At 38.6% G+C, this 144,179-nt stretch overlaps 1 protein-coding gene and 4 pseudogenes across 1 annotated transcript; 4 read left to right on the top strand and 1 right to left on the bottom strand.

The window, feature by feature from the left end:
- Positions 1-4,748: 4,748 nt before the first annotated feature.
- Positions 4,749-5,188, top strand: LOC130707136 (60S ribosomal protein L32-like; annotated as a pseudogene).
- Positions 5,189-33,612: 28,424 nt separating this feature from the next.
- LOC130707135 (peroxisomal multifunctional enzyme type 2-like) lies at positions 33,613-108,657 on the top strand. The gene is made up of 22 exons (XM_057540367.1): positions 33,613-33,670; positions 38,627-38,680; positions 52,905-53,012; positions 55,295-55,354; positions 56,961-56,982; positions 57,083-57,129; positions 58,643-58,727; positions 59,818-60,005; positions 66,135-66,226; positions 68,834-68,858; positions 70,443-70,571; positions 73,771-73,874; positions 75,319-75,555; positions 78,050-78,101; positions 84,237-84,308; positions 87,197-87,300; positions 91,667-91,732; positions 99,743-99,812; positions 100,514-100,620; positions 102,425-102,511; positions 102,923-103,034; positions 108,536-108,657. Exons 1-22 carry the CDS (start codon positions 33,613-33,615, stop codon positions 108,655-108,657), a joined length of 2,001 nt encoding a protein of 666 aa, XP_057396350.1.
- LOC130707036 (transcription and mRNA export factor ENY2-like) lies at positions 43,233-43,543 on the bottom strand (annotated as a pseudogene).
- Positions 108,658-108,673: 16 nt separating the features above from the next.
- LOC130707400 (protein FAM170A-like) lies at positions 108,674-113,664 on the top strand (annotated as a pseudogene).
- Positions 113,665-125,649: 11,985 nt separating this feature from the next.
- Positions 125,650-126,088, top strand: LOC130707134 (60S ribosomal protein L32-like; annotated as a pseudogene).
- The last annotated feature ends 18,091 nt before the right edge of the window (positions 126,089-144,179 follow it).

Genomic DNA, 144,179 nt, shown 5'->3' with positions numbered 1-144,179 from the left:
ATAATTAGTGATGTTGAGCATCTTTTCATGTGTTTGTTGGCCATCTGTATGTCTTCTTTGGAGAAATGTCTATTTCAGCCTTCTGCCCATTTTTTGATTGGGTTGTTTGTTGTTTTGATTTTGAGCTGCGTGAGCTGTTTGTGTATTTTGGAGATTAATCCCTTGTCAGTTGCTTTGTTTACAAATATTTTCTGCCATTCTGAGGGTTGTCTTTTTGTCTTGTTTATGGTTTTCTTTGCTGTGCAAAAGCTTTTAAGTTTAATTAGGTCCCATTTCTTTATTTTTATTTTCATTACTGTAGGAGGTGGGTCAGAAAACATCTTCTGTGATTTATGTCAGAGTGTTCTGCCTATGTTTTCCTGTAAGTGTTTTATAGTGTCCGGCCTTACATTTAGGTCTTTAATCCATTTTGAGTTTTTTTGTGTGTATGGTGTTAGGGAGTGTTGTAATTTCATTCTTTTACATGTAGCTGTCCAGTTTTCCCAGCACCACTTGTTGAAGAGATTGTCTTTTCTCCATTGTATATTCTTGCCTCCTTTTTCATAGATAAGGTGACCATAAGTGCGTGGGTTTATCTCTGGGCTTTCTATCCTGTTCCACTGATGTATATTTCTGTTTTTGTGCCAGTACCATACTGTCTTGATTACTGTAGCTTTATAGTATAGTCTGAAGTCAGGGAGCCTGATTCCTCCAGCTCCGTTTCTTCTTTTTCAAGATTGCTTTGGCTATTTGGGGACTTTTGTGTTTCCATACAAACTGTAAAATTTTCTGTTCTAATTCTGTGAAAAATGCCACTGATAATTTGATAGGGATTGCATTGAATCTGTAGATTGCTTTTAGTAGTATAGTTATTATCACAATATTGATTCTTCCAATCCAAGAACATGGTATATCTCTCCTTCTGTTTGTGTCATTTTTGATTTCTTTCATCAGTATCTTATAGTTTTCTGAGTACAGGTCTTTTGCCTCCTTAGGTATTTATTCCTGGGTATTTTATTCTTTTTGTTGCAATGGTAAATGGGATTGTTTCCTTAATTTCTCTTTCTGATCTTTCATTGCTAGTGTATAGGAATTTCACATCAGGAAGTGTTTTAATATAGCCACTATGAAAAACAGTTTGGAGGTTCCTCAAGTAATTAAAAACAGAACTGCCATATGATCCAGCCATTCCATTTCTGGGTGTATATCCAAAGAGAACAAAATCATTATGTTGAAGAGACATCTGCAGTGTCATGGTCATTGCAGCATTATTTCATAGTCAAGACATGGAAACAACCTAAGTGTTGACAGCTAAATGGATAAACAAATTGTGATACACACACATACACATCAGAATATTATTCAGCCATGAATAATTGAACTTTGAATTCATGAGTATTTCATGAATAATTGAACTTCTTTCAATTGATATGTCTGTGAGTTTCATTTATATTGTTGTACGTGGATTTTGATTTTGATTCTCATTGTTACATACTACGATTATGGACATATACCACAGTTTATTTATCCATTCTAGTATTGATAGGCATTAATAGTGTAGTTGGCAGTTTTGGCCTATTATAAACAGTGATGTTATAAACATTCTAGTTCCTATACTTTTGTAATCCATCTATGTATTAGGTGTACACCTAAGAAGGAAGGAAGAAAATAGAGAACAAAATTATATAGTTCTAAAATTAAATGACTTTAAAATATAAATAATAGACGATAGACTCACACATGACCATCTAAGCAAATAATCTGAAATATTTTCCATTAGATATCACGCATGGCTCTACTGATGTTCAAAGAGAGAAAATTTAACCAAATAGACTTAAATGAAATTAAACACATCTTTGTCTGTCTTTGATGATTCAAAAGTACCCTGGAAGGACCTTACATATATAAATAAAAGTTGTTAACTTTGGACTGTCACAGTGGTGAAAGACTGTTTAGAATAGATCAGCTTAAGCAGATTGCATTATATAAACTGAAAAAATCCAACTCTGGGGAAATTTTTTATAGTATTTAAAGTTTTGCCTTTTCATCTTTATTTTCATTTGAGAAAACTTTTTTTTCTGAAAACAATTGGCTCTGAAAAGTATCTTTTAATAAAGATTTTTAAAAACTTTTTTCTAAACCTCTAACCCATAAAAAAACTCACTGAACTACAATATGCTGCATTAATTTCCATCTATTGTTCATTTAAAACACAGTGGATTTTCTTAAACTAAACATACTGTGTAACCAGCACTGAGATCCAGAAATAGGTCATTACTGTACTACAGTAGTATACGATCTGCAGTTGCTGAATCCATGGATGCAGAACTGTGTATAAGGAGGAACCACATAGAAGGAGGGCCAATTATAAGTTATACTCAGATCTTCAACTGTGTGGAGGGTTGTTCAACAACTCTCTCATTGTTCGAGGGTCAACTGTACATTGTGATTCAGCTTCTCCTTCTGCCAGATTCTGCCTTTCTCACATTCTTCCAGGTGAACTTCCTAAGAGCATTGTCCATTAACTTTCCCATTAAAAATCCCCATTTTCAGGAAACCCGATCTAAGATAGTACCAGCACAAATCCCAGAACATCCATATGGAGAACTATTAGGCTTGCTAAGGAATGAGGAAAACTATGTGCTGCCATTGCTGCAGGATTTGGCTAATATGTACCAATATAGCATGAGGAGACAAGAGTAGATGCACAGGATTGTATATGTTGAGGATGCTGAATGAAGGGGAACAGAACAAAAAAGAAAGTTGGGGATGGGGGAGTTTATCAATATGGGAGATAGTCCTGTGAAATAGAATTTAACACTCTGGCATCTACAGTGGGAGATCATGCTATTCTCTCCTAGGATAGCTATTAGAAACATGTAAAAAAAAATAGTGACACAAAATAAATTAGGTAGGAATGTCGGAGTTATCAGGGCTGATGATGGAAAAAGGATTCAAAGATTCAGAAAGAGACGTAGGTAGGATATATTACATAAAGCTGGATAAACAGCTGACAGTATTTCATGTGAAGGCCTAGAGGACATGCCAGGTGACAGTACTAAGCAAGTAACTGGTGAAAGGGGAACAAAAATTGTTTAGGAGCTCAGGGATGGCTGTTCTCTCTAGGCTATGAATGACAGTAAAAGATGCTGTTTTAGGACTGGGAATCCTGATAACAATTAATTTGATTGCATCTCAAAATAACAAAGAGGAGATGGTAGTGCTTAGCAATCAAAAGCAAGGTAAGTGCAATGATCACAACGAGCAACAAGATCTGTGTGGCAGATGAGGAAGCTTGACTCACAGTGAGATATAGAAATGGTTAACAGGATATGTTAGTCCTTACAGAAATCTGAATATGCAGCAAGCAAGCATTTTGCATAATATGTACAATCAAAATAAATAAAAATAAATGATAAGGAGGCAGAGGGAAGCTGCCCATTAAAAAGCTGCCCACAATTTTTTCCCCCTAGATTCCAGATGTGATCTGATTCTCAGACCATGAACCCATTGACTGGAAGAGAGGCCTATGATGAAAGATCATTTTTCACTGTGACAAATGTATAACAGTAATTCCCCTGTACTTTACCTAGGTGACCCCTGAACTTTAATTCAGGTGCCTCAGCACTGGGAAAAGGGAAATGTCCAGATCATTCAAGGGTTGATGTAAACATGAACATAGTGAGGAAGAAATTCCATATATTAAAAGGAACAAAATAGAATGTCTAGAACCCAAAATACGTTATGTGCAGATTAAACACCACAGAAAAAATATCAGTGAGCTTAAAGACATAACAATAGAAATTATCCATACAGATATATTTACCTTTGGTGAAATATGGGATGGTACTAAGAACTCTAACAATAGTGTTACTAGAGTTCCAGGAAGGAGGTTTACAGGAATTGAATAAATAATGGCTAATATTTTCCAAATTTGTTCAAAATTATAAGGCTGCATGTCCTAGAAGCTCAAAAAATTCTAATCAAGAAAAAGAAAAGCAAAGACACATAATTCAAATTTTATAAAATCATTGTTAAAGAGAAAATTTTAAAAGCAGTCAGAGAAAAGAGAGATTAAATGCAGGGGAATAACCATAAGAAAGTTGTTGACTTTTTATCGGAAACAATGCAAACCAGAATATTTTGGAACAACATCTTTAAAATGTTGAAAAAAGGTCTGTCAACCTAAAATTCTATATCCAGAAAAAATATTCTTCAGAAATGAAGCTAAAATAAAAATATGTTCAGGAAAAGAAAACCTTGGAGAACTCATCACCCAAAGATCTGCACAAGAAGAAAATTTATAGTAAATTTCTTCAGGCTGAAGAAAGAGTAAACCAGAGTTTTACTAAGAAATAAAAAATACTGTGAATAGTCACTATGTAGGTAAATTTTTTAAAAATTCCTTCATTTTTAAATTTCTTTAAAGTGTATTTTATTGTTTAAATTATAAAATAATATATTTGTGGGGTTTATGACATATGAAGATGTAGATTATTTGACAATAAAAGTATAAATAAGAGGAGGGCATAATAGAAATATACTGTTATACATTTCTTACATTAAAACTCAAGAGGCATAATATTACTTGAAGAAAGACTGTGATAAGATGCATATTGCAAACCCTAGAGCTCCTACTGCATAAACGTAAAAGTTATAGCTAGTAAGACCATGGTAAAGAAAAATTGAATATTGAAAATATTTAAATAGTCATAAAAAATGCAGGGACGGAGAGCAAAAAATATATGGGACACGTCCTCCTCAGCATCATGGCCACCCTCAGACCTCTCATGAAGCCAAAGATCAAAAAGAGAACCAACAAATCCATCCAGCACCAGTCAGACCGATATGTCATAATTAAGAACTGGCAGAAGCCCAGGGGCATGACAATAGGGTGTGCAGGAGATTCAGGGGCCAGATTTTGATGTCCAACTTTGGTTACTGGAACAACAAGAAAACAAAGCACTTGCTGACCAGTGACTTCTGAAAGTCTCTGTCCACAATGTCAAGGAGCTTGAAATGCTGCTGATCTGGAACATATATTACTGGGCTGTGATTTCTCACATCGTCTCCTCTAAGAACCACAGAGCCATTGTGGAAAGAGCAGCCTAGCCGGCTGTCAGTCACCAATCCCAATGCCAGGCTGCACAGCGAAGAAAATGAAGAGGCAGCTTGTGTGCACATTGTATTCGTGTTAATAAAACCATAAAACTCAAAAAAGTATACGTATGGGACAAATTGAAAACAAATAGCTGGATGGTACACTTAGAAACAACCATGTAAATCATTAGATTAATTATAAATGCTCTAAACTTTCTTAAAAAAAGCCAAAGAATATTACACTGGATTTAAGAGCTAAATCCAATTTTATATCATCTGGAGGAAGTGCATTTTAAATATGGAGTTACAGATAGTCCAACAGTAAGAGAATGGGAAAATATACAGAGAAGTCCTCACAACCAGGAATATTGACAAAGATGAGAAGGGGAATTTCATAAAAATAAAAGTGTCAATTCTGAATCCCTGTGAACCTAGTACCAGAGATTCATAAATCTATGAAGCAAAAACTGCAAAAAATCTGCAAACAAAATGAGACAAATCCACATTATAGTTGAAATTTCTGCAGAAAATTACTAAGGATATAAAAGATGTGAATAAAATATCAACCAGCAGGACATACCTGAAATTTATAGAATAATTCACTGAACAATGGAACATACAAAGTCTTTTTAAAGAGCACATTCAACAGGGGGAACAAAAAATAAAATTAATTAATGAATAACTGAAAAAAAAGAAACTGAACAGTTGTTTGGGACACCTTCCATCTGATTTCACATTAAATGGAGGCATATTGTGGAAATGAATCCTTAATGGTTATCCAGACTTTAAAAGTGCTCACATCAGTTATTAAAGCTAATAGGAACAATTTCAGTTTAAAAGCAGGACTTCCTGTCCACTTAATAGTACAGTAGTATTGACTACATTACTGGGAAATGCCCTATGTCTAATTTTCCATTCCTTAACTGGAGGAGAATATTGTCTCGAATGCAGATGCCTCAGATACCTTGTAATTTTATGTAACCAATTTCAATGGACTTTATGCCATTTTTAGCTTGTCACCTATGTGTGATTATCCCAGAAAACAATCTCTTTTCCCCCAAACTCACTATTTATGTACTTCTTATGTTTAAACTAATTACTGAACCTTAGTACTTCCCCATTGAAGAATGGGCTTATAAGTATACTGCCTCATGATTATATGATTTTTAGACTAGATGGTTTATTTGGTAGATTTCCTAGCATCATCTCCCTGGGCTCTAAGTTATTTAATACATTAATTTTGGGCAGTTCATCATGATGAACTGATGGTGTTAATTTTTTATTATAGCCTATTTAGTAGTTTTATCCTCTAAGATCACAAAGATTTTCTTTGATATTTTCTTAAACAAATTGTGGTATAGCCAAACCATAAAAAGAAACAAACTACTAGACACACAGCATTGACGAATCTCAAAAAATGTGCTGAGCTACCTAGGACACAAAAGAACACATACCATATGAACCCATGTATATACTATTACAGAAGAGGTAAACCTAATCTATAGTAATCTCTGGCCTAGGCAACAACGGATAACATATCAGTTGTTGCCTAGGCCAGAGGTGAGGGTGGGTAAAATGCAAATGGATACAAGGAAAATTTGGGGGGTGATGGAAATATTCTGTATCCTGATGGGGTTGATGATCATATGGGTGTATACATTTGACAAGCTCATCAAACTGCAAACTTAAAATAGGTGCTTTTTTATTGCATGTAAGTCACACTTCAATAAAGTTAATAAGGAAAACCAAACAGAAAACTATTGTGTAGGGAGAAGAATGGAAGCAGGGAGACTAGCTAAAGTGCTGTGAATAATCTGAGCAATGATGGTTGAAACAGTAGAAATGGAAAACAAGAAGATAAATTTAGGATATGTTTTGAAGGCAAATTTTACGTGATACGTGGATAATTTATATGTGTACATTTGGGAGTGGGGATTCTGATGGACAGTGAGAAATAAGGAAAAATCCCTGAAAGTTTGGCTTAAAAAATTGGATAGTGTTATTTATTCAGAACAGTTAATCTGAGAAAAGAGTTTGGTAATTGAGTTCTATGGAGAATCAAGAGTACTATTTTGGCTGTGTTAATTTTAAGATGCTTTTTAAAAAACCTGTGGACAAATATCCAGCAGGGTGTTGGGTATATGATTCTGGAGTTCTAGGGCATGTTTGAATCTTAAGGTACAGATGTGGAAGTGATAGCGGACAAGTTCTATTTAAAGCCATAGGCTTGAAAACATGTCACCTAGAGAGCCCAGGACATTTAGTGGTGGAGGAGGAGAAAAGGACCAGCGAAGGAGACTGTGATGAAGCAGCTAACAATGCAGGCACTCAGTTACAAGCACATGGGGTCCTAGACATTAAGAGATGAGAGAGTTTTGTGAAGAAAAGTGAGCAGTTATGTTGAAAGCAATGGAAAGGTCTGGTTAAGGAAAGAACGGTGACCACTGGATAAATTTGTGTGTGTGTGACCCTGACAAGATCTTTTTCTGGAATAGAAGGGGTGGAAACTTGATTGGACTGGATGTAGAAGATCATATTGACATGACTCTATATTTGTCAAGAAAACGTACAATGAATTGGGAAGGAATGGAAGAGTGGTGGGAAGATGATTCAGGTCAAAGTCATGGGAGGTTTTATTTGATTTGATTTGAAAAAAACCAGTATTAGTGCTTGTTTGTATGCTGATGGTAATATTCCATCAAGAACTGAGAATTGGTTGAAGCAGGAGAGGGGGTGTTTGAGGAAAGTCTTTGTGAAAACATGGGATGCAAACCCCAAGTGGAGGAATTCGTATTTAATACCATGCTTCATTTTGGGATACATAGCATTATGCTAAGAGAATGTATTGATGTCATTGTGCTCTATGCTTTAATACTCAATTTAGAACTAAAAAAGAAGACTTAGCAAAATAAGATTTGGTTCAAGTTAAGATTTGGTTAACATTCTGTGATTTCTTTTTTGGTTTGGAACACACAATTTTCCCAGTTTTGCCTATCCTTCAGGAATATCTTGCCTTCATTAGATAACTACTCTAAAGTTAAAATGAAAAGAGAGCATTTTCTAAAGGTTATACTATTTAAGGTTGTATTTATTGAAGGAAAAAAACTTCTAAACAGTTTTATCCTGTTGGAAAAAATAGTTTCACCTGAGCCACAAATGAGACTGGAAACAAAAGACAGAATCTGAGAATTTGTTTGCAGGGTCTTCTGTTCAAAAGAATACCGTCCTTGAAAAACCTGCAGCCATAGTAACAGCCATTCCCAGTCCTGTGATCTACAGAGCATAGAACCCTGTTAGGTGTCACAAAATTATACACCATTGCACGCCAGTCACTAGTGAAAGGTTGAATTTTTTTTTTCTTTTTTGGTTGCTTTGGGTCTTGGTTGCTGTGTGCAGGCTTTTTCTAGTTGTGGCAAGCGGGGGCTACTCTTTGTTGCAGTGCGCGGGCTTCTCATTGTGGTGGCTTCTCTTGTTGCGGAGCACAGGTTCTAAGTGCACAGCCCTCAGTAGTTGCAGCACATGGGCTCAGGAGTTGTGGCTCGTGGGCTCTAGAGAGCAGGCTCAGTAGTTATGGCGCATGGGCTTAGTTGCTCCGAGACATGGGGCATCTTCCCGGACCAGGGATTGAACCTGTGTCCCTTGCATTGGCAGGCGGACTCAACCACTGGGCCACCAGGGAAGTCCGAAATGTTGACTTTTTATTGTCAGTTCTTGAACAGCCACTAATAATCATTCGGAGCTAAAGACACTCTTCATCTAATGTGGTGAATGGAGCTAATGAAATACTTAAGGGCCAGAGCAAGAAGTGAGGAAAAAAGCTGTGACTTTAAAATCCCCAGAAACAAAGGATGTCTTACAAATGAGAAGAAAACTTGAGACTGTGAAAGCCTGAGGTCGGGTCTCAGGAAAAAAGAAAGTGAAAAAAGCAGATTATTTTCCCAAATACTGGCATTTAAGCTGCTAGTACTTCCACGGGGGTGACCACCAAGATCGTGAGAGGATCTCCTACTCTTGCTGGTAGATCTGCGGAGCTTGGGCTATCCCCTCACTCCTTCTCCTACCTCCTTCAAACATAGATAATAACACTAAAACAGGTGTATCAGCGAGGATCCTTTAGGTGCAAGTCACTGAATAAATGAAAAGTGGCTTCAACAGCGAGAATAATTCGCTACCTCGCATAACAGGAAGTCCCAAGGTCGGCGCTATCAGAGTTGGTTACCTCCTCAGCTCCATGATGTGAGGGCTCCTGGTCACTCTCTCTGGGAGTCTCTTGACTTTCCCCTTTTGGGCACAAAAAGAATACAAGTAGGTCCTAACATAGAGGCCTCACGTGGCAGTGTCAAAGGCAGGAACAAGCGAGTCCCTATTTTATTTCTCCTTTTTTAATTATGAGGAAAACAATCCCAGAGGCCTCTCACTAGACTTTCCTCTTTGTCTTGTTTTTCTAATACTTGACCATGTGTAACAAATCACTGATAAGGGAAATGAAATTATAATGGCTGGCATAGACTGATGAGCATCTACCCCTGGGGGTAGGGAAGCCCCTTAAAGATACACAAAAAACTAGTTCCTAAATAGAGCTGGCTTTCTGCCAGCAGAGCAGAAAGGATAACTGTGACCGCTGAGAAGAGAGGGCAATGCATGCGCAGTGATGAGCAGAGTGGCCGGTGCCCAAATGCATTTAGTAAATATTAGCTGCTATTGTTGTCCTATCAAGCCGCTCTTCTGGGAAACACAATAGAAGACCCCAGCCTCAGACCCCAGCCTCACACCCCAGACTACGTATTCTGACCTCCATCCAATCTGTCATCAAATAGTACAGTTAACCCCTTAGCTGTAGCTTTACTTTCTTTCCTTGACTGTAAATCCTTTTCCCTTGTCGTCCTGTTTGTCTCAAAAAGTGGTAGCTAATGAGTTGTCTGCCTCCAGCCTCATCGATTTTCAAAATTTTTGCATATTGTAGCCAAACTGATCTGTCCTTTTTAAACTTTTTTTTTAAATTAATTTATTTATTTTTATTTTTGACTGTGTTGGGTCTTCGTTTCTGTGCGAGGGCTTTCTCTAGTTGCGGCAAGTGGGGGCCACTCTTCATCGCGGTGCGCGGGCCTCTCACTATCGCAGCCTCACTTGTTGCGGAGCACAGGCTCCAGACGCGCAGGCTCAGTAACTGTGGCTCACGGGCCCAGTTGCTCCGCGGCATTTGAGATCTTCCCAGACCAGGGCTCGAACCCGTGTCCCCTGCAGTGGCAGGCAGACTCTCAACCACTGCGCCACCAGGGAAGCCCCAAACTGATCTTTCTAAAGGCAGAACTAATCATGTCACCATCTTCCTTAAGAGCTTATCACAGTTCCTCATTGCATTACATCTGAAGGTTGACCTCTTCAGGATCATGTCCATGTAGTTGTTCTTCAGTGCAGGTGGAGGGAGGCTCTCTGTCCTTCAGCTCTGCCGTATGGAACATGCAGTCCCCTTGGTGCAGGAGGAGAGAAACAGAAGACTCCCAAGTAGGGTCTCCATTGTCCACAAAGAGTGGGGTGCCCAGCCCATCTGTAAGGGGCTGAGAAGCACCATCTGGCATTCACCCGGAAGGGGAGGAGGACATACTTTTAGGGAACACTATTGTAATAGATCCAGAGATGTGCCTCCCGGATCCCCCTTCAAGGAAGGGCTTGCTGCCCAATTTCAGAGAACTTGTCTGTCTCAGTGGCTGAGAGCTGCCTTGTCTGAGGTCACGACTTTCCTGGGGTAGCGCACTTGTAACTGAGTGAGGCAGAGGGATAAAGACATGGCCGTTTTGGCCCATGCACATAACTCCGAGAGGCGCTGCTCACTCGAGGACTCCCTGCTGGGGTGGCCAGGGCTTCCTTGTGCTTGCTTCACAGTTGACTTCTTCCTCTTCTCTATCCTGTTTCACCATTTCTTTCATAGGTTTTGATCCTTTATGAACATCTTGTACCCCATACTCTACATGGTATCTGCTTCTGGAAATTACAACCTGCAACAACTAGTAATTTCTAGCAGAAAGTCCTTTAACCCTCAACTCTCTTTTCTGCCTCAATGATCATTATCTAAGTTGATAATTTTTCACTCCAGATTTATAGAAATACAGTTACCTGAATGCATCACCAAAATTTTGCAGATAAAATACAATTTATTAAGTAATTACATGCTGCCAAGTGCTTTTTAAAAAATAAGTTTATTTATTTTATTTATTTACTTTTGGTTGTGTTGGGTCTTCGTTGCTGCGCGCGGGCTTTCTCTAGTTGCGGAGAGCGGGGGCTACTGTTCATTGTGGTGTGCGGGCTTTTCATTGTGGTGGCTTCTCTTGTTGCAGAGCACGGGTTGTAGGTGCGTAGGCTTCTGTAGTTGTGGTGCATGGGCTCAGCAGTTGTGGCACGTGGGCTCTAGAGTGCAGGCTCAGTAGTTGTGGCACACAGGCTTAGTTGCTCCGTGGCATGTGGTATCTTCCCAGACCAGGTATCGAACCCATGTCCCCTGCACTGGCAGGCGGATTCTTAACCATTGTGCCACAAGGGCGGTCCCCAAGTACTCTTTTTTGTTTTGTTTTTCTTTTTTACTCTCTCATTCTCTCTAAGGCTCCCTATGAGTAGATAGATGCGTAGAAGAAAAGTCATCTGCCCAGACCCAATAGTTATTAAACCAGGGAGTTCAGACTCTGATCCTCCTTTGCCCTTTATAACTTTACAGCCTGTTTCCTTTATAACTAGTTTAAACCACCACTGCCTGGAGCACCCTTTCCCTCTTCCCTTTGAGGGGCTCACTGCTACTCACTCAGCTCAGCATCAGTAAATCCAAAAAACTTCCAAAGTTGTCCCCTATCCCTGCATGCACTGTCATGCTGTGTTGCGCCGATAGCTAGTACCCAAACATTTATCCCCATCTTGGTACTTATCAATACTGTATGATAGTCGTCGTTGCCTGTCTAGCATCTCTAATGGCTGACTAGTGCCTGGTGCATCCTTCTTTACCTACTTCTCAAAAGGATTTTTAGTGATTTAGTGTCAGCACATCGTAGGTATTGAAAAGTGTTTACTGAGTGAATTTAATAATGCTCTTTTTTTTCTCTAGCTTTGCACGAACTCTATCATCCTAGGAGATTCAGTTAAAAGAGGAAAAAATACTGCCATTCTAGAATGTATGCAACAAACATCTGTGAGTCTAAAGGAATTTGGCTCATTAATGTTTCTTTTCCAGTTCTGATAGTTGACTATGCTCGTGGCTGACTACACAGTGTGACGTAGCGCCGATAACTTGGGAAGGGCAGAGGTGTCTAGTGAATGGAGAACTCTTCCTAGACAGAACTATTTTCTGTTCATTTTTTTTCCCCACAAATCCACGTTCAACATCTATGACATGCAAGACCCCTTCAGGGATGACTATCTCAGTCAGTTTAGATAATCACATTCAAGATGTATGTGTGTAACAGGAATTATGATATGAGTATTCACATTCTGGTTCTCTTCCCTGCCCCCCAATACTATCCCCATTAATTTTATTTGCAATTAAGCAAGATGAGGGGAGAAATATTCTGAGCAAAATGTTTTATTGTCTGATAACAAATGAAAATTATGCAAGTGGAAAAAAACTGAACCACTCTACAAAAGAACCATGTTGGGAGACTATAATATCCTTCATGGAACAGTACTTTATTAAAAGCCAGAAAAAATCTTTTATCAATGGTTGCATCCAAAAATCTGCCATTAATCTATGACAGTGATGCCAAGGAGAGTATCATCTTCCAGGTAGAAAGTTCATTTACTTAACTGAATAAAAAGAGAGTATTTTATAGCATTTTTATTTCACTCCTCATTGCTATGTGCTTTAAATAAGACAATTGCCCTTATTTTTCATAGAAAAATAAAAAAACACATGTACATTGTCTATGCAATTTAAAATAAAAATATGTACATATTTTATTGACTTCATTTTAATTATTATTAAATAGACAAATATAAAGACATAACATGAGAACCCACTTTGTCTTGCACAATATTTAATAACTATGTCCTATAAATGGGTGTGACCAAGAGAGTGCCACGTTGTGACAAGGTGGGCAAGGTGAAGATTACAAATAACATTTAGTCAATTGTGGGCCTGCAGAAACCAGTGCTCAGGTGAATGTCAAAGTCAGGCCACGTTTCCCAGCTGTGACGACAGCCTTTCTACTCCATTTTTGGACACTCTTCACATTTTTAAAAGTACACCCACCAGGTCCCCCTCGCTCCCTCCTGAATTTTCTCCTTCCCTTTTTTCTTTGTGTCTTTCTACCTTTCCTTCCATCTGGCTTTCCCTCCAATTCTCTCTCCTTTCTTCAAACGAGTAGCCAGCACCTGCTCTGAGTTCAGCCACATTCTGACCCGGAGGGATACAAAGATGAATAAGTCAGCCGATTATTGTTTCCAGGGGCTTTTATTTTTGCCTCTCTTCTCATTTTAGACTTAACATTTGCTTTCCCATCTATCACAACAGGGCTTCAAACTACTGAAGTTTCTGTAACTGTCTCCTTCCAAATCAAAAAGTTACTCCTTTCTTCTTCCATTGGATCACGTCAGAATATGTCCCACTTATGTGCAAGGGATGCTAATGGAATAAGGATGTCCCTCACAGACAAATTTTCATATTTTTAGCATCCTGGGTTGTGTTTATCCTTAAAGGATATATCTACCTGTAAGAATTGTGGGCTCTAGGTAAGACATATTTTTGAGGATGTAGGTCTTGAGAAAAGGATTTGTGAATGTTGTTCAGAGTTGAGCTCATGGAGAGAGAGGGTTTGGGAAGCAGTTAGTCCTCTGGTCCATTCCCAGCTTGGCCATTTACTAGTTATGTGAAGCTGAGACCCTCGGTTTTCTCATCAGAATTCAGTAATGGGAATTAAATCAGCTGCAATTTGTAAGGCGTTATAAATTAATGTCTGTGTTATAATTCTTAAGCTATTCCTACCCTAAACGTCTTCTCTTTATGTACGTGTGTAAAACCTCATTAATGAGGAGTTGGATCCTTAGAATATATTATTATTATTTCTAGTTGCTTCTCGTTTTTTGCCAGTGTGTATGGCTAAAAAGCAGTGTGATGTGGTTGAGTTGGCTGATTCTACCTCTGAAGACCTGATTGTGAGCCTTTATTCCCAAATTCACATTGCAGTGTCATTAAATTGATAGCTTGAAATAGGTCATCTTGGGAAAATTTATAGCGTGGAAATTAACAAACACTACAAAAAAAGGCTCTGTTTTCTTCTGGAGGGAGAAAAAAAATTGTTAACCCTTTACTAGCACACCACTGCCAAGAGTCCAGGCAGAGACAGAGAAAATCCTCTTTTTTCTTTTCCCAAATAACAGAATAGGACACTACAAGTCCCGAGTTCCCATTTCCCTATGACTGTGCTTCTGCTAGGAGGGGAACATATTTCCGAATTCTCTCCAAACTCAACTCTACCTTCTGATCAAGGTGGCCTTAATGTTCTCTCCTGCCTTTTGTTTCCGGAGCTGAGTTCAATTTCTCTCCGTGATTGCAGTAGTCTTGACCCCTAAGCAATACTCTTTTTTTTTTTTTTTAAATTAATTTTTAGTTTTGGCTGCATTGGGTCTTCATTGCTGCACACGGGCTTTCTCTAGTTGTGGCGAGCGGGGGCTACTCTTCATTGCGGTGCGTGGGCTTCTCACTGTGGTGGCTTCTCTTGTTGCGGAGCACGGGCTCTAGGTGCTTGGGCTTCAGTAGTTGTGGCACGTGGGCTCACTAGTTGTGGCTCATACGCTCTAGAGCATAGGCTCAGTAATTGTGGCGCACAGGCTTAGTTGCTCCGCGGCACGTGGGATCTTCCCGGACCAGGGCTCGAACCTGTGTCCCCTGCATTGGCAGGTGGATTCTTAACCACTGCACCACCAGGCAAGTCCCTAAGCAATAGTCTTGAATGAAGTCTTCCTTGCCTATTTAACCCCATCAATGCAGTTTTTCTTTGACACTGTCCCAGTTTTTTGACACTGACAATTCCATTTTTTTTTTGCAATATCAATCTCTATTCACACCCCTCTTAAAGCATGTACAATATTTCATGCTCCTAACATGAAGTGCCTCTGAGCTGTCAAATTCTTTGACCATTTATTAGATAGTCTGGCTTATTTTGTCTCTATGATAAAAAAAAAAAAGGACAGGTTGTCTGATATTTACAGAGAATCCCAGGTAAATTTTATTGGCATCATTTGAAAAGTACTTAGTGGATTCTTTTTTAAATATAAAAACTATTTTCAAAGACCAGATTGGAAAATAGAAAGTTGTTCCCTTTTAGTTCCCCAAACTTCTATCTGGTTCTGCAGGGTATTTCACACAGCTGTGCTTTATGAGAGGCAATGAATTGTATTTATTCAGCAGCTTCTCTGGGGCAGTGAACTCTGAGCTCTTGCTCATAATTAGCATAAGTAAGCAACACATTCCTGGTTGTCAGGCTCTTTTGAGCCTCCAAGTCACCCTCAAGGGAGGCATAACACACACCAGCCTAGAGTGCTTCCACCTATTTCAGCTCTGTGCTTGCTGCCCTACCGATCACTTTCAAATGCAAATATCTCCTTTACTATTTGAGGATTCATGCCTGCTTCTCCCTTTCTCATTAAATTATCCCTCCACCCACCCCACACCAAGGTGGGTCTCTGTGGATTGCAGACCAGTTGCCAAGAACCTTAAGAAGAACTGAAAACCTTTCACTTTCTACCCTGTGTCCTCTCCTTTTTTATTTGCTGTGGTCTCTGTAGCTGAGAACTATTTCTGGAGCAGTGCAGGCTAACAGCCAAGCCTTAGTGTGCTTCTTTCTTCAGGTTTCACCTAAGTAGATCTCAATATCATGCTGGCCTCGGGAATAGAGGCTCCTTAGAATACTTTGCTGCCTTCCCACCTGCCTTTAATGGTAACTAGAAATAGATTTAATGATCTCCAGGTGCATCTATAACCATCCTCAAATAATCTGGTTTTCAATTATTCAGCTTACTGTGGCCAGAGAACAGGACTCACCTTTCTTAGGGAACTGTAAGTTCTACTTCCTATTTCCTCTCCATTTGGGCTCTTTACTGCCCTTCCTGTCCCCTGCCTGCCACCATCAAATCAGGAGAATCTTTGGCTGTCATGGTGTCATGGTAGGAAGTCTATCTCTAACTCTCTGTCTTCAAATCTATTCAGACTCAGGATTTTGCCTTTAGAATCCCAAATGGCTTCTTTTTGCTATAAAATTATTTTCTTTATGAATGTCTCACAGTTTAGGTGCGTGAATGGTGAAAAGGCCACGGTCTTACCAAAAAAAAAAAAAAAAAAGACTAAAAGAGGAGAACTTCTGCTGATATTTCAAAATATTGTGCCACCACATAAATACCATGCTGACTGAAGAAGGCATTTTAGTGTAGATGCTGTCTTTTAGTATCTTTAAGCAGAAACCCACTTAAAAGATATAAAAGCCCAAGCTCTACTTTTTATGTTCCTTAACCTCAAATAAAAGGGAAGTTGATTTGGGCAGAGATTAAACATAACAAATACAAAACTCACTTTCCTACCCATAGATGAGTTCCATTTAAAATAAATATTTTTTATCAAATCATCCCATTGTACACTTGAAATATCTTAGTTTTATTTCTCAATTATACCTCAGTAATGCTAAAAACTAGAATAATTTTTTTTCAGGAGCACTTTTGTATTGGTGACTGTAAATTATGATTTAAATCTGGTACAGTCACTGGTAAGTGTTGCTTGAAATGCAGGCAGGGGATAAGCAAGCACTTCACAGAGTTTACAAAATGCAAGTAGGATACTACCACAAAGTCACAGTTGTCTTTCACAATGTGTATTAATATTTGCCTGCTGAAAATTCCATGCATTTTGCCTGTTAATGAAGACCTTTTAAGTTAAAATTCCCTTTCTGAACAGGAATACTGTCCCTATATACTATATATATACACACACACACACTAATATTACACTACTATTATTATACTATTATATATAATTATATATACTATTATATTTATGTGGTTTTATATACATAATATATTTACTATTAAACTAGTTATTTACTATTAAGCTATTTAGCTATCACAATTAAGCAAGTTTTCAAAGAGATTCTTTCCAAATGTGTGCTTCTTTCCACAATACCCATTATAAATATTTCAACAAGGAAAAGAATATGAAATGTTTGCAGACTTCTTGTCCACAACACATTTTTGTTCAGCAATAATGACTTCAAGGTGTTTCTATTCAAAAATAAAGCTTTGCAGGAAGTTGAAGAGGAAGCCCTTACTCCTTGCCCCTTCATTTCTTTGTGTCCTGAAATTTGTGACTCAGTGCAATGAAAATAATCAGAATGAAACCTTGCCCAGAGGGAAGTCCTCTCAAATGCTGGCGGGGTTCCACTGTCCTCCTCCAGCATCATCCCTCATTTTCTTTGGAATATTGTAAATTTTAAGACCTGCTAGTAGAATCTATATCAAATATGTTTTATTGGGAAAGAGATTTTGAGGTGGAATAAAAACATATTTTCTTAACCCTTTCATATTCTGATCGATTTACTTTAATCTGGATTAACTAAAATCCCTGAAGACCCTAAGAAATTACATGAGATTTCACCTCAGAGAACATTCTCCTATGTTAAACCACAGTGCAATTAGGAAGCCAGGAATGGAGTTTGAGCTCAGTACTCTTGAAGCTGAGAAAAGAAGTTTATTTGCCTTTACACAATTTTCATTCTTTTTGTGGCTTTTCTTAAGTCTCACTCAGGGCAAGATTCTCTATTGCTAATAAGCATTCCCAGTAATTTAGGGCACTGACCTCCTGTTTTCCCAAATAATATTTGTTGGTGCAAATAAAATCTGTTTTTCTCTTATGTTTTCCCCCCACATTTGCAGGGGCCTATATTGATGTATTTAATTTTGAAAAGTGTTATGGGATACCTTAAAAGAGAGTCAGTCCTTCTCATGCCGAGAAGTTAAACCTAAGATACATATTGTTGAGTTTTAAAGGTATGTTGGGTGGAGTTTGAATCAAAATATAGGCCATGTGGCACATTTGAAATGCACCTTATGCCCTTGGGAGTGCCCCAGAGAGAAGGGTAGTCATCTTCCAGAGCAGATGGAATGTTGTGATTAGAGACCCCAGTGACTGTTAATGGTAGGTGGCATGGCATATATATCATGACATTTGGATAGTAAAAACAGATGTTTCTAATAAAATTCTCAGATCAAAGCTCTAAAAGCAGACGCTCTAATTTGAATAACTTTGTAGCATGTTTCTGGGTGACCAGTAGCAGAAAGTCATTTTGCAATAGTTAACAGTTTTCCTGAGCTACAATCATCAGGCTCCCTACTGATTAATAAAAACGTGCCAAGTTCTTTGAGGTTAAGTTACTTGGGTAAGTTACTTAAGTTCCCTCAGCATGAATTTGTTTATTCGTTACATGTACACAGGACCTGGCTCTGTAAGCACACGGTAATCACCTGATTTTCAACAAATGAGTGCACACCTACCTTATTAATAGGTAGGTATTTAAAAGATTAAATGAGATAAAATAATATCATGTAAGCAAAAGTTTCATCACGCACTTAGCATCCGTTAAACACTAACCACTTGAGCGTCTTTATCCCTTTTTCACAAAGTGTCTTCACATCGAATACCTTATTTAGACCAGACAATTTCTAGTTTTTATTTAGGGTACATGTTACCTTCATTTTCAAACAAAAGACTGAGATTCAGAGAAACTAATTGGCTTTCCAATGTCCATGTGGCCAGTGCATATCTGAGCCTGGAGTAAATATTCAGATAGTCAAGGTTCTGTTTCAGGGCCTAACTTCCAGCCCTGCCACTACTATCCATCTGCTTCCACTTTGGGGTCTGGTTTTCTCCTCTATAAATTGAAGGAGTTGACGTTGTTGGGTGTGGCATCAACTAATATATGGCACGATCCACCACATAGTCTCAGTATCCCACAGCAACATGCATTTACCTAGATCACAAATCCATAGGTCACCTGAGGGTCTCCTGTTCTAGGCTGGGTACATCCCTGGCTGGCTCAGCCCTGTAGGTCTCTAATCCTCCTCCTCAGCTAGCCCAGGCTTACTCTCCTGCTCTGACAGATGTGAAAGAGAGCAGGCACAATAGCACAAACAGTTTTCTGTTAACAGTCCATTAACCCAGGCAGATCATGTGGCAAACCCGAAAGCAAGGGGTAGGGAAGTATCTTCTGTCTCTTTCCTGGGAGAAGGTACTGCCAGGTGGTATGTGAAGGATGTGGATAAGGGCAGGGTAAAGAATTGAGGACATTAATGCCATGTATTTCAACTGCTAAGATTGCTTTTAGCTCCAGCACGTTGTGATTTTCTTCCAATTTACATTTGGTTGGCAGAGTCTCTTTTCCTTATTTCTTTTCTTAATGTTTTTCTTTTTTAAAAAAGTGTTATTTTTTAAAATGAATTCTTATTGGAGTATATTTGCTTTACAATGTTGTGTTAGTTTCTGCTGTACAGCAAAGTGAATCAGTTATGCGTATACATATATCCCCTGTTTTTAAGATTTCCTTCCTGTTTAGGTCACCACAGAGCACTGAGTAGAGTTCCCTAGTGCTATAGTGCTATACAGTAGGCTCTCATTAGTTATCTATTTTGTACACAGTAGTGTATATATGTCAGTCCTAATCTCCAGTTCATCCCACCCCCCCCAAACCCCTTGGTATCCATAAGTTTGTTCTCCACATCTCTGTCTCTATTTCTGCTTTGCAAATAAGTTCATCTGTTCCACTTTTCTAGAGTCTTCATATAAGAGATATTATATGATATTTTTCTCTTTCTGACTTACCCCACTCTGTATGACGGACTCTAGGTCTATCCACGTCTCTGCAAATGGCACTATTTCATTCCTTTTTATGGCTGAGTAATATTCCAATGTATATATGTACCACATCTTCTTTAACCCATTCCTCTGTTGATGGACATTTAGGTGGCTTCCATGACCTGGCTATTGTAAATAGTGCTGCAGTGAACATCGGGGTGCATGTGTCTTTTTGAATTATGGTTTTCCTTGGGTATATGCCCAGTAGTGGGATTGCTGGGTCATATGGTAATTCTGTTTTTAGTTTTTTGAGGAAACTCCATACTGTTCTCCATAGTGGCTGTACCAATTTACATTCCCACCAACAGTGCAAGAAGGTTCCCTTTTCTCCACATCCTCTCCAGCATTCATTGTTTATAGATTTTTTGACGATGGCCATTCTGACCAGTGTGAGGTGATACCCCATAACTTCTTCACACTCTTTTCAGATCAAAATCCCTATATTCTGCATCTAGGAAGGACTAATTATTTCCTTCTTTTCTGTTGAAACAAAAAAACCTGCATCTGTGTGAACCCTGAAAGCATATTCACGATGAAGAAAATATAGTGCTACAACCTCCTATGAGATTGTCCTTTAATATTGCCTTCTGGAACAATATGTTCAGGGAACAGCAAGATCAACATATAAAAAAAAACACAGAATGGCAAACTGACATGAGTTTTCTGCCCTTCAGTGAATTCCTGTTTGCCCTAGGCAACTTGAAAAACATTGACACTAATGATTAGAGAAATGCAAATTGTAATGTTTTTGTGTCTATGTCCATCATTGATATTGACCTATAATTTCCTTTTTTGGTGATATCTTTGTCTGGTTTTGGTATCAGGGTGATGGTGGCCTCGTAGAATGAGTTTGGGAGTGTTCCTCCCTCTGCAATTTTTTGGAAGAGTTTGCGAAAGATAGGAGTTAGCTCTTCTCTAAATGTTTGATAGAATTCACCTGTGAAGCCATCTGGTCCTGAACTTTTGTTTGTTGGAAGATTTTTAATTACAGTTTCAATGTCATTACTTGTGATTTGTCTGTTTATATTTTCTAATTCTTCCTGGTGCAGTCTTGGAAAGTTGTACCTTTCCAAGAATTTGTCCATTTCTTCCAGGTTGTCAATTTTATTGGCATAGAGTTGCTTGTGGTAGTCTCTTTTGATCCTTTGTATTTCTGTGGTGTCAGTTGTAATTTCTCCTTTTTCATTTCTAATTTTATTGATTTGAGTCCTCTCTCTTTTTTTCTTGATGAGTCTGGCTAAAGGTTTATCAATTTTGTTTATTTTCTCAAAGAACCAGCTCTTAGTTTTACTGACCTTATTTATTTATTGCTATTGTTTTCTTAATTTCTATTTAGTTTATTTCTGCTCTGATCTGTATGATTTCTTTCCTCCTACTAATTTTGGGGCTTTTTTTTTTGGTTCTTCTTTCTCTAGTTGCTTTAGGTGTAAGGTTAGATTGTTTATTTGAGATTTTTCTAGTTTCTTGAGGTGAGATTGAATTGCTATAAACTTCCCTTTTAGAACTGCTTGTGCTGAGTCCCATAGGTTTTTGGTCATCGTGTTTTTGTTGTCATTTGTTTCTAGGTATTTTTTGATTTCCTCTTTGATTTCTTCAGGGATCTCTTGGTTATTTAGTAACATGCTGTTCAGCTATCATGTGTTTGTGTTTTTTACGGTTTTTTTCCTGTAATTGATTTCTAATCTCATAGCGTTGTGGTCAGAAAAGATGCTTGATACGATTTCAATTTTCTTAAATTTACTGAGCCTTGATTTGTGACCCAAGATGTGATCTGTCCTGGAGAATGTTCCCTGTGCACTTGAGAAGAAAGTGTATTCTGCCGCTTCTGGGTGGAATGTCCTATAAATATCAATTAAATCTATCTGGTCTATTGTGTCATTTAAAGCTTGTGTTTCCTTATTTATTTTCTGTCTGGATGATCTGTCCATTGGTGTAAGTGGCGTGTTAATGTCCCCCACTATTATTATTATTATTTTTAAAATATTTATTTATTTATTTTCGGCTGCATTGGGTCTTAGTTGTGGCATGCGGGATCTTTGTTGCGGTGCACGGGCTTCTCTCTAGTTGTGGTGCAGGGCTCCAGAGCATGTGGGCTCAGTAGTTGCGGCACGCAGTCTCTCTAGCTGTGGCACATGGGCTCCAGAGTGTATGGGCTCTGTAGTTGCGGCACATGGGCTTACTTGCCCCACAACACGTGGGATCTTAGTTCCCTGACCAGGGATCGAACCTGCGTCCCCTGCATTGGAAGGCAGATTCTTAACCACTGGACCACCAGGGAAGTTCCCCCCCAGCTATTATTGTGTTACTGTTGATTTCTGCCTTTATGGCTGTTAGCATTTGCCTTATGTATTGAGGTACTTCTATGTTGGCTGCATAAATATTTACAATTATTATTTCTTCCTCTTGGATTGATCCCTTGATCATTATGTAGTATCCTTCTTTGTCTCTTGTAACAGTCTTTATTTTAAAGTCTATTTTATCTGATATGAGCATTGCTACTCCAGCTTTCTTTTGATTTCCATTTGCATGGAATATCTTTTTCCATCCCCTCACTTTCAGTCTGTATGTGTCTCTGGGTCTGAAGTGGGTCTCTTGTAGACAGTGTATATACAGGTCTTGTTTTTGTATCCATTCAGCCAGTCTGTGTCTTTTGTTTGGAGCATTTAATCTATTTGCACTCAAGGTAATTATTGATATATGTGTTCCTATTACCATTTTCTTAATTGTTTTGGGTTTGTTTTTGTGGGTTTTTTCTTCTCTTGTGTTTCCCACCTAGAGAAGTTCCTTTAGCATTTGTTGTAAAGCTAGTTTGGTTGTGTTGAATTCTCTTAGCTTTTGCGTGTCTGTAAAGCTTTGGATTTCTCCATCGAATCTGAATGAGATCCTTGCTGGGTAGAGTAATCTTGGTTGTTGGCTTTTCCTTTTCATCACCTTAAATGTATCATTCCACTGCCTTCTGGCCTGCAGAGTTTCTGCTGAAAAATCAACTGATAACCTTATGGGGATTCCCTTGTAGGTTATTTGTTGCTTTTCCCTTGCTGCATGTAATATTTTTTCTTTGAATTTAATTTTTGTTAGTTTGATTAATATGTGTCTTCGTGTGTTTCTCCTTGGGTTTATCCTGTATGGGACTCTCTGTGCTTCCTGGACTTGGGTGGATATTTCCTTTCCCATGTTAGGAAAGTTTTCAACTATAATCTCTTCAAATATTTTCTCAGGGGCTTCCCTGGTGGCGCAGTGGTTGAGAGTCTGCCTGCCAATGCAGGGGACACGGGTTCGAGCCCTGGTCTGGGAAGACCCCACATGCCGTGGAGCAACTGGGCCCGTGAGCCACAATTACTGAGCCTGAGTGTCTGGAGCCTGTGCTCCGCAACGAGAGAGGCCGCGATAGTGAGAGGCCCGCGCACCGCGATGAGGAGGGGCCCCCGCTTGCCACAACTAGAGAAAACCCTCGCACAGAAACAAAGACGCAACACAGCCATAAATAAATAAATAAATAAATAATTAAAAAAAATGTTTTTTTCTCAGACCCTTTCTCTTTCTCTTCTTCTTCTGGGACCCCTATAATTTAAATGTTGGTTCATTTAATGTAGTCCCAGAGGTCTCTGAGACTGTCCTCATTTCTTTTCATTCTTTTTTCTTTATTTTGTCCCTCAGCAGTTATTTCCACCATTCTATCTTCCAGCTCACTTATTCATTCTTCTGTTTCAGTTATTCTGCTATTGATTCCTTCTGGTGTATTTTTCATTTCAGTTATTGTGTTGTTCATCACTGTTTGTTCTTTAGTTCTTCTAGGTCCTTGTTAAACATTTCTTGTATTTTCTCAATCCATGCCTCCATTCTATTTCTGAGATTTTGGATCATCTTTACTACTATTTCTCTGAATTCTTTTTCAGGTAGATTGCCTATTTCCTCTTCATTTATTTGGTCTTTTAGGTTTTTACCTTGCTTCTTCTTCTGTAACATATTTTTTTGTCATCTCACTTTTTTTGATGAGTGGGGCTGTGTTCCTGTCTTACTGGTTGTTTGGCCTGAGGCGTCCAACACTGGAGTTCGCAGTCCAACGCTGACAGTTGTGTAGAGCCAGGTCTTGGTGCCAGAATGAGGACCTCTGGGAGTCCTCACACCAATTAATATTCCCTGGGGTCTGAAGTTCTTTGTTAGTCCAGCTGTTTGGACTCAGTACTCCCACCACAGGTCTCAGGCCTGACCCTTGTCCTGGGAACCAAGATCCTGCACGCTGCAGGGTGCAGCAAAAAAAAAGAAAAAAAAAAAAGAAGGCAACAAACTAAAAGTAGCAGAACAGTAACAAAGAATAAAAAATAAAATAAAGTTAGAAAAATAAAAAATATATTAGAAAAAATAATAATATAAATGAAACAACAACAAGAAGGCAAAACAGAACCACAACAGCAAAAGAAAAAAAAAGAAAAAATGCCAGAAAAGGCCTTTGGGGGTTAGATGGGGGTGCGGGGCTTAGGCAGGGGCAGCTGGGCCTAGGCTCAGTGTGGCTGGAGGGGGTCCTGGAGGATGGAGGTTCAGGCCCGGGACCCCAGCAGGCTTGCCGGGGCCCGAGCAGGTCGGGAAAATGCTGGCTGCATTCCCCTCTGATTCCCTGATCCCCCAAAGTTCTCTCCCCATCCCCACTGATCCCTTCACCATGAGTGGGCCCCTCCGAGCATGGGAACCCCTCCCCTCCCCCTGCTGCCCCTTGGGGTACTGGTTCTCTCTCGCCTCTACTTCTGCTCCCCCCCTCCCTCCCATGCCCCCAGGACATGCGTGACTGGAGGGGGCCCCAGAGGGTGGAGGTTCAGGCCTGGGACCCCAGCAGGCTTGCCGGGGCCCGAGCAGGTCGGGAAAATGCTGGCTGCATACCCCTCTGATTCCCTGATCCCCCAAAGTTCTCTCCCCATCCCCACTGATCCCTTCACCATGAGTGGGCCCCTCCGAGCATAGGAACCCCTCCCCTCCCGCAGCTGCCCCTTGGGGTACTGGTTCTCTCTCACCTCTACTTCTGCTCCCACCCTCCCTCCCATGCCCCCAGGACATGCGTGACTGGAGGGGGCCCCAGAGGGTGGAGGTTCAGGCCTGGGACCCCAGCAGGCTTGCTGGGGCCCGAGCAAGTGGGGGAAATGCTGGCCACATTCCCCTCTGATCCCCCGAAGGTATCTCCCTGTCCCCGCTGATCCCTTAGTGGTGAGTGGGCCCCTCTGGGTGTTGGAACCCCTCCCCTCCCCCAGCCGCCCCTCAGGAGCACCAGTCCCATCCTGCCTCCACTTTTGCTTCCCTCTGCCCAACCCCCCACGTCCTACCTGGTTGTGCAGGGGTTCCTCCCGTCCCCTTAGGTGTCCAAGGTCCCCCACCAGAGCCTGGTAGGTGCCCTAATTGTGAGAAGATGTGAACTCTGCATCCTCCTACTCTGCCATCTTGACTTCACCTCCCCCCCATCCCTGGAATAAAGCTCCTTGACATGGGTCTTGGTAGTAATTTTTTGAATATGATACTTAAAGCACAAGCAACAAAATCAAAAATAAACAAGTGGGACTACATCAAACTAAAAAGCTTCTGCACAGCAAAAGAAACAATCAACGAAGTGAAAAGACAACCTATGGAATGGGAAAAATATATGAAACCCTATAACTGATTAGATATTAATATCCAAAATATATAAAGAACTTACACAAATCAGCAGCAAAAAAACCAAACAATGAAAAAATGGGCAAAGAACCTGCATAGACATTTCTTCAAAGAAGATATAAGAAAGACCAACAGGCACATGGAAAAAATGCTCAACATTACTAGTAACTAAGGAAATGCATTAAAACTGCAATGAGACATCACCTCGCACTTGTTAGAATGGCCATTATAAAAAAGACAAGAGATACCAAATGCTGGTATGGATGAGGAGAAAGGGTTTGGTGGGATTGTAAATTGGTACAGCCACTGCAAAACAATATGGAGGATCCTCAAAAAATTAAAAATGGATTACCATATTACCCAGCAATTCTAATACTTCTGGGAATATATACAAAGAAAATGAAAACTCTAACTCAAAAGATATCTGCCCTCCCATATTCATAGCAGCATTATTTACAATAGCCAAGAGATGGAAACAACCTAAGTGTACATTGATAGATAAAATGAGTAAAGAAGTTGTTGTATCTATACACAAAATGGAATATTATTCAGTCAGATAAATGAGGAAATTCTACTATTTCTGACAATGTATGGACCTTAAAGGCATTATGCTAAGTGAAATAAATCAGACAGAGAATGACAAATACTGTGTCATCTCACTTATATGTGGAATCTAAAAAACAAAAGTCAAACTCATAGAAAAAGAGATCAGACTTGTGGTTACCAGAGGCTGAGGGTGGGGGGAAGGGCAACTGGAGGAAGGTGGTTAAAAGGTACAAACTTCTAGTTATTAGATAAATAAATATTAGGGATGTAATGTACAACTTGATGACTACAGCTAGCACTGCTGTGTGTTGTATAGGTAAGTTGTTAAGAGAGTAAACCCTGAGAGTTCTCGTAACAAGGAGAAACAGTTTTTTCCTTTTTGCTTATTTTTTCTTTTTATTGTATCTATATGTGAGCTGAGCCTATTGTGGTAATTGCTTCACAGTATATGCAAATCAAAAAATCAAACCATCCTGCTGTAGACCATAAACTTATACTATGATGTATGTCAATTATTTCTCAATAATTGGAAAACTGGAAAAAATAGAGAAATAAAAAACCAAACGTAAATTAAACTTTTGTTCATTTGAACACTTTCTTTCTGGCTACCTAGAAGATTTCATCTTTTCTTCAATATTCTGTAATTTTACCATTATGTAGTCAGGTTTAGTTTTGTTTGTATTTATCTTACCTGAATATTCTAAAATTAGATGCTTTATATATTTTTCATCAGTTTTGGTTAATTGTCAGTCATTATTTACTCAAATATTGCTTTTTCTTCAGGTTCTCTCTTCTCTACTTTGGAATTCTTACACATCTCTTTGACCTTTAAGTTTTTCCAGTATTTCATGTTTTTATTTTTTCCATGTGCTTATTTCACGTATTTTATCTGACCTATCTCAGGTCACTAATTCTATCATGTGTAATTTGATAATAAATACATTTTTGAAATTCTTAATCTAGTCATTATGTTTTTATTATTATTTTAAAAAATCCATTAGATCATTTAAAATTTTCCATTCATGGCTTAAATTTTCAATCATTTTTTATTACCTTGAACGAAATAAGAATAATTATTTTGAAATCTATTATCTGGAAGCCCTTGGTGTCTGTTTTATAACCTTTGATTTCTCCTGGATTTTGTTCACATTGTCTTGTTTCTTCAAATGCCTGGCCATTTAAAACTATATGCTGGAATATATATGTGTGTGTGTATATATATATATATATATATATATATATATATATATATATATACACACACACACACACACATACACACACACATACACATGCACACATATATATTCATATGTATATTATTTTATATATAATATATTCTAGAGTATACTTAAATATGTATATTCAGCATATGTTAAATATATATGTATATGTGAAAGATAATTTAAAGTTTTTAATATAGTATAATATGCATAATATTCATATTATCTAGCATAATATATAATACGCTAGACTTTATATAACACCAGCTGACATTTTTTAAACAATTTTAAAAAATTGAAGTATAGTTAATTTACAATGTTGTGTTAGTTTCAGATGTACAGCAAAGTGATTCAGTTATACATATGTATATATATCTATTCTTTTTCAGATTCTTTTCCATTATAGGTTGTTACAAGATATTGAATATAGTTCCATGTGCTATACAGTAGGTCCTCATTGTGTATCTATTTTATATATAGTGTTGTGTATAGGTTAATCCCAACCTCCTAATTTATCTTCCCCCCATGCCCCCTGCTATCCCGTTTGGTAACCATAAGTTTGCTTTCTATGTCTGTGAGTCTATTTCTGTTTTGTAAGTAAGTTCATTTGTATCATTTTTTTAGATTCCACATATAAGTCATATCATATGATGATTGTCTTTCTCTGACTGACTTACTTCACTTAATATGATATTCTCTAGGTCCATCCATGTTGCTGCAAATGGCATTATTTCATTCCTCTTTTGGTTGAGTAATATTCCATTGTATATATATATATACCATACCTTCTTTATCCAGTTATCCATTGATGGACATTTGGGTTGTTTCCATGTCTTAGCTATTGTAAATAGTCCTGCTGTGAACATTGGGGTACATGTATATTTTTGAATTAGAGTTTTCTTCAGATATATGCCCAGGAGTAGGATTGCAGGATCATATGGTAACTCAACTTTTATTTTTTTAAGGAATCTCTCTACTGTTTTCCACAGTGGCTGCACCAGTTTACATTCCCACCAACAGTGTAGGAGGGTTCCTTTTTCTCCACACCCACTCCAGTATTTATTATTTGTAGACTTTTAAATGATGGCCATTCTGACCGGTGTAAGGTGATGCCTCATTGCAGTTTTGATTTGCATTTCCCTAATAATTATCAATATTGAGCATCTTTTCATGTGCCTGTTGGCCATCTGTATGTCATCTTTGGAGAAATATGTATTTGGGTCTTCTTCCCATTTTTTGTTTGGGTTGTTTGTTTTTTTGATATTCAGCTGTATGAGCTGCTTATATATTTCGGAAATGACTCCTGTGTCAGTAGCATCCTTTGCAAATGTTTTCTCCCAGTCTGTAGGCTGTCTTTTTCGTTTTGTTTATGGTTTCCTTTGTGTGCAAAAACTTTTAAGTTTAATTTGTTTATTTCTGTTTTTGTTTCCATTACTCTAGGAGACAGATCCAAAAAAGTATTGCTGCGATTTATGTCAAAGAGTGTTCTGCCTATGTTTTCCTCTAGGAGTTTTATAGTATCCAGTCTTTCATTTAGGTCTTTGATCCATTTTGAGTTTATTTTTGTATATGGTGTCAGAGAATGTTCTAATTTCATTCTTTTACATGACCAGTTTTCCCAGTACCACTGACTGAAGAGACTGTCTTTTCTCCAATGTGTATTCTTGCCTCCTTTGTCATAGATTAATTGACCATAAATGCATGGGTTTATTTCTGGGCTTTCTATCCTGTTCCATTGATCTCTATGTCTGCTTTTGTGCCTGTACCTTATTGTTTTGATTACTGTAGCTTTGTAGTGTGGTCTGAGGTCAGGGAGGATGATTCCTCCAGCTCCATTCTTTCTCAGGATTGTTTTGGCTATTCGGGGTCTTTTGTGTCTCCGTACAAATTGTGAAATGTTTTGTTCTAGTTCTGTGAAAAAATGCCATTGGTAATTTGATAGGGATTGCATTGAACCTATAGATTGTCTTGGGTAGTATGGTCATTTAACAATATTGATTCGTCCAATCCAAGAACAGAGTATATCTTTCCATCTGTTTGTGGGGTCTTTAATTTCTTTCATCAGCATCTTATAGTTTTCAGAGTACAGGTCTTTTGTCTCCTTAGGTTTATTCCTCTGTATTTCTTTTGGATGTGATGGTAAATGGGATTGTTTCCTTAATTTCTCTTTCTGATATTTTGTTGTCAGTGTATAGAAATGCAACAGATTTCAGTGTATTTGTTCTGTGTCCAGCAACTTTACCAAATTCATTGATGAGCTCTAGTAGTTTTCTGGCAGTGTCTTTAGGATGTTCTACGTATAGCATCATCCCATCTGCAAACAGTGACAGTTTTACTTCTTCTTTTCCAATTTGGATTCCTTTTATTTCTTTTTCTTCTCTGATTGCTGTGGCTAGGACTTCCAAAACTATGTTCAATAAAAGTGGTGAGAATGGTCATACTTGTCTTCTTCCTGATCTTAGAGGAAATGCTTTCAGCTTTTCACCATTGAGTATGATGTTAGCTGTGGGTTTGTCATATATGACCTTTATTATGTTGAGGTATGTTCCCTTTTTTCTCCCTTTCTGAAGTATTTTTATCATGAATGGATGTTGAATTTTATCAAAAGATTTTTCTGCTTTTATGCTTTTCTGAGATGATCATATGGTTTTTATTCTCCAATTTGTTAATGTGTTGTATCACATTGATTGATTTGAGGATATTGAAAAATCCTTGCATCCCTGGAATAAATCCCACTTGATCATAGTTTATGATTGACAGTTTTATATCCAACTGAATTATCATTTAATACTGAGGGTGAAATGAAGATATTTTCAAGTAAAATAGGAAGAGTTTATCAACAGTAATCTCTGTTGGTGCTGCATTGTGTTCCCTCAAAATTCTTCTGTTGAAACCCTGACCCCTAGGACCAGAAAATGTGAGTGTATTTAGAGATAGGGCCTTTAAAATGAAGATTAAGTCAAAATGAGGCTGTTAGAGTGGGCCCTAATCCAATCTAACTGGTGTCATGTAAGAAGAGGAAATTTGGATGTACAAAGGGACACCAGGGTATCTGCTGCAAGAAAAGACCATGTGAAGACACAGTGAAAGGCAGCCATCTGCAGTCATTAGGAGAGGCCTCAAAAGAAACCAAACCAATCGACACCTTGATCTTAAACTTCCAACCTCTCCAACTGTGAGAAAATAAATTGCAGTTTTTAAGCCAGTAGTCTGTGGTATTTGTTATGGCAGCCCTAGCAAGCTAATGAAGATTCTTATAAGAAGTACTAATACTTTAACTCCTAAATATTTTCAAATCGCATCACACATATAAAATATTCCTGCAGTATTCTGACAGAAGTACACAGGGGTTGGGGCGCTGAACAACACAGGGGTTGAACAACCCCTTGAACAGCACAGGGGTTGGGGCGCTGACCCTCTGTGCAGTTGAAAGTCCTCATATAATTTATAGTTGGTCCTTCATATCCATGGTGCCACACCATGGATTCAACCAACCTCAGATCTTGTAGTACTGTAGCATTTACTATTGAAAAAAAATTCACCCATAAGTGGTCCTGCACAGTTCAAACTCATGTTGTTCAAGGGTCAACTCTAGATAAGAATGGTCACAGGCCAGAGATCAGCCAGGGGGTTCTAGCCATTCTGTTCTCCACAGCCACACTAAGGGTTAAGGTTATCAATATTTCATGCACATCTGTAACCCATTCATGACACCTCATCTGGGAAGCTCTTTTCTAAAGGATAAACTTCAGGAAGAAGTAAAATGATCTCATAAGGAATGTCTGACATTCATGGAGGAAGTTTCTTTCTATATATCAACTGAACCCCAGGCAGAATTTCAGGATGGCTATTAAAACAATTTTTTTTTATAAACAGAAGGACACTAACTGATGACTTCTCAGAGAGCTGAGCCCCAATCTTCTTTATCACCTTTACCTTCCAGGTATGTTTTCCTGCTTCTGCACTTGGATTCCAGTAAGTTGTGAGGATAGGTCTGTGAGTATAGCCCCATTCTCTGCTTTGGGTTTCTCTCTGGAAATACAAAGATTTTTGTTTGATCCTAGCTTTATAATTCTCTTTTTGTATTTATCATCACTATGTCTTTTTTTAATTTATTATTTTTAAAAATTTATTTTATTTTTGGCTGCGTTGGGTCTTCATTGCTGCACGTGGGCTTTCTCTAGTTGCGGTGAGCAGGGGCTACTCTTTGTTGCAATGCACGGGCTTCTCATTGTGGTGGCTTCTCTTGTTGTGGAACACGGGCTCTAGGTGCCAGGGCTTCAGTAGTTGCGGCACGTGGGCTCAGTAGTTGTGGCTTGTGGCTCGTGGGCTCTAGAGCACCGGATCAGTAGTTGTGGCGCACGGGCCTAGTTACTCCACATCCTGTGGGATCTTCCCGGACCAGGGCTTGAACCCGTGTCTCCTGCATTGGCATGCAGATTCTTAACCACTGCGCCACTAGGGAAGCCCATATCATCACTATGTCTTTTGGACAGAGATAGTATATTGAGAGTGTGAACAAATGGAGACTTAATCGGAAACCAAGCATAGCCATTATTCAAAAAGTTTCAGATTCCTCTTTGCCTAAGATATTGACTTATGAGATACAACATGAGGATTCATATGTTCAATTCAGTTGTGTTAAAGTGCATGACAATACCCAAAATGAAATTTCACGCTTGAAAATTGGACACCACTGAAGCTATTTAGTAACTATTTAGAAAGCATTATTTTCACCTTGGAAAATAAACATTAAAGTTTATTTATTCTAGTAAAATTATGTTTCCAAAAATGTTACTTCTGAGGCTTAGTTTATCTTAGTATAAACTAGTTGTTCTCTTTCAGGGGTTATCCCCACCCCACCCCAACTGAGGACATTTGGCAATGTCTGGAGGCAATTTTGATTTTTGTGACTTGGGGGTGGGTGCTACTGGCATCTAGTGGGTAGAGGTCAGGGATGTTTCTAGACATCTTAGAATGCACTGAACAACCCCACATAACAAAAAAATTATTGACCCCAAATTTCAATAGTGTCAAAATTGAGAAAACCTACATCATTTGACTGTACTCACCATACAAAAGCAAAAATCATTTAGGAGCACCTGTTGACACTTTTTTGTCCCCTGAGATTCTGTTACCAAGGCTGTTGCCCCAGAATCATACCCCTGCCCCTCCCTCGAATGGAAACCAGTTGTTCTTATCTAAGTTCAGGAGGAAGCTGCAAAGAGAAAAGCAAGGACTGGTTAGAACAACTAGACCCAAGATGACAGAAGATTTGACTTCCAGTAGACCTTGATCCTCATTATACGCTCATTGTAATACGTTAGCATGCTAAAGGGCCCATCCACCGGCACCATGACAGGTGACGATCGCCTTGACAACAACTGGAAAAGCCCATACAAGGACTGAAAAAGAGTGTTGCATCAGTTCTGTGTCCAAACCACAACCCTGTTCTCAGATAAGACGTGAGTATGCCTCCCACTCTTTCCAATTCCTTCCCTTTTACCTCGGCCCTCCTAAACATATGGTGTCTCTGTCCCAATTGGGTTGTGAAGTTGATTTGCGAACTAAATTTGCGCTTCTCCATTCTTTGGCCATTAATGAAAGCTTGTGCTGTTCCAGTCTCAGCATAGGTTTCATTATTGGCTGTGCGAATCTGCGCGGAAAAAGAACCTCCCTGGGTGTCGGCGCCTGGCTAGGACTTTAGTGAGGGTCCAGTTGACCAGTTTGGTAACAGTTCCATTTAGGAGGTCAGCCTGGGGTCCCAGGACTCTGCATTTTTCCAGGTGGTTTCCATCCAAGAGGTCCAAGGATTACATTCTAAGAAATCTTTTTTACCCCTTGCTATTTCTGAAAGCTACTTAAGGATAGGGGCTGCATCCTCGCCTAAATCCAGAAAACGCTTGTTGAGTGAATGACAAAACGATGGATGAAAGTATGAATGAAGTTAGGGGAGTCAATCATTTTACTACACAGGTCCCAGCAGCTCCCGTTACTTCCGGCCGCAGAACTGGCCCTTTCAAGCCAAGCCTCTTGGGCAGGCTCTCGCCGCGACTGGAGGCATGCTGGACTACATTTCCCAGAGTTCCAAGGGATCGCTGCGCAGGCGCACTTGGAAAACTCGGCGTCTCTCTCCTCCGCAGAAACAGGCAGGTCATTGCCGTCCTGCCCCAGCCTGTCCTCCTGTCCTCCTTGTCCCGCAGTCTGAACTCCAGTAGTTCTCCTCGTGTATGTGTGTCGCTGCAGGCTGGACTTATGGCCTCGCCGTTGAGGTTCGACGGGCGGGTGGTACTGGTCACCGGCGCGGGGGGAGGTGAGTACGCGAAGGCTAGAGGGCCGGCGTCCTCCAGCGGTCCGGGATCCGCACGCAGCTGTAGCTGCGATCTCAGCATCTGGGCTGCGGGCAGCGGTGGCGGGGCGGCTTGGGGAGCGAGCGACTGGACTCGGTGGGGTTGAGGGTGGGAGGACGGACAACGATTGTTCTCCGGGCGCCTAATCGGCTGAGGATGGTGAGGAGGGGCTGGCCAGCCTTGAGTGGGGAGCCAGAAACTCCTGGTGCAGCCCACTTCTCCACCCGCCCCCAACCCTGTGGGAGCTTCTCAAGGCTTCAGGTCTTGAGAGGAGAGAGGCCCGGCTCGGCTGCGGGTTGCAAAACTAGGTAAAATTCATCCCGACGCCCGTCTGTGCGTATCGATTGCGACTCTTCCTGTTAATAGACTCCCTAGGCCTCTGTCAAGTGTTTTAAACGTGGCGGGAAAGCCGTCTGGGGGCTGGAATCACCCCCGCAGTAGTAGAGATGTCAGCCCCTTGCCTTTGAAAAGTCAATCATCTTTCCCTCTGTCAGGTGATTTTAAGTTCTTGAGAGGACCTTCTTTAAAAAAAGGCATCTGATAAGAGTCCTCCTTTTTGGACTTTGTGTGTTTATCAAGCGGATTGCAAACTCCAATGCCTGCAGGACTCAGGCAGGTGATAGAGGAATAAAATGAGAGTGAGGTGGGGGCAGTAGGAACTGGAGAGCAGAGGCCTTTCTGAAGTGGGCCAGATCTTCCTGTATTTCAGAAGCCAAGTGGAGATTGGTTATGTGAAATAACCCTATTTTTATTTCTATTTATTTATTTATGGCTGCATCAGGTCTTTGTTGCGGTGCGCGGGCCTCTCATTGCGGTGGCTTCTCTTGTCGCAGAGCCGGGCTCTAGGCGCGCAGGTTTACTTGCTCCACGGCATGTGGGATCTTCCCGGACCAGGGCTCGAACCCGTGTCCCCTGCATTGGCAGGCGGATTCTTAACCACTGCACCACCAGGGAAGTCCCCAAATAACCCTATTTTTAAAGGACAAAATTTAAGACAAACCACTCATACCCACACGGATGCTTTGCAGTGAGGTTTTACACTATTTCCCACCTGTCCATGATCTCTGTAATCTCCAAGTGCAGGGATGTTGACCTTACGGGCCTTTGATTACCCACTGGTAGTGCCTTATACCTAGAATGGACCTAATGCAGAATTAATATGAATTATATATTCGAAGTCACAAACAGTGGGATTCTGACAGTTAATTCATACGTATTTTCACGTCTCCATTTATAAAATGGATTCACATGCTTCCTTTCAGAAAATATCTTTAGTATTAATTGGTGGCCAAATGTTTTCTATCCGTAGCTATATTTATTCTAAAATGATTATGTTTTTGGGAAAACATTTTGTTTACACTTTGCTTTTGATGGAAATAATTAAGTAAAGCACTCATGTTTTAAACCTCTTTTGACAGTGAGTGATTCACAGTATGAAATACATTTTATACCAGGACCTGGTATACACACACACACACACACACACACACACACACGCACCATATTTGAAACAAGCTCATGACACGGTACATAGTAAATGCAGTGCACTTTGAACGTTTCTATTCTGTTTCATTAAGTAAATGCAGGTTACAACCCACTAAATTGATTTTGTGAAGTATTAATGGGTTGTGACTAGACAGTTCTGAATTTAGCACCTCCTGTTCATGAACTGATTCATATTTTAAAGAGCCTGGATTATGATACAATTACTAGCCATTAGATTTGAATACTGATCTGGGGCAGATATAATTTTGTGGTAAAGTTGAGACTGTCATTAGGTCTACACTGGGCCATCATTATGAAAGAGAGATTGAGATCTAATTCCAGTCCTCTCATGAAGACTGTTGTCCTTGAGGTCTTGGGGTTCTCATTTAAGGATACATATCTGTAGAATTGAGGCACTGCTAAACATCCCAGGAGGGTGTCCGTGAATGCCTGCCAGGCCTGTGTCTGGGAATTAGTCTGACTCCAACCCACGCATGTTCTAGAGATGAATAGAAATATCTTTGCACTATTCAGGTGCTGTTGTTTAGCTTGGAATATTGAATAGTTTAATGGGAGACCTGGAAGGAGAGGTTTAGAATTGTCTAGGATTAAGGGAAACAATTTTGCCGTGATGGGTGGTATAACGGGAATTCGTATTTATTAGCTGATTGTAGTAGTTGCTGGGGATGTAGTTGTGAGAGTGGTGGAGGTGGGCCGTGGAAGAAGGGAGTCTGGCCATTGTGAATTTGAGATGGTTATAAAATAGCAAGCTGTAGCTCTGGAGATAGTGAGAAGTGTGTGAGTAGTTGGAGATTCTGGAGTCAGGAGAGGTTTCGAAGTCATTTGACTTCCTTTGATTGGTAAAGCTAGAAGGTGAAATAGTCCAGGAAGCTAATCTCAGAGGCTCTGTCAGCTTGAAGCAGAGAGAAGTCTAACCCACTGAAGAGAGCACTGAACAAGCACTGTGAGAAAAGAATCAACTGATATTTGACAGTGCTAAAGAAGTTAAGGTCAGAAGAGAAATGGGGGAGAGAGGACGGTTGACAATGAACTTCGGTGTGGGAGAAAGTTAAGACAGGATTTAAAAGAGGATTAAGAGAAAATAGAGGCTCTTGGCTTTACCTTTTTGTGCATTTTGACTGTAAAGATGTGCTGGGCATTGTGGGAAATGTAAAAGAACGACATAATCTCAACCTACAAGGACCTTCTAGTTTAGTTGGGGAGACAAAGACACATAAAGTATTTAAATAATGTTTATGTAAGCACAGATATAAAAACATTGGAGGACACTTAACGAACCTGTTAATGGACGAGTGGTATTACAGGGAAACAGGGAGGAGAATGTCACTTTTAACTTTATATACAGATTTGTGTACAGTTTGCATGGGCCTTTATGGTAAAAGTAGATTACTGACATGTCTTTTCAGAGAATTGTATAGCTTGGTTTTGAGATAATTCTCTGATTAACTTAGATCAATCTCTACGAGAGACATACCCCATTCCTTTCATCTGATGATTTTCTACTTTGTTACCATTTTTTTTTTTTTTTTTGCGTTCTGGTTATGAGTATTTGATTTCTCTGAAAACCTCATGTTTCGAGCAAGTGCTTCAGCCTAGATCTGATAAAATATGAGGAGACTTGAGTTATTATATTGGGTGGGTTCTCTCTCATCCATTCAGAGTGGATTAAATTTTAAAATAAATTATTTGGTGATCTTTTAGTTTTGGAAAACTTTATAGTTTGGGTCCTTTTTAGAAGAGCCTGATAATTTAGCCATCTCAATATTTGTTTACTTGTTTATCAGTTAATTCAAATTAAATTTAAACTACCAATTAAATTTCTCAATTACATTTAAAAAAACGTGTGCACGGGGCGTCAGGGGCACGAGGCGGTGCCGGCCTGGCGCGGGGCTGCGGCGGCCGCGTGGACCGGCGCCCGGGGCGGCAGAGCGGGGGCGGGGCCGTGGTTCCGGAGCGCAGCCCCGCCGGCCGGGCCGAGGCGCTGGGGCGCCGGGGACGCGTGGTGGGCGCAGGGCAGGGGCGCCGTCCCGGGCAGAGGCTGCCGGAGCGCCGCAGGCCTGGAAGTCCGCGCGGGTCGCCTGGAGACGACGCCTCCGCCAGGCCCTGCTCGAGCCCGCCCCGCGCCCAGGCGCACTTGGCCGCCCGGTGCCCAGGGCGCGCTGGGCCTCAAACCATGCCGGTGTCTGACCAGGCGTTTGTCACGCTGGCTACCAATGACGTCTACTGCCAGGGGGCCTTGGTGCTGGGGCAATCATTGCGGGACCACAGGGCCACCAGGAGGCTGGTGGTGCTGGTCACCCCTCAGGTGTCCAACCTGCTCAGGGAAATTCAGATGATCCACATTGACACCAGAAGAAGTGAAACCCTTCTGCTGACCAGTAACAATGGGAGACATGGAGAATGTTATCAAAGGCTTATCTGGGGGGAAGGACCTGGGCCTGGGCAATTGTAAGGGATGTTCTGTAAAACTGGGCACAATAAATTTCCATGCAAAAAGGAAAAAAGCAAAAAAACAAAAAAACGTGTGCATGTTAAAATAATTTAAACAATGCAGAAGTAAGCTTTCCACCCCTTGTTGCTAGTTACATAATTCTGTTCCCCAGAGGTAACCACTAATTGCCAGTCTCTTATATAGTCTTCCTGAGATATTCTCTGCCTATACAATTTATATGGGCACGTATCCATTTTTGGATGTATAAATTTACACCTCATACCTTTGAGTCTGAATTAAATATTTCCTGTGTGTGGTGATTATGTAGTCAAGGTTCAGAGCAGGATATAGAAACCACTAGATATTTGAAACAAGAAAGGACTTAATTTAAGCAGTTGGGTTTTAGGCAGTTCCTCTTGGAATTCCTTATGGAACAGTATAAAACTGGCCCATTAGGGGAGCCACTACCTCTGAGGCTACCATTGGAACTGCCACAGCCCAAATAGCCACTGGCCCCAGGGATCTAGAGAATGGAAGCTGCCATCCAGAAATTAGGGAGCTAGATCTAGAAGCTGCCACTATACCTGCTTAATACCTAGGAAGCCTCAAGAAATCAGCTTCTTAACCAACAGTAACATCCAAAAGTCACAGTAAGGTGGCTTCTGCCTCATTCCCTCCTTCCACATTTCATGCAAATGCGTTTAATGGTGGAACCCAATTCACATCTAGCGTCCATCCTAGAAGCTAGGTAGAATGATAGGAAATGGTAGGTAGAATAGGTGGAAAATACAGTTTTAAGCTTTCCAACCCCTGAAAGTAGAAGTAGGTGAAGTAGAGGCTGAGAGTACCAATGAAAGCTCTACCTTTGTAATGTAATTAATTGCTCACCAGTTACTTTGCAATAGGGATTGAGTTGAGTGGACCAGAAAAATTATGCTAACATTTGCTCAACCTTCTGATTTTTTTCTTTTGTTTTCAATAGGATTGGGCCGAGCCTATGCCCTGGCTTTTGCAGAAAGAGGTGCATCAGTTGTTGGTAAGTTGATACATTTTTCTTTTCATTCAGTAGCTGGGAACTAAAATACAGTCTTCACAAGCCAGAGGCCTTTGTATTCACATCAAATAATTTGTTAAGGTCAAATTTCATCACTAATTTTTTCTTGTGCCAGCAAAATTTTTTTCCCCATTGAGGCTAACTTTGTAACTTACTTTTTAAAGTAAACTAGTTTCACAGAATTTGCAACTTAATAGAACTGAGAACGATGAGCCGACATTCATTATATAAAAGGAAATTCTTGAATTTGGTCTATTGTGGGCTGTAATTTTTCGATGTAGAAGACTGGTGCAAGATGAATCCTTGTAAGTGTAAATATATTGATAAGGTAAGAAATAAGTGCATTTTCATAACTAAATGTTTGGAATCAGGGAATCCAAAGTATTTTTTTTTTAATCTCTGTCATAAAAATTTTTCAAATGGAAGCTTTTATAACAGTTAAAAAGTTTTTAAATTAAAGGGGCACTTGCATGAGTTTTATTATGGGGGGATCAGTTGGAAGATGGTGTATTGAAGAATACACCAAAAGTGGGAGGTTTTAGTAATCTTAGTGGTTTGCCTGATGTACTTGGCAGTTGGTATGGACCTAGGAGTGGATTTGTCTACAGTCAAGTCTTTGTGGGGAATATCTAAATGAATGCCAGGTAGGTACATAGGGCAGATGTATGGCCCAATATTTATTAATATCTTTCCTGGGCTAAAATTGTTGGCCCACATTATTGTCCTCCCAATCCCAGTTTTCCTACATCTTTTTTTTTTGTTGTTGTTTTTTGTTTTTCACACACACACAGTGTATTTTATTTTTACAAGAGATAAATAGACTGACACGAAGCATTGTACATGGATGACCACAACAAAAGCAACAATGATTGCAATTACCAAACCTGAAACACACTCATACTATGTCATAATATTGACATTCAGTCCAGTAATCCTCCACTGTAACAGCTCCTTTACTTTGCAGTGAAAATTGATTTGTATATTCTTTGCCTCTGAGTCCTTGTGGGATTTTTTTTTAAATTCAGACAGAAAGTCACAAAAATTATACTCATCCTCATCAGTTCACTCAGTCCCATGTAATTAAATTTTTTTTTTCATCTTGATCTTTTGTTAGCACTTTTTTGAGTTCATCAGTTTTTCATTAGGGTGCTGAAAATGCTTATTCATTCAGTTCAGCAGTACAGTCAGTTACCAGAAACCTGTACTTGTCAGAGTCTTTTCCATGAATTTCTTGAAGATGAAACCCTTTAATAGGAACACATTTGCAAAAGCATCAGAGTACACCCAGAACTGTCTGTAAATGAGAAAAGACTTAAAAATGACCACAGTTAAAGATTTGATGAAAGTTCATAATAATGCAGTTGACAAGAAAATTAGTTATTTCTGAGATATACATTTTAAAGTAATAACTAGGATTATTACTTATAACATTATACCAGAACATATAAGATTTTTAGAAATTTCATGTAATGTCTGAAACATTTATATTAACATATTTCCATACATATTTCCATACAAATACAAATATAAGATTTTTAGAAATTTCATGTAATGTCTGAAACATTTATATTAACATATTTCCATACAAATAACCCAATGAAAGTTTAGTATTAGTTGTTTTGTTTGTTTGTTTTTTTATACTGCAGGTTCTTATTAGGCATCAATTTTATACACATCAGTGTATACATGTCAATCCCAATCACCCAATTCAGCACACCACCATCCCCACCCCACCGCAGTTTTCCTCCCTTGGTGTCCATATGTCCATTCTCTACATCTGTGTCTCAACTTCTGCCCTGCAAACCGGCTCATCTGACCATTTTTCTAGGTTCCACATACATGCATTAATATACGATATTTGTTTTTCTCTTTCTGACTTACTTCACTCTGTATGACAGTCTCTAGATCCATCCACGTCTCAACAAATGACTCAATTTCGTTCCTTTTTATGGCTGAGTAATATTCCATTGTATATATGTACCACAACTTCTTTATCCATTCGTCTGTTGATGGGCATTTAGGTTGCTTCCATGACCTGGCTATTGTAAATAGTGCTGCAATGAACATTCGGGTGCATGTGTCTTTTTGAATTATGGTTTTCTCTGGGTGTATGCTCAGTAGTGGGATTGCTGGGTCATATGGTAATTCTATTTTTAGATTTTTAAGGAACCTCCATATTGTTCTCCATAGTGGCTGTATCAATTTACATTCCCACCAACATTGCAAGAGGGTTCCCTTTTCTCCACACCCTCTCCAGCATTTGTTGTTTGTAGATTTTCTGATGATGCCCATTCTAACAGGAGTGAGGTGATACCTCATTGTAGTTTTGATTTGCATTTCTCTAATAATTAGCGATGTTGAGCATCTTTTCATGTGCTTCGTGGCCGTCTGTATGTCTTCTTTGGAGAAATGTCTATTTAGGTCTTCTGCCCATTTTTGGATTGGGGTGTTTGTTTCTTTAATATTGAGCTGAATGAGCTGTTTATATATTTTGCAGATTAATCCTTTGTCCGTTGATTCGTTTGCAAATATTTTCTCCCATTCCGAGGGTTGTCTTTTCGTCTTGTTTACGGTTTCCTTTGCTGTGCAAAAGCTTTGAAGTTTCATTAGGTCCCATTTGTTTATTTTTGTTTTTATTTCCATTACTCTAGGAGGTGGATCGAAAAAGATCTTGCTGTGATTTATGTCAAAGAGTGTTCTTCCTATGTTTTCCTCTAAGAGTTTTATAGTGTGCGGTCTTACATTTAGGTCTCGAATCCATTTTGAGTTCATTTTTGTGTATGGTGTTAGGCAGTGTTGTAATTTCATTCTTTTACATGTAGCTGTCCAGTTTTCCCAGCACCACTTATTGAAGAGACTGTCTTTTCTCCATTGTATATCTTTGCCTCCTTTGTCATAGATTAGTTGGCCATAGGTGCGTGGGTTAATCTCTGGGCTTTTCTATCTTGTTCCATTGATCTATGTTTCTGTTTTTGTGCCAGTACCATATTGTCTTGATTACTGTAGCTTTGTAGTATAGTCTGAAGTCAGGGAGTCTGATTCCTCCAGCTCCATTTTTTTCCCTCAAGACTGCTTTGGCTATTCGGGGTCTTTTGTGACTCCATACAAATTTTAAGATGATTTGTTCTAGCTCCGTAAAAAATGCCATTGGTAATTTAATAGGGATTGCATTGAACCTGTATATTGCTTTGGGTAGTATACTCATTTTCACAATGTTGATTCTTCCAATCCAAGAACATGGTATATCTCTCCATCTGTTGGTATCATCTTTAATTTCTTTCATCAGTGTCTTATAGTTTTCTGCATACAGGTCTTTTGTCTCCCTAGGTAGGTTTATTCCTAGGTATTTTATTCTTTTTGTTGCAATGGTAAATGGGAGTGTTTCCATAATTTCTCTTTCAGATTTTTCATCATTACTGTATAGGAATGCAAGAGATTTCTGTGCATTCATTTTGTATCCTGCAACTTTACTATATTCATTAATTAGCTCTAGCAGTTTTCTGGTGGCAGTTTTAGGATTCTCTATGTATAGTATCATGTCATCCGCAAAGAGTGACAGTTTTACTTCTTCTTTTCCAATTTGTATTCCTTTTATTTCTTTTTCTTCTCTGATTGCCGTGGCTAGGACTTCCAGAACTATGTTGAATAATAGTGGTGAGAGTGGACATCCTTGTCTCGTTCCTGATCTTAGAGGAAATGCTTTCAGTTTTTCACCATTGAGAATGATGTTTGCTGTGGGTTTGTCATATATGGCCTTTATTATGTTGAGGTAGGTTCCCTCTATGCCCACTTTCTGGAGAGTTTTTATCATAACTGGGTGTTGAATTTTGTCAAAAGCTTTTTCTGCATCTATTGAGATGATCATATGGTTTTTATTCTTCAATTTGTTAATATGGTGTATCACATTGATTGATTTGCATATATTGAAGAATCCTTGCATCCCTGGGATAAATCCCACTTGATCGTGGTGTATGATCCTTTTAATGTGTTGTTGGATTCTGTTTGCTAGTATTTTGTTGAGGATTTTTGCATCTATATTCATCAGTGATATTGGTCTGTAATTTTCTTTTTTTGTAGTATATTTGTCTGGTTTTGGTATCAGGGTGATGGTGGTCTCATAGAATGAGTTTGGGAGTGTTCCTTCCTCTGCAATTTTTTGGAAGAGTTTGAGAAGGATAGAGTTTTCCTACATCTTATCAGGGAATACAGAGAGCCAAATTTCTCCCAATTTGTTTATGGAGATGTGTAATAAAAGACTGAACAAGCAGCCAGGTTTTCTAAACAAAGAAGACCTAAGCAGGATATTGAATATACTTTTCCTCCTCAGCATATATCTTTTTTTTTTTTTTCATTCATGAGATATTTATTAAAATAACACATTTAGGGAAAAATATCAATACAATTGTATACATCATTACTGAAAACTGTATACCATCATACAAAAAAGGATTTTATATTGGGAAATCAATTCCTAATTTATGGCAAGTTTTACTTTCAGAAATAAAACCACAAAACAACACAATCTAATTCAATCTTAACGGCTGGCATGCTGAGCAAGGAATGTTCTTATTCTTTGTAGGAGCTCCTTCTTTACACTGTCAGGTACCAGGGCTCTGCCTTTTGGTGTGATTTCAGCCACCAAGTCATCAACAGTAACGTGTTCTAGTCCTTTTTCTTTAATTACCTTTACAGTGTGCCTTCAACTGATCCTTCCAGCCACATTCAATTAATTTAGCTCTCAGCAACTCTTTGAGGCCTTCTCTTTCTCCAGTTTCTATCAACTTTTGGTTAATTGCTGCTCTCATCTGCGCATCTTTGTTCATCTTGCTAACCACACTCTTCGGCTGCTCGGACCTAGCATATATCTTTATGGAAGGGACACAGCGACTTTGGATGTTCCTTGTTTAAGGTCATAGCCACTGGCTGTTAATCCAGTCTACTTCTTGGGGCAAGGACAAATTTTGATATTGTGGTATTTGGTCAGGGCGTGTATAGTTCAGGCCTTTTTTGCCAGGTTTTCCCCAAAATATTTCATGTCAGGGCTTAAAGGCACATGTTGTTACTTTTTTTTTTTTCTTAAAAAAAAATATTGTTATTTATTTATTAATACTTAAAACTTTTTATTTATTTACATCTTTTCCACTCAATTCCGTAAGTGCAAGTATCTCATTTTATCTTTTGTATCTCCTAAAGTTCTGAGAATGTTGCCTTTTGTAAAGAAGGGACTTTGTTCATTCCTTCCTTTATTGTTTGCTGTAGCCCTTTTCTGGGGGTGGGGCGGGCTGGGGAGTGGTTGGTGTGTCTTTGAGATTGGTTGAATAAATTTCTGCTTTTTTTGTTGTGACTAAGTTATGATCTTAGTTTATAAACTTGTTTTGTAAAACCTTTTGCAGCAGTATGTGTTTATGTGGATCAGTTTTCCTGTATTTATTTATTACCTTTGAATTTGTTGAACTCAGATTGGAGTTTTTCAGTTCTAAGAAAAAGGTAAACAGGGACAGTGTATCTGTTTATTTTGTCATTGCCTCAGGGATGGTATCGCAGCAAGTGCTTGTGAGAGTCCAAAAAGGCAGAAAATTAGTGTTTTGGGAAAAATATTTACCAAACTAGGCTGGAGAGCCAGATTTAGTTTAGCTTAGTTTATGTGAAAATGTAGAACTTTTCACTGATGGTTTCTACCACTTTTTAGCCTGTGACCTAGCTGTGAACTTTCTGGGCTACCAATGGGTTTTGTTTTTCCCTAACCACCACTACCCTCTGCTTTAACTTTTTTAAAACACAGATGCCCTGAGTCCAGGTTGTATCATGTGCACTAACATTTCTCCTGTGTTAATTTTGTTCTGCTCAGCATATTTTTACCTGAGTAAGCAAAAAATAGTAAAGAGGAGTAAGCAAACCTAGGATTTATGACATCAGAGTATCTTGTTTGTGGAAAAATTACTAATCAGTTAATCCTATGACTAGCTCAGAGGCCAGTAAGAAGTAAGACCTTAAGAAATGGAGTACCTTGTTTCTCATATAAGTCAACTTTTGCTAGGTTATGCCGAGTTAACAGACAAATCTCAATGGTTTATAATAATAAAGGATAATTTCAGGACTTCCCTGGTGGTGCAGAGGTTAAGAATCCACCTGCCAATGCAGGGGTTACAGGTTCGAGCCCTGGTCCGGGAAGATCCCACATGCCACGGAGCAACTGAGCCCGTGTGCCACAACTACTGAGCCTACGCTCTAGAGCCCACGAGCCACAACTACTGAGCCCGTGTGCCACAACTACTGAAGCCCATGTGCCTAGAGTCCGTGCTCCCCAACAAGAGAAGCCACTGCAATGAGAAGCCCACACACCTCAACGAAGAGTAGCCCCCGCTCGCCGCAACTAGAGAAAGCCCACGCACAGGAAGGAAGACCCAACACAGCCAAAAATAAAAATAAATAAAATAAATAAATTCATAAAAAAAAAAAAAGGGTAATTTCATACCTACCTGACCTTTCAGCTTCTGGTCAGCTGTGTCTCTGCTTTTGTGTCGTACTAATTTCAGGATCCCAGCTGAAGGAGCAACTTTCATCATGGCTGTTCTTCCAGCAGAGGGAAAATAAAAATGGATCCCCTTGGTGTCTCATAAAGCTTCTGTTTAGAAGTGGCATGTCATTTCTACTCACCTTTCATTGGCCAAAGGAAATCACCTGGCCAAGCCCAAAGTTAAGGGTATCACTTAAGATATTCTCTTCATGTAAATATGATTGCTATGTTTTATATTCCGTAATATAAAGCATTATGGGAGATTTAAATCTGGGTGTAAGAACTGCTAAGCCTGTGGCTGATAATTACAACAAGGGACATTTGGTTTCGTACACGTTACATCTTTGAAGAAATGTTCGCACATGTCTGAAGGAAATGTTGGGAATGGAATAGGTTTGAGATTTCCTCAGTAGGTGAGCTGTATCGAGTTCTCTGAATATTAAGTTTTGTCTTGAGGGTGTGAACACAAAGAAGATGGAAGTGTTCCAGCAAGGAGAACCTCTTTTTGGACAGTAAGAAAGGCAGAATGCTTTCTATTCTTGAACTGGAGGAGTAGCATTTTTGGGTAATTGAAACTGCAATCTTTTGAAGTAAGATCGACATGATTTCTTTTCTGTACTGCAGTTGCATAATCACTGGTAAAGATGAGTTACAAGTTCCTGTGGTCTGATGCCAGAGCCTGTGTTTTTAACCGCTGTGTGATCCTGACAGCCAGAAGGTGAACTGCAGTGGGGAAAGTGAATTGTCTTTGAAGTTAGGTCAGGCTATAAATCCTGTTTCTGCTGTCTAATTACATGACCTCTGAATATTAGTAGCCACCTTACCTAATAACTTCCAGGATTATGGTGGGGATTAAATGACATCAAGAATTAAAACCTTTTGTAAAGGGGGTAAAAAGCGAATAATAGTGACTGCCTACCGTGTGCTGGGCACTGTGCTCAAGATTATGTCAAAGTGAGCTTAGGGGGCATCCCAGGCTGGCGTGAAGTCGTCTAGGGGAACAAAGTGAGAGATGAGAGATCACAGGAGGTCAGGTCATGTAGGACCATTTAGTTCAGAGTAAGGACTGGCTTTTACCCTGATTGAGATGGGAAGCCATTGGAGAGCGTGGAGGAGCAACATGACCTCATTTAAGGTTTAAGTGGATCATTCTGAGTGCTGTGTGAGGAATAGGTTCTAGGGGAGCAGGCGTGGAAGTGGAGAAGTACGTTGGGCATATTGGGGTCTATTATCCTATTAACAATTCTTGTCCACACTTGTGATTTTTTGTTAAAAAAAAGAAGAGGAAGCAGAGAGATCTGTCAGGTTATTGCAGTAATCTACATAAGAGATGGGGGTGATTCAGACAGGTGGTAGGGATGGAGGTGGTGCAAAGAAGTTAAATTCTGGATATATTTTGAAGGTAGGTATGGCAGGATTTGCTTATTTGCTGATGTGGGTTGAAAGGGAGAGAGAAGGATAAAGTGGTGGTTTACCGAGATAGGAAAGACTGGAGGAGGGCCGGATTCGCAGAGAGGGGACATTCCCAGTAGACTTTCAGATGGGGATAGTAGGTAGGCAGTGGGATGTAGGACTCTGTAGTTGGGGGGACAGGTTGAAGCTGTGTAAATCTGTTTTCAGTTTCTAGGTGGTATTCAAAGCCAGGAGACTGGATTAGATTACCCAGGTGGTGAGTGCATATAAACAGGAGATAGGGTCCCAGGACTGAACTCTGGAGGGGACTCAGTCTCTCATTTTCAGTTTCTTCTCCCTTTAAGGAGACCTTTGATGCCTTCTTGTTGTTGAGACAGATTAAGTCCCTTAAATTAAAGAGCCCTAATTTAAGACGTTGCTTTCTAAACTGTCACAACATTTTGGAGGTCTTCAAATATTTAGATACATTTATGGCCATTCTGGAAAAGACTCTGATGAACTAGGGTGATTGTATCTTTCTACCAAACGTGAAAATAGTATGGCAGCTCTGTGTTTTCCGCCTTTTCTTTGGCTGTCAAGAAGCTTGAGGGTAAACCTGACACTGTCCCCAAATAGAGTAACTACCATTAGCATATGGTTTGAGTAGGCTTCTCTTTCTCTGATGTAACGTTTTCTTAATTTTTCCATTTTTTAATAGCCCTTGCACATTTAAGCAACCTTAAATACTTTTTGGTAGCAGTCAGGACATGAACAGAATACAGGAAGAAATCCCCATTGGGCCCACAGCTCTAAAATCAATGAAATGATTCTTAATGCTATTGTTTGCTATCGGAAACTTTATCAAAATAGGAGGAAAGGCATCAAGCATAGAAAACAGAAATGTCTGGAAGAACATCCAAGAGATGGTTAATAGCAGTTACCTCTGGGGTAAGACACGGATTAAAACGACTTTTTGAATCTGCAGGGTTTGAATTTCTTGAAAGCATTAAAAAAAAAAAAAAAAAAAGTAAATAACCTCTCCAAAAAATAAGTACACTTGTAGTATAATATTGCCCGTGTCATCTTTTTATATGCTTCTCAGATTACTCATTGTAAAGGATGTCACTCACAGAATCAATACATATGCAAGTTATTTTGATTTTGTAAATTTGGAAGCACCATTTTACTTTGGAAATAAAAGTCGTATATAGATATGTCATTGGTAGTGGATATGACTCAGCTGGTGTCAAACCCTTGGATTGAATAAATATATGAACACGAATATGTGTAAGCACAGTGATAAAGCACTCTTCAAATACAAAGCATTATAACATTATTACTCTTGATAATTAAGTGGCAAGTTAGAAACTGCTATATAAGCAATTTCCCGCACTGAGCTACAGCAAAAAGGACGAACTACTTATAGTAAAGTGAAACAGTAAAGTGAGGGCAGACTTTAAGGGATCTTGAAAGTTAGGCAGTGAATAATTAGGGTTCCACTGCAGATTTTGAGCAAGGGGATGACGTAGTATAAAGGCTGCCTTTGGGCCATTACCCAGCAACAGTCTGCTGATTGCCTGGAAAGATTAAGATTGGAGGCAGAAGACCACCGGGAAGGCAACTGTAGTAATCTGGGCATGAAATTATAGAATAGGAAAGAAATGGCAGTAAACGATTCCTCGAAAGAACTGGAAACTCCTCAGTGCACAAACTGTCTACCTTGCGAGCTTAAAGCACCTAGCACAGTGCTGGATACAGAGTGGGAACAGAGTGAACATTTGAAGAATCATAATGAAATTGATGTCAAGCCTTGATGGCTCAGTGACATGTGCTGTTCAGAAATGGGAGAAAGGAAAGAGTACCTGGGAAATAACTCACCCAGCAAACTGATGTTGAGAAGATGGGACAGTTTGAGGAAGATGATAATCAATTTGCTTTGCTTTTTTTTTTTTTTTCCTATCAAACTATAAGTGACGTATATTCCCTCAGCTGGTTTAGCAGCCCTGATATCAGGAGACCCAAAGCATGTTTCTTGCTCTAGTCTTTGGAGCCAATAGTCAGGGCTGAAGGATAGCAAGAAAGAACAAGAAAACCAACTTCTGAGAGCAAAGTCCTGTACACAAATAGGATTGCTAAAGACAAATCCAGATTTCTCAATCTGGTTTATGTAACAAAACACTGGAAAACAATGTATGTAATGCTCATCAAATAATATTAATGCTCCAATGTTACCTCTGTTTCTCTTTCAACATTTCAATAAAGGAACTTATGATCTGCAACACATATAAAGAATTAAAATCTTTTATAAGTAAGGGACACGTACACATCTGTAAGAAAGAAAAACACCCCAAATGAAACGTGATTTAAGCAGGCAAAACAATAAGAAGTATAAATGACCAATAAGCCCATGAAAATAATGTTACCTTACTAGTGCTCAAAGAAATGTAAATTAAATAATGAGCTACAACTTGTAATCATTTAATTGTTATACTGAAAAGAATGATGATGTCCAGTGTTGGGAGGATATGGGGAAACAGGCCTTGTCACAAACATGGTTCTGTTTTCAGGCTTGGATAGCTGATAACTTGATACTTTGTATTTAGGTATCCATTTACCTATTAATAGAGTACTTTTACAGGCTCCAAGTGTGTTTTAGAATTCTCTGGATTCTTATATCCCTGCTCTAGTGGTTAGCATATTGCAGGTATTTAGTAAAATCTTGGGGTGGATTTTTAGTAAAAAACCTTATGTAGTCTTTAGTAGACTATCCAAGTCATTGATTTATTTAAAATGACAGAAATAGGAAAAAGATTTTACATCTTAAAAAAAAAAACAAAACTCTTCAGAGCTATAAACTGGATTTTATATGGAGGATTTACAAATATATCACTTTGGGGGATATTTTGATGGTTTTAGCTGAAAAGACTCTGTCCTTAACTATCATAATCTTAACCATTTTTACTCCCTAATTTAAAGCTATTTGTTTGACTGGGGTGGCTGATTTACTGTTCCTTCTATATTCTCCCCAAGCACATGTGATTTTTTTTTTTTTTTTTTTAGTGGAAATAATTAGGATAAAAGAAACTTGTTTACAGCATTAGAGGAGCAGAGTGGTATTGTGGTAGGTCCAGGTTCTAGTCTGAATTTTGCCATTTCATACAGCCTTGGAGCCTGGACAAGCTTTGGAGCCTGGAACAAGTTACATAACCTTTCCTAAACTTTGCTCTTCTGCGAAAATAGGAACAACTGTTCCTGCCAAACTCCTAAAAAGCTGTATGGAGATCAAATGCAGCAATGTACATAGATGGGTCTTTGAAAATGTAAAGTATATACATACCAGTATAAGGCAGTAATGGTATTTTAAAATATTATTGTGATTAGAATTTTAGTCATATATTTAAGCTGAACAGTGTCACATAGTGTGGATACATTTCTCTTTGTATACAATCTGTGAACATTGTTGCTATCCAAGCCCTTCAGCGTGTAACCAGTGCTTTTCTAGTTAAGCCTGAAATCCCTGTGATTTAGCTCTGGTGATAGTGGGATAACTGAGTGGGGTCAGTGTTAAGTTTGTACTCTCTAAGGTAGAGACTTGTCTTGAATAAATCTATTCTGAAACTGTTTCACTGCACATCATTGATCTCAATAATTATTTATACAGTCTTCAGTTCTTACCTTTGCTTGCACTTGGTTGCACTTTGAACAGTTTCCACTTGGGGGTAGTGTTTCATTTCACAATTGAACAATTCTTTCTTTACTTAAGTATGGCCTTTGCCAGTTTGCTCTTGAACTTTCCCTTGCTTAGTTAAAAAGGGTCTTAATAGACTGTTAGCCGCATGTTTTAAAATCTTGATTTTTAAAAACTGTTTCCTGTCATTTGAGTAATTGTACAGAAATGAATAATTAATAGGAATTTAGTCTTGAGAAGCTTAACACTTTTTTTTTTAATCTCTGAGGGATAATGTAAGCCTTTTCCCCATTATTTTGTGTCTTTGCGGCATTTTTTATTTGCAGTAAGGCTGTTAAGACTATATTGTTAGAAAAAATATATCCCAGTCCACATTTTGAAAAACTCATTTCCTTTAAGAGTAAAAGCACATTAGGCTAGCTTTGCTTGGTACCATCCCTGTATCTCCCTTTACCACCCAACCCCACTTGCAGCCCTCACTCCAGCCCCCACCAAAAGAGAACCATTGTTGAAAAGAAAAAAAGATCTTGTGGGTTTTTCTTTTTTCCCCAGGTATGGTAATTATCAATTTGGTAATATTAAGAGACTTTAAATTTTAGTATATACCTCTATGCCATTTATTAATTAGTAATTTTTAAATTGTTATATTCTGCACAGTGTGCAATAACCCTACAAAAATGATCACTTTGCAATGCAAATTAATTCTTTGTCCCAGGTATTTGTTTTAAATTCTGTTTTTTCCAAGTTATTTGGCATTGATCTATATATCTTTTCATTTGTTTTTGCATGTTATTTTGTAAATAATTAAATTATTGTATAAATTACCTTCGTTATCATATTATTTAGTTATGTTGGCTTTTATAAACTTTATGATGCAATTAGTGCATTAGTGTAGTTACCACATACTTAACTTTCAGTAGATTATAAACTCTGAGGATAGGCACCATTCTTATACATCTGTAGATTTCTGTAGATTTCCTTGCAAATAGTAAATGTGCAATTAATGTTTGTATCTATATAATTGGATATAGGGAGATGTTATGTGGTAAGTGTGGTCAGTTGTTAAACATATAAATTACATATATGCTATAAATTAATGACTGAACACATATTAGTTGTGTATGTAATTTCTGACCTCTTTCAATAAATAGTTTTTATTTCTTTTTTTGGTAGACCATGACACACTATGTTTTATAAAAATTCACGTGTGCTTCTCCAAGAGTTTAATATTGTGCTTGTTCTTTTTTTTTTTTTTAATAAATTTATTTATTTATTTATTTTTGGCTGTGTTGGGTCTTCGTTTCTGTGCGAGGGCTTTCTCCAGTTGCGGCGAGCGGGGGCCACTCTTCATCGCGGTGCGCGGGCCTCTCACTGTCACGGCCTCTCGTTGCGGAGCACAGGCTCCAGACGCTCAGGCTCAGTAGCTGTGGCTCACGGGCCCAGTTGCTCCACGGCATGTGGGATCTTCCCGGACCAGGGTTCGAACCCGTGTCCCCTGCATTGGCAGGCAGATTCTCAACCACTGTGCCACCAGGGAAGCCCCGTGCTTGTTCTTTATCACCATTCCTGTAAACAAAGACCTTCTTGACGTGGAGAAGATATTTCACATTGTGTATTTAACCTTTCTTTCTTTCTTTCTTTCTTTTTAATTATGGTAAGAACATTTAATATGAACATTTAACAAATTTTTAAGTGTACAATACAGTATTATGAACTGCAGGCACTATGTTGTATGGCAGATAAGATCTATAGAACTTATTCATCTTGCATTATTGAAACTTTATGCCCACCGATTAGCAACTCCCCATTTTCTCCTCCCCCTAATCTTTGCAACCACCATTCTACTCTCTGATTCTATGAGTTTGACTATTTTAGGTACTTTGATGTAAGTGGAATCATGCAGCGTTTGGCCTTCTGTGACTGGGTTACCATATTATCTTCAAAGCTCATCCATGTCATTACATATTGCAAAATTTCCTTCTTTTTTTAAAGGCTGAATAAATACATTGTATTTATGTACCACATTTTCTTTATCCATTTTTATCTGTCAGTTGATATTTAGATTATTTCTACATCTTGGCTATTGTGAATAGTGCTGCATTGAACATTTGGAGTGCTGTTGTCTCTTTGGTTCCTGATTTCAATTCTTTTGAATAAATACCTGGAATTGGGATTGCTGGATCTTGTGGCAGTTCTAGTTGTAATTTTTTGAAGAATGTCCATACTGTTTTCCTGTGTATTTAATCTTAAAAGTGATCTTTAGGTTTTTTTCTTTTCTTTCTTTTTGCTAAAAGTGGGTTGAATCATGGTCTTTTTCTTTCTAAAAAAGGAGAAGCATTGCACAGTTAAAAATTTCATGACATGAACCTGTGTTTAAATATTTTTCTGCTTCATATCTATATATATATATATTTTTTCATATCTATATTTAAAAACAAAGAGGCATGTTTTGAAAGTACGTATCTCATGGTGTGTTCAGTAAGATGGGAATATAGTAGTAGGGAATTAGGAAGTTGACTGAAGAAATACACTAATAATATAATTTCATTTCCAACTCATATTTTTAAGGTCTAGAACTGAATTCTTATTTGTTTATTTTTGCATCGCAGTGAATGATCTAGGAGGGGACTTCATGGGAGTTGGTAAAGGCTCCTTAGCTGCTGATAAGGTTGTTGAAGAAATAAGAAGGAAAGGCGGAAGAGCAGTGGCCAACTATGGTACAATATTTGAGAGAACTATACTGCTTGTTTTTTTTTTTTTTTTTTTAAAGTTTTACTTGATTTTATTTATTTATTTATTTATTTTTGGCTCTGTTGGGTCTTCGGTTCGTGCGAGGGCTTTCTCCAGTTGCGGCAAGCGGGGGCCACTCTTCATCGCGGTGCGGGGACCGCTCTTCATCGCGGTGCGCGGGCCTTTCTCTATCGCGGCCCCTCCCGTCGCGGGGCACAGGCTCCAGACGCGCAGGCTCAGCAATTGTGGCTCACGGGCCCAGCCGCTCCGCGGCATGTGGGATCTTCCCAGACCAGGGCTCGAACCCGTGTCCCCTGCATTAGCAGGCAGATTCTCAACCACTGCGCCACCAGGGAAGCCCTATACTGCTTGTTTTATATTTCCTCCACTGATGCTGTTTCTCATGTTAATAAGTATTGAGCAAATATCTTGGCATTCCAGTATAATTATGAAATTAGATTTTACCTAAGTCTGCCAAAGATGTTTAGTGACGTATTTTTTAAACTTTTGATGTAGATTATTTCATGAGTCTAACTTTTATTCAGTTGTCTATTTAATATTTTTAATAATGAGCGCATGATATAATCAGTACATTACTGTAGATGTGAATATGAATATGGTCTTTTCTTAAAAGACCTGCCTTAGCTAAAAGGTCTTATGTATTTCTACAGAGTAACATTAAATTCTTCGTTTTAAAATTGCTTTTAAAAAACATTTCTTAAAGTAATATAGTGTAAGAAGTGAAGTGCCCCCTTTCTGCACCCAGCCTTCATATTACATTCTGCACAGGTGATCATTGCTGTATGCAACTTTCTTATCTTTATGAAAACGTAAGAGTCAAAGTTAGGCATTAGAAATAAAGACAGCAAATACAACCTTTATGTTTGATGTATTGATTCTAATAGTATTTGTAAGGAATCTTCTTGAGTAGATTTACTTTAAAAAGCTAGTGCTTACTGACTTTTCTGCAAATTAGATTGTTTTTATGGACCAGGGAGAAAATTAGATTGCCAGTGACTTTATTCTGAAATTTTAGAGGAAAGGAAATAGGATATGATTTGTTTTGAGAGTTCAAGGGAATAATGAGACAGACATTTTAGTATCTTATTTCCACATTGAGAGTCTAGAAAAATGTTTTCAACTTAAAAAAATTTCTGGGGTTTTAAAACCTATTTTGTAAAGATAAAGATTTCAGACTCTCTTCCCTGCCCCTCAGTTTTGATATTCAGCCTGTATCAATCAGGATTCAGTCAAGAAAACAGAAGCCCCTCTCGGTTTTCCAAGTGTGAAGGGTTTTATACAAAGAATAGAGACTTACCATTGGAAGGTCTGGGCAGGTGCATGTCAGGGAAACTGTCGATGACCATCGCAGCTTGTGGCAGGTGGTTTTCAAGAGCTCACCTGCATGTGCTGTCAGTCTCACATCTGCCGCCTGCTCACAAGATTGCCTGCGTTTACAGTCTCTTCCTACTTTTCCTCCCTTTAAGCGAGTATTTCTTTTTGGCAGATCTAACTCAGGAGCTTATGGGTCCCAGGGAAGGGACCTGGCTCCCGCTGTGATTGCAGAGGAAGTAGAAAGAGGCAATGGTGATGTTGAGTTGACAGCTGACCATTTGACACACAGCTCTGGGGATATGAGCCCTTCTCCTGGGCTGATTAGCAGAAAATCACAAATCCGTAATATTTCATTGAGCTTTTCTTTTTGTAGTTAGTATTACAAAAACAGTAGGTTTGTTTTCCAAATGTAGTGATACAGAATTGAACATGCTTTTTCAAATTAAACACGCTTCTCCTTCCCTCCCTCTGAAAGTCTCATTTGCATCCTTAAGGGGAAGTGCTTATGTGGCTATTTAAAATTCAACAGAAATGAAATAAAATAGATTATTCCATTTGTCGTACTAGCCACACTTCAGGAGCCACATGTGGTTTGTGGTTACCATGTTAGTGCAGAAATAGAGCATTTCCATCCTCACAGAAAGTTCTGTTGGACCATGGTGTCTTGGATATTATTTGTCAAATACTTCTCATTTACCCCCTCTCTCTTTTTTTTTTTTTGGTAGGTTAAAGGATTGCCTTAGGGACTAAATTTCTTTTGTAACATGTATCATTTATATTTTAGTTTGTTACGTGCCTGCAATATAAATGTATTTTCCTTGGAAATGAGTTCTGTTGAATGAATAGTATCTGTCATGTGCTCTGAGCCACAGAATTTAGAAGTCCTTTGTAAGGGATATTACTGAAGTTTTGTCCTAATTTCCCTTTCCCTCAGATTCAGTGGACGCAGGAGAGAAGGTTGTGAAGACAGCACTGGATGCTTTTGGAAGAATAGGTAATGTTTCTTTGCATTTATGGTACTAACAGAGCAGCTTCTACCTTTCTAATGAAATATATTTTATTTCACTTTTGTTTATTAAAAACTCTTTTTTGGTAATCAAATTTTTAGATTTGTTTTAAATTTTAATTTTTTTACATACCCTAATCTTATTCCACAAAGGGCTTGAGGTGACAGTTTTTTTTTTTTTTTTTTTTTTTAAAGTAATCTTTTATTTTTTTATTATTTATTTTTGGCTGTGTTGGGTCTTTGTTTCTGTGCAAGGGCTTTCTCTAGTTGCGGCGAGTGGAGGCCACTCTTCATTGCAGTGCGCGGGCCTCTCACTGTCGTGGCCTCTCTTGTTGCGGAGCACAAGCTCCAGACGCGCAGGCTCAGTAGTTGTGACTCACGGGCTTAGTTGCTCCGCGGCATGTGGAATCTTCCCAGACCAGGGCCCAAACCCGTGTCCCCTGCATTGGCAGGCAGATTCTCAGCCACTGCGCCACCAGGGAAGCCCGAGGTGACAGTTTTTATGCATGTATGTGTTGAGTTTGTTTTATATTTTTTTGTACTTTAAGAGCCTTTAAAAAAACTTGTAAGTATTCTCTAAGTTTCCTTTTTATAATAATTTAATCATACCCCAAATATATTTAGAAAATAAAAAATAAATCAGTATTTTGGCAATAGAGGACCCAGTGGAATATTTTAGATAATTATAATGATTCAGATGAAAATGATTCAGTATCTTGCAAATTAATTAAGATGAATTATATAAAATAAAAATCTTCATTTTTAAGAAGCATTTCAAGCATTTCAAATATATTGTTTAATTTTCCTGACTTAGTCCCATACATTGTTAGTAAAAGGTTATTGAATTACTAGGGGGAAACTACTGCAGATAAGCCCAACGTGTTTATAATCTGAAAAATGTTAATTTTTGTAGTTTGAATGTGTTTCCCCCCCCTTTTTTTGGTCTAGCATATATATTTTTCTAGCTATATTTGGTTGAGTTTGTGAGAGACCTGTTCACATAGTGTCTGACACAGGGATAGAGACCACAAAGTTCTGAAGTCATAAGGTGAAAATAGCCACAAGATGGTGGTTGAACCTTAAGAAACAATCCCTTCTATTTTATAGTGAGAATGCAATTATGTATGAAGACAGGCCATCAGTTTCTCACTCTAATGGTTTCCTTTCTGGGCTTTTGACTTTTGAGTGGCAAGGAAAAATCTTTTAAACTTTTAAGTTTCCCAGTGAATTTTGAAGTTAATTGAGGGATGGTTTACGATTACCACTGAATTCTAAGAACCTAAGAGTTGTGTGACTGCTAATTCTGTAAATAAGCTCACAGAATTTTGGCAGGAGGTAGAGGTGGAAACATTTAGGTATGTAGACTTGAGAGGAAAGCACTGATATAATGGGGTACTTATTGTGCTTTTGTGAATCCGATTTTTTTTTACTATAGGTATAAAATTGTGTTCTGCTAGCATTTGTTACCTATTATATCTACTTTTCCATGGGCAGGGGGGAGGCAGGGAACGCTTTTGAAAGAAATGTGTTGTAAGCAAAGGCAAATTAATATGCTTGCTTTTATATTTGTGACTTGAATATTTTTATATTGTAGATGTTGTGATCAACAATGCTGGGTGAGTATTTCTTTTTAAATTTCCAATAAAGTAATGTACATGCAAACTTTTTTTAAGTGTTGACTTTCTCTTCTCAACATATATAATATCAATTTTTTAGAATTTTGAGGGACCGTTCCTTTGGTAGAATAAGTGATGAAGACTGGGGTAAGTTATTTTAAATATACGTTCTCTGGAACATACTTATCCATTTAGCCTTCTAATATTTGATACATTTCCACACTTAAGGAAAAACTTGCTTCTACCTATTTTTGCTTCTGCTAATATAAGTGATGAGTAAGCTTTACAACTGAAAATGAACAGTTGGAAGAAAAGGCTTTTGTGACTTTCGTTCGTTTCCCTTTTTCTCTTTGAGAGATTGTCAGCGTTTTCTTGCAGTATTAGTTGTTTCTAACAGCCTTTTGCATGCTTGTCTGGCTGTGTGATTCTTATTTCAAGAGCAAGAGTAGGCTATGACTACTGTAAGCAGACAGAAGGAAATGCTAAAAAAATCAAAAGGAAATGCTAAAAAACAAAAACTAAAAACGATGGAGATCTGAGAACTGGGTGGGAAAAACCTAGATATAATTTTGAAACTTCTAATAAGTAGGAAAAATTTCCATTAGGAATGTCATGTTGGAAAGATTGAGTTTAGATGATGAACAGTCACAGTTATAAAATTTTTTTATCCTGTTTGCTCTTTTTTGCCCTTACTTTCATTGGCTATCAGAACTAAAACAAGCATTGGTGGCTGCGACGGTGGCAGGCATGGTAACTGAGATGAATTACATCATTGTTTATAGAGTGTGTTTCTGGGAAATATTGCCAGAAGTTCTTTTGGAAGAAGGAAGATATCTTTCTGACTTAGAATTAAGCAAAGACGGCTTTTAGCTTCCAATTCCCTTGTAATAACTGGAGAAAAAAAGGAGCTGAGAAAGATAGAATTTGTTGGCAGAGGGGACTTAAGTCGGTGCTTTGCTTTGAGCTCTGATGGGGCTGGAGTGTGTCCTCTTCTGGTTTCATCAGAGTAAGATTAAATCTGGAATTGTTTGTTTATCTGCATCATCCTCCAAGTTGTCTGTTCATTAGATTGACATTTCAGAAAGCAGGCTTCTCTGTCTCTCTTTTTCCCTCTTTCCCTCCCCCTCTTTCCTACACCTCCACGCCCCGACCCCCAGCTCTCTCTAACTCATTTGCAAATCCTGTTAAAAATAGGGATTTAGGGATATACTGAACATTTTATAAACATTTCTTGATGAAGAACTGAGTGGTTTTTGATTATGCTTTAACTAACGTTTGTGTTGAGTCCCAATTATATATGTAAAATTCTTGGTTATTTGTATTATGAATTTTTATATAAAATAGGCAAAAATTAAAGATGGCATTGCACTTAGATATGCATAGGCATCGTATTTAGGTGGCATTATATTTATGATAAAGTTAGATATATTAGATAATAATCTAATCATAAATTATAGGCAAAATAGGTATGAATTATTGATTGGTTATGTAACTGGAACTAAAGCAAAAATGATTACTCAGAGTGCAATGTGACAATAGCTGATTTTGAATGCTAGGTATAAAATGAACATCTTTGTATAAGTAAGTCTTTGCTTATGTTGATTCTGAGATAGGTCTGTCTAAATTTGACAATATTCATGATAAAAATGTCTTGTTTTAGATATCATCCAGAGAGTTCATTTGCGGGGCTCATTCCTGGTGACCCGGGCAGCGTGGGATCACATGAAGAAACAGAAATTTGGAAGGTAGAGTTGTATGTGGCTGTCAAGGGGGTTTGGAGATGCCGTGTGTGGGTTCTTATGTCCAGAGGAAAAGAATTGCTTTGACGTTGAAAAATACACCTTCAGATATGCACAGGCTTTTTAAACGTAGTTTTGGAAGATGCCTCCCCGTTACATTGGTGTCAGTCATAGATTAGCGAGGTGGACAACTTAGTATTTCTTTTCACCTCCTACTTTTCATTATTAATGATTCTCCTGCTATTCTCTGATATTTTAGCAGTACAAACATTGAGGATTCAGCAGTACTTTATTCTCTAACCAAAATATCATTTTTTGTGCCCAGTGACCAACTGGGGAGAGATGAGTGGCTGTTTTCTACTGGCTGACACTGGTCAGACATGAGTTAGTCTTTGTAAACTAGGAACGGTAAGACTCTTATAGTTGCGTCTGTGTGACTCAGACGTGGCAGACCTAGTAAGTGGCCCCATGCTCTCTAACATAAAAGTTATTCCTGTTAACTCAGGGTTCACACACATCTACTAGAAGTAAATTGCGTGTGATATCTGTTCTTATTGGAGAGTTCTAGTATATCTTGATACTAGCAGTTTCTGAAAGTCAATGATAGGATTTACTTGTTCTACTAAGTAGAGTAAGTGAGATTAGGTCAGATTATGAGATGGTATTATTTAATATGAGGCATTTAATATTATCCAGAAAGGGAAAGGAGCAAAGTTCTGAGGACTAAAGAATTAGAACTTCATGATCTAATATTTCTTACTAAAATTTTAACTTGTAAATTGGCAGTTTATTTTATGTTTATAAATACTTATTGTTTTCAGTACATAATGAATATACATTCTTACACTTGAATTCATTTGATCCTGACCAGGGATTCTTTCTAAAACAATAAAATCTCACAGTTGAATTTTGAGAGATTACTTTTATTATTTATATTAATTTAGATATATGAATCATGACTTTAAGAACCTAATGGCAGTATACAGAGTTGCTTTTGACAGGTATAATAGTAATGAAAAAGAAAAAAAAATGCTTAGAGTTGCAACAGTATCAAAATATAGAAAAGATGATGTTGAGAGATTGATTTTCCTTTTAGGATCATCATGACTTCATCGGCTTCAGGAATATATGGCAACTTTGGCCAGGCAAATTATTGTGCTGCAAAGCTGGGTCTTCTGGGCCTTTCAAATTGTCTTGCAGTTGAAGGCGAGAAAAGCAACATTCATTGTAACACTATTGCCCCTACTGCTGGATCACGGTTGACCCAGAACATTTTGCCTGATGGTAAGTAGTTTAGATTTTTTTTAATGCTGTTCCTCACATACCTGTGTGGCGTGAGCTTTGTAAAAGTATTTAATTTTTTGAGTAGCTAAAAAAATTTCGTTACAATTTAAAAAAGCATTATGTGTAGTTTATGTTCATTATAGAAAATTTAGGAAAGCACAAACAAACAAAATATGACCCATAATTCTACCACACTGAGATAAACTTTCTCTTTGTGTAGGTAGACATACATACATTTTTTCTTTACAGAATGAGGTAATAGCATTCTTACTGGTTTATAATTATAATTATGTAAAACAATTAATAGATTGTTTTTTAGGGCAGTTTTAGGTTTATAGAAGAATTGAGCAGGTAGTAAAGAGAGTGCCCATATACTCCTCCTCCCACACAGTTTTACATCAGTGTGCTACATTTATTACAGTTGATGAACCAGTATTGATCAATGTTTATTTATTTATTTATTTATTTATTTGGCTGCATCGGGTCGTTGAGGCATGTGGGATCTTTCGTTGTGGTGCGTGGGCTTTTCTCAAGTTGTGGCACGTGGGTGTTCTCTCTCTAGTTGCGGCGCATGGGCTTCAGGGTGCGTGGGCTCTATATTTTGTGGCACGCTGGCTCTCTTGTTGAGGCACGTGAGCTCGGTCGTTGTGGCACCCGGGCTTAGTTGACCCTCGGCATGTGGGATCGTAGTTCCCTGACCAGGGATCGAACCCGCATCCCTGCATTGGAAGGCAGATTCTTTATCACTGGACCACCAGAGAAGTCCCTGATTGATTATCATTAACTATAGTTAATAGTTTACTTTAGGGCTCACTCTTTAGGTTGTATGATTTTATGCGTTTTCACAAATGCATGATGTTACGTACCCACGATTCTAGATCATACAGAATGGTTTCACTCTAAAAATCCCCTGTGTTCCATCTCTTCATCCTCTCCTCTTTTTCCCAAATGTCTGGGAGGATTGAAGCTCATTTCTTTTTATCACTACATAATATTACATGGTATGTAGGTGCCACAATTTGTTTTTTCATTCACCTATCGTGGAACATTTTCATTGTTTCCAGTTTTTGACAGTTGTGAGTGAAGCTGCTATAAACATTCATGTGCAGGTTTTTGTGTGGACATAAGTTTTCAACTCATTTGGGTAAATATTAAAGAGGATAATTGCTGGATTGTATGGTAAGACTGTCTTTAGCTTTGTAAAAATTTCCAAACTGTCTTCAAAAATGGCTGTATCGTTTTTCAATCCTACTAGCAGTGAGTGAGAGTTCTTGTTGCTCCACATCTTTGCCAGAATTTATTATTGTTAGTCTTTTGCATTTTAGTTCTTTTAATAGGTGTATAGGGTATTTCATTGTTTTAATTTGCAGTTCCCTAATGACTTATGATGTTATGCATGTTTTTCCTTTGCTTATTAGCCATTTATTTGTCTTCCTTGGTGATGTGTCTGTTCTTATTTTTTGCTCATTTTTAAATTGGGTTCTTTGTTTTCTTCTTCTTTTTTTGGGGGGGGGGGTTCTTTGTTTTCTTGTTGTTGAGTTTTAAGAGTTCCATGAATATTTTGGAAACAAGTTCTTTATCAGATATGTGTTTTGCAAATATTTTTTCCCAGTCTTTAGCTTGTTTTTTTATTCTCTTTAGTCTCTTTCACTTTTGAAGGATAATTTCACCGGGTACAGAATTCTGGGTGGGTAATTTTTTTCTTTCAACACCTGAAATCTTTCACTCCACTCTTCTTTTGCTTACATGGTTTCTGAAGGAAAGTCTGACATAATTCTTTCCTTGTTTCTTTATGCATAAGGTATTTTTTCCCCTCTGTGTTCCTCCAAGGTTTTCTCCTTGTTTTTTCCACAGTTTGAATATAGTATGCATAATAATAGGTGTAGATTTTTGGCAATATTCTACTTGATGTCTTCTGAGCTTCCTGGATCTGCGGTTGGTATCTGTGATTAACTTTGGAAAATTCTCAGCCATCACTGCTTAAAATATTTCTTCTGTTGTTTTCTTTTTTTCTTCTACTTCTGGTATTCCCATTATGTGCCTGTTCTATCTTTTTATTTTAATTAATTAATCGATTAATTTATTTGGTTGGGCCGGGTCTTAGTTGCAGCAGGTGGGCCTCTTTAGTTGCAGCTCACAGGCTCCTTAGTTGTGGCTTGCAAGCTCCTTAGTTGCAGCACGTGGGCTCCTTAGTTGTGGCATGCAAACTCTTAGTTGCGGGATGTAGTTCCCTGGCCAGGGATTGAACCTGGGCCTCCTGCATTGGGAGCGTGGAGTCTTAACCGCTGCGCCACCAGGGAAGTCTCAATGTATCTTTTGTAATTATACCACAGTTCTTGGATATTCTATTCCCTCTTATCTTTTTGTCCTTTTTTCTCTTTGCATTTCATTTCAGTTTGGGAAGTTTCTATTGACATATATTCAAATCAAGCTTACTGATTTTTCTTTTTTCATTTCAAAATGTTATATTGTTTTTGTGTTTTAACATTTCCTTTTGATTTTTTTAGCATTTCCTTCTGTCTGCTTACAGTAGTCATCTGTTCTTGTAAGTTGTCCACTATTCTCCATTAGAGCCCTTAGCATGTTAATCACAGTTATTTTAAACTCCTAGTTTGAAAATTCCAAAATCTCTGCTATATTTCAAGCTGGTTCTGAGGCTTGCTTTGTCTCCTCAGCCTGTACTTTTCTTGTCTTTTAGCATGCCTTGAAATTTTTGTTGAAAACTGAACATGATGTATTGGGGTAGTAGAAAGTGTGGTATACAGAGCTTTATTGTGAGGTTTCATGTTTATCTGGCTAGGAGTTAGGTTGCGTTTATTGGTTGCTGTAGCTGTTGGTGTCAGAGGCTACATTTTCCTCTTTGTCGTTGTTTTTGTGTCCCCTGTTGTCTTTGGGTTTCCCTAGGTACTCTTTGTGTTTGCAGCTCTCTCAGTTGTAATCCACTGTTATACTGGAGGCCTGTTGAAGTGGTTGTAAATTATGGCGAGGGGAAGTGTTCTATAATCTTATGATTAAATCCGCAAGTTTTTTAGCAGGTCAAAGTCTCTGGACTCTGAGCTTCAGTAGAGTTTTTTAGCCTTTTTTTTTTTCTCCCCTTATTTGAGACAGGAAGGCTAGAGGAGTTCCACTAGTCTAATTGCTCTTCCCTTAGGTCAAATAAGGCTCTGGTAGCTTCCCTTGAGGATAGGCCTTTGTTAAGGAGAACAGAATGCTCTGGGCATATTTCAAAATGATTTTGTCTTATTGATTTATTTATTTTGTTACCCTCTCCCTTTTTCTCTGTAACATTTCAAAGCAAATCTTAGATGTTGCATTTCACCTAATAAATACTTGGAAATGTGTCTCTAACTAACAGATATGGACATTATAACCACAATGCCAATATCACACCAAATAAAATAATTCATTACCATTGTCTAATACCAAATTTATATGAAAACTTCCTCGTTATCTAAAAAATATCGTTTTAGAGTTAGTTTATTCCACAATGGTCTAAACAAGGTTCACAGTCGTTTTGTTACTGTATCTCTTAAGTTTTATTTAACATATGATAGTTCATTCTCCTTTTTGAAAAAGTGCCAATTATTTGTTGAAGAAACTGCGAGTTCATTTGTCCTGAAGACTATTCCTCATTCTTGATTTGGATTGCCTTTGCACTTTTGTGGAAAATCAGTTGACCATGTATGTATGTGTGGGTCTATTTCTGGATTGTTTGTTCTGTTGTATTGATCTATGGGCCTGTCCTTTTACCAATACCATGATGTTTTGATTACTATATTTTTATAGTAAGTCTTGAAATCAGGTAATGTGAGTCTTCCAACTTTGTTCTTTGAAAACATGAAATATAAAGTTGTAAATTTAAAAATTTAAATGTATGATTGAGAGCCAATGCTTATTTATTTAGTTATATAAGAAATAGAATACTTGACTGGTGGAAAACTGTATGGTTTTTGATACTCCTGGTTTTAACATATATCTAAAAAGAAAATATCTGTAATACTTTAAAAGTAGTTTCTGTGAAACAGTACAAAACAATTGATGAGTGAAATTACTTTAGAATTAGCTGCTTCATGGCATACAAATGCTTATTCACAGTACCATTTTACTTTCCACGTTTGAGCTAACATTCATTTTAGAACTTGGGATTTGTAATACCAAGTATGTACTTGCTAGCTTTTCCTAAGAGCTGTGCCTAACCAGTTTGCTTTAGTGTAGAATAGCTATTTGTACCTGAGATCTAATTTTTTTTTCCTTTTCTTTTGTCAACAGGGCCATTTAAAAAAGTCCCTTATTTTAAAAAAACTTTATACTCTCATATCTTTTTGAAGGAATTCTTGTTAAAGAACTGGATTATTTAAGTATAATGCTACATATATATGCACAACAGTGTAGGTTACTGGCAAGAAGTAAAGTATCAAAATGTAATGCATAGTCATGAACTCACTGCTCAACCCAAGAATTGGAACATTACTTGCATCTAACTTTATACCTTCTATTCTGTTCCTCTGCTTCATGCCAAGAGATAACCACTATTTAGAATTTTATGCTTATCATTTCTGTGCTAGACTCCTACCTTAGTCACTTTTTGCCATTGGCTGTAGACTTTCTTGGGGAAGCAGCAAGTTTCCAAGAAAATATTGAAAACTTGAGCTTTTAAATTTGCTTTCCTTTGGGAATGTAGCTTCCATTAATTTTGACCTCTAGAGATGTTAGGTCACTGTTTAATGTAGTATCTTTTATGTCCACCAAACCCTAGTGAAAGATGTTTGGAGAATAAGATCTACTTTAGACAAATAATTTAAGTTTCTGGACCTGCTTTCTCTTCTGTAAAGGAAGAGAGTTGTTACAGATCATTTTTAAAAGCCCTTCAGATTCTGAATTCCTGTTATTTTAAATTTTGGTATTTATTACTTTTTTATAGTTTAGAAAAAGCCGAAAATTTATTTTGCCTCAGCGTTTTTCCTCTTTTCCTCTGAAATATTAACTTACAGGCTGTCAAAGGAATTATTTGTTAAAGAACCAGGTGTTATGAGTAATGTGGGGAGACATTTGCAATTTCATTTCCCCCTTTGAAATATATTTGAAAAATGGAAAGTCATGTATGTGACTTACATGTTTCTTACATGAAAAGAAACATAATCTTAGGATGAATACCCATGAACTAACTTCCCAAGCTGTATTAGTTATTTACTGCTGTGTAATAGATTACTTCAAATTTTGTGGATTAAAACAACAAGTATATATTATCTCACAGTTTCTGGGGTCAGGAATACTGTAAAGTGAAAGGTTCTTAGAGCTGCTCTTTAATTTACAGGGACTGTAAATGTCATCTTTGTCACTTTAAAATATAAAACTGTATTTTGTCCCTTCACAGTTAAAATTTACATTTATTTGATTCTTTAAAGATTATAAGATGTATTTACAAATCGTGTCTCCTTTGAGCCTTGCAACAACTTAGTAGAATAGGCAGGTAACGCATTTTAATTACCATCTTACAGATGCAGACACACGTCCAAGAGAGTTGAGCGCTGTGCTCAATGCCCTAAATTGCCTACATGGCAGGGCCAGCAGTAAAATCTAGGTGTTCATGCTCCTTGTGTAGTACCTTTCTGCTCTGTTAAGTTGCTCACAGAAGGTATGCAGCAGGAAAATATTTCTTACACTTTGTGACTCATCAGTAACGGTTGCAAGGTCCATTTTCCATCATCTTACTGCCATTACAGTTGTCAAGGCTGTTTTGTAGTTTTCTAGCTTCTGGGAGAGCAAAATAGTTTTGGGAATGAATGGTACCTAAGTTCATTATGCTATGTATGCCTTTGCTCACCAGTCTTTGCCAAGGCAGCTTTAACTTGTCTTCTAAACAGTATGTTACCCATCTTGGAAAGGTATATCTGATGCCTTCTATGTTAGAAGCCTGAATATATCCATTGGGATGAAAAGATTCTTCTAAAAGCCTTGGATGTTAATACTAATTACTTATGTATATCTAATTTTTTTCTTATTTATTTAAAAAGTCTCTGAACCTATAATTTTATAAGTGAGGAATTTTCAGAAAGTAAAATGATTGATTGAATATGTATATATTCTTATTGATAGATTTTTTTTTCTTTTTTTGGCTATTTATTTCAGATCTTCTGGAAGCTCTGAAGCCAGATTACGTGGCACCCCTGGTCCTCTGGCTTTGCCATGAGAGTTGTGAGGAAAATGGTGGCTTGTTTGAGGTATTCTGCACCTTTGCACTTTCTCCCAAAGCAATATTTGTGTAATTAAATATAAAAAATGATTCAAAAATCAGTATTTTCCAGTTGTTCACATTTGTAAAAATCTGCATCAGTTGGTATCACTTGTATATTTTTTAATATTATGTATTTGTTATAATTAAGGAACAAGTATGACTAATGTCCTTTTTTGAGAAAGTAACAGCAACTTTGTAAATTGTTCTTCCCTAGTTCTTCATTTCTGATATTCTTGTCAAATGAAAATGTGACTGGCTGGTTTGATGTGTTTAGTCAGATACAGAAAGTCTCATTTGGTTAGAGATGCTGAGTAGTAAAGTGAAGGGACAGAGGTGATGGTTTAAAGTCAGCCAGGCCAGGTTTTGATTTCTTGCTCTGGTAATTGCTGGCTCGCTGGAATATTGTACAGATTAACCTCCCTGAGTTTTAGTTTTCTTGGGGTTTTGTTGTGAGAACTGGAGATCATATTTTTAAACTCTTAGCATACCTAGCAGTCACCCCTCAATTTTAACTATTATATCAGTATAGCAGGAATTCAGTCTGGGTATGATAGATCAGTAAACACAAATTATTTGTATTAACTTTAAAAATAAACTTTGCTATGTTTCCCTATCGCAAAGCTTTACAAGTTTGCTATAAAAATAAAAACCACACATAATCCTACTATCCAGTGAGGTTCAGTTTTCACTCTATAATCAAAGTCCCTTTAGATTTCCTTATGCTGATTTATATATTTTTTGGTCCTCATTTGAGTTTGATCTCTTTTTTCTTTTCTAGCATAAACTGTTATATTTTAGACCACCCCCCTTTATTTGAGTCTCTGTGGTAATATAATAATAAACCTGTTGCATGCGGAATACATGACATCCAAAGATATTTCTTGGTAGCAAAATTACCTGGCTCAGTTTGAAGTGAATGATATATTAGCCTGATTTATTTGAATAAAAAGCTGTTTAGTAAATGAAAAACAGTCTACACCTGTCTATGCAGAGATAGGCACCTCTGCTTTCTTAATCACAGTCGTTGATTGTGAATTGTGGAAAATTAGAGGTGGAAAGAACTTTACAACTCTAGATTTACAGAAGAGAAATTTAATAATATCAAGCCATGTGGAGCTCCAAATTTGTTCTGCCTGTCTTTTATCTCATTAAGGAATTAAACAAAAATTCTTTGTCTTTTACATTTATATTTGTTATTAATTCTGTGAACAAAAATAATATATGCTTTTTGTAGAAAACTTCAAATATATAGGGGAGTTTATAGAGGAAAATAAAAATCACCCACATTACCACTATCGAGAGATAACTCCTATTAATATTTTTATGGATATTCTTTTCCAGTCTTTTATTAGATGTGCATTTTACACGAGTAGTCTTTTTATTTTAGGTATACAATTTACACACATACCCAGACATGCACAGATAACTAGGATAATGCTGTAGATGAAGTTTTGTATGTTGTTCTTTTATTTTACTATATTGTGAACAGTTTTAGTAAGGGACATTTGCTGTGTGAGATTGAGTGCAAAATACAGTAAGAGCGGTGTGTAATATCCTGACTTAAACCTTGAATGTAAATTGACACTTTGTTTGCCAAGTTTTGATAGATATCTAGAGTGGCAGATAGAGATTTTTTGGATCAACTGGAGCTGTTGTTTCTAGCACCTGCGAGGAGTTTGCAGCTTGTTGCTTCACTCCCCAAATATGATAAAAGATGATATTTTTCTTGCCTGTTATCAGTACCACTGCCACTTTAACTACTCTGACAGCATCAAGGCCGATTGTCCTGTTAATATATGTAAAGGAATGAGTGATTAAAAAGCCATACCCTTGAGCGTAGAGCCACTGAGAAGTGTGCTGTCTGCTGGTACAGTTTCTTCTGTTATATGCATGTGGAACACTGTAGTTGTGGTGTTTGAAGATATGACAAACAGATTTTCTTACATCAGACATTTTCTTCTGAGGATTTCCTTGAATGGCTTCTAGAAAAAATACCATCTTTCTGGACGGTGATTAATGTATTTGGTCATTTGCCACATTTCTATATAAAGGTGTTTCATTAAAATGAGTATGTGTAGTTCATTAAGTCAAATCCTGGCTTTATTTTTCTTTGCTTTTTATTTTTTTTTATTCATTAAGTCTTTCTAGAAGGACATGTATTTCAAGTGATGTGCTGGGCAAATTTGGTATTTATATTGTTTAACCTTCATGGTTACTTCATGAAGAGTGTATTATTATCCTGATTTTATATAAGGGGAATCTTGAGTTTAGGGAAGTCAAATTATTTGACCAGGAATCAGACAGCTAGTCTGTAGAAGAACTGGTATCGCACCTTGGTTTCTGTGCAAAGTCATGCTTTTCTACTACATGCATTTCTGCTATATTGTGTTGCTTTATTTTTCTACTCTGATAACATGAATAGTGCAAAGTCATGCCGGCCAACGGAGTTTTGTAGAGCTGCATTATTTTCATCCATTGTCATCTAGCATTCTGATACTCGTAAAAAGATAGCTGCCTGTTTTGTTAATTTCATGAAAATTCTATTAGTAATTTCACATTAGATGGTATAACTTCTTCCTCCTCTTTTTGGTAGGTTGGAGCAGGATGGATTGGAAAATGTAAGTCCCTTTTGGTTTTTGGTTTGCCATACATTATTTCCATATCTTTAAACCTGCATATCCAGGTAGAGCTGGGTAAAGACCTTGTCAAATGCCGAACCATTGGATTTAGTGCACGCATAATCAAACTCAAACATTGTAATAGCAACAGGTCTTCTAAAACATGGAAGTTGTCCTGCAGGCCTGTGGTATTTTCAAGGATCTTTTCAGTTTTTTTCCTATTAGCAGTGCTTATTCAATATTTGTCCTGTCCTATTCAGAACTGGCTGTTTTTTCAGACAGCACAGTCTCTCTTTATATTGATGTTTGTCTTCCCATGTCTCCGGCACCCCACATGCTTGTTCAGCAGAGTAGTGAGTGGGAGGGAGGGCGTTTTTTGAAGATGGGAAGAGCTCTGTCCTAGGCAAGTTCTCCAATTCTCTCAGTGATTCTTTTCTTCTTTGGAGCATGAGACATCAGAAGGAGACAGTGGGGAATCACACTGGACAGCTTTCTAGAAGAGAAATTGCAGCTGATCTATAGAAATTATTCTCCTTCAGCCCAACAGTAAATTCATCTGGCTTAAGTCCTCTTTTCCCCCAGTTCTTAAACCTTGTGAGCTCCAGATTGGATAATTACTTTATGGTGTTTAAAAAAAATTGTGAACATTCCAATATCCCAATTCAAGTTTTCAGTTGGATGCTGGTATCAAAATTAATTGAATTATTTAAAAGGCTGCCATTACTGGATGACATTGTTACAACATATTGTAGACTATTATTAATGACTGTTCTCTAAGTTATGAAGTAACTTATTCAAACATTTTTAAGTGTCTTATGACATCTTTTAAGAAAGGAAGATCAGTTGTTGCAATAAAAGCTGTATATGGGACTTTATCAATAAGAAATCTCTAGAAGCTTCTGTCATTCCCCAGGACAAATCTTCGATTTAGTAATCATCAAAGTCTGACCATTCTGTTTAAATAAGGTTCTGTTTATTCCTCAGGCTTTTTAAAAAAGACACAATGTTAAAAATTATCTTCATGGAACTTATGCAGCAATGATGATTTTTGTGAATCTGGGCAATCTAGTTGACTTCCCATGGACAAGGAGGAAGAGCAAAGGGAGGAAACGGGAGAATTATGTGGGGTTGTCTGATATGTTAATTTGATTATCTGGAGTCTTTGGCCTGTTATCACCACTAGTTTTCAGTTTTCTATTCAACAAAGCTCTACTCTGTTCTGTTACCTTAAAGTGTATTATCTAAGTGATCTGTGGTGATGAAGACAGTCTTTTGGTGTGATTATACATAATTTAACTTTCTGATTCAGCATTTCATCTTACCTTTAGTAGTATCTGGCATAGTCAGAGGAGGGAGAGGTTTTCCCTTCAGCTTCAAATATTAGAAAAAGAAATTTGACATCCTAATGGGTTTGTTATTCTTTTAAAAAAATTTTGTAGTAAAAATCTTTAGAAGTTAGAATCTTTTTTCCAAATTCCATTTTTCTTGAAGTTAAAAAAAAAAATTCAGGAGACTCATGAATTCTGCTTTCTGTCTCGCTCTTAAACTGTGTGTTCAGTATCTTAGTTTTGTTTCTATAACCAGCACGATGGGAGCGGACCCTTGGAGCCATTGTAAGACAGAGGACTCAGCCAATGACTCCTGAGGCGGTGAAGGCTAACTGGACGAAGATCTGTGACTTTGATAATGCCACCAAGCCTCAGAGAATTCAAGGTAAAGAGTCCCAAGTCAGTTCAGTCCTGGTTGGGGAATCAGAGGCAACAAAGCATTCTCTTCTCTTATGGAATTGTCTTCTTAATTGTGATAACTTAGATGCTCAAATCATCTAGAGCACATTTTCTGCTCCAGTAGGTATTAGAACTCTCCAATTTAAGGTATGTATGTTACTCCCACTGTCAGTTTTTCAGTTTTCTTATGATCCTGATTTTTTGGTATATGTGTGATGGAGAGGATGGTAGGAGGTGTTTACCCATTTGTGCTCAATGCATCTATTCCCCATCTGGTGGTTGGTTTCAAAGTCTTGCCTTATCTAATCACATGCTCCTTATCTGACCTGATTTTTCCTTATTTCCCCAAAAGTTTATTTAAGTCTTATATTATTTAGGCTTAGGTCTTTTCTCTCTAGTGAATAGATTTTGCTTTGTTTTAGCACTTTGTCTTTGCTACTGTTTCTCTGCCTTTCTAAGATGCCTCTTATTCCTTTTATCACCTCTGCTAATCTCGGTGCTTCTTTAGAAAAACTCAAGCCCCAGATGTTCAACAAAACCTCCCCAGATATTCTGGGCTTCATTGATCTCTTTCTTAGCTGAACTCTTACAACTTGAGCATCTAATCATGACTGCTTTCCACTGCTTTTGTTTCATAAGTGTGTGGTTTCTTAGCTGCATAGTAAGTTCCTTTGGAGGCAGAGAATGTATCTTGTATGTCCTTTTGTATTTGGTGCTAGTATAGTGCTGAACTCATAGAAAGGATTTAGTAAATGCTTGTTACCTTGAATTATTGAATCATCTATGATATGCCACAGGAAGAGATGGCCAATAAAAGTCACATTATTTTTTCTAGTATAACTCACATATGTATATAGTATATGAAATTTAAAGGACCTTTCTGGGAAGGATCATGAATCAGGATTATTTTATAGAAAAATCTTTTTTTCCCTTCCTAGTATTATATTTAATGTTTGACAGAGGAATATATCTGAAAAATGACTTTTCTTTTTTTTTTTTTAATCCCAATGTTACTTTCCTGTCTGCTGGTACACTCACTGAAATATTCATTGTACTTTTCTCAATCAGAGGATAACATGATTGTTATGTCATTAGCGGTAGCATTTTCTGTATTCTTTTTTTTGATATTTGAGATAAATTTAGTCTCCGAATAGCAATCACCTATCAATGAAAATTAGGAAAAGGAAAAAGGAAGAAGTGTCTTAAAAACTCTTCTCTGAGGTCAGAATTCCATTTTATTGCCTTAAAAGTATTAGACTAATATAAAGAAAAAGCTAACAATGAACTATATAGTTATAAATGAAAAGATACCCCTAGTATTTGAAGTACAGTTAGAAAAAAAATCTTACACTTTCTGTAGAATCACGACTTTCCAAGCACCCATTTCACCATTCTCATTTTACAGATGATGGAACTAAATCCCAGAAAAGCTGAGTAAGTGGCCCAAGCTTTCTCAGTGTTTGAGCCAAGAGTTAACTCAGGTGGTCTGTCTTTGAGTGCAGTACCGCCGGCCTGTACCGAGGTTACTTTCAGTTAAATAGCCTCCCATCTAGGCAGCAGCCTAAATGGGGTGGTAAGAGGAAGATTGGTAGGCAAGAAACCTACCTAGTGTCACCAGGAATGGCAGAGAGCCCTGGTCATCTCACATTCTGTAGTTTAGTTATAGTTTTTGTCTGAGTTTAGAAGGAGGTTTGTTAGAAAGGTCCCAGAGCTTTTGGAACCTTATGGCATATGTGGATACTCTGTGAATCTCCTTTATTAACCTTTCAGACCCCAGAATAGCAGCTTCTGAATTCTGTCCATAGTCACTGGTCATAATGGTGGTTTTCTCTGGAAGAATTTTCAGTAATATTTTCTGAGCAAGTTACCTGTACAGAGACCTGGGGGGTAATCTTGACATTGTTGCATCCTGGAGGAGGAGTGATGGTGGGGAGAGAAGGAAAATTAGTTGTCCCTCCACCAGATGGAAATTGCACATCTGTGGACAAGGATCCAACTTTACAGAGTTGTAAAAATCACTCAAAGACTGCAAAGCTCAGAGCCTCTTTGGAATCATAACGTGGGGAGAGTATGTTGGAAACACCCAGTTATCTTTGGTCTGTTCAGAGTCTCACGATTTTTTCCTGCAATAGCCTGACATCGTACAGTCAGTTCATGAATGCCAGCGAAGGTTCTGCAGCAGGCTTGCTGGATGTTATAGGAATGATTGTCTAAAGCATTGTAGCTTTTCTTAGTCACGTCTGTAACAAAAGCTTTTTTTTTTTTTTTTTTGGAAATAGCTTACATTTATTTGGATTTCACCAGGAGAATATTAGCTCTTTAGGATATTTGAAAGATGATGCTTTTATGATCTTTATGTAATAGGTTTACCAAAGCACTCTGTCTTATTTAAATTCCAGTGATCCTAAAGAGAAAATTCAGTTTGTTCATCCTTATTTATCCTGAAGTTGATTGACTTGAATCATTCATGATTTAAATTTTTTTTCAGTACAAATGAAATATAGTTCAACTATATAGGAAAAATCTGGAAGTTTGTCCTGTGGGTCACTATTTCAATAGCACTGTAAAATAACTGGCTAGATATTTCACATATGCAGATGCTCTTCCCACACCCTAGTGGGACTGATTTTTCTTTTAATTAATTTTTATTGGAGTATAGTTGATTTACAATGTTGTGTTAGTTCCTGCTGTATAGCAAAGTGAATCCATTATACGTATACATATATCCACTGTTTTTTAGATTCTTTTCCCATATAGGTCATTATAGAGTATTGAGTAGAGTTCCCTGTGCTATACAGTAGGTTCTTATTAGTTATCTATTTTATATATAGTAGTGTTTATATGTCAATCCCAGTCTCCCAATTTATCCCTCCCTGTCTCCCTCTCACTTGGTAACCATAAGTATGTTTTCTACATCTATAACTCTGTTTCTGTTACGTAAATAAGTTCATTTGTACCATTTTTTTAGATTCCACATATAAGTGATATCATAGATATTTGTCTTTCTCCTTCTGACTTCACTCAGTATGACAATCTCTAGGTCCATCCATGTCACTGCAAATGGCATTATTTCATTCTTTTTTTATGACTGAGTAATATTCTATTGTATATATGTACCACATCTTTATCCATTCGTCTGTTGATGGAAAAAAGCATTATTATTGTTATTTATTCTTTCTTTTTAGACTCAATTGACGGTATAATTGAAGCTCTAAATAAAATAGATTCAGATGGAGGAGTTTCGGCAAATCATACCAGTAATGTGACATCAACAGCTACATCAGGATTTGTAAGTGGAAGAGAAAGCCTAACGCTTTGCCTTCTTTGGAGACTTTTTTCTTTTCTTTCCTTTTTTTCTTTTTTCTTTTCTTTTATGCAAAAAATGCTTTTCCAAGCTATTAATTTATTGTTAAATAGGAAAGGTGAGTGACCATAAAACTTTATAGAACATGTAATGAATGTTTATAAAATTTGAATGAACGTAAAGCTAAAATATTAAATGTAACTTTTACTTTCTCTTCTTCAGTGTAATAAACAAGCGTATTTTTTGGTTTTTGGAGCATTTTTGATAATCGTCCTTCAGTCACTTTCTAACTCTTTAGAAAAGGATATTTAACTTAGTGCCTCTTTTGAGTCATTTCTTTTAAGGAAAAGCATTGACAGATTGTATTTTGGAAATATTTCAACATGGCTGCAAGTAAAAAGTCTCCCATTGTGTCAGAAATTCTAAGAGAGCTGTGGTTATAGCTCTTGTGAAGTTTGCTGATTAACTATGTCCAGTACTTCTTTTTTTTTAAAAAAATTATAGTGCATAAATAATAAGAAATAAGTCATTTGACACATTCAGTTTTGGTGTTTTGTGACTCAGGGGAGACATAGTGATGAAATAAACAATCTAATTGTAACCCTGAGAATATGATCAGTTTATAAATGTGATTTTACTTTAGAGTAGGGGTTGGCAAACTTTTTTGGTAAAGGGCCAGATGGTAAATATTTTAGGCTTTATGGACCACGTACTGTTTCTGACACATAATCTTCTTTTTCTTTTTTTAGACCACTCTTAAAAAAATGTAAAAACCATTCTTAATTCTCAGCTGTTGTTTGCTGACTCTTGCTTTAGAATGAAAGTGATCAAAAATTGGACATGATTCTTTTAGAACCTAACATATGCTTCACAAATTAGTTAGGCATGTCATCACTAAATAGAAAAATACAATATCCAATTAGATAAAGGACAGTCCTGGGTAGGAGCTTATGGTAAAATCTAATTATAACCAAAACCATTATGAGGGAGTCTGATTTACAAGCATTAAGCAGTGTTTTGCTCATCTGTTTCTACTGACTTTTATAAAATAGATCTTATAGAGCCATTCATTATCCCTGTTTATAATAAGTTTTTTATTTTTTGTAATTTTGAGTAGCTAACAGTCACTGTATTAATAGGCTTTTCCATCATCAGAGACAGGAAAGTTGAAAATGAGATATACTATCTGTTAACAAGAAGCGGGCAAGAAAAAAGTACTTATTTGTAAATGAAGTCTTTTTCCATACATTATAATTGATTTTATTTAAAAAATATAGTGAAACAATTATGATACCCTATCAGATTTAGTAAAATGACATTCTATTCACAAAGCTAAGTATGTAGCAGTTAATAGTTTTGAAAAGTCAGAAATTTAAAGATTTGACAAGAATATCAGTGAAAAAAATAACTTTCTACAATTGTTCCATAGGCTGGAGCTATTGGCCATAAACTTCCTCCATTTTCTTCTTCTTATACGGAACTGGACACTATTATGTATGCCCTTGGAGTGGGAGCATCTCTCAAGGAACCGAAAGATTTGAAATTTATTTATGAAGGGAGTTCTGATTTCTCCTGTTTGCCTACCTTCGGAGTTATTCTAGCTCAGAAATCTATAATGGGTGGAGGATTAGCAGAGATTCCTGGGCTCTCAGTCAACTTGGCAAAGGTATGCATAATAAGAAACCTTTATTTTGCTCTTCTTCTCTTTCTTTAAATATGATTGGTAAATGTCACATGCTGTGTATGTGTGTGTGTGTGTGTGTGTGTGTGTGTGTGGTGTCTTAATACAATAGTTTATAGTGGTGGATTCAAGGATAAAGATTTAGCATGTCTTTTGATTTTTCTTAAAAAGAAAAAAAGGGTAGAGAGTTAGTTGAAAAGGCAAGCAAAAAGAAGACAACAATAATTATATACAGTCCATAACCCTGGCATAATGTTATTAATTCTCTCTCTGCCATTACATGCTATTTGACCAAGGGTAAATAACTTCTCTAAGCTTCAGTTTCCTTATCTATAAAGTGGGTATGATAATCCTCACCTGACGATAGTGATGAAGGAGCAAGAGTGAAGAATATTTGAAGCAGAGAGAACAGGTGTAAAAGGCCTGGAGGCAGGTGCATACTTACCTTGTTTTTGGAACAGCAAGGGGGTTGATACAGCTATAGAATGAGCAAGGGGGCAGTGGTAGCAGAAGAGGGCCTTGTAGTCATCGTAAGAATTTCACCTCATACTCTGATTAACATGGGAGGCCATTTGTAGTGCTTTGAACTGAGGAGTGGTATGATCTGGCTATGTTCACTCACAGGCTCATTTTTGCTCCTCTGTGGAGAATAGATTTATGGGAGCCAAGCATGGAAGCAGGGAAACCAGTTTGGAGTTGATTATGGTAATTCCAGCACTAGTCTGGATATGCATGGACAGAAAGAGGAGTCAAGGAAGAAGGTTTTTGGTCTGGTTAACTGGGATGATATATATGCATATATACCCATATATTTAGAATTAATTATGTACAATGTATTTAACATGTATAGTAGTAGTAACATGTATGATATATTACTATGTATAATAAAATAGATATATACAGTTACTTTAAGGTGGGGATGATCAGGAGTTGGTTTTGGACAGATTTGAGATGCCTAGTACACATTCAAGTGGAGGTATACAGTGGGCAGTTAAATATGTGAGTTTAGAGTTTGCGGGGGAGCCCCTACTGGGATTGGTAGCATTTAAGTGAGATTTAAAGACATGAGGCTGGGTGAAATCACCCATGTGTGAACGTAAGTAGAGAAAAGCCTGAGTTTGGTGAGAGGTGAGAGGTGGAAGAGATGAGGAGGAGTGAGCAAGAGAGACTGGGAAGGAGTGGCTGGTGAGGTATGAGGCGTATCAGGAGAGTGTGGTATTTGAGAAGCAAAGTGAATAAATGGTTTCAAGAAGGGAGGAGCAAACAATTGTGAGAAGGCTTTGGGGTTATTTTATTTCTTGAAGTGAGGGTCAGGCCATGAGTCCAGTTGATAACTGTTGAATCGTAGACTTTTGAACTGATTTCTGTGATTTTGACTGATTGGAGAACCCATTTACTGGAGGATCGATTAGCTCATTGCTGCTCTGAGTCTATGAGAATCTACGGTTATTTTATTAAAGTATTCGATGAAGTTGGGAGGGAGGCAAGGAATAGATGCCAGGCAGTTTGTTGTTTTAGTCACTCTCCCATGGTATTTGTTGCATACAGTTCTTCTGTTTGGGTAATGTCAGTACAAACAATTAAAGTAAATGTTTCAGAATTCTTCCTCAGAGTTGGAAGGAGTTGGAAATCATGAATAGTGTTCAAAATCTGTCACTGGGAATGATAGCCGTCTTGGGATTTGAATCCCAGTCTTCCTAACCTTGAGCTTCCAGGTCGTATGATAGTGAGGCAGTCTTTCATTTGTCCTCCCATCACTACCCTCACCCCTTTTCTTTTTCCCTTCTGGGTTCTGAGGAAGACTGGGAATTAAACTGTCCCATAGCAGTTGAGTGTGGTCATTCGGATATATGGGTCAGGTTTTGTTTTTACTGTCCTATTGTATTCCTACATATATTTTTATATTCTTGCTTTGATACATTGAAGTTAAGTGGCTCTGATGTTGCACGGGGTCTTTAGTATTTACTCTTACACTAAGGAAATGTTGACATTGGCAGTGCTTTTACTTGACTGTGGTTGTAAGATTTATATTAATGTTTTGGTTGTGTCATTTGTATTTGGCAGGTGTGACCTGAAATTACTTTACTAGTACTGACCTATTTGTTCATTTTTATTCAATAGATATTTATTGGATACCTGCTGTGTTCCAGGCGCAGTGACGAGCACTGGAAATACGCCTAGTTTAGTGTCTCCATTGGCAAATAATCCACAGTTATCAGTCAACAAAAATTTATGAATGTCAAGAAAGAACACAAATGTATCTTTTCTATTCTAGAGAGCTGACAGTCTTTAGATTGGGGGACTGATTATTTCTGAATCATATAATTAAGAAGTGGGAGCCAATTTGAGACAGATAGTTTGGGGGAAGTAGTCGCGTGAACGTGTGGACAGTGAAATGCCACTTGTGATTAGCGGTATCCACAGAAGAAGCTGTGGAAAAAGAAAGTCTACTAATAAAATTTTGCTTACCCTAACGTAGGTTCTTCATGGGGAGCAGTACTTGGAGTTATATAAACCACTTCCCAGAGCAGGTGAGTTCTTGATGGTTTTATTTTCTGACTAACCTTCCAAACTGTGTCAATGTGTTAAACTGGCATAGAGCAACCTAAATAAACTATATTATAAGTTATTCATGTGCATGTCAGCCATTAGAGTAGATTGATGTTAACTAGTACCTATTTTGGTTGCCTTAAACTTTGTCCTATTTGAATAGTCTTATTTAATAAATTACTTCAAAATACTAAACATCTGGTCAACAATTGAAAGGAGCATATTCTGTGTGTGTCCTAAACTTAGTGATTGTGTATAATCAGTTATGATTCCCATGAATATGATTCTTCATTCTTTTCTCAGGTATTTGTGTTGGTACTGTTTTTCATAACGCAAACAATGTTAAAAGATACAGAATGTCTTGTAATTAACTTTTTTCTGTTTTCTTTTAGAGTAAGTAAAACCAAGGCTGTCTTAATAATCAGTTTATTTTTCTCAATAATATCTTACTTGTTTAGTAAATCTTCTCATTATCTTTTCACTTTACTTTGATATGTTTGTTTTATGTTGCTACTCTGATGTCAGAATATTAATTATATACTGACCATGTAAGGTGGTAAAATAAAAAAAAAGTCTTTTTCATTTCACATTATATAATGTAGAGGTCAGCAAATAGCTAGAATTGTGCTTTAATTTTTTTTGAGATTAAAAAAAAATTCGTATTGCTTAATGCTGAATAATTCTGTTTCAGTGTTAGTGTTACTTGTTTCTGGTTGTTTTTGTAGTTCTTCGCTGTTTTTTTCTTCTTCTTTTAGTTTTTTCCTTTGTGGTTTCATGCTTTTCTTTTGCTTGTGTTCATTTCTCTTTTGTTTTTGAGTATCTGTTGTAGATTTTTGATTTGTGGTTACCATGGGGCTCATAGATGTTGATCTATGACTGTGTTTATTTGTTTTAAACCAGGTAGTCCCTTAAGTTCAAACACATTTTAAAAGCTCTACATTTTTTACTCGCTTCCCCCATACTTTGTGTTTTTTTTTTTTTAATTAATTAATTTTTATGGCTGTGTTGGGTCTTCGTTTCTGTGCAAGGGCTTTCTCTAGTTGTGGCAAGCGGGGGCCACTCTTCATCACGGTGTGCAGGCCTCTCACTATCACGGCCTCTCTTGTTGTGGAGCACAGGCTCCAGATGCGCAGGCTCAGTAATTGTGGCTCACGGGCCCAGTTGCTCCGTGGCATGTGGGATCTTCCCAGACCAGGGCTCGAACCCGTGTCCCCTGCATTGGCAGGCAGATTCTCAACCACTGCGCCACCAGGGAAGCCCCTATACTTGTGTTTTTGATGTCATAGTTTACATCTTCATGTTTATCCCTTTACTGATTATTGTAGTTATACTTGATTTTACAATTTTTTTTGTTTTAGTCGTTGTACTAGCTTATTTAAGTGGTTGAGCCTCAGCCTTCCCTATATATTTGCCTTTACTAATGGGATTTTTTCTTTTCTATAGATACTTAATTCTTGTTATAGCTTTTTCTTTTCCACTTAGAGAAGACCCTTTAACATTTCTTTTAGGGTTGCTTTAGTATTGATGCTTATTCAAGAAGTTCTTTATCTCCCCTTCAATTCTGAAGGATAATCTTGCTGGGCAGAGTATCCTAAGTTGTAGGTTTTGCCCTTTCAGCACTTTAAATATACCATGCCACTCCCTTCTGGCCTGCAAAGTTTCTGCAGAACAATCAGCTGATAGCCTTATGGGCATTCCCTTGTATATGCTCTTTGTTTTTCTTTTGCTGCCTCTAGAATTCTCTCTTTAAGTTTTGCCATTTTAATTATGATATGTCTTGGTGCGGGTCTGTTTGGATTCATCTTGTTTGGGACCCTCTGTGTTTCCTGTACCTGGCTATCTGTTTCCTTCTTCAGACTTTGGAAATTTTCAGCCATAATTTTCATTAAATATATTTTTACCCCCTTCTCCCTTTCTTCTCCTTCTGGGACCCCTATAATGGAAAGTTGGTATGCATGATGTTACCCCAAAGATCCTTTAAAATGTTCTCATCTTTTTTCTTTTTGCTGTTCTGATTGGGTGATTTCCATTTTCTATCTTCCAGATCACTTATGTGTTCTTCTGTATCACCTAGTGTGCTGTTAATTCCTTTTAGTGTGTTTTTCTTTTCAGTTGTTGTATTCTTCAGTTCTGATTGGTTCTTTTTAGAATTTTCTAGCTCCTTGTTAAAACTCTCACTGTAGTCAGCTATTCTTTTCCATAATTCAGTTAGCATTCTTATTACTAATGCTTTGAATTCTTTATCTGGTAAATTGTTTATTTCTATTTCATTAGTTGTTTTTTTCAGGAGTTTTCTCTTGCTCTTTCAGTGGAAACAGATTCCTCTGTCTTTTCATTTTGCTTATCTATTTCTTTATCTATTGAAATTTGGTGAAATAGTTACCTATGGTGGTCTTGAAGGGGTGTTCTTTTGTGGGCATGTCCCTATACAGTCTGCATGTGCCCAGTGGCATTGATGGGAGAGCTGGATTTGATGTGAGCACAACTTATGTCTTTTCTCAAGGTGTGCTGGCAGCTGTCATCTTGGTAGGGGGTGGGGCTGGAGATGGAGGGGTAGGGCCAAGCCAGATGTTAGGTAGAGCTTCCCCTCTGCTTAGTGGCTGTTACCCCACTATTTGGTGCGGGGGCAGGTCCCAAGTTGCTGGAGCAGAAGCCCTGAGGGTCGGGTCTGAGCTGGCTAAGTTTCCTTTAAGTGTGTGCTTCCCCCCGCTCCCAGCACTGGCACCCTTACTCCAGAGGGGAGCAGTGGTGGAGCAAGAGGGGCAGGTGTGGGTAATCAGTGACGGTCAGAGCATGGTTTTGTTTTGTTTGTTTGTTTGTTTTAACATCTTTATTGGAGTATAATTGCTTTACAATGGTGTGTTAGTTTCTGCTTTATAACAAAGTGAATCAGTTATACATATACATATGTTCCCATATCTCTTCCCTCTTGCATCTCCCTCCCTCCCACCCTCCCTATCCCACCTCTCTAGGTGGTCACAAAACACAGAGCTGATCTCCCTGTGCTATGCGGTTACTTCCCACTAGCTATGTATTTTACGTTTGGTAGTGTATATATGTCCATGCCACTCTCTCACTTTGTCACATCTTACCCTTCCCCCTCCCCATATCCTCAAGTCCATTCTCTAGTAGGTCTGTGTCTTTATTCCCGTCTTGCCACTAGGTTCTTCATGAGCCTTTTTTTTTCCCCCCTTAGATTCCATATATATGTGTTAGCATACAGTATTTGTTTTTCTCTTTCTGACTTACTTCACTCTGTATGACAGACTCTAACTCCATCCACCTCACTACAAATAACTCCATTTCGTTTCTTTTTATGGCTGAGTAATATTCCCAGAGCATGGGTTTCGTTTGGCATGGCCACCATCAGAGATCTGGGGCCCCTGTGCAGCCACCAGTAATTGCTGCCCGCTCACTGCTCAGTTGCCATGTAGAGTTTGAACCTCCTCAGTGTCTCATGGCTGAGCCTTTTCCTCAATCATGGCAGCCCAGAGTGTGAAGCTGCGACATGAGGCACATGGTGCTGGCGTGTTCTCTCAGCTCAGGCTGGGGACCAGGGCAGTCGTAGGAAACCAGTCAGCTACCCAAGTGGTTTCAGTCTGCCCTCTCTGCCCTGCCTCAGGGGCACGTAAGTGTTCACGTGCTCCCGGAGTCCAGGCTTCCCACAGCCCTCCTGTTAATCCCACTGGCCCTCCAACCAGCCAAGGGGACTCGTGTTCCCCTTGTTGGACACCAGGGCTGGGGCGCCCAATGTGTGGCTTGAACTGCTCACTCCCCAGGGAAGGTCTCTTCCCGTGTAATCTCCTTTTTCCTCTGAGTCCCCTCTCAGGGACACAGGTCCTGACCTGATCGCTTTTCTTCCCTTTCTACCCAATTACCGGTGGGTCTTTCTTATAGTCTTGGTTGTACAGGTCTTTCTGTTAGTCTGCACTTAGTTTTCGGTGAGAATTGTTCTACATGTAGATGTATTTTTGATGTGTTTGTTGGTGGGGAGGTGAGTTCCGTGTCCTCCTGCTCCACTGTCTCAGTTTGAGTCTTCAGTTTAGTGTTACAGCCTAAGTTTTCACACAGCCCTTTTTTTAATCTGAGGCAGTGTGCAGTGTGTGGTCAGGTGAAGAAGTTTGGCTTTTATTTTAAAGACAATAGATAACCACTGAAGGACTGAAAGGAGAGAATTATATGATCAAACATGGATTTTAGAAAGCATCAACTCTGGCTCATGTTTGTAATGCTTGGATTTTAAGGGAATGAGATAGAGAGAAGGAGATTTTCTAAGAGACTGTTGTAATAATCTAGGTTAGAGACCGTGGTTGATTGAATAGGATTGTGGGCATGGGGATGGATATAAGTGGAGAAATTATAGAGATATGTAGGGAGTGGGCTTGGTGTTTGATTGGATGTGGAGTTGATCACCTGAGGAGGTCACCAGCAATTTGACAATGAATATTTATTGATTACTTCCTAACTTCTAAACTTTCTGCTAGGGTTGTGAATAAATGGAGAATGGAAGTAAATCTGGACTCTGCCCTCACGGAGCATATAACCTAGCTGGTGGGGAGGGCAGCCAATAGTCAAAAAGCCACACAAATAAATGTACACTTGCAACTATATGTGATAAACATTACAGATGAAACATACGTGATACCATTAGAACTTAAAATAGAAGGATTTGGCATAATCAGGTTGGTAATCAGGTTGACTTTGGGAAAAAATAACTTCAGACATAATAGGAGAGCATGTTTTAAAGTTGGTCAGAGTGGACATGTAGGTACCTAGTTAGAAGTCTGTTGTGGTAGTTCAAATGAAATGATGGTAGCTTAGGCTAAGGTGGTGGTGGAGAGATGGAGAGAAGTGGGAGAAGCAGAGAGAGATTTAGGAGGTGAAAGTGACAGCAATCTAGGTATCCTTAGCGTTTCTTTTACCATCTTTCATACCCAGGCGGGTACCAAGTTCTTTGATTCTCTCCCTTCAATACATTTAGAATCCTATTTCTGTCCCCCTCACTTTGACCACCATCATCTCTCACTTTCTAAGTGTTCTCTCTGCCTCCATTCTTTTTTTTTTTTTTTTAAAGAGATTGGAGTTTATTTATTTATTTATTTTTGGCTGTGTTGGGTCTTCGTTTCTGTGCAAGGGCTTTCTCTAGTTGCGGCAAGCGGGGGCCACTCTTCATTGCGGTGCACGGGCCTCTCACTATCGCGGCCTCCTGTTGCAGAGCACAGGCTCCAGACGCGCAGGCTCAGTAATTGTGGCTCACGGGCCCAGCTGCTCCGCGGCATGTGGGATCTTCCCAGACCAGGGCTCGAACCCGTGTCCCCTGCATTAGCAGGCAGATTCTCAACCACTGTGCCACCAGGGAAGCCCTCTGCCTCCATTCTTGCTCCCTTCAGGTCTGCTCATCTCACTGCAGCCAGAATATTATTTCCAAAATGCAAGTGTATTTGTCACTTCCCTGTTAAAAACCCCAGATGGCTGTTCATAGACTTCAGGACGAAGTCAGAAACTTTTCATATAATTTAGCTCCTCCCAGTCTCTGCATACTCAAGTCTTGCCACATACTTAGACACTGTTTTATGAGACAAGGGTCATGCTGAAGTTTCTGGCTTGGCAGTTGGGTGGATAGTACCATTCATTCGTATAGGGAACAAAAGAGAAAAACAGGTTGGAGAAAAAGATTATGAGTTCACTCTCAAATAATTGTTAATCCATCAAGACATTACCAGTTAAATAATGGAACAGTCCCTAAAAGAACAGAGTAGTTAGAAAGAAACACTGTCTAACTGAAGCCCATAGAGATTTGAGAAGGAATGGGGTAGATGGTGTTGGCTGTATGCTTAACAAGTGTTCATTGAATGATTGAAAATTGTTACTTTTTACAACCTAATGTATCAGAATTATTGATGTTTCAAATTTGGTGACTCAGGTATTCTGATTGTTTTTAATGTTTATGATTCAACATTATATTGAAAATTATTCTAAATCATGATTTTTTAGCTTTGCTGAACTTACAGTGGAAGTTATGTTAATTTCTCTCATGTCTTCATATAACTTATGGTCTTTAAAACAGTCTCCTTATTTATTTATGTATTATTTATTTATTTACTTTCCATTTTTAGGAAAATTAAAATGTGAAGCAATTGTTGCTGACGTCCTGGATAAAGGATCCAGTTTAATAATTCTTATGGATGGTAACTTATTTCTAGTTCTTATAATAATATTGTTAGATTCATAGGCTTTGTATGTAACATAATACTTTATCACAGAAGTTGATTAATAAGTTTCTATTTATCTTCCAATTGTGAGAAAGCAAGATTAGTGTTCTAAAAATTCATAAGCTTTTTTAGAAAATACGGGAGGAGGGGGTGGAGTAGATTGGGGTAGAGGTCCAGAGAGTGGGACATTTCAGGAGATTTGTAACAACATAACCAAAGCACAGAGGTGAGAAATGTAGCTGGTATAGCAAACATAGAGGAGAATTATGCTTCCTAGAGTATGTTTTTTGGCAGGAATGAATACATAGACTGCCCTCAGTTGATAATTAGGCTATGTTGTAGATACTCTTTTCTGTGTTAGCTCTTTGGAACTTCAAACGTATTTGACCCCTGAATCATTCTTATAAATGGTAGTTAGGTTCTTAACCTTGCACATTCAAACCTATTGAACTTAAAATGGGGTTTAAACACCATAACCACATTTTATTTGCAGTGGAAAAAAAGATGATAGTAGTTTAATGAATGTTGAAATACTAGTAACTAAACATAAGCCAAAGATACATTGCTTAGAATTTATTTGTTTTAAAGTTTAAGAACAATAGAAATAGATAAACATTATAAAAAATTTTGGACATAACAGTGGAAAGTTTTTGTCTGGTATTTGGAATGTAGGCTTTATCATTTTTGTTCTAAATACATAGGAGGTTATACTGAATATGTTGTTTTGGAACTTGCCTTGTTTTTACTTAATAATATATTGAGAACATTTTTAATGCTCTTAAATATTTTTCCACTACATTGTTTTTGTTAACTCATAGTTTACAAAGTAAACTATGTATTTCATCATAGACACATAGAACATGTGTCTGTTCTCTCTCTTTCCCTCTTCCTCCTTACCCCTCTTCTTTCTTTTTTAAGGTTTTGGTATTTTCTTACCACTCCAAATATTGGCTAACATTTGGCTGGAACTCTCCTGGTTTTCTTTTAGTCTTCTCACCATTCTACCAAATGTCTACCACAAAAAAGTTTTGCAGTAACCTTAGCTTTAATTTTTACTATTCTTTCTTGATCTACTCCATTTATTTAGCTATAGCTTGGTAATGGGTAATAATGTATTACAAGTTGTAGATAAAATATAGATGAAATTAGATATCCAATTTTCTGTGTAATAAGGATAAAAGTCTTATTTTAAATGCAAATCACCATGACTTCCCTTATTTTTTGTTATAATTATATTTTTCCTTATTATACAATTCAAAATCATATTCCTAGTTTTATAGTGCTGGTGATTTAGGTGATGCTCAAACTGTCACCAGGAAAGTAGTCAGTAGAAAGAGGGACAGCTGTCTTTCATTCATTACTTGCTTACTTATTCACTAACTTGCTCAGTCACATCGTTTGTTCATTGATTTACTAATTAATTTAATACATATTTATTAGGTACCTTTTCTGTCCCAGTTACTATTCTAATTGCTGGAAATATGATGGTGAGCAAAAAAGCCGTGATCCTGCCCTCCTGAAGCTTATACCTTCATTCTCACTTATTTCTTCTTTTACATTCCAGGCTCTATTGAGGACTTCAGCAGAATGTTTGAAAATTTGGGAGTGTGGTTATCTGTATTTTATTTTAATTTTTTAATTTTATTGAATTATTGAATTTTAGTGGATTTACAATGTTGTGTTAAATTCTGCTGTACAGCAAAGTGATTTAGTTATACATATATACATACTTTTTCGTATTCTTTTCCATTATGGCTTATCACAGGATATTGAATATAGTTCCCTGTGCAATACAGTAGGACCTTGTTGTTTATCCATCCTATATATAATAGTTTCCATCTGCTAATCCCAAACTCCCAATCCATCCCTCCACCACCTTCCCTTCCCTTCCCCTAGGCAACCACAAGTCTGTTCTCTATATCTCTGAGTCCGTTTCTGTTTTGTAGATATGTTCATTTGTGTCATATTTTAGATTCCACATATAAGTGATATCATATGGTATTTGTCTGTCTCTTTCTGACTTCTCTTGGTATGATAATCTCTAGGTGCATCCATGTTGCTGCAGATGGCATTATTTCAGTCTTTTTTATGGCTGAGTAATATTCCAGTGTGTGTGTGTTTGTGTATCACATCTTCTTTATCCATTCATCTGTTGATGGACTTTTAGGTTGTTTCCATGTCTTGGCTATTGTAAATAGTGTTGCTATGAACATAGGGGTGCATGCATCTTTTTGAATTATAGTTTTGTCTGGATATATGCCTAGGAGTGGGATTGCTGGATCATATGGCAATTCTATTTTTCGTTTTTTGAGGAACCTCCATACTGTTTTCCATAGTGGCTGCACCAATTTACATTCCTACCAACAGTGTAGGAGGGTTCCCTTTTCTCCACACCCTCTCCAGCATTTGTTATTTGTAGACTTTTTAATGATGGTCATTCTGACCAGTGTGAGGTGGTACCTCGTTGTAGTTTTGATTTGCATTTCTCTAATAATTAGCGATGATGAGCATCTTTTCATGTGTGTTAGTCTGCATTTTATAGTGGAATTGTTTGAAAGGTTTGAGAAGGAGAGAATTGAAATATGAAAGGCAGTTGGGGCACTTTAAGAAGAGGTGAGATGAACTGCTGTTTCATAGTCCAGAAAGGATTTGTCAAGATCCTCTTCTCTCTGCCTTCCAGAGACTGGTAGTGAATGATTAAAATGAGTGCTCTGTATCCCAAACTTGGGTGTCTTTAAATTGCAAAGCCTTTTAGTAATTGGATTTTGTTTCTGAAACATTTAAAAGGATTGTTGATCACATATTGGGTAACTAGTTATGTCTTTTGGTAATAACCTCTTTTTTTTTTTTCATTTGCTTTTCAGTCTGCTCTTACTCTGGGGAGGAACTTATATGTTATAATCAGTTCTCCATCTTTGTTGTTGGCGCTGGAGGCTTTGGTGGAAAACGGACGTCAGACAAAGCTAAGGTAGGCTATGACTTCATAAGTGAGAAACATGTGTCGTTAAGTATCCTTATCTGTATTTTGAACTTACCATATGTGTAATTTCATAGAGTAGGATTTCAGTAATCCACACTTCTTTGAATCAGAATGTGTTCCTTGGATTTGAAATGCTGTTTATATTTGTATATTTTAATATATAACATATGTTATATATAGAAAAGTCTGGCTGACGTAAGTGTAATGTAGCTGAGGTAACTATGGGAATATCTTTACTTTCTTATGCAAACTTTGCCTGCATCCAAAACTCTTTAGAAAAACCTAACACTTACAAGTGATCCTTGTATAAATGCAAATTATCATTCATTAAATGACTTGAGCATTTCTCTTGTATAAAACAATTCTAGTTACTCTTTAGTTCTCAAATTCTATCCAAAAACATATTTTTTTCCTAAAAATATTTTGTAAATTGGATTTTACATCAATTTAACCTAGCTTTTACCTCTGCCCTCAGTTCCCTGAATAGGGCTGCACTGTCTTCCTAGGAGGAGCAGCTCACTCATTTTTCCTATTACCCCCACCCCGGCTCCCCGGCCCCAGCTTGTGTTGCAGAAGCTCAATTCCAGGTAAAAGTGGCTGAGAGTTACGGGGCTGTCTTCCTCCACCCTACCCCCACTTGTAGGGTGGAGACTGTGTTCCACCATGGCAGGCTGAGAACACTAGGGCCCTGATAACTCTTGCCCAGGCTGCTCATAGCGTGGGGGTCCCCTGCTGCTAGAGGCAAGCTGAGAAGACCAGGAGCTCCGACCTCTGCCTAGGACTCTTCTTGTAAAGTGAGGATGTCACTTGGAGAGAAGTGGGCCACTATCCTTGCCCTCATGTCCGTGGCAGTGGTGCAGAGGTTTTGCCTGGGGGGCAAGGCAGGCTGTCATGATAGAGAGCTCTGAAGCCCTTCCCACGGAAACTGAGTCATTTTGGTAGCAAGTATTTGGAAGCTCAAAAGTAAGGATGGTTTCAAAAACAAGGTTACTTTAGTGATAATCAAGAGGAGGCTGGTAGCTCCATGGAAGCAGTAAACTAAACTAGTCCAACTAGAAGTTTGCCAGAGAGAACCATGGAAAGAGACAGCTAAGGAGAGTCGTCATGGGATCATAACAAACCTCAAAGACTGGCCTCAAAGACTACACCTCCTAAAAGGCCTGACTTTAATTGGATCAGACTGTGGAACAATTTATGCCCCAGGGCACTGTTGAAAATAATAGAACAGTCATCTGGCAATTTGTGAAGCCCAACAGCTGGACAGACAGTTTAACAGAGAGATCAGGGAGAGACGGTCACAGAGTGCCCTGCTAAAACCACTGTCATCCCAGGCTGACTGTGCTCGCCCAAGGCTGTACCCTCTGAGGAGCAACATCAGAGTCTGCACACTGTGGGGGAAATATACTTAACTAAAATCGTCTAGCCAAATGAATCGTCTAAACAAATGAACAAGTTAACAATAACAACAAGCCCTGGAAGGGGAAAGGGGTCTCAGTATCCAGAGTTGCTGCAATATATTATCTAAAGTATCCAGTTATCAACAAAAAAATTACAAGATCTGAAAGAAATAAAAGAGTATGACCCATAGATAGGAAAAAACAAAACAAAACAGAACAGGCAACAGAGATTGCTTTTGAGACAACTTAATAGGAAAAGACTTCAAAGCATTTATTGTAAATATAGTCAAAGAACTAAAGGAAACCATGCTTAAAGAAGTAAAGTGTGTAAAGAAGTAAAGTATGAGGACAATGTCTCATCAAATAGAGAAAAATTGGGGAATTCCCTGGTGGTCCAGTGGTTAGCATTCCGCACTTCCACTGCAGGGAGCATGGGTTCAGTCCCTGGTCGGGGAACTAAGATCCTGCAAGCTGCGTGGTGTGGCTCAAAAAAAAAAAAAAAAAAAAAAAAAGAGAAAGAAATCAATAAATAGAAATTATATAAAAAAAGAACCAAATAGAAGTAGTTCTGGAACTGAAAGTACAATAACTGAAATGAAGAATTTACTAGAGGGTCTCAACAGTAGATTTGAAGTGGCTTTTTGATTTTAATCAAAAAGCTTGAAAGTCCATTCATCTGTTGATGAATCAAAAATCTTGAAGATCAAAAATCAAAAAGCTTGAAGATCGATCAATCTATCTATGTCTGAAGAACAGAAAGAAAAAAGGTGAAGAAAAAGAATGAAGAGGCTTCAGAGAAATGTGAAATACCATTAAGTACACCAGCTTTTATATAATGGGCATACCAGAGAGGAGAGAGAAAGAAGCAGAAAAAATAATTGAAGGAACAATGGCATGGATGAAAAACGTTGATCTACACATCCAAGAAGCTCAACTGCTCCAATTAGGATATAAATGCAAAGAGGAAGATCTAGACAGACGTTTCTCCAAAGAAGACATACAGATGGCCAAAAAGCACATGAAAACATGCTCAACATCACTAATTATTAGAGAAATGCAAATCAAAACTATGAGTTATCACCTCACACTGGTTAGAATGGCCATCATCAAAAAATCTACAAACAGTAAATGCTGGAGAGGGTGTGGAGAAAAGGGAACCCTTTTGCACTGTTGGTGGGAATGCAAATTGATACAGCCACTACGGAGAACAGTATGGAGGTTCCTTAAGAAATGAAAAATAGAGTTAGCATATGATCCAGCAATCCCACTACTGGGCATACATCTGGAGAAAACCACACACCCCAATGTTCATAGCAGCACTGTTCACAATAGCCAGGACATGGAGGCAACCTAAATGTCCATCAGCAGAGGAATGGGGGCTTCCCTGGTGGTGCAGTGGTTAAGAATCCGCCTGCCAATTCAGGGGACACAGGTTCAAGTCCCAGTCCGGGAAGATCCCACATGCCGTGGAGCAACTAAGCCCGTGCGGCACAACTACTGAGTCTGTGCTGTAGCACCCACGAGCCGCAACTACTGAGCCCGCGTGCTACAACTACTGAAGCCTGTGCGCCTAGAGCCTGTGCTCCGCAACAAGAAAAGACACCGCAAGGAGAAGCCTGCGCACTGCAATGAAGAGAGCCCCCGCTCACTGCAACTAGAGAAAGCCCGCACACAGCAACAAAGATCCAACACAGCCAAAAAAAAAAAATAAATTTATTAAAAAAAAAAAGATTTATGCACTTAAAAAAAAAAAAGGAATGGATAAAGAAGAGTGGTACATATATACAATGGACTATTACTCAGCCATAAAGAAGAATGAAATAATGCCATTTGCAGGAACATGGATGGACCTAGAGACTGCCATACTGAGTGAAGTAAGTCAGATAAAGACAAATATCATATGATATCACTTATATGCAGAATCTGAAAAAAAAACATACAAATGAACTTCTTTACAAAACAGAAATAGAGTCACAGATGTAGAAAACAAACTTATAGTTACCAGGGGGGAAATGGTGGGGGAGTGATAATTTAGGAGATTGGGATTGACATATACATACTACTGTATATAAAATAGATAACTAATAAGGAGTTAACTGTATAGCACAGGGAACTCTACTCAATATTCTGTAAGGACCTATATGGGAAAAGAATCTAAAAAAGAGTGGAGATATAGATATAGATATATATATGTATAACTGTTTCACTTTGCTGTACACCTGAAATTAACACAACATTGTAAATCAACTATACTCCAATAAAAATTAAAAAGAAAATAAATGCAAAGAGATCCACACCCTTAGTAAAGTGCATTTAAAGATTAAATCAATATAGATGTGAATTGTTGGTCTAATTCTTACAGTTATTGTCATCTTTTGCATTGGGAAAAGAGTCTTTACCTTTTTCTCCTTTGTGGCCTAGAGAATGGATCTGGTTATATAATTCCTTTCGTTAAACAAGGTCATTTCAGGGAAATCATAATGTAGATGAAGCTAGCAGTTATGAAATTTTAAATGTCATTATGTGCTGAAAATAAAATATTAAAATAAACTTTTTATCCAGCTTGCAGATTTTGTTACAGTCAGCCCTCCATATCTGTGGGTTCTGTATCCACAGGTTTGGCATCTGCAGATTGAACCAACCGTGGATCAAAAATATTCAGAAAAAAAAAATTCCAGAAAGTTCCCAAACTATTTACACAGCATTTCCATTGTATTAGGTATTATAAGTGTATGGGAGGATGTGCATAGATTATATGCAAATACTACACCGTTTTATATAAGGGATTTGAGCATCTGCAGATCTTGGTATCCATGAAGGGGTCCTGGAACCAGTCACCCTTGGAAACTGAGGGATGACTGTATATTGAAACATGGTTGTTTATCAAATATCAGTCTGGGTAAAGAGAATAACAATTATTTTGTTATAATTTAACGTGTAATGTTTTTTGATCTCAGGTAGCTGTAGCCATACCTAATAGACCTCCTGATGCTGTACTTACAGATACCACCTCACTTAGTCAGGTAAGAATGTATTTTCGAAAAGTGATAAAGCCACCTGACTCCTGACACTTTTTGATTGATAACTCTGATACCCTGTAATTTTGTGAGTCCAAAAGTAGTGGCTGTGTTCTTCTATGTAATAAAAATAATGGCATATTTCTGTAGTTGAAATTCGTTCTTTCTGAATTTTTACTTAGCAGTTTTTTTCTCCACTAGGTATCAAAAGAAAATGTAAAATGGCTTTTCATTAGTCAATTGAAAAAGCATCATGCTTTGTTGGCAATGGATTGCTTGCCTTAAGGAGACTGCCTAGCTTAGTAGTGAAGAATTTCATTAAAGCCTTAGAGAGCAGGATAAAATAAAAGGCAAATTTCAGTTATCCTTTCTTCTATTGGAAAAGAAAACTGAGCTACATTGCTTCGAGAGAGATTATTTTATGCTAACTTTAGTGGACAGGTACAATAAAGCATCTGAGAAAGGAGTAGATGATTTAATCTCATTTGTTTGGCATAAATAATATGTTTTCTGATGGAGGAGTTAAAATGCCCTGTCAGTTAACAAATTCTGTAAGCATGCAAAGATTTATCTAAGAAGCAAAAGGTGACCATAAAGATGAGAAAAGCAACTTTGTTTTTGAGAGACCTGACGATTCTTCCCTAAGATGGCCAGAATCCTAACCATGCAAATATAGAGCAGAATATGTAAAGCTCTGAAGTTATGCTGTGAATAAGCAGGTGATGACAGCACATTATTTGTAAAATTCACTTATTTTTTGATACTAATTTTGATATACTTGATATGAGAACTTCTGCAGGATTTATGTGTGCTGGCAAATAGGAATATAATTTCATGAGCCAGAAAGAATTAAGTTTGGAACATATTAATTGTATTTTTTTATACACTATATAATTGGGTGATAGAACAATACTTTCTACCTCAGATTAGTTTTTGCCTTTAATTGTTCTTCCCATCCCTATTTCTTATCAGTTTCTTAAGAGAGCACTCATATTTATGTTTAATTAAAGCTTCATAGTGAAATTCATTTTATTAGCACACTAAAGAACAGAAGACTTCATGGTTTCATGGTTCAGAAAACCCAGAAATGCTCCATTATTATTCTTGTGTTACTGAAATAATAAAATGTATCTGCTGTAGATAAGAAAAGCTGAATAGTTTCCATGGCTTGAATTTCTTTATACAGGAAGCAGAAAGATTTTCTTGTTTTCTTTTTTCAGATGAATAGAACTTTTTGTTAGCTTTTAGCAGACTTGAGTATTTTGCTGTGTGACAAAGGACAGTTTATAAGTTAACAAATCTTTTTTGTATAAATAATGGGCACCCATCATTTGACAGAGGTTCCTGACCATTTGTATCATATGGTCACTCGAGAATATGATAAAAACTACCGACTGTTTCTTCAAAAACATTTTGCATAAAACTTTGCATAAATTTCAGGGGATTTGTGGGCTGTTTTAAATTGGATCTGTGCTATAGGAGATACAAATCAAGTAGAAGAAGTGTGATCTATTGACAAGGAACTGAAAGGACACTTAGATATAAGGCGTAGATGTCTTCATTTCTAGGGCACCTATTCTAAGCAACGAATGATTAAATACAAGGCTTTGAATTATAGAGTAAGTGCTGTAGACATTCTGAGATGGGCTACTCATTAGAGAATGACATACAGAAGAGTTTGGTAGGAAAGATGGGACTTCTGAACTAAAATGGTGTATAGATCTTCTGTCTTGCCAGGGGTATAAGGCTTGCAGTATGGCCTGGAAGGGGATAAGAACTTAGTAATGATAGCAGAAAAGAGCATGATGTATGTACAAGGAGTAAGAATTAGAGCATTCACACCGGAGAGTGGTGGGAGATGATTGTGGACGAACAGACCTTTAAGGAGAAGTGGAAATGGAACAGATTATGTTGTTATAGCCTAAACTTTGTGCCAGGTATTTAAATTAAATAAGTAACTTTTCAATCAGTAGGGAAACTGGCAACCATAGCTCTACCAATATCACTTCTGGAATATTTTGTTTTTCATGCCTTTAGGAAAATTTCTTCATCTTCAAACTGGTATATATTACAAGTATACTTCATGGTTTTTCATAATTAATAAAGAGAAAATTATTCCCCGATAATCTAGAAAGACCAAAGAATAAATAGGTAACAGGTGTCAGGCTTTGTATTTGAGGAGAATGAAAACAAGTATCTTTAGTTTCCCTAGATACATATCTCCTACTACTTATTCTAACAGTTAGGACCTTAGCTATACCATCATTGTTAAATAAAGTTAATCTTTGGAATATTGGTTATACTATCCATTAAAGTATAATTCTTTATTATATTACCATGTGTATTGTAAGTACTTTTAAAATTTTGTTTTGAAACAGTGATTTATTATTTTGCATGACTCTGGGTCGCCTGGGTGGTCCTTGTGCTACAAACGGTGTTGGCTGTCACTCATGTGGCTGTTCTCAGACGGCGGCTGGGTGGGGCAGGAAAGTCCCGGATGGCTCTTTCACAAGTGCAGGGTCTTAGTGCTCCCTGTTGGCTGGCGTGCCTCTAATCTCCACCTGGCTTCTTCTCCGGGTGGTGTCTCATCTTCCAGGGCCTTTCTCTGTGGCTCTCAAGGGGATTTCTATTTCAATTTCTGGAGCTCTTTCCTGTGTAGCTTCCTCCCTTTCAGTACGTCTGCATTCCAGCTGCCCATTCTCCCAGAACTCTGATCTTTATCTCTTTAACTCTTTGAGACTGTTTTGCTATGTTTCGGTTTCCCTTTTTGCACTGCAGTCTAGAAAGTGCTGTCAGGCAGAGCGCTGTGGCCATTGTAGAGTCCATCTTGTTTGTTTCTTTTCTATCAAGAATCATAATCCTGTCCTGCCTACTGTCCAATGTCTAAGAACAGTATCTCCCTCGCCCACTTAAAAAAATTTTTTTTTTCCTAATTGTTTACAGTGGAAGAGTAAGTTCATTCCACTTATTCCATCTAGGCTGAAAGTGGAAGTCCTATACCTTTTTATATGCCCATAGTGCCCAATTTTCTCATTTATTACTATTTGTTTTCTCAGTTTTTATTGCTGTGCTTTGTTTCCTATTTGTTTCTAACAATTAAAGAGCCTATTTTATTTTCTTGTTTCTCTTTCCCTTACAGTTCCCATTTTGGGGAATGCATTAATTTTACTTTTTCAGAACAATTTAACATTTATATATTATTCTTCCCTCTTCCCCACCTTTGTTTTAGTCTTAGATTTGCAATCGAATATATATCAATCCTTTTGCCAAAGGTTCTCCCATATCTCCTGGTTGGATAAAGCTCCTCCTGTGGTAGGTTCCCCAAGAAGGCCTCGTGTATAGTATTCCTTTGGTTCCTATGTATTTATTTATTTATTAAATAAATTTATTTATTTATTTTTGGCTGCACTGGGTTGTCGTCGCTGCGCGCGGGCTTTCTCTAGTTGCAGCAATCGGGGGCTACTCTTCATTGTGGTGCGCGGGCTTCTCGTTGTGGTGGTTTCTCTTTGTTTCGGAGCACGGGCTCTAGGCGTGCGGGCTTCAGTAGTTGTGGCACGTGGGCTCAGTAGTTGTGGCTCATGGGCTCTAGAGCACAGGCTCAGTAGTTGTGGCACATGGGCTTAGTTGCTCTGCGGCATGTGGGATCTTCCTGGACCAGGGCTTGAACCCATGTCCCCTTGCACTGGCAGGCGGATTCTTAACCACTACGCCACCAGGGAAGTCCGGTTCCTATGTATTTAAAACTATTTTTCTATACCCTGGATACTCAAAGGACAGCTTGGCTGGATATGAAATCTTGAGTTTCTTAAAATGGTGTTCCATTGTTGCCTGGCTTTCTATATTGCTGTTTAGAAGTCTGATGCCAGTCATTATCTTCCTTTAAGTTACTTGATCTTTATCCTCAAGGGCTTTAGGATTTTTTTTTCCTTCATCTTTAAAAATCTAATAGTTTTACTAGGATAAGTCTCAGTGTTGCTCATTCCAGGTCCGTTTTCCCATGTACCTGGTGGGCCTTTTTAATATGTGTGTTCAGATCTTCTATTTTCAAAAAGTTTTCTAGGGTTATAATTTTAAATATTAGTTCTTATTCATTGTTTTATTTTTATTTCTTCAGGTACTCTTTATGTACATTGGATCTTTTTCTATCTTTCTTCCAACCATTTTCTGTCCTTTTGTAGTTCTTTATTAATCTCATTTCCATTCTCTTGGTTTTTTTCTTCTTTTTCTTCTATGCCCCTTATTAAAATTTTGTTTGAATATGTTCTCCTTTGGGAACATTATAATTTAGTCTTCAATTTCTGGTATGACTTTGATTTTTCTTTTCTTTCTTTCCCAAGTTTAATCATCTCTTACTTCATTTCTTCATGTTTGTTGTCCATTTATATTTTTGGTTTTTGAATTTCAGATTCCAGATGTTTATTTCCTATCCCCAAATGCTTGAGTATTGTGTTATCGTTTTCTTCTGTTTGCTAGTTGTTTTGTTTGGGAAAATTGTATTTATTATAATGTTTTGGTTCTTATTTTCTTTTTTAGTCTTATTGTAGCTTTGTACAGGTGAAGATTACTTACCTATATGCATTTTGTAGGTAAAGTTAGTAGTTTGGGACAGTTTACAAGGTTCTTAAAGAAATTCAAGATTGTCATCTGTCAGTATAGCAAAGTGCCTTTTCTTTAATGGATGGCTTTTTGGAGTAAGGCATAGTGGGGAAGTGTTTTATTAAATTTTTTTTTAGTTCTCTTTATCCTGCAGGATCATAAATTTCCCCTCTTGCTTCTCTTTCTTCACCATTCGTCTTCGAAGGAGACATCTTTGTTTTATCCTCTTCTTCCTCAGAAGTATTGCCTTTCTAGGACTGCCGTTTGGAGGCCCGTGCACTTTTAATTCTTTTCTCAGTAGTCAGTATTCTAATCTTCCAGGATTCTTCTCAGTATTTTTGTCCTCGAGGTAGACTGTCTGTGTCTCGAAGTGATTTTTCTTTGTTTCCTTTTTTCTCTTCCATGAGCTTCTGCTATACTCCCCCTCCCCACCCCTACCACTCTCTCTAGCAGTTTTGAGAGGGTGCTCACAAGACAGTGCTGCTGGATATAGGTGTTTTTTTTTCTACTTATAGGAATTTGAAGTGTGTGGTTTTTCTCTTCTAATTACACTGTAGGCCTGGGATCTGTGTAGTTTTACTTGTTTTTCTTGTCGATCTGTTTGCTTTTTTAGGGGATGTGAGGATTTGGGAAGAACTAATTCCTGACCTTTTTTATTTAGCATTTGGTTTAACTTAATGTACACTTTAAAAAAAAAATTTACTTATTTATTTGGCTGCATTGGGTCTTAGTTGTGGCACACAGGGTCTTCGTTGCGGCATGCGGACTCTTTCACTGAGACACGTGGGCCCTCTAGTTCTGGTGCGCAGGCTCCAGGGTGTGTGGGATCAGTAGTTACGGCACGTGGGCTCTCTAGTAGTGGTGCGCGGGCTCTAGAGGGTGTGCGCTCAGTAGTTGTGGCGCAAGGGCCTAGTTGCCCCTTGGCATGTGGGGTATTAGTTCCCTGACCAGGGATCAAACCCATGTCCCCTGCACTGGAAGGTGGATTCTTAACCACTGGATGACTAGGGAAGTCCCTAATGGTACACTTTAAATAAATAAAACTAGGAACTAATTTACTCATATATGGAAGATCCTCCCACTTACATTTAATACTCAAGTAAGACAATATAGATCTATTTTTCTTAGTTTGTATGTGTGAATTTTAGTGATTTTTACATCTAGGCAGAAATGAAACACCAAAACACGAAGCTTTTTGCTTTTCTTCTGAAATACGAAAGTCCTTCAGGATATTCAGAAAATAAACCTTGATAGTGTTCTTTATTGTTTGGAGAATGGTTATTTTGCATTATGATTGAATTTAGTCAAACATCCAATCAGTTGACTTTAGTCATTTCTCATCATAGATCTTTTATGTCTTTGCTAATTCTGCCTTCTGTTGGAAGCAATGCTGTCATTGAAATAATATGAAAATTTTCATATTCCTTTAATATGATTTCTTTAGAAAAGTTGTTTCTTTTCATTTATAGGAATGATATCTGTGGGGTAAGAACACTGACACTAATCTTAAAAACTTGATCGTCTTATACTGTTGCTGAAATCTTTTAAATAATCATAATAGTTCACATTTATTGAGGTATGAATATTTATCAAGGATAATGCTCTGTAAGAGTTTGATTAGCCTCTCAGTTTTTTAAATGAGAAGGTTGAGGCTAGGGTGATAAAGAAAATTGCCCACTAATGGCAGAGCTGGATTTGAACCTAGGTCTGTCTGGTGCCAAAGCCCATGATCTATTATGTGTTTGACACCTTCCGCTTTGGGCCCTGAAATTCGTCATTCTTTTACCATTTGTATGCAACATGATGATGTATATTTGCCTAGTGTTTTATTTTTTTTAAAGTGCTTTCTAAAATTTATCATTTAATCTTCTGCCATCTTATACAGAATCTTAAGTCACATCTATATGATAATTGTTGATTTGATTTAATTATTTTTAGAAGCCATATAAAGGGAAAAAATACTGAGTCATTAAAAAAGTGAATAATTTAGAAAACTATCATATAGAGTGATGGGAAAGAGAAAGAGCTTATGAAAATTGTACAAAACATTAAAAAGTAAACAACATTTTCCTATGAATTACAGGAGATGTTATTTTCTGTAAATAAAATGTGTTAAAAAAGAATAATCAATAATTAAAAACAACAAAAACTCATTAAGAAAGTCAGGTATGCTGACTTGGCTAGTCTCTACACAACATCTTAATAGTCTTGGAAAGCTTAACCTAGCAATTGATAAGAGAGAAGTCTAGAGGCAGACCCAAAGTTAATACACAGATACATTAAATACTTACTGTTAGCTCTTTTGTGAATTTCTTCCCTTCAGTACTGAAAAGTACTCTCTCATTTGACCAACGCACAATTTAAATGCTGGGAAGTATGGTGACTTTTTTCCTATTGTTATCTATATCTTTCTGCTAATTGTGCCTTATCTAAGTACAGAAGTGATGTGAAGATCTGGAGTAAGCAGGAATATAATCTTAATGGCAAGTTATTAGTCTGTTTTTTTGCAGGATGAGCTGATCTCAGGATTTAGTATACCCAGTAGAATGAAAGTTTGTGAGAAGTGTGTGATGTTTATATGTCTAGTATTGGGTTACAGGCTTCAATTTAAAACACCCCATTAAGAAAGTTGGCATAAATTTTGCTTGGTTAGAAGAGGCTATAAACATTTACACCTTATCTTCATTGTGTTTTTTAAAAAAATGTTTGTTTATTTTATTTTATTGTTAAAAAATTAATTAATTAATTAACAATTTTTGGCTGCATTGGGTCTTTGTTGCTGTGCGCGGGCTTTCTCTAGTTGCGGCGAGCGGGGGCTACTGTTCGTTGTGGTGCACAGACTTCTCATTGTGGTGGCTTCCCTTTGTTGAGGAGCGTGGGCTCTAGGGCATGTGGGCTTCAGTAGTTGGGGTGCTTGGGCTTCAGTAGTTGTGGCTCGCGGGCTCTAGAGCTCAAGCTCAGTAGCTGTGGCGCACGGGCTTAGTTGCTCCACGGCATGTGAGATCTTCCCGGACCAAGGATCAAACCCGTGTCCCCTGCATTGGCAGGCGGATTCTTAACCAGTGCGCCACTAGGGAAGCCCTTCATTGTGTTTTAACGAGAGTAGATTGATGGATTCCTTTTTGTGAATTTCTCCTTCGGCAGTGGTAACCAGTGTTGTTCCCAGATGTAGTTCTTGGTTCCCCTTCCTATTATTTGACAGTCCTCACGCCTTATGATCTCAGTGGCAGGTGTTACAAAAAGCATTTGATTTACACTTAATCTTTTTTTGTTAGAAATAGTTATTTTTTAATCAAAGCTACTATGAGGTACATTATAATGCATTTCTTATGCAATAATCAGCCATATTTCCTGTTTTTATTTTAATGTATTCTAAGAAGGCACTGGGTGCTAGTTTCTTTTATAATTCTTTCTCCACAGGCTGCTTTGTACCGCCTCAGTGGAGACTGGAATCCCTTACACATTGATCCTGACTTTGCTAACTTAGCAGGTGAGTTGCTAATAATGTGAGCCAATGAAAATATTAGCTCAGTTATCTAAATAATACTTAAAGCCGTCGCTACTTATGACTGGAAGTTTGAGTAACATTTTAAAAATAGCCCTCTCCTAATATGTTTATGCAAAAGACATGGAAAGGTGGGAAGTAGTGTTCAGAAAATGGTGTACGTGAAATTCAGATTATGGTGGAAGGTAGCTCCTGCTAGTGCAAGGTCTAGGATGGGACCATGGGGATGGGTGTCTGAGTTATCATGAAGGTCAAGGCCATTGGAGGGGAGAGCAAAGAACTGAAAGGTTGAAGAAGGATCATCTACATACATGGATATTGAAATCACTGTGGATGATTTCGTGGTTACAACCAAAGCGAAACAAAATAATTATTTGTGTCCCCAGATCTCTGACATTCCTTCCTTTTTTTTTTCGTTTTTTGTTTATTTCATAATTTTTTTCCCAGGAAGTATTATTTATAAAATATTTTCCATGTTTCTTAACACATTATTGACTGGAGATGTATTAACGCCATAGGCGTTAGTTTCTGCAAAAATCCCCCTGGTCAATAATGTGTTAAGATAGGTGGTATGAGTCAGGCTAATGCAGTTTAAAAATGTATTTTTGAAGTCCTGAATGAACTGTTCTTGGTTTTTAAACATGAAATGTGCCTTTATCTAACTAAATTCTCTCTCTCATTTTTAGGTTTTGACAAGCCCATATTACATGGATTATGTACATTTGGATTTTCTGCCAGGCATGTTTTACAGCAGTTTGCAGATAATGATGTGTCAAGATTCAAAGCAATTAAGGTATGTGTAAATTATTAATAATTTAACTACTTGTTCCTTTTTAGTTTTAGAGGAGTCTTAGTGACTTCACTTAAAAATAGGTACTATACCGAAGTTCTTATTTTTATTATTTCATTGACTTGGCAATCCGCAAGTTCTCTTTTTGTAGCTCTAAATGCCTCTATTACACTTGCATCATGAAGGATATTATATACAGTTATACTTTTAACAGATTGATTTGATTGTTTTGTAAATTAATTAGGAGCATACATATATCAGCATATATGCCTTAACAAACTCAAGATTTACCTTTAAAAATTTATTTATTCATGTTTTACAGTTTTATAATTTGCCTTAATTTAATTGAAAATGTTAAGTGGCTGCATTTGAACTCTAATAAACATGCACCTATATCAGTATGTTGGTTGCATATTGATTTTAGTTTTGCACTTTTTTTTTTGTGGTCACTGTAAATTTCTTTATTTTTTGGCTGTATTGAGTCTTCCTTGCTGCGCGCAGGCTTTCTCTAGTTGTGGCGAGTGGGGGCTACTCTTCATTGTGGTGTGCGGGCTTCTCATTGCGGTGGCTTCTCTTGCTGCGGAGCACAGGCTCTAGGTGTGCGGGCTTCAGTAGTTATAGCACGCGGGCTCAGTAGTTGTGGCTCGTGGGCTCTAGAGCACAGGCTCAGTAGTTGTGGCACACGGGCTTAGTTGCTCCGCAGCATGTGGGATCTTCCTGGACCAGGGCTCGAACCCGTGTCCCCTGCATTGGCAGGCGGATTCTTAACCACTGCACCACCAGGGAAGCCCTAGTTTTGCACTTTTAAGTTAGCTTCAAGTTTTCATCCATTATAAATTGCAAAGAAAACTGACTCTGCACAGTTTTGCATAAATCGAAAGACATACACTTAAAACAAAACAAAACAAAACTTTAAGGCAGTGTCAAATAGCTCCAAAAGCTTTTATCAGTTTGTGCTCCATGCAGCAGTGGAAATTTATTTTCTGATGTCTTGCCTTTGATAACACTGATTATTCTCATTATTATAACTATTTTATAGTTATTATTATAATTATTTTAAAAACCAGCGAATAATATATACACAGAGCAAATAAAATAGTATAGAAAATTAGGAAATAAAAAATGTAATTATTCTGTCCTATACAACAACCCCAGGTCTTATTCCTCAGACTTAATTAGTGCTTTTTTTTAATTAATTAATTAAATTAATTAATTTATTTATGGCTGTGTTGGGTTTTCGTTTCTGTGCGAGGGCTTTCTCCAGTTACGGCAAGTGGGGGCCACTCTTCATCGCGGTGCGCGGGCCTCTCACTGTCGCGGCCTCTCCCGCTGCGGAGCACAGGCTCCAGACGCACAGGCTCAGCAGTTGTGGCTTACGGGCCCAGTTGCTCCACGGCATGTGGGATCCTCCCAGACCAGGGTTCGAACCCGTGTCCCCTGCATTGGCAGGCAGACTCTCAACCACTGCGCCACCAGGGAAGCCCCTAGTGCTACTTTTAACTGCTTCTCTTAAGTTGTTTTGGTGGTTACCTATATAACTCTACTTAATATGATTATTCTTCTGTGTTTTGATTTGTCAAGATTAAACTATTTATTGATTCTATATTTTGAAAGACAAAGAATTAACTTTTACTAACTATATCTCTACTAATTTTATCATACTACTATTTTTATGAATTTAAGTATAGTCCAGTCTCTGTTTCTTCCTTTTATGCTCTCCAACCTTCCCCCCAAATACCACCCCCCTGCAAAGTGGAAAAGTTTCATATTAAAACATTCTTAACCCTAAAACACATTTTTTTTAAAGGTTCGTTTTGCAAAACCAGTATATCCAGGACAAACTCTACAAACTGAGATGTGGAAGGAAGGAAATAGAATCCATTTCCAAACCAAGGTATGGATAATGTAGTTAGAGGTACATTGTTTCGTTAACCCTCTTCACTGTATCCTATAATTATGTTCCATCCTAGCATTCTTTTGGTTAATATTATGGATATGAGATAAAACTTAGAAAGTTTTTTTTAAAAAAGCAGTGGTAACTTTTAATTGAAAATAAGATGCCTCCGTACCTTGTTTTTTATTTTCTGTTTTTTTTTTTTTTTTTTTACAGTCCAGGTCTTTTATTTTCTTTACCCCCATCATGCCATGAATTCATAGGGAATGGGCTCCAGCAGTTCAGGCTTCTTTCCATTGGTTCTCACGAAGTGTGCTTCCCTGGGGGAGCAGGCTGGCGCTTCAGCTGAACCCAAGTACCTTTCTCTTTGGCTTCCTTCTTTTTCTGATCATTTTCCTTCACTCGTTTCAGGAAGCTATCTCAGCTCTTAGAGTGCGTAACATGCTCAATACGCACATTAATTCTCTTGGCAAGAATCTTGCCCTTAGCTTGTATGTTTACAATGATGCCAACAGCATGCTGGGTAACATTGTAGACTCTCCCAGTTTCGCCATGGCAACATTTGTGGGGCATTCCTTTTTGAACAGTGCCCGTTCCCTTGATATCTACAATATCACCTTTCTTGTAGATTTGCATGTATGTGGCCAAAGGAGCAGCTCCATGTTTTCTAAAAGGCCTAGAGAACATGTAGCGGGTGCCCCTCCTCTTTCTCTTTGTGTTGGTCATTTTGGCGAATTACTGGAAGATGGAGGTTCTGGCCGAAAAGAAGCTATTTTCTGTTTTTTATTCTCAGCTAAATTGGTGCCTGTCTACATAGCATTTCTGAAAACCCAACCAACCATATCTTTTTGGCTCAACCCATCATTCAAGTTGTTGTCAGAATATAATCTTCAGAAAATTAAAGGCATGACTCTCAGACAGATATAAAATGAAAATGTGACACAAATTAACATCTTATGTCACAGAGTCTGGGCTTAATTAATAGTAAGTAACAAGACAGAGTATATCTCCCTATAGAGTTAAGTAATTTTGGGGTGAGGCTGTTAGCAGTGCTCCAGTAAAATACTAAAAGGACATGCAATCAGCCTTTTATAAGTTTTTTACAGATTATTTTTGTTAATACAGTTGACCAGGGTGACACTTTTTGGCCTGATCATTTGTACTACATTGATGGTTTGTGTCGAGCAGTTTAAATACCACCACCAACAATAATAACAGCTTAAAGTTGTCGAGTACCTATAAGCAGGCTATCCCATTATTTCTACTATGCGTAACAGCTCTACATTTAATTTAGGAAAATCTAGGTTCAGGTCTCCTAAATAACTTGCTCATGGTCACATAGAAAGTGGTGGAGCTGGGATAGACACCCAGGTCTGCCTGGCTCAAGGCTTCCTTCCTAGGCCCTAACTTTTTTTTTTGTTTTTTTTACTGTATCATGATTTCTTTTTTTTTTTTTTTTTTAACATCTTTATTGGAGTATAATTGCTTTTGATTGTTGTGTTAGTTGCTGCTGTATAACAAAGTGAATCAGCTATACGTATACATATATCCCCATATCCCCTCCCTCTTGTGTCTCCCTCCCACCCTCCCTATCCCAGCCTTCTAGGTGGTCACAAAGCACCAAGCTGATCTCCCTGTGCTATGTGGCTGCTTCCCACTAGCTATCTATTTTATATTTGGTAGTGTATATAAGTCCATGCCACTCTCTAACTTCGTCCCAGCCTACCCTTCCCCCTCCCCATGTCCTCAAGTCCATTCTCTACATCTGCATCTTTATTCCTCTCCTGCCGCTAGATTCTTCAGAACCAATTTTTTTTTCTTTTTAGATTCCATATAAATGTGTTAGCATACGGTATTTGTTTTTCTCTTTCTGACTTACTTCACTCTGTATGACAGACTCTAGGTCCATCCACCTCAGTAAAAATAACTCAATTTCGTTTCTTTTTATGGCTGAGTAATATTCCATTATATATATGTGCCACATCTTCTTTATCCATTCATCTGTCGAAGGGCACTTAGGTTGCTTCCATGTCCTGGCTATTGTAAACAGTGCTGCAATAAACATTGTGCTACATTTGTCTTTCTGAATTATGGTTTTCTCAGGGTATATGCCCAGTAGTGGGATTGCTGGGTCATATGGTAGTTGCATTTTTAGTTTCTTTTCTTTTTTTTTTTTTTTCCACACACACACACTGTATTTTATTTTTACAAGAGATAAATAGACTGACACCAAGCATTGTACATGGATGACCACAACAAAAGCAACAATGATTGCAATTACCAAACATGAAACACACTCATACTATGTCATAATATTGACATTCAGTCCAGTAATCCTCCACTGTAACAGCTCCTTTACTTTGCAGTGAAAATTGATTTGTATATTCTTTGCCTCTGAGTCCTTGTGGGATTTTTTTTTTAATTCAGACAGATAGTCACAAAAATTATACTCATCCTCATCAGTTCACTCAGTCCCATGTAATTAATTTCTTTTTTATCTTGATCTTTTCTTAGCACTTTTATGAGTTCATCAGTTTTTCATTAGAGTTCTGAAAATGCTTATTCATTCAGTTCAGCAGTACAGTCAGTTACCAGAAACCTGTAGTTGTCAGAGTCTTTTCCATGAATTTCTTGAAGATGAAACCCTTTTTTTTTTTTTTTCCCACACACACACACTGTATTTTATTTTTACAAGAGATAAATAGACTGACACCAAGCATTGTACATGGATGACCACAACAAAAGCAACAATGATTGCAATTACCAAACATGAAACACACTTATACTATGTCATAATATTGACATTCAGTCCAGTAATCCTCCACTGTAACAGCTCCTTTACTTTGCTGTGAAAATTGATTTGTATATTCTTTTCCTCTGAGTCCTTGTGGGATTTTTTTTTTTAATTCAGACAGAAAGTCACAAAAATTATACTCATCCACATCAGTTCACTCAGTCCCATGTAATTAATTTCTTTTTTTTTTCATCTTGATCTTTTGTTAGCACTTTTATGAGTTCATCAGTTTTTCATTAGAGTTCTGAAAATGCTTATTCATTCAGTTCAGCAGTACAGTCAGTTACCAGAAACCTGTACTTGTCAGAGTCTTTTCCATGAATTTCTTGAAGATGAAACCCTTTTATAGGAACATATTTGCAAAATCATCAGAGTACACCCAGAACTGTCTGTAAATGACAAAAGACTTAAAAATGACCATGGTTAAAGATTTGATGAAAGTTCATAATAATGCAGTTGACAAGAAAATTAGTTATTTCTGAGATAATATTTTAAAGTAATAACTAGGATTATTACTTATAACATTATACCAGAACATATAAGATTTTTAGACGTTTCCTGTAATGTCTGAAACATTTATATTAACATATTTCCATACATATTTCCATACAAATACAAATATAAGATTTTTAGAAATTTCATGTAATGTCTGAAACATTTATATTAACATATTTCCATACAAATAACCCAATGAAAGTTTAGTATTAGTTGTTTTGTTTGTTTTTTTATACTGCAGGTTCTTATTAGGCATCAGTTTTATACACATCAGTGTATACATGTCAATCCCAATCGCCCAATTCAGCACACCACCATTCCCACCCCACCGCAGTTTCCCCCCCTTGGTGTCCATATGTCTGTTCTTTATATGTTATAGACTTACTTCTTTGTTGGCTATGTAGTTTGTAAATATTTTCTCCCAGTCTCTAGCTTGACTTCTTATACTCTTAAAAGAATCTTTCACGTAGCAAATGATTTTAGTTTTGATAATGTCTAGTTTACCTATTTTTCCTTTTATGGTTCATCTCTTTCCTGGTTTATTGCAATAGGCCCACTGTTCTCTCTGATTCTGACCTTGCCTCCCAAAAGTCTGTTCTTAACAAAGCAATTAGAGTGATCTTTTAACATGTAATTTCTCATTTAAAACTCTCCAAGCTTCCCATGTCACTCAGAGTAAAAGCCAAAGTTTGAGCAGTAGCCTCTAAAACCCTATATAATTTGGTTCCTCATTATCCCTCTGACTTCCCCTCTTACCACTCTCTCCCTCCCTCAGCCACACTGGCTTTCTTCCTGGTATTCAAACAGGCCAGGCAACCCCTGACCCAGACTCCAGTCTCTTTTTGCCTGAAAAATGTAACCTTGGCTCTAAGCTCCCTTATTGCCCTCAGGTACTACTGAGATGAGGCCCTTTTAGTGAAGCCTTCCATGATCTCCCATTCAGCATAGAAATTGCCCTATTTCCTATAGTCCCATATCCAGTTGCTTGTTTTCTTTTTCATCATGGTACTTGCAAATATCTAACCTACTAGGTATTTTACTTATTTAAAAAAAATGGTCTATCTTCTCCTCTAGAATTAAGCTCCTTGAGAGAAACTCTTTGCATCTTTTTTGTTCTTAAATGTTCAAGTACAGAATCTAGAGAGCCTGGCACATAGTAGGGGCTAAATAACGGTTTCTATAATGAAGAATGGACAGAGAAATGAAGGAATGACAAAAGTATGTCCCAACCTAGCTGGGGCTTGCTGTGATGAACCCATTGGCTCTAGGTTGGAGAACCTGAGCTGGTACGTTTGGAATCATCTTTCCTTTTCTGAGGAGAGGTTCATTTCTTTCAGAAATTCAGGGTCTAAGAAAGATGCCTTAAGAATCATCCTCCTTGGAATGACGGCATTAGAACTTCTAATGAAAGTTCAGCTCCTAAGGAAGTGGTGATTATCACCGGTTGTTAATACTCTTTGTTGAATGGTTGGTGAGGAGCATTGTGGTTCCTCATCATTATGGATGGAGGGACCAAGGTGACAGTACGTGAGCTCACTGATCAATCTTAACTTCATTAAAAACCGGACAACTTTTTGTACTTACTGTTGCAAAGCAATAGGAAGGTACACAGCATCACTTATAAAATAATCTTGTAGTAACATGAAATCGAATCTAAATCTAATTAATTCTCTAGCTATAACTACCTGTTTATAAGGAAATCGAGGTAATAGGGAACATCTTAAATGACATCACAGGAATACAATCAACAGACTCCTGTGGAAAATTCTACAGGATAAATTACTTAGTTTCTTCAATAAATCGGTGCCAAATCAAAGGGAGGGAGAACTGTTGTAGACTAAAAGACACATGGACATATTGCAAGGCGTGGACCTTCTTTAGATCTTGATTTCAATAGATCATGTATAAAAGAGACATTTAAACACATTTGGAGGCAATTGAGTATGGCTTAGTTATTGTGGTAAAAGAAATGATGATTAAATTTGTTGGGCGAGAGAATGATGTTATGTTAGAAACAAGTTTTTATCTGTTGGAGGTAAATACTGTGGCATGTAAGGAGAAATGACATAATGTCTGAGATTTACAATAAAAAACAGCACTTCCCCCACCCTCCCCAAACTCCTAAACCAAAATAAATACACAAAGAAATGAAAGTGTGCAAGTGAGTGAGTGTGTTTGTGTGTGTGTGTGTGTGTAGCAGAAGAAGAATGGCAGACTTTTGATAATTGTTGAAACTGGGTGATGGGTAAATGGTGCTGCATTCCTTTTATATCATTCTCTTTACTTTGTGTATGTTTGAAAATTTCTACCACAAAAAAATTAAGAAAAAAAATCCTCCTTGTCCCTTCTTTTCTAGAGATTTTCCAAGAAGCAGGAAGATTGAATCTCATCAGCAAACCCTCACAAGGCTGAAGTTGTCCTCTCTTCACTCTCTCGGTGCCTGAAACTTTAAGTCATTCTGCAGTGCCTTTTCAAATTGGGACCCGCCTCAGTCCATGTGGTATTTCTAATGAAAGCAGTGACTTCTGGGAGGCTACCTCATCCCGTGCACCAATCTTCCCACTGGATCATCCTGGCCACTACCTCAAAATGAGGTGTCTCTAATTCTAGAGTGGAATCAGGAGGATCCAGATGCATTGCCACTTATAACTGGTATAAATTACAGCCCACAAGCAGAGGTGTGCAAGAAATAGTACGAAAATTTTTTTATAACTCCATGTAATTTGTATTTGAAGCCTTGATCCTGCTGGTGTCCTGTTTGGATTTCCGCCATCCCTATTTGGAAGTCATACAGGGCCAAGGTTTTGAGGGAGTGGGTGGAAGGATGATCATTGTGGACTGGAGCCCACAGTTGTAAGTGTAGATGCCCATCAGCTCGGGGGCCGTGCCTCCTTTAGGTTTGGTGGCTCCTGTGCCATGCGTGGGACAGGTTGCCATGATTCTGCTTGTATGCACACTACAGCCATCTCCTTTTGGAATTTTTGCTCCATTTACCCCTCCAGCCACACTTGAGAGGCCTTTTCTCCTCCAGGATTTACAGACATCTCTCTCTGACTTAATTAGCACATTTCAACACTCCAGTAGGGAAACAAGACAGTACCTAATTTCAAAAACCTGCTTCTGTTATGTTTCTGCTCAAGTATCCTCTCTTTTCCATGGAGTTTGGGATTTTAGAAATAAAAGCCAAGATGATCAGCATGCTATTTCTGCTATGCCCTGCCGGGCTCTTCCACTGGCCAGTGAACATAGGGTCTGCTACCCACTTGAATGCAGAAGGGAAAACGTGAAATAAAGGAAGAAAAGGAAAAAAATGAACAGGAAAAGATTAACATCTCAAAGTATCCTGCCACATTTGAAAGATGTGAGAGTTGAATTCATGGGAAAGGTTCTGCTGGGAAAAAGGAGTTGTTCTTGAAAATGGGGTCTGTGCTGTTGCAGAGACTGTTGAACCTAGGTCCACAGAATGCTCTGATGTCATCACTGAGGTTAGAGAATTCTGCTGTAGGCCTGGCAACCTTTGAAACTTAACAGCCCTGGTGAGCACTAAGCAGTACTGCTTGTTCACTAAGTGGTCCAAGTTGTTCAGCCATTTAGGAGACTTGACTATTTTTATTTGTATTGAATCATTTCAACGGATTTCCCAAAAGCCAAGAAGGGCCAACCTGTAGGGAAGAGGAGGAGTTGGACGTGAGGCATCTTCTAAGGGAATCTTCCAGTTGGTACGATGAGACGGCGACAAAAGAGGAAACATCTGGAAAGTGAAGAGTCCCAGGAAACTGCCGAGAAGGGAGGAGGTATGTGGGGGGCAACTTGTGGGGGGAACATGGGTTTCTGCCAAACTGAGCCTTCTCTAGGAAGGGGGGTACTGAGAACGTGTCACCTGTGAAGCAGGGTGCGAGAGACCTTGTCTCACTGATGCTGCCGTATCCACGCAGAGGGTCCCTGTGGTGTGAGACGGCACAGAACAGCCAGGTGCCCCTGGGAGATGGGAGGTCAGCTCCGCTGGTCTGAGGACCCTCTCCTGGGGCTGCCGGGCCTGGAGCTTTGTCGGACTCACAGCAGGCTGCATCCTGCTTGCACAGACCTAGAGGTGCAGCTTTTCTCAGTCCCCGAGTTCTCTCTTATTCTCTTTGATCTTCCCCTGGGGTCACGAGGTGGGGGGTGTGAAGGATGCAAGGATGCTGAGAGAGACCCATGAGCTGCTTGGCCCCTTTTCCCAAAGTGGAAAGAGAAGCCCCATGAGTTGAAGGCCTTGTTGAAAAGTATCTTGAGAAGTGGAATGCAGTTCGAAAGGAGATTGTTTGTCTAGGGATGGTGTCATTGAAAGCAAGGAGGTTTTATTCCTTCGACAGGAAGAATTTCTCAAAGGAGATCAAGGGAAGGGAAGGGCTTTCCAGAGACTGAGCCCGCATGGGCGGGGGTGAGAGATGTCCTCAGGGTCCTGCGGGGAGCTCTGAGAGCCACGGGCCACCTGGTGCCTGCGTGCCTTAAACGTAGGCGAGTAGCTTGCCCTGGGAGAGGGGTGGTCACGTGAGGAAGTGGGGCAGAGTGGAGCCTACCCCAGACTTCCAGCTGGAGGCCTCTGCCCCAGATTAGAGCCCAGTAGCTCCTACCAGGCCTAGGGTCCTGGAGACTAGGATGGGCCCTGGGAGTGGAGGTCTAGACAGCAGGCAGATTTTCAGGCTGTGGCTGGGACAGGCTGGGGAAGGCAATGACTGCCCCTGTCTCACCATTCAGAATATTTTTCTCTATGTTCCAGTGTGTGTGTGTGTGAGTGTGAGTGTGTGTGTGTGTGTGTGTGTGGTAGTGGAGAGAAGAGCGGGATGAATGGGGGTAGAGTGCTCATCAGATATAAAGTCTGCATGGTAAAGTTCTTGTCACCCTGCCTGGAGCTGGGTGACACTCGGTGTATGTAAGAGTGTGTACAGAATTCTTGTTAGGGGTGTTTTATGAGGCAGTAACTCATACACCCATGTACACTCTGATACAGCAAATATATCACACACCCCACATATAACTTCCTTATTAAACCACACACAGCACATGTAGGTATATACACGCATCACTCCTGTACTACGTTCTCATACAACCCACCTGTGTCACAATCCTCTCCTCCAACACCAAACGCTGGAGATGAGATATGTATATAGACACACACACTATATATATATGACACACACACTATATATATATGTATCTCCTCAACTCTCGCAAACACAGCTAACTTCAGCTATCTCTAAATACCTCTGTAAGAACCAGTCACATGTCATACACACCACACTTCTAACACATTCTTTAGTGATGCCAGACCCGCTTTGTACAAACCACAGTAAAGCACAGTCTCACTAACCCATGTCAGGGTTGCCAGATAAAATATGGGCTGTCCAGTTAAATTTGAATTCCAGATAAACAACAAGTAATTTTTCAGTATGAGTATGTCCCAAATATTGTATGGGCCATACTTACACGAAAAATAAGTAAGACCAAATACTGCATGGGAATACTTACACTACAAAATTATTCTGGGTTTATCTGAAATTGAAATTTAACCGGGTGCCCTGTATTTTTGTTTGCTAAGTCTGGCAACCCTTATATACTTACCGCCAGCTGATGTGTTATATATTGATTGTATTGTTGTTTAGTGTTTGTCTTCCTCTACTAGAATGTGCAGCCTTACCAGAGACTAGAACAATGGAAGAGTGCCGGATACATAGGAGTAGCTGCTTACTGAACCTTGGTGAATGAATGAATGAACACACACCATAAATACAAGCCACACCGTGTGATGAGGAAAAGTTACATGTCCCAGAATTCCTGACTTGTGAACAGAAATCATGCACACAGAGGCCACAGATACAGATACACACATCTGCACTGTGCTCCCCACGCCAACCCCACACTTACCACAGACTTAAGTGATAGACATCACTCACTCTTCACACATACTCACAGTCACCACCTAGGCCCACATTACCCACAAGACACTGACAGAATAAGTATTGATTTTAATTAAATACTGGAGTATCCACTGGGAACCACACTCTCAACTGTGTGTATTCACTGCACCTGACACATGTCAGACCGTCAGTAAATATTTGTGGCCAGAGGATTGAGGAACCCACCCTGAGCCTTTCATTCCTCCCTCAGGAATCTCGAAGTCACAAGAGGATCCCGCTCGGCTTGGATCCCCTGTGGTGGCCCAAGGCTGCAGCCCAGGGGCAGGGGAGGTCCCCTCTGCCTCTGAATACTTCTGTGCTTCTTCTCCACGCAAGCTCATCCGTGGTGGTAAGGGCGCGGGGCTCCTCAGGTGAGGGGCTGCTTGGCTGGGAGGCAGGAGGCACACAGATCCCAGGGAGGCTGAGAGGAAACCCAGGGTCATCAGAGGCGCTGAGGGCTCTGTGGAGGAGCCTGAGCAGGATGGCTGAGCTGTACGAGGGCGTGGATCTCAGCTGAGTCTGGGGGCGTGTGAATCCTGGTACCACCATGGTGGGGAAGTTAAGGAGCAGGGGCCGGAAAGGTCTGGGCTTGAGGTGGAGGGCAGAGGGACCAGATTAAGCATCTTCAGAGGAAAATGTAGGGTTTGCCTTTGCCTTTGCTTCCTGAGAAGGACAGAGTTCTTCATCATAGACCTCCAGCCTGAGAGCAGGACCATCCAGCTGAGGTCCACCCAGCTCACACATACATCCGCTCTCCAGGCACAGCCATTCTTAGTGCACACGTAAACCCCAAGCACGTGATCCACAGTGCTCCTCTCCTACACCCCCATTCCACAAGTAATGCACCACCGATATTCCCAAACTCACACTCCTCGTAGTACACGCATCCTCCCACATCCCTCACATACCACAGCCCTCACCACCATACTCCACACCCCTGTATACAGACACCGCTCCAGTATCCCCCCACACGCAGATGAAAAGCCCACAGATGACACCAGATACACCACTCCATCCTACGGCCAACAGACACCAAGCTCATGACACAGCTACGTCATGCAAATGTCCCTCTCTCATCTACCACACCTGCTCCCTCAGCTTCCAGCATGGCCCGCGCATGTTATTATGTTTTTAATTTCCTTTCCCAGGAATCTGGAGATTACATCGAGACACTCCCCGGCCTAGAGCAGCCCTAGCCCGGGTTCAGGAACAAGGGGAGACCGCTCCCCCACCACAGTGTGTCGCCTTCTCATCCCCTTCATTCAGTAAGACCTCTCTGTATACAAACAAAGAGGAAAGAGGCATGAAAATATACTACATGCGGGTGAAAACGATCAAGGGTGTAGCTGTCTCCTGGGAGACAGAGAAACCCTTGGGGTTGCTAGAAAAGCGGCTGAGGATAGAAGAAGTGACCCTTCCTGAGGATGTGCGGGTAGGTTCTCCCCGCTCTGCTGTGTCCACCAGAAACCGCCTGTCTGACAGTGAGCCCACTGGGGCGGAGAAAGAGTGTGAGGAAAGGGCAGAGCCATACAGCCCATCAGGGTCAGCTGCAGTCCAGGAGAGACCCAGGGCCAAGACACCGGACTGGCTGGTGACCATGGAGGCCGGCTTCAGGTGCATGGCCTGCTGCCGGGTGTTCCCCACCTTGGAGATCCTCCGGCAGCACGTGCGGTACGGCGTCCAGGAGGGCTTCAGCTGCCATGTCTTTCATCTCACCATGGCCCAGATGATGGGCGATGTGGAATCCGAGAGCACCACCGAGGAGGAGGTGGAGGAGGAGGAGAGGAGGAGGAGAAGCAAGGAGCAAAGGAGAATGAGGAGGAGCAGCCCACGGGGGAAGACCTCAGCCCGAGGAGACCGTGGAGCCAATGTCCAGGCTGCGTGTTACATTCTCCGAAGGAGAGGAAGTGAGCAGGGGCTGGGGCTGCGGAGGGAGCTGTACCTTCTCCGAGCCAGTCCCATCTCTCCACCCCAGACTCATGCTTCCATAAGGGAGAGTTGGGGGCTTTAGCACCTCAGGGGGAACTGAAGGGGAGATAACCGGCTCCCGTGCTTCTGGCCCAGTCATGTAATAATAAAGTCATGACTGTAAGTGGGAATTGATCCTGAGCTTTTCAGCTTCCACAGGAAATTCTCTTTAGCGAAGAAGTGTTTTTCTCTCTTTTGATTTCCACACAGCAACTGAGATTCATGGGACAAGATCCTAGAAGACGGTGTGGCCTTCTGTTGGAAGAGGTAAGGCTTGAGGCTGGCACAGTCTTCTGAGCCTATGTCACGAGGGCCCCGAGGAGTGTAAGGGAAGGGGCCGCAGAGATGTGCTGGTTTATCTAATGGCTCTGCAGTTGCATCAACTTGGGACACACCCAGCACTTCCAAAGGAATTGACCTCTGTTGACTTAAACAAGAATGTGGAGCGTTTTGACTAGGAGTTTTCTCAGGGTCTGCATGATGGACCTCAGCTCTTAAGAGGACGTACTGCCAGCAGCTCCTTCTCGGCAGAGAGAGCCAGGGGTGGTCTGAAGAGAGGACAGGGGGCCCCGCAGGAGCAGAAGTTTGAGGTCTGAGAGCCTGTGGCCTGAGCTGAGATCTCACCCTGACCAGTGTACCTAGCCTTCTGGGACAAAGGGAAATGTGAAAGGGAGTCAGGTGGAAATGAGGTCCCCCGAGATATGGAAATGTTCCAGAAGCTTCGTTGTGCGGTAGTTGATCTGGAGCCAAGCTCACTGTGGTGTGTGTGGCTCTGAGCTTTAAGGCAACGCTGGAGGGTAACCCCGACCAGCAGAGCTTATAGTGCTTCTTGTCTCTTCCTGTTCTGCCTCATTTGTTTTATCCCTTCCAGGGAGAAGAAAGGACCCTCGGGATAGTAGTAGCAGACAGAGTGCCAGTGGTCTGAAGGAGGATGAAGGGCCCAGCACTCAGTCTAACATCATATGACAGTCTAAATATCATAGGCAATAAAGGGCATTTTCCAAACCTTTCCTGGATGTTTCATTTAATTACATTTATCTATCTATGCATCTATCTATCAGTCATCTACATCTGTATCTTTCAGGGTTCATGAACAAGCTTTCACATAAGCACTAGGGACGTCCACCAGCATTTTCCAGAAGGAGGCCTGAAAACTGCTGGGGACTTCTCACAAATAGGGAATGGCCACAACCCTTGCCACACAGACTATGTGCGTGGCCCTCCTGACTTACTCCCACTCACTCTGTGAATTGCCCCAGGCCTGAGATGGGGGTGCTGGCTGGAGGCAATGATCACGTGCAGGCTGGATCTCCTCCAGATTCTGATTCTCTTCCTGGGCATGTCGTCCTCAAGCACAGTTTCCATGTCCCTGGCCACACTGATCTCCCTCCTTCAGTCCTTCCCTCCCTCCCTCTTCTGCCTCCTAGTGCAGAGAATACTTTTTACATTTGAGATGAGATTTATATTTTGTTCACAGAATTCTCACCTGTTCTACTGTGGCCTCCGTTTTTAACATTCCAAAGCTGAGAAGTTTCTTTTTTTCTCCCTCATTTCTGCTGAGTCTTTACCTTCCTAATACAGTGAACTCAGAGTGCCTAGCTGACTGGATGGGGGAAAAAAATCCAGGGAGCAAAGAGAAATAATAAAAAATATATCAGTTAATTTTTCATAGTGTTATCCAACTATATATTTTTAAAAATTAGGAATAATATTAGGAATGTTCTCTTTATAAAAAAACTGAATTATTGGGCTTCCCTGGTGGCGCAGTGGTTAAGAATCTGCCTGCAAATGCAGGGGACATGGGTTCGAGCCCTGGTCTGGGAAGATCCCACATGCCGCAGAGCAACTAAGCCCGTGCACCACAGCTACTGAGCCTGCGCTCTAGAACCCCCATGCCAAAACTACTGAGCCCCCGTGCCATAACTACTGAAGCCTGCATGCCTAGAGCTTGTGCTCTGCAACAAGAGAAGCCACTGCAATGGGAAGCCCGTGCACCACAGTGAAGAGTAGCCCCCGCTCACTGCAACTAGAGAATGCCCGCTAGCAGCAACAAAGACCCAAAGCAGCCAAAAATCAATAAATTAATTAAAAAAACAATTATGTTAAAGGGTACAATGTATAAAAGTACAATAAAATTCTCCCTTCATAACCCCCCAACCCCACTGTCAAGACTATTTCCTTTTGTAGAGATTATTGATCACTAGCTGTCTGATTTCAAGACTTTTGGTCCATGAATTTACATATGTAGGTGCTTTATATGTGATTTATAGCTTTACAGAGATTTTTTATTTATAAATTATATCATACCATATCCATTCTAAAATTAACATTTTGATTGGAGATATTTTGATGTCTTTAATATAGAGATTTAGTATAAATCTTTGCTGTAGGTCTATCCCATTTTTTAGGCCAATGTTATTTATTTACTTCTAGTGACAAATCATAATATAATTATTCCCCTATTGATGGACATTTCGAGAAAGATACTCTTTTTCTCCTGCAATTGCCTTGTGACTTAACCTGTTAACCAGATTGTGTTTCTTCTAAGTATTTTTGATTTATAAATTGTATCATACCATATCTATTCTAAAATTAACATTTTGATTGGAGATCTTTTAATGTCTTTTAGATAGGGATTTAATATTAATATTTTAAATAGTCTCCCGTTTCCCTGTGGATTATTGACATTTTAAACTCTGCACTTCAATTTTCCCTCAATACCTGTAATTTTGTCATGGCTATTTCTCTACTTAAAGATGAGTAACTCTATGATTGATTTCTTCATTTTTTCCCATCTCTTTCCAAGGTACTGAGTTTGATTGTGTCTTATGAATTAGTGAAAAATGCTAGTCCTTGAGTCAGGACATTGGGCCCTTTACCAAGTAACTCAACCTATGTGGGCTTCAGCTTCTGTATGCGTGATCAAGAGGCTTGGACTAGCTGACTTTTCAAATGCTGTGTTTCTTTGATTCACTCTCACTTTCTGATCTGCTACTTAAGAAGAGGGTCTGTTCTCATAAAGTAAGAACAGTCTTTTTTTAATCCTTGGGTTGGGCAGAGTTTAATTGGTCATACTCAGTTTGTTATATTTACTTTTACATATGCTTAACTCTAAATAATTTATATAGGTCTTGTGACTTTTTTTTTTTTTTTTTTAATTGCTGACACAGCAAGAGGCTTTATTGGGAAGGAGCGCCCGGGCGGAGAGCAGCAGGGTTAGGGAACCCAGGCGGACTGCTCTGCCACGTGCCTCGCAGTCTCGGGCTTCACGGTAACGGGGTTAGTTTCCGGGTTGCCTCCGGCCCATCACCTCGCTTGGCCTGTAGTCGGCCTCAGGGTCCTTCCGGGTGGCGCGCGCATCTCTCAGCCAAGATGGATTCCAGTGCGAAGGGCTCTGCGAGGTTGGTCGTCTCCGCCGTCTTCTGGCCCCTCCCGAGTCCTGCTGGTTAGTTTTCCTCGGCAGCACCGTGTTCCGTGTCGGGACCTCCTGTTGTGAGACGCCTCAGGCAAGTGGTCATCGTCGTGCCGGGCCGAGGCGGGCGGTTTCGTTCTCTCACAGAATTACACGCAGCTTTTCGAGGACGGGGCTGCAAAGGGGAGGAGAAATGGGGCAACAGCTGGGAGGGAAGTGGGCTAGGAGAGGGTCGTTGTCCTTTAAAGAGAAGAAATAAGACCATGTTTGTGTGGCGGTGGAAGGTTGTAGTGGAGAGGGGAGAGTTGCTGGTGTGTTAAGCACTGAGAGAGGAGATGGGGACCCGGGCCGGAGGTCCCTCTCCGGTACCAGAGGGAGAGGGGACTGAGGCAGAGCGCAGAGGAGGGGGCGGGAGAGGGGCTGTGGGCTTCCCTCCAGTGGCTTCTGCCTCCTCTGTGCAGTAAAAGCTGGTCACCAGTAAGAGGCAGGGAAGGGGCAGGAGCTGGCGGTTTGAGGGCTGGTAGGACCGGAAAAGGCAGAAAACCCTGGAACAAGGGCAGGACTGAGGTGGGGTCATGACTGCCGCTTGGGCAGGAGAGAAACTCCACACAGGAGTGCGTACACCTGCTGCCTTTCCTCCAGCCACGGGCAGGACGCTCAAAGGGAGGAATATGCTGGTGTCTTGGCTGCTTTCTGCCTCAGGGGAATAGGCTCTCACAAGGGAAAATATCAAGAGCAGAGAGTAAAGCTAGAGCCAGACATTATTCCTCGTAGGCTGTCTGTAGTCAGATAGAAGTAGCCTGCCATCTACCAGTCAGTCCATCAGTCAGTCAGTCAACAAACACTCATCTTACAGACACCTGCTAAGCTCCAGGCACTGAGCGGTTGCTGGGGATATTAAACTACTGTCTTTCTTACTAGACTAACTGTTATTTAATGTGGCTGGAGCTCCGTCAGTGAGGACACTCTGGAGAGGGAGCGAGTCTTTCCGCCCAAGGGGAGAGGGCAGAGGAGGATCCCCACCAAGAGCTGCCCACGCTGCTCTCCTGGTTGGACCCTCTCTGTTCCTTGAACACACCTCACGCTGTTCCCTCTGCCCAGGGCCCTCTGCCCTGGCTCTTTGCATGGCTGATGCCTTCGTTATCTCTCACGTCTTATCTCAAAACCCTCTAGGCCTCTACCTAGAGCACCTTTGGACTCTGCCTGGAAGGCTCCTCCCCCACTCACCTGTGGCTTCCTCCCGTGTGTCTGTTCTTTTTTTCCACCTCAGCCTTACGGAGGTCTAGTTGACAAATAAAATCGTAAGATACTTAAAGCATACGTGCTGATTTGATATACATATACATTGTGGAATGATTCCCCCAGTGAGTTAATTACCATATCCATCACCTCACATATTTACCTTTTCTGTGTGTGGGAGAACATTTAAGCTCTACTCTCAGCAAATTTCAATTACACTATACAGTGCTATTAACTAGAGTCACCACGTTTTACATCAGATCCTCAGGCCTTATTCATCTCATAGCTGAAAATTTATACCCTTTTACTTTTACCAACCTCTCCCTATTTCCCCCACCACCAGCCACTGGCAACCACTTTTCTACTCTCGGTTTCTATGAGTTCGCCTCTCTTTTTTTTTTTTTTTTTCACACAGGCACACTGTATTTTATTTTGACAAGAGATAAATAGACTGACACCAAGCATTGTAAATGGATGACCACAACAAAAGCAACAATGATTGCAATTACCAAACACGAAACACACTCATACTATGTCATAATATTGACATTCAGTCCAGTAATCCTCCACTGTAACAGCTCCTTTACTTTGCAGTGAAAATTGATTTCTATATTCTTTGCCTCTGAGTCCTTGTGGGGATTTTTTTTTTTAATTTGAAGCAGAAAATCACTAAAATTATAATCATCCTCATCAGTTCACTCAGTCCCATGTAATTAATTTTCTTTTTCATCTTGATCTTTTGTTAACACTTTTATGAGTTCATCAGTTTTTCATTAGAGTTCTGAAAATGCTTATTCATTCAGTTCAGCAGTACAGTCAGTTATCAGAAACCTGTACTTGTCAGAGTCTTTTCTATGAATTCCTTGGAGATGAAACCCTTTTATAGGAACATATTTGCAAAATCATCAGAGTACACCCAGAAGTGTCTGTAACTGACAAAAGACTTCAAAAGGACCATGGTTAAAGATTTGATGAAACTTCATAATAGTGCAATTGATAAGGAAATTTAGTTTTTTCTGAGATATAAGTTTTAAAGTAATAACTAGAATTATGAATTATGACATTATACCAGAACATACAAGATTTTTAGAAATTTCACGTAATGTCTGAAACATTTATATTAACATACTTCTATACAGTTAACCCAATGAAAGTTTAGTATTAGTTGTTTTGTTTGTTTTTTTATACTGCAGGTTCTTATTAGTCATCAATTTTATACAAATCAGTGTATACATGTCAATCCCAATCGCCCAATTCAGCACACCACCATCCCCACCCCACCACAGTTTTCCCCCCTTGGTGTCCATATGTCTGTTCTCTACATCTGTGTCTCAACTTCTGCCCTGCAAACCGGCTCATCTGTACCATTTTTCTAGGTTCCACATACATGCGTTAATATACGATATTTGTTTTTCTCTTTCTGACTTACTTCACTCTGTATGACAGTCTCTAGATCCCTCCACGTCTCAACAAATGACTCAATTTCGTTCCTTTTTATGGGTGAGTAATATTCCATTGTATATATGTACCACATCTTCTTTATGCATTCGTCCGTTGATGGGCATCTGGGTTGCTTCCATGACCTGGCTATTGTAAAGAGTGCTGCAATGAACATTGGGGTGCATGCGTGTTTTTGGGGTTTTTTTTTTTTAACATCTTTATTGAAGTATAATTGCCTTACAATGGTGTGTTAGCTTCTGCTTTATAACCAAGTAAATCAGTTATACATATACAATATGTTCCCATATCTCTTCCCTCTTGCATCTCCCTCCCTCCCACCCTCCCCATCCCACCCCTCTAGGTGGTCACAAAGCACCGAGCTGATCTCCCTGTGCTATGTGGCTGCTTCCCACTAGCTATCTATTTTACATTTGGTAGTGTATATATGTCCATGACACTCCCGCACCCTGTCACATCTCACCCACCCGCTCCCCATATCCTCAAGTCCATTCTCTAGTAGGTCTGTGTCTTTATTCCTGTCTTGCCACTAGCTTCTTCATGGCCTTTTTTTTTTTCCCTTAGATTCCATATATATGTGTTAGCATACTGTATTTGTTTTTCTCTTTCTGACTTACTTCACTCTGTATGACAGACTCTAACTCCATCCACCTCATTACAAATACCTCCATTTCATTTCTTTTTATGGCTGAGTAATATTCCATTGTATATATGTGCCACATCTTCTTTATCCATTCATCTGTCGATGGGCATCTGGGTTGCTTCCATGACCTGGCTATTGTAAATAGTGCTGCAATGACCATTGGGGTGCATGCGTCTTTTTGAATTACGGTTTTCTCTGGGTATATGCCCAGTAGTGGGATTGCCGGGTCATATGGTAATTCTATTTTTAGTTTTTTAAGGAACCTCCATATTGTTCTCCATAGTGGCTGTATCAATTTACATTCCCACCAACAGGGCAAGAGGGTTCCCTTTTCTCCACACCCTCTCCAGCGTTTGTTGTTTGTAGATTTTCTGATGATGCCCATTCTAACTGGTGTGAGGTGATACCTCATTGTAGTTTTGATTTGCATTTCTCTAATAATTAGTGATGTTGAGCATCTTTTCATGTGCTTCTTGGCCATCTGTATGTGTTCTTTGGAGAAATGTCTATTTAGGTCTTCTGCCCATTTTTGGATTGGGTTGTTTGTTTCTTTAATATTGAGCTGCATGAGCTGTTTATATATTTTGGAGATTAATCCTTTGTCCGTTGATTCGTTTGCAAATATTTTCTCCCATTCTGAGGGTTGTCTTTTCGTCTTGTTTATGGTTTCCTTTGCTGTGCAAAAGCTTTGAAGTTTCGTTAGGTCCCATTTGTTTATTTTTGTTTGTATTTCCATTACTCTAGGAGGTGGATCAAAAAAGATCTTGCTGTGATTTATGTCAAAGAGTGTTCTTCCTATGTTTTCCTCTAAGAGTTTTATAGTGTGCGGTCTTACATTTAGGTCTCGAATCCATTTTGAGTTCATTTTTGTGTATGGTGTTAGGGAGTGTTGTAATTTCATTCTTTTACATGTAGCTGTCCAGTTTTCCCAGCACCACTTATTGAAGACACTGTCTTTTCTCCATTGTATATCTTTGCCTCCTTTGTCATAGATTAGTTGACCATAGGTGTGTGGGTTTATTTCTGGGCTTTCTATCTTGTTCCATTGATCTATGTTTCTGTTTTTGTGCCAGTACCATATTCTCTTGATTACTGTAGCTTTGTAGTATAGTCTGAAGTCAGGGAGTCTGATTCCTCCAGTTCCGTTTCTTCTTTTTCAAGATTGCTTTGGCTATGCAGGGTCTTTTGTGTTTCCATACAAATTGTAAAATTTTTTGTTCTAATTCTGTGAAAAATGCCACTGGTAATTTGATAGGGATTGCATTGAATCTGTAGATTGCTTTTAGTAGTATAGTTATTATCACAATATTGATTCTTCCAATCCAAGAACATGGTATATCTCTCCTTCTGTTTGTGTCATTTTTGATTTCTTTCATCAGTATCTTATAGTTTTCTGAGTACAGGTCTTTTGCCTCCTTAGGTATTTATTCCTGGGTATTTTATTCTTTTTGTCGCAATGGTAAATGGGATTGTTTCCTTAATTTCTCTTTCTGATCTTTCATTGCTAGTGTATAGGAATTTCACATCAGGAAGTGTTTTAATATAGTCACTATGAAAAGCAGTTTGGAGGTTCCTCAAGTAATTAAAAATAGAACTGCCATATGATCCAGCCATTCCATTTCTGGGTGTATATCCAAAGAGAACAAAATCATTATGTTGAAGAGACATCTGCAGTGTCATGGTCATTGCAGCATTACTTCATAATCAAGACATGGAAACAACCTAAGTGTTGACAGCTAAATGGATAAACAAATTTTGATACACACACACACACATCAGAATATTATTCAGCCATGAATAATTGAACTTTGAATTCATGAGTATTTCATGAAGAATTGAACTTCTTTCAATTGATATGTCTGTGAGTTTCATTTATATTGTTGTACGTGGATTTTGATTTTTATTCTCATTGTTACATACTACGATTATGGACATATACCACAGTTTATTTATCCATTCTAGTGCTGATAAGCATTAATAGTGTAGTTGGCAGTTTTGGCCTATTATAAACAGTGATGTTATAAACATTCTAGTTCCTATACTTTTGTAATCCATCTATGTATTAGGTGTACACCTAAGAAGGAAGGAAGAAAATAGAGAACAAAATTATATAGTTCTAAAATTAAATGACTTTAAAATATAAATAATAGACGATAGACTCACACATGACCATCTGCTTAAGCAAATAATCTGAAATATTTTCCATTAGATATCACACATGGCTCTACTGATGTTCAAAGAGAGAAAATTTAACCAAATAGACTTAAATGAAATTAAACACATCTTTGTCTGTCTTTGATGATTCAAAAGTACCCTGGAAGGACCTTACATATATAAATAAAAGTTGTTAACTTTGGACTGTCACAGTGGTGAAAGACTGTTTAGAATAGATCAGCTTAAGCAGATTGCATTATATAAACTGAAAAAATCCAACTCTGGGGAAATTTTTTAGAGTATTTAAAGTTTTGTCTTTTCATCTTTATTTTCATTTAAGAAAACTTTTTTTTCTGAAAATAATTGGCTCTGAAAAGTATCTTTTAATAAAGATTTTTAAAAACTGTTTTCTAAACCTCTAACCCATAAAAAAAACTCACTGAATTACAATATGCTGCATTAATTTCCATCTATTGTTAATTTAAAACTCAGTGGATTTTCTTACACTAAACATACTGTGTAACCAGCACTGAGATCCAGAAATAGGTCATTACTGTACTACAGTACTATACGATCTGCAGTTGCTGAATCCATGGATGCAGAACTGTGTATAAGGAGGAACCACATAGAAGGAGGGCCAATTATAAGTTATACTCAGATCTTCAACTGTGTGGAGGGTTGTTCAACAACTCTCTCATTGTTCGAGGGTCAACTGTACATTGTGATTCAGCTTCTCCTTCTGCCAGATTCTGCCTTTCTCACATTCTTCCAGGTGAACTTCCTAAGAGCATTGTCCATTAACTTTCCCATTAAAAAGCCCCATTTTCAGGAAACCCGATCTAAGATAGTACCAGCACAAATCCCAGAACATCCATATGGAGAACTATTAGGCTTGCTAAGGAATGAGGAAAACTATGTGCTGCCGTTGCTGCAGGATTTGGCTAATATGTACCAATATAGCATGAGGAGACAAGAGTAGATGCACAGGATTGTATATGTTGAGGATGCTGAATGAGGGGGAACAGAACGAAAAAGAAAGTTGGGGATGGGGGAGTTTATCAATATGGGAGATAGTCCTGTGAAATAGAATTTAACACTCTGGCATCTACAGTGGGAGATCATGCTATTCTCTCCTAGGATAGCTATTAGAAACATGTAAAAAAAAAATAGTGACACAAAATAAATTAGGTAGGAATGTCGGAGTTATCAGGGCTGATGATGGAAAAAGGATTCCGAAAGAGAGGTAGGTAGGATATATTACATAAAGCTGGATAAACAGCTGACAGTAGTTCATGCGAAGGCCTAGAGGACATGCCAGGTGACAGTACTAAGCAAGTAACTGGTGAAAGGGGAACAAAAATTGTTTAGGAGCTCAGGGATGGCTGTTCTCTCTAGGCTATGAATGACAGTAAAAGATGCTGTTTTAGGACTGGGAATCCTGATAGCAATTAATTTGATTGCATCTCAAAATAACAAAGCGGAGATGGTAGTGCTTAGCAATCAAAAGCAAGGTTAAGTGCAATGATCACAACGAGCAACAAGATCTGTGTGGCAGATGAGGAAGCTTGACTCACAGTGAGATATAGAAATGGTTAACAGGATATGTTAGTCCTTACAGAAATCTGAATATGCAGCAAGCAAGCATTTTGCATAATATGTACAATCAAAATAAATAAAAATAAATGATAAGGAGGCAGAGGGAAGCTGCCCATTAAAAAGCTGCCCACAAGTTTTTCCCCCTAGATTCCAGATGTGATCTGATTCTCAGACCATGAACCCATTGACTGGAAGAGAGGCCTATGATGAAAGATCATTTTTCACTGTGACAAATGTATAACAGTAATTCCCCTGTACTTTACCTAGGTGACCCCTGAACTTTAATTCAGGTGCCTCAGCACTGGGAAAAGGGAAATGTCCAGATCATTCAAGGGTTGATGTAAACATGAACATAGTGAGGAAGAAATTCCATATATTAAAAGGAACAAAATAGAATGTCTAGAACCCAAAATACGTTATGTGCAGATTAAACACCACAGAAAACATATCAGTGAGCTTAAAGACATAACAATAGAAATTATCCATACAGATATATTTAGCTTTGGTGAAATATGGGATGGTACTAAGTACTCTAACAATAGTGTTATTAGAGTTCCAGGAAGGAGGTTTACAGGAATTGAATAAATAATGGCTAATATTTTCCAAATTTGTTCAAAATTATAAGGCTGCATGTCCTAGAAGCTCAAAAAATTCTAATCAAGAAAAAGAAAAGCAAAGGCACATAATTCAAATTTTATAAAATCATTGTTAAAGAGAAAATTTTAAAAGCAGTCAGAGAAAAGAGAGATTAAATGCAGGGGAATAACCATAAGAAAGTTGTTGACTTTTTATCGGAAACAATGCAAACCAGAATATTTTGGAACAACATCTTTAAAATGTTGAAAAAAGGTCTGTCAACCTAAAATTCTATATCCAGAAAAAATATTCTTCAGAAATGAAGCTAAAATAAAAATATGTTCAGGAAAAGAAAACCTTGGAGAACTCATCACCCAAAGATCTGCACAAGAAGAAAATTTATAGTAAATTTCTTCAGGCTGAAGAAAGAGTAAACCAGAGTTTTACTAAGAAATAAAAAATACTGTGAATAGTCACTATGTAGGTAAATTTTTTAAAAATTCCTTCATTTTAAAATTTCTTTAAAGTGTATTTTATTGTTTAAATTATAAAATAATATATTTGTGGGGTTTATGACATATGAAGATGTAGATTATTTGACAATAAAAGTATAAATAAGAGGAGGGCATAATAGAAATATACTGTTATACATTTCTTACATTAAAACTCAAGAGGCATAATATTACTTGAAGAAAGACTGTGATAAGATGCGTATTGCAAACCCTAGAGCTCCTACTGCATAAACGTAAAAGTTATAGCTAGTAAGACCATGGTAAAGAAAAATTGAATATTGAAAATATTTAAATAGTCATAAAAAATGCAGGGACGGAGAACAAAAAATATATGGGACACGTCCTCCTCAGCATCATGGCCACCCTCAGACCTCTCATGAAGCCAAAGTTCAAAAAGAGAACCAACAAATCCATCCAGCACCAGTCAGACCGATATGTCATAATTAAGAACTGGCAGAAGCCCAGGGTCATGACAATAGGGTGTGCAGGAGATTCAGGGGCCAGATTTTGATGTCCAACTTTGGTTACTGGAACAACAAGAAAACAAAGCACTTGCTGACCAGTGACTTCTGAAAGTTTCTGTCCACAATGTCAAGGAGCTTGAAATGCTGCTGATCTGGAACATATATTACTGGGCTGTGATTTCTCACATCGTCTCCTCTAAGAACCACAGAGCCATTGTGGAAAGAGCAGCCTAGCTGGCTGTCAGTACCAATCCCAATGCCAGGCTGCACAGCGAAGAAAATGAAGAGGCAGCTTGTGTGCACATTGTATTCGTGTTAATAAAACCATAAAACTCAAAAAAGTATACGTATGGGACAAATTGAAAACAAATAGCTGGATGGTACACTTAGAAACAACCATGTAAATCATTAGATTAATTATAAATGCTCTAAACTTTCTTAAAAAAAGCCAAAGAATATTACACTGGATTTAAGAGCTAAATCCAATTTTATATCATCTGGAGGAAGTGCATTTTAAATATGGAGTTACAGATAGTCCAACAGTAAGAGAATGGGAAAATATACAGAGAAGTCCTCACAACCAGGAATATTGACAAAGATGAGAAGGGGAATTTCATAAAAATAAAAGTCTCAATTCTGAATCCCTGTGAACCTAGTACCAGAGATTCATAAATCTATGAAGCAAAAACTGCAAAAAATCTGCAAACAAAATGAGACAAATCCACATTATAGTTGAAATTTCTGCAGAAAATTACTAAGGATATAAAAGATGTGAATAAAATATCAACCAGCAGGACATACCTGAAATTTATAGAATAATTCACTGAACAATGGAACATACAAAGTCTTTTTAAAGAGCACATTCAACAGGTGGAACAAAAAATAAAATTAATTAATGAATAACTGAAAAAAAAGAAACTGAACAGTTGTTTGGGACACCTTCCATCTGATTTCACATTAAATGGAGGCATATTGTGGAAATGAATCCTTAATGGCTATCCAGACTTTAAAAGTGCTCACATCAGTTATTAAAGCTAATAGGAACAATTTCAGTTTAAAAGCAGGACTTCCTGTCCACTTAATACTACAGTAGTATTGACTACATTACTTGGAAATGCCCTATGTCTAATTTTCCATACCTTAACTGGAGGAGAATATTGTCTCGAATGCAGATGCCTCAGATACCTTGTAATTTTATGTAACCAATTTCAATGGACTTTATGCCATTTTTAGCTTGTCACCTATGTGTGATTATCCCAGAAAACAATCTCTTTTCCCCCAAACTCACTATTTATGTACTTCTTATGTTTAATTACTGAACCTTAGTACTTCCCCATTGAAGAATGGGCTTATAAGTATACTTCCTCATGATTATATGATTTTTAGACTAGATGGTTTATTTGGTAGATTTCCTAGCATCATCTCCCTGGGCTCTAAGTTATTTAATACATTAATTTTGGGCAGTTCATCATGATGAACTGATGGTGTTAATTTTTTATTATAGCCTATTTAGTAGTTTTATCCTCTAAGATCACAAAGATTTTCTTTGATATTTTCTTAAACAAATTGTGGTATAGCCAAACCATAAAAAGAAACAAACTACTAGACACACAGCATTGACGAATCTCAAAAAATGTGCTGAGCTACCTAGGACACAAAAGAACACATACCATATGAACCCATGTATATACTATTACAGAAGAGGTAAACCTAATCTATAGTAATCTCTGGCCTAGGCAACAACGGATAACATATCAGTTGTTGCCTAGGCCAGAGGTGAGGGTGGGTAAAATGCAAATGGATACAAGGAAAATTTGGGGGGTGATGGAAATATTCTGTATCCTGATGGGGTTGATGATCATATGGGTGTATACATTTGACAAGCTCATCAAACTGCAAACTTAAAATAGGTGCTTTTTTATTGCATGTAAGTCACACTTCAATAAAGTTAATAAGGAAAACCAAACAGAAAACTATTGTGTAGGGAGAAGAATGGAAGCAGGGAGACTAGCTAAAGTGCTGTGAATAATCTGAGCAATGATGGTTGAAACAGTAGAAATGGAAAACAAGAAGATAAATTTAGGATATGTTTTGAAGGCAAATTTTACGTGATACGTGGATAATTTATATGTGTACATTTGGGAGTGGGGATTCTGATGGACAGTGAGAAATAAGGAAAAATCCCTGAAAGTTTGGCTTAAAAAATTGGATAGTGTTATTTATTCAGAACAGTTAATCTGAGAAAAGAGTTTGGTAATTGAGTTCTATGGAGAATCAAGAGTACTATTTTGGCTGTGTTAATTTTAAGATGCTTTTTAAAAAACCTGTGGACAAATATCCAGCAGGGTGTTGGGTATATGATTCTGGAGTTCTAGGGCATGTTTGAATCTTAAGGTACAGATGTGGAAGTGATAGCGGACAAGTTCTATTTAAAGCCATAGGCTTGAAAACATGTCACCTAGAGAGCCCAGGACATTTAGTGGTGGAGGAGGAGAAAAGGACCAGCGAAGGAGACTGTGATGAAGCAGCTAACAATGCAGGCACTCAGTTACAAGCACATGGGGTCCTAGACATTAAGAGATGAGAGAGTTTTGTGAAGAAAAGTGAGCAGTTATGTTGAAAGCAATGGAAAGGTCTGGTTAAGGAAAGAACGGTGACCACTGGATAAATTTGTGTGTGTGTGACCCTGACAAGATCTTTTTCTGGAATAGAAGGGGTGGAAACTTGATTGGACTGGATGTAGAAGATCATATTGACATGACTCTATATTTGTCAAGAAAACGTACAATGAATTGGGAAGGAATGGAAGAGTGGTGGGAAGATGATTCAGGTCAAAGTCATGGGAGGTTTTATTTGATTTGATTTGAAAAAAACCAGTATTAGTGCTTGTTTGTATGCTGATGGTAATATTCCATCAAGAACTGAGAATTGGTTGAAGCAGGAGAGGGGGTGTTTGAGGAAAGTCTTTGAGAAAACATGGGATGCAAACCCCAAGTGGAGGAATTCGTATTTAATACCATGCTTCATTTTGGGATACATAGCATTATGCTAAGAGAATGTATTGATGTCATTGTGCTCTATGCTTTAATACTCAATTTAGAACTAAAAAAGAAGACTTAGCAAAATAAGATTTGGTTCAAGTTAAGATTTGGTTAACATTCTGTGATTTCTTTTTTGGTTTGGAACACACAATTTTCCCAGTTTTGCCTATCCTTCAGGAATATCTTGCCTTCATTAGATAACTACTCTAAAGTTAAAATGAAAAGAGAGCATTTTCTAAAGGTTATACTATTTAAGGTTGTATTTATTGAAGGAAAAAAACTTCTAAACAGTTTTATCCTGATGGAAAAAATAGTTTCACCTGAGCCACAAATGAGACTGGAAACAAAAGACAGAATCTGAGAATTTGTTTGCAGGGTCTTCTGTTCAAAAGAATACCGTCCTTGAAAAATCTGCAGCCATAGTAACAGCCATTCCCAGTCCTGTGATCTACAGAGCATAGAACCCTGTTAGGTGTCACAAAATTATACACCATTGCACGCCAGTCACTAGTGAAAGGTTGAATTTTTTTTTTTTTTCTTTTTTGGTTGCTTTGGGTCTTGGTTGCTGTGTGCAGGCTTTTTCTAGTTGTGGCGAGCGGGGGCTACTCTTTGTTGCAGTGCGCGGGCTTCTCATTGTGGTGGCTTCTCTTGTTGCGGAGCACAGGTTCTAAGTGCACAGCCCTCAGTAGTTGCAGCACATGGGCTCAGGAGTTGTGGCTCGTGGGCTCTAGAGAGCAGGCTCAGTAGTTATGGCGCATGGGCTTAGTTGCTCCGAGACATGGGGCATCTTCCCGGACCAGGGATTGAACCTGTGTCCCTTGCATTGGCAGGCGGACTCAACCACTGGGCCACCAGGGAAGTCCGAAATGTTGACTTTTTATTGTCAGTTCTTGAACAGCCACTAATAATCATTCGGAGCTAAAGACACTCTTCATCTAATGTGGTGAATGGAGCTAATGAAATACTTAAGGGCCAGAGCAAGAAGTGAGGAAAAAAGCTGTGACTTTAAAATCCCCAGAAACAAAGGATGTCTTACAAATGAGAAGAAAACTTGAGACTGTGAAAGCCTGAGGTCGGGTCTCAGGAAAAAAGAAAGTGAAAAAAGCAGATTATTTTCCCAAATACTGGCATTTAAGCTGCTAGTACTTCCACGGGGGTGACCACCAAGGTCGTGAGAGGATCTCCTACTCCTGCTGGTAGATCTGCGGATCTTGGGCTATCCCCTCACTCCTTCTCCTACCTCCTTCAAACATAGATAATAACACTAAAACAGGTGTATCACCGAGGATCCTTTAGGTGCAAGTCGCTGAATAAATGAAAAGTGGCTTCAACAGCGAGAATAATTCACTACCTCGCATAACAGGAAGTCCCAAGGTCGGCGCTATCCGAGTTGGTTACCTCCTCAGCTCCATGATGTGAGGGCTCCTGGTCACTCTCTCTGGGAGTCTCTTGACTTTCCCCTTTTGGGCACAAAAAGAATACAAGTAGGTCTTAACATAGAGGCCTCACGTGGCAGTGTCAAAGGCAGGAACAAGCAAGTCCCTATTTTATTTCTCCTTTTTTAATTATGAGGAAAACAATCCCAGAGGCCTCTCACTAGACTTTCCTCTTTGTCTTGTTTTTCTAATACTTGACCATGTGTAACAAATCACTGATAAGGGAAATGAAATTATAATGGCTGGCATAGACTGATGAGCATCTACCCCTGGGGGTAGGGAAGCCCCTTAAAGATACACAAAAAACTAGTTCCTAAATAGAGCTGGCTTTCTGCCAGCAGAGCAGAAAGGATAACTGTGACCGCTGAGAAGAGAGGGCAATGCATGCGCAGTGATGAGCAGAGTGGCTGGTGCCCAAATGCATTTAGTAAATATTAGCTGCTATTGTTGTCCTATCAAGCCGCTCTTCTGGGAAACACAATAGAAGACCCCAGCCTCACACCCCAGACTATGTATTCTGACCTCCATCCAATCTGTCATCAAATAGTACAGTTAAGCCCTTAGCTGTAGCTTTACTTTCTTTCCTTGACTGTAAATGCTTTTCCCTTGTCGTCCTGTTTGTCTCAAAAAGTGGTAGCTAATGAGTTGTCTGCCTCCAGCCTCATCGATTTTCAAAATTTTTGCATATTGTAGCCAAACTGATCTGTCTTTTTTAAACTTTTTTTTAAAATTTATTTATTTATTTTTATTTTTGACTGTGTTGGGTCTTCGTTTCTGTGCGAGGGCTTTCTCTAGTTGCGGCAAGTGGGGGCCACTCTTCATCGCGGTGCGCGGGCCTCTCACTATCGCAGCCTCTCTTGTTGCGGAGCACAGGCTCCAGACGCGCAGGCTCAGTAACTGTGGCTCACGGGCCCAGTTGCTCCGCGGCATGTGAGATCTTCCCAGACCAGGGCTCGAACCCGTGTCCCCTGCAGTGGCAGGCAGACTCTCAACCACTGCGCCACCAGGGAAGCCCCAAACTGATCTTTCTAAAGGCAGATCTAATCATGTCACCATCTTCCTTAAGAGCTTATCACAGTTCCTCATTGCATTACATCTGAAGGTTGACCTCTTCAGGATCATGTCCATGTAGTTGTTCTTCAGTGCAGGTGGAGGGAGGCTCTCTGTCCTTCAGCTCTGCCGTATGGAACATGCAGTCCCCTTGGTGCAGGAGGAGAGAAACAGAAGACTCCCAAGTAGGGTCTCCATTGTCCACAAAGAGTGGGGTGCCCAGCCCATCTGTAAGGGGCTGAGAAGCACCATCTGGCATTCACCCGGAAGGGGAGGAGGACATACTTTTAGGGAACACTATTGTAATAGATCCAGAGATGTGCCTCCCGGATCCCCCTTCAAGGAAGGGCTTGCTGCCCAATTTCAGAGAACTTGTCTGTCTCAGTGGCTGAGAGCTGCCTTGTCTGAGGTCACGACTTTCCTGGGGTAGCCCACTTGTAACTGAGTGAGGCAGAGGGATAAAGACATGGCCGTTTTGGCCCATGCACATAACTCCGAGAGGCACTGCTCACTTGAGGACTCCCTGCTGGGGTGGCCAGGGCTTCCTTGTGCTTGCTTCACAGTTGACTTCTTCCTCTTCTCTATCCTGTTTCACCATTTCTTTCATAGGTTTTGATCCTTTATGAACATCTTGTACCGCATACTCTACATGGTATCTGCTTCTGGAAATTACAACCTGCAACAACTAGTAATTTCTAGCAGAAAGTCCTTTAACCCTCAACTCTCTTTTCTGCCTCAATGATCATTATCTAAGTTGATAATTTTTCACTCCAGATTTATAGAAATACAGTTACCTGAATGCATCACCAAAATTTTGCAGATAAAATACAATTTATTAAGTAATTACATGCTGCCAAGTGCTTTTTAAAAAATAAGTTTATTTATTTTATTTATTTACTTTTGGTTGTGTTGGGTCTTCGTTGCTGCGCGCGGGCTTTCTCTAGTTGCGGAGAGCGGGGGCTACTGTTCATTGTGGTGTGCGGGCTTTTCATTGTGGTGGCTTCTCTTGTTGCAGAGCACGGGTTGTAGGTGCGTAGGCTTCTGTAGTTGTGGTGCATGGGCTCAGCAGTTGTGGCACGTGGGCTCTAGAGTGCAGGCTCAGTAGTTGTGGCACACAGGCTTAGTTGCTCCGTGGCATGTGGTATCTTCCCAGACCAGGTATCGAACCCATGTCCCCTGCACTGGCAGGCGGATTCTTAACCATTGTGCCACAAGGGCGGTCCCCAAGTACTCTTTTTTGTTTTGTTTTTCTTTTTTACTCTCTCATTCTCTCTAAGGCTCCCTATGAGTAGATAGATGCGTAGAAGAAAAGTCATCTGCCCAGACCCAATAGTTATTAAACCAGGGAGTTCAGACTCTGATCCTCCTTTGCCCTTTATAACTTTACAGCCTGTTTCCTTTATAACTAGTTTAAACCACCACTGCCTGGAGCACCCTTTCCCTCTTCCCTTTGAGGGGCTCACTGCTACTCACTCAGCTCAGCATCAGTAAATCCAAAAAACTTCCAAAGTTGTCCCCTATCCCTGCATGCACTGTCATGCTGTGTTGCGCCGATAGCTAGTACCCAAACATTTATCCCCATCTTGGTACTTATCAATACTGTATGATAGTCGTCGTTGCCTGTCTAGCATCTCTAATGGCTGACTAGTGCCTGGTGCATCCTTCTTTACCTACTTCTCAAAAGGATTTTTAGTGATTTAGTGTCAGCACATCGTAGGTATTGAAAAGTGTTTACTGAGTGAATTTAATAATGCTCTTTTTTTTCTCTAGCTTTGCACGAACTCTATCATCCTAGGAGATTCAGTTAAAAGAGGAAAAAATACTGCCATTCTAGAATGTATGCAACAAACATCTGTGAGTCTAAAGGAATTTGGCTCATTAATGTTTCTTTTCCAGTTCTGATAGTTGACTATGCTCGTGGCTGACTACACAGTGTGACGTAGCGCCGATAACTTGGGAAGGGCAGAGGTGTCTAGTGAATGGAGAACTCTTCCTAGACAGAACTATTTTCTGTTCATTTTTTTCCCCCACAAATCCACGTTCAACATCTATGACATGCAAGACCCCTTCAGGGATGACTATCTCAGTCAGTTTAGATAATCACATTCAAGATGTATGTGTGTAACAGGAATTATGAGTATTCACATTCTGGTTCTCTTCCCTGCCCCCCAATACTATCCCCATTAATTTTATTTGCAATTAAGCAAGATGAGGGGAGAAATATTCTGAGCAAAATGTTTTATTGTCTGATAACAAATGAAAATTATGCAAGTGGAAAAAAACTGAACCACTCTACAAAAGAACCATGTTGGGAGACTATAATATCCTTCATGGAACAGTACTTTATTAAAAGCCAGAAAAAATCTTTTATCAATGGTTGCATCCAAAAATCTGCCATTAATCTATGACAGTGATGCCAAGGAGAGTATCATCTTCCAGGTAGAAAGTTCATTTACTTAACTGAATAAAAAGAGAGTATTTTATAGCATTTTTATTTCACTCCTCATTGCTATGTGCTTTAAATAAGACAATTGCCCTTATTTTTCATAGAAAAATAAAAAAACACATGTACATTGTCTATGCAATTTAAAATAAAAATATGTACATATTTTATTGACTTCATTTTAATTATTATTAAATAGACAAATATAAAGACATAACATGAGAACCCACTTTGTCTTGCACAATATTTAATAACTATGTCCTATAAATGGGTGTGACCAAGAGAGTGCCACGTTGTGACAAGGTGGGCAAGGTGAAGATTACAAATAACATTTAGTCAATTGTGGGCCTGCAGAAACCAGTGCTCAGGTGAATGTCAAAGTCAGGCCACGTTTCCCAGCTGTGACGACAGCCTTTCTACTCCAGTTTTGGACACTCTTCACATTTTTAAAAGTACACCCACCAGGTCCCCCTCGCTCCCTCCTGAATTTTCTCCTTCCCTTTTTTCTTTGTGTCTTTCTACCTTTCCTTCCATCTGGCTTTCCCTCCAATTCTCTCTCCTTTCTTCAAACGAGTAGCCAGCACCTGCTCTGAGTTCAGCCACATTCTGACCCGGAGGGATACAAAGATGAATAAGTCAGCCGATTATTGTTTCCAGGGGCTTTTATTTTTGCCTCTCTTCTCATTTTAGACTTAACATTTGCTTTCCCATCTATCACAACAGGGCTTCAAACTACTGAAGTTTCTGTAACTGTCTCCTTCCAAATCAAAAAGTTACTCCTTTCTTCTTCCATTGGATCACGTCAGAATATGTCCCACTTATGTGCAAGGGATGCTAATGGAATAAGGATGTCCCTCACAGACAAATTTTCATATTTTTAGCATCCTGGGTTGTGTTTATCCTTAAAGGATATATCTACCTGTAAGAATTGTGGGCTCTAGGTAAGACATATTTTTGAGGATGTAGGTCTTGAGAAAAGGATTTGTGAATGTTGTTCAGAGTTGAGCTCATGGAGAGAGAGGGTTTGGGAAGCAGTTAGTCCTCTGGTCCATTCCCAGCTTGGCCATTTACTAGTTATGTGAAGCTGAGACCCTCGGTTTTCTCATCAGAATTCAGTAATGGGAATTAAATCAGCTGCAATTTGTAAGGTGTTATAAATTAATGTCTGTGTTATAATTCTTAAGCTATTCCTACCCTAAACGTCTTCTCTTTATGTACGTGTGTAAAACCTCATTAATGAGGAGTTGGATCCTTAGAATATATTATTATTATTTCTAGTTGCTTCTCGTTTTTTGCCAGTGTGTATGGCTAAAAAGCAGTGTGATGTGGTTGAGTTGGCTGATTCTACCTCTGAAGACCTGATTGTGAGCCTTTCTTCCCAAATTCACATTGCAGTGTCATTAAATTGATAGCTTGAAATAGGTCATCTTGGGAAAATTTATAGCGTGGAAATTAACAAACACTACAAAAAAAGGCTCTGTTTTCTTCTGGAGGGAGAAAAAAAATTGTTAACCCTTTACTAGCACACCACTGCCAAGAGTCCAGGCAGAGACAGAGAAAATCCTCTTTTTTCTTTTCCCAAATAACAGGATAGGACACTACAAGTCCCGAGTTCCCATTTCCCTATGACTGTGCTTCTGCTAGGAGGGGAACATATTTCCGAATTCTCTCCAAACTCAACTCTACCTTCTGATCAAGGTGGCCTTAATGTTCTCTCCTGCCTTTTGTTTCCGGAGCTGAGTTCAATTTCTCTCCGTGATTGCAGTAGTCTTGACCCCTAAGCAATACTCTTTTTTTTTTTTTTTTAAATTAATTTTTAGTTTTGGCTGCATTGGGTCTTCATTGCTGCACACGGGCTTTCTCTAGTTGTGGCGAGCGGGGGCTACTCTTCATTGCGGTGCGTGGGCTTCTCACTGTGGTGGCTTCTCTTGTTGCGGAGCACGGGCTCTAGGTGCTTGGGCTTCAGTAGTTGTGGCACGTGGGCTCACTAGTTGTGGCTCATACGCTCTAGAGCATAGGCTCAGTAATTGTGGCGCACAGGCTTAGTTGCTCCGCGGCACGTGGGATCTTCCCGGACCAGGGCTCGAACCTGTGTCCCCTGCATTGGCAGGTGGATTCTTAACCACTGCACCACCAGGCAAGTCCCTAAGCAATAGTCTTGAATGAAGTCTTCCTTGCCTATTTAACCCCATCAATGCAGTTTTTCTTTGACACTGTCCCAGTTTTTTGACACTGACAATTCCATTTTTTTTTTGCAATATCAATCTCTATTCACACCCCTCTTAAAGCATGTACAATATTTCATGCTCCTAACATGAAGTGCCTCTGAGCTGTCAAATTCTTTGACCATTTATTAGATAGTCTGGCTTATTTCGTCTCTATGATAAAAAAAAAAAAAGGACAGGTTGTCTGATATTTACAGAGAATCCCAGGTAAATTTTATTGGCATCATTTGAAAAGTACTTAGTGGATTCTTTTTTAAATATAAAAACTATTTTCAAAGACCAGATTGAAAAATAGAAAGTTGTTCCCTTTTAGTTCCCCAAACTTCTATCTGGTTCTGCAGGGTATTTCACACAGCTGTGCTTTATGAGAGGCAATGAATTGTATTTATTCAGCAGCTTCTCTGGGGCAGTGAACTCTGAGCTCTTGCTCATAATTAGCATAAGTAAGCAACACATTCCTGGTTGTCAGGCTCTTTTGAGCCTCCAAGTCACCCTCAAGGGAGGCATAACACACACCAGCCTAGAGTGCTTCCACCTATTTCAGCTCTGTGCTTGCTGCCCTACCGATCACTTTCAAATGCAAATATCTCCTTTACTATTTGAGGATTCATGCCTGCTTCTCCCTTTCTCATTAAATTATCCCTCCACCCACCCCACACCAAGGTGGGTCTCTGTGGATTGCAGACCAGTTGCCAAGAACCTTAAGAAGAACTGAAAACCTTTCACTTTCTACCCTGTGTCCTCTCCTTTTTTATTTGCTGTGGTCTCTGTAGCTGAGAACTATTTCTGGAGCAGCGCAGGCTAACAGCCAAGCCTTAGTGTGCTTCTTTCTTCAGGTTTCACCTAAGTAGATCTCAATATCATGCTGGCCTCGGGAATAGAGGCTCCTTAGAATACTTTGCTGCCTTCCCACCTGCCTTTAATGGTAACTAGAAATAGATTTAATGATCTCCAGGTGCATCTATCACCATCCTCAAACAGTCTGGTTTTCAATTATTCAGCTTACTGTGGCCAGGGAACAGGACTCACCTTTCTTAGGGAACTGTAAGTTCTACTTCCTATTTCCTCTCCATTTGGGCTCTTTACTGCCCTTCCTGTCCCCTGCCTGCCACCATCAAATCAGGAGAATCTTTGGCTGTCATGGTGTCATGGTAGGACGTCTATCTCTAACTCTCTGTCTTCAAATCTATTCAGACTCAGGATTTTGCCTTTAGAATCCCAAATGGCTTCTTTTTGCTATAAAATTATTTTCTTTATGAATGTCTCACAGTTTAGGTGCGTGAATGGTGAAAAGGCCACGGTCTTACCAAAAAAAAAAAAAAAAAAAAAAAAGACTAAAAGAGGAGAACTTCTGCTGATATTTCAAAATATTGTGCCACCACATAAATACCATGCTGACTGAAGAAGGCATTTTAGTGTAGATGCTGTCTTTTAGTATCTTTAAGCAGAAACCCACTTAAAAGATATAAAAGCCCAAGCTCTACTTTTTATGTTCCTTAACCTCAAATAAAAGGGAAGTTGATTTGGGCAGAGATTAAACATAACAAATACAAAACTCACTTTCCTACCCATAGATGAGTTCCATTTAAAATAAATATTTTTTATCAAATCATCCCATTGTACACTTGAAATATCTTAGTTTTATTTCTCAATTATACCTCAGTAATGCTAAAAACTAGAATAATTTTTTTTCAGGAGCACTTTTGTATTGGTGACTGTAAATTATGATTTAAATCTGGTACAGTCACTGGTAAGTGTTGCTTGAAATGCAGGCAGGGGATAAGCAAACACTTCATAGAGTTTACAAAATGCAAGTAGGATACTACCACAAAGTCACAGTTGTCTTTCACAATGTGTATTAATATTTGCCTGCTGAAAATTCCATGCATTTTGCCTGTTAATGAAGACCTTTTAAGTTAAAATTCCCTTTCTGAACAGGAATACTGTCCCTATATACTATATATATACACACACACACTAATATTACACTACTATATATCATTATATATACTATTATATTTATGTGGTTTTATAGACATAATAGATTTACTATTAAACTAGTTATTTACTATTAAGCTATTTAGCTATCACAATTAAGCAAGTTTTCAGAGATTCTTTCCAAATGTGTGCTTCTTTCCACAATACCCATTATAAATATTTCAACAAGGAAAAGAATATGAAATGTTTGCAGACTTCTTGTCCGCAACACATTTTTGTTCAGCAATAATGACTTCAAGGTGTTTCTATTCAAAACTAAAGCTTTGCAGGAAGTTGAAGAGGAAGCCCTTACTCCTTGCCCCTTCATTTCTTTGTGTCCTGAAATTTGTGACTCAGTGCAATGAAAATAATCAGAATGAAACCTTGCCCAGAGGGAAGTCCTCTCAAATGCTGGCGGGGTTCCACTGCCCTCCTCCAGCATCATCCCTCATTTTCTTTGGAATATTGTAAATTTTAAGACCTGCTAGTAGAATCTATATCAAATATGTTTTATTGGGAAAGAGATTTTGAGGTGGAATAAAAGCATATTTTCTTAACCCTTTCATATTCTGATCGATTTACTTTAATCTGGATTAACTAAAATCCCTGAAGACCCTAAGAAATTACATGAGATTTCACCTCAGAGAACATTCTCCTATGTTAAACTACATTGCAATTAGGAAGCCAGGAATGGAGTTTGAGCTCAGTACTCTTGAAGCTGAGAAAAGAAGTTTATTTGCCTTTACACAATTTTCATTCTTTTTGTGGCTTTTCTTAAGTCTCACTCAGGGCAAGATTCTCTATTGCTAATAAGCATTCCCAGTAATTTAGGGCACTGACCTCCTGTTTTCCCAAATAATATTTGTTGGTGCAAATCAAATCTGTTTTTCTCTTATGTTATTCCCCCCACATTTGCAGGGGCCTATATTGATGTATTTAATTTTGAAAAGTGTTATGGGATACCTTAAAAGAGAGTCAGTCCTTCTCATGCCGAGAAGTTAAACCTAAGATACATATTGTTGAGTTTTAAAGGTATGTTGGGTGGAGTTTGAATCAAAATATAGGCCATGTGGCACATTTGAAATGCACCTTATGCCCTTGGGAGTGCCCCAGAGAGAGGGGTAGTCATCTTCCAGAGCAGATGGAATGTTGTGATTAGAGACCCCAGTGACTGTTAATGGTAGGTGGCATGGCATATATATCATGACATTTGGATAGTAAAAACAGATGTTTCTAATAAAATTCTCAGATCAAAGCTCTAAAAGCAGACACTCTAATTTGAATAACTTTGTAGCATGTTTCTGGGTGACGAGTAGCAGAAAGTCATTTTGCAATAGTTAACAGTTTTCCTGAGCTACAATCATCAGGCTCCCTACTGATCAATAAAAACATGCCAGGTTCTTTGAGGTTAAGTTACTTGGGTAAGTTACTTAAGTTCCCTCAGCATGAATTTGTTTATTCGTTACATGTACACAGGACCTGGCTCTGTGAGCACATGGTAATCAATCACCTGATTTTCAACAAATGAGTGCACACCTACCTTATTAATAGGTAGGTATTTAAAAGATTAAATGAGATAAAATAATATCAAGTAAGCAAAAGTTTCATCACGCACTTGGCATGCATTAAACACTAACCACTTGAGCGTCTTTATCCCTTTTTCACAAAGTGTCTTCACATCGAATACCTTATTTAGACCAGACAATTTCTAGTTTTTATTTAGGGTACATGTTACCTTCATTTTCAAACAAAAGACTGAGATTCAGACAAACTAATTGGCTTTCCAATGTCCATGTGGCCAGTGCATATCTGAGCCTGGAGTAAATATTCAGATAGTCAAGGTTCTGTTTCAGGGCCTAACTTCCAGCCCTGCCACTACTATCCATCTGCTTCCACTTTGGGGTCTGGTTTTCTCCTCTATAAATTGAAGGAGTTGACGTTGTTGGGTGTGGCATCAACTAATATATGGCACGATCCACCACATAGTCTCAGTATCCCACAGCAACATGCATTTACCTAGATCACAAATCCATAGGTCACCTGAGGGTCCCCTGTTCTAGGCTGGGTACATCCCTGGCTGGCTCAGCCCTGTAGGTCTCTAATCCTCCTCCTCAGCTAGCCCAGGCTTACTCTTCTGCTCTGACAGATGTGAAAGAGAGCAGGCACAATAGCACAAACAGTTTTCTGTTAACAGTCCATTAACCCAGGCAGATCATGTGGCAAACCCGAAAGCAAGGGGTAGGGAAGTATCTTCTGTCTCTTTCCTGGGAGAAGGTACTGCCAGGTGGTATGTGAAGGATGTGGATAAGGGCAGGGTAAAGAATTGAGGACATTAATGCCATGTATTTCAACTGCTAAGATTGCTTTTAGCTCCAGCACGTTGTGATTTTCTTCCAATTTACATTTGGTTGGCAGAGTCTCTTTTCCTTATTTCTTTTCTTAATGTTTTTCTTTTTTAAAAAAGTGTTATTTTTTAAAATGAATTCTTATTGGAGTATATTTGCTTTACAATGTTGTGTTAGTTTCTGCTGTACAGCAAAGTGAATCAGTTATGCGTATACATATATCCCCTCTTTTTAAGATTTCCTTCCTGTTTAGGTCACCACAGAGCACTGAGTAGAGTTCCCTAGTGCTATAGTGCTATACAGTAGGCTCTCATTAGTTATCTATTTTGTACACAGTAGTGTATATATGTCAGTCCTAATCTCCAGTTCATCCCACCCCCCCCAAACCCCTTGGTATCCATAAGTTTGTTCTCCACATCTCTGTCTCTATTTCTGCTTTGCAAATAAGTTCATCTGTACCACTTTTCTAGAGTCTTCATATAAGAGATATTATATGATATTTTTCTCTTTCTGACTTACCCCACTCTGTATGACGGACTCTAGGTCTATCCACGTCTCTGCAAATGGCACTATTTCATTCCTTTTTATGGCTGAGTAATATTTCAATGTATATATGTACCACATCTTCTTTAACCCATTCCTCTGTTGATGGACATTTAGGTGGCTTCCATGACCTGGCTATTGTAAATAGTGCTGCAGTGAACATTGGGGTGCATGTGTCTTTTTGAATTATGGTTTTCCTTGGGTATATGCCCAGTAGTGGGATTGCTGGGTCATATGGTAATTCTGTTTTTAGTTTTTTGAGGAAACTCCATACTGTCCTCCATAGTGGCTGTACCAATTTACATTCCCACCAACAGTGCAAGAAGGTTCCCTTTTCTCCACATCCTCTCCAGCATTCATTGTTTATAGATTTTTTGACGTTGGCCATTCTGACCAGTGTGAGGTGATACCCCATAACTTCTTCACACTCTTTTCAGATCAAAATCCCTATATTCTGCATCTAGGAAGGACTAATTATTTCCTTCTTTTCTGTTTAAACAAAAAAACCTGCATCTGTGTGAACCCTGAAAGCATATTCACGATGAAGAAAATATAGTGCTCCAACCTCCTATGAGATTGTCCTTTAATACTGCCTTCTGGAACAATATGTTCAGTGAACAGCAAGATCAACATATAAAAAAAACACAGAATGGCAAACTGACATGAGTTTTCTGCGCTTCAGTGAATTCCTGTTTGCCCTAGGCAACTTGAAAAACATTGACACTAATTATTAGAGAAATGCAAATTGTAATGTTTTTGTGTCTATGTCCATCATTGATATTGACCTATAATTTCCTTTTTTGGTGATATCTTTGTCTGGTTTTGGTATCAGGGTGATGGTGGCCTCGTAGAATGAGTTTGGGAGTGTTCCTCCCTCTGCAATTTTTTGGAAGAGTTTGCGAAGGATAGGAGTTAGCTCTTCTCTAAATGTTTGGTAGAATTCACCTGTGAAGCCATCTGGTCCTGAACTTTTGTTTGTTGGAAGATTTTTAATTACAGTTTCAATGTCATTACTTGTGATTTGTCTGTTTATATTTTCTAATTCTTCCTGGTGCAGTCTTGGAAAGTTGTACCTTTCCAAGAATTTGTCCATTTCTTCCAGGTTGTCAATTTTATTGGCATAGAGTTGCTTGTGGTAGTCTCTTTTGATCCTTTGTATTTCTGTGGTGTCAGTTGTAATTTCTCCTTTTTCATTTCTAATTTTATTGATTTGAGTCCTCTCTCTTTTTTTCTTGATGAGTCTGGCTAAAGGTTTATCAATTTTGTTTATTTTCTCAAAGAACCAGCTCTTAGTTTTACTGACCTTATTTATTTATTGCTATTGTTTTCTTAATTTCTATTTAGTTTGTTTCTGCTCTGATCTGTATGATTTCTTTCCTCCTACTAATTTTGGGGCTTTTTTTTTTTTGTTCTTCTTTCTCTAGTTGCTTTAGGTGTAAGGTTAGATTGTTTATTTGAGATGTTTCTAGTTTCTTCAGGTGAGATTGAATTGCTATAAACTTCCCTTTTAGAACTGCTTTTGCTGAGTCCCATAGGTTTTTTTTTTTTTTTTTTTTTTTCCACACACACACACACTGTATTTTATTTTTACAAGAGATAGACTGACACCAAGCATTGTACATGGATGACCACAACAAAAGCAACAATGATTGCAATTACCAAACATGAAACACACTTATACTATGTCATAATATTGACATTCAGTCCAGTAATCCTCCACTGTAACAGCTCCTTTGCTTTGCAGTGAAAATTGATTTGTATATTCTTTGCCTCTGAGTCCTTGTGGGATTTTTTTTTTTAATTCAGACAGAAAGTCACAAAAATTATACTCATCCTCATCAGTTCACTCAGTCCCATGTAATTAATTTCTTTTTTTTCATCTTGATCTTTTGTTAGCACTTTTATGAGTTCATCAGTTTTTCATTAGAGTTCTGAAAATGCTTATTCATTCAGTTCAGCAGTACAGTCAGTTACCAGAAACCTGTACTTGTCAGAGTCTTTTCCATGAATTTCTTGAAGATGAAACTCTTTTATAGGAACATATTTGCAAAATCATCAGAGTACACCCAGAACTGTCTGTAAATGACAAAAGACTTAAAAATGACCATGGTTAAAGATTTGATGAAAGTTCATAATAATGCAGTTGACAAGAAAATTAGTTATTTCTGAGATATACATTTTAAAGTAATAACTAGGATTATTACTTATAACATTATACCAGAACATATAAGATTTTTAGACGTTTCCTGTAATGTCTGAAACATTTATATTAACATATTTCCATACATATTTCCATACAAATACAAATATAAGATTTTTAGAAATTTCATGTAATGTCTGAAACATTTATATTAACCTATTTCCATACATATTTCCATACAAATACAAATATAAGATTTTTAGAAATTTCATGTAATGTCTGAAACATTTATATTAACATATTTCCATACATATTTCCATACAAATACAAATATAAGATTTTTAGAAATTTCATGTAATGTCTGAAACGTTTATATTAACATATTTCCATACATATTTCCATACAAATACAAATATAAGATTTTTAGAAATTTCATGTAATGTCTGAAACATTTATATTAACATATTTCCATACATATTTCCATACAAATGCAAATATAAGATTTTTAGAAATTTCATGTAATGTCTGAAACATTTATATTAACATATTTCCATACAAATAACCCAATGAAAGTTTAGTATTAGTTGTTTTGTTTGTTTTTTTATACTGCAGGTTCTTATTAGGCATCAGTTTTATACACATCAGTGTATACATGTCAATCCCAATCGCCCAATTCAGCACATCACCATCCCCACCTCATCGCAGTTTTCCCCCCTTGGTGTCCATATGTCCATTCTCTACATCTGTGTCTCAACTTCTGCCCTGCAAACTGGCTCATCTGTACCATTTTTCTACGTTCCACATACATGCATTAACATACGATATTTGTTTTTCTCTTTCTGACTTACTTCACTCTGTATGACAGTCTCTAGATCCATCCACTTCTCAACAAATGACTCAATTTCGTTCCTTTTTATGCCTGAATAATATTCCATCGTATATATGTACCACAACTTCTTTATCCATTCGTCTGTTGATGGGCATTTAGGTTGCTTCCATGACCTGGCTATTGTAAATAGTGCTGCAATGAACATTCGGGTGCACGTGTCTTTTTGAATTACGGTTTTCTCTGGGTATATGCCCAGTAGTGGGATTGCTGGGTCATATGGTAATTCTATTTTTAGTTTTTTAAGGAACCTCCATATTGTTCTCCATAGTTGCTGTATCAATTTACATTCCCACCAACAGTGCAAGAGGGTTCCCTTTTCTCCACACCCTCTC

The sequence above is a fragment of the Balaenoptera acutorostrata genome, chromosome 2, assembly GCF_949987535.1.
Source record: "Balaenoptera acutorostrata chromosome 2, mBalAcu1.1, whole genome shotgun sequence".
Lineage (NCBI taxonomy): Eukaryota > Metazoa > Chordata > Mammalia > Artiodactyla > Balaenopteridae > Balaenoptera > Balaenoptera acutorostrata.
This window is presented reverse-complemented; position numbering and strand designations above follow the sequence as displayed.

What these genes read in the sequence shown, in the direction of transcription:
- LOC130707135 (XM_057540367.1), top strand. Translation starts at nt 33,613, where the DNA reads ATGGCCTCGCCGTTGAGGTTCGACGGGCGGGTGGTACTGGTCACCGGC. An exon ending in GGTCACCGGCGCGGGGGGAG is followed by an intron (nt 33,671 to 38,626) that starts GTGAGTACGCGA and finishes TGTTTTCAATAG; the next exon opens with GATTGGGCCGAGCCTATGCC. An exon ending in TAAACCACTTCCCAGAGCAG is followed by an intron (nt 78,102 to 84,236) that starts GTGAGTTCTTGA and finishes TTCCATTTTTAG; the next exon opens with GAAAATTAAAATGTGAAGCA.